Source organism: Anopheles marshallii, chromosome 2 (genome assembly GCF_943734725.1).
Source record: "Anopheles marshallii chromosome 2, idAnoMarsDA_429_01, whole genome shotgun sequence".
NCBI lineage: Eukaryota > Metazoa > Arthropoda > Insecta > Diptera > Culicidae > Anopheles > Anopheles marshallii.
In genome coordinates this window covers 90,922,933-91,064,982 of record NC_071326.1, presented here as the reverse complement: position 1 = coordinate 91,064,982, position 142,050 = coordinate 90,922,933, and the positions used below count along the sequence as shown (strand labels likewise).

At 42.2% G+C, this 142,050-nt stretch overlaps 14 protein-coding genes across 14 annotated transcripts; 7 read left to right on the top strand and 7 right to left on the bottom strand.

Annotated features, from left to right (window-relative positions):
* The first annotated feature begins 14,611 nt into the window (after positions 1-14,611).
* LOC128709663 (neuropeptide CCHamide-1 receptor-like) lies at positions 14,612-31,850 on the top strand. Its single transcript, XM_053804669.1, has 8 exons — positions 14,612-15,027; positions 18,290-18,516; positions 18,826-18,944; positions 19,384-19,599; positions 21,318-21,421; positions 23,922-24,059; positions 24,368-24,496; positions 31,757-31,850. Exons 1-8 carry the CDS (start codon positions 14,612-14,614, stop codon positions 31,848-31,850), a joined length of 1,443 nt encoding a protein of 480 aa, XP_053660644.1.
* Positions 31,851-41,829: 9,979 nt separating this feature from the next.
* On the top strand, positions 41,830-82,426 carry LOC128707044 (MOXD1 homolog 1). The gene is made up of 6 exons (XM_053801989.1): positions 41,830-42,210; positions 76,712-76,864; positions 79,061-79,353; positions 80,805-81,483; positions 81,640-82,170; positions 82,238-82,426. Exons 1-6 carry the CDS (start codon positions 41,830-41,832, stop codon positions 82,424-82,426), a joined length of 2,226 nt encoding a protein of 741 aa, XP_053657964.1.
* A 1,722-nt stretch (positions 82,427-84,148) lies between these two features.
* On the top strand, positions 84,149-87,511 carry LOC128707265 (integrator complex subunit 8). Its single transcript, XM_053802217.1, has 6 exons — positions 84,149-84,263; positions 84,339-84,771; positions 84,842-85,830; positions 85,890-86,769; positions 86,835-87,297; positions 87,392-87,511. The coding sequence occupies exons 1-6, from the start codon at positions 84,152-84,154 to the stop codon at positions 87,509-87,511; spliced, it is 2,997 nt and encodes a 998-aa protein (XP_053658192.1). The 5' UTR covers positions 84,149-84,151.
* Positions 87,512-87,870: 359 nt separating this feature from the next.
* Positions 87,871-89,092, bottom strand: LOC128707676 (flap endonuclease 1). The gene is made up of 2 exons (XM_053802633.1): positions 89,011-89,092; positions 87,871-88,940 (listed from the first exon to the last, which is right to left on the bottom strand). Exons 1-2 carry the CDS (start codon positions 89,090-89,092, stop codon positions 87,871-87,873), a joined length of 1,152 nt encoding a protein of 383 aa, XP_053658608.1.
* A 599-nt stretch (positions 89,093-89,691) lies between these two features.
* LOC128718822 (protein DEK) lies at positions 89,692-93,228 on the top strand. Its single transcript, XM_053812437.1, has 9 exons — positions 89,692-89,736; positions 90,654-90,819; positions 90,883-91,614; positions 91,956-92,062; positions 92,135-92,287; positions 92,364-92,613; positions 92,681-92,901; positions 92,991-93,143; positions 93,214-93,228. Exons 1-9 carry the CDS (start codon positions 89,692-89,694, stop codon positions 93,226-93,228), a joined length of 1,842 nt encoding a protein of 613 aa, XP_053668412.1.
* Positions 93,229-96,838: 3,610 nt separating this feature from the next.
* On the top strand, positions 96,839-102,536 carry LOC128710388 (far upstream element-binding protein 1). Its single transcript, XM_053805441.1, has 6 exons — positions 96,839-96,919; positions 98,842-99,924; positions 100,005-100,450; positions 100,528-100,607; positions 100,987-101,177; positions 102,222-102,536. Exons 1-6 carry the CDS (start codon positions 96,839-96,841, stop codon positions 102,534-102,536), a joined length of 2,196 nt encoding a protein of 731 aa, XP_053661416.1.
* Positions 102,537-107,896: 5,360 nt separating this feature from the next.
* On the bottom strand, positions 107,897-109,006 carry LOC128706971 (proteasome subunit beta type-4). Its single transcript, XM_053801916.1, has 4 exons — positions 108,902-109,006; positions 108,697-108,866; positions 108,415-108,621; positions 107,897-108,350 (listed from the first exon to the last, which is right to left on the bottom strand). Exons 2-4 carry the CDS (start codon positions 108,852-108,854, stop codon positions 107,897-107,899), a joined length of 819 nt encoding a protein of 272 aa, XP_053657891.1. The 5' UTR covers positions 108,855-108,866; positions 108,902-109,006.
* Positions 109,007-110,032: 1,026 nt separating this feature from the next.
* Positions 110,033-110,443, top strand: LOC128709312 (uncharacterized). Its single transcript, XM_053804299.1, has one exon. The coding sequence runs from the start codon at positions 110,033-110,035 to the stop codon at positions 110,441-110,443; it is 411 nt and encodes a 136-aa protein (XP_053660274.1).
* A 172-nt stretch (positions 110,444-110,615) lies between these two features.
* Positions 110,616-112,564, bottom strand: LOC128719922 (retinoid-inducible serine carboxypeptidase-like). Its single transcript, XM_053813565.1, has 4 exons — positions 112,501-112,564; positions 112,169-112,410; positions 111,538-112,102; positions 110,616-111,127 (listed from the first exon to the last, which is right to left on the bottom strand). The coding sequence occupies exons 1-4, from the start codon at positions 112,562-112,564 to the stop codon at positions 110,616-110,618; spliced, it is 1,383 nt and encodes a 460-aa protein (XP_053669540.1).
* A 389-nt stretch (positions 112,565-112,953) lies between these two features.
* Positions 112,954-115,186, bottom strand: LOC128719179 (retinoid-inducible serine carboxypeptidase-like). Its single transcript, XM_053812802.1, has 3 exons — positions 115,138-115,186; positions 113,500-114,294; positions 112,954-113,429 (listed from the first exon to the last, which is right to left on the bottom strand). Exons 1-3 carry the CDS (start codon positions 115,184-115,186, stop codon positions 112,954-112,956), a joined length of 1,320 nt encoding a protein of 439 aa, XP_053668777.1.
* Positions 115,187-115,915: 729 nt separating this feature from the next.
* LOC128718821 (dynein axonemal heavy chain 12) lies at positions 115,916-128,218 on the bottom strand. The gene is made up of 8 exons (XM_053812436.1): positions 128,066-128,218; positions 126,549-127,979; positions 126,059-126,468; positions 125,801-125,981; positions 122,518-125,736; positions 122,220-122,453; positions 116,178-122,159; positions 115,916-116,110 (listed from the first exon to the last, which is right to left on the bottom strand). The coding sequence occupies exons 1-8, from the start codon at positions 128,216-128,218 to the stop codon at positions 115,916-115,918; spliced, it is 11,805 nt and encodes a 3,934-aa protein (XP_053668411.1).
* Positions 128,219-128,923: 705 nt separating this feature from the next.
* On the bottom strand, positions 128,924-130,864 carry LOC128708766 (nucleolar protein 9). Its single transcript, XM_053803746.1, has one exon. The coding sequence runs from the start codon at positions 130,862-130,864 to the stop codon at positions 128,924-128,926; it is 1,941 nt and encodes a 646-aa protein (XP_053659721.1).
* Positions 130,865-131,460: 596 nt separating this feature from the next.
* On the top strand, positions 131,461-132,912 carry LOC128708533 (WD repeat-containing protein CG11141). The gene has a single exon (XM_053803511.1). The coding sequence runs from the start codon at positions 131,461-131,463 to the stop codon at positions 132,910-132,912; it is 1,452 nt and encodes a 483-aa protein (XP_053659486.1).
* A 3,369-nt stretch (positions 132,913-136,281) lies between these two features.
* LOC128707060 (casein kinase II subunit beta) lies at positions 136,282-139,760 on the bottom strand. The gene is made up of 7 exons (XM_053802006.1): positions 139,713-139,760; positions 138,850-138,925; positions 138,649-138,751; positions 137,725-137,916; positions 137,472-137,661; positions 137,299-137,380; positions 136,282-136,308 (listed from the first exon to the last, which is right to left on the bottom strand). Exons 2-7 carry the CDS (start codon positions 138,919-138,921, stop codon positions 136,282-136,284), a joined length of 666 nt encoding a protein of 221 aa, XP_053657981.1. The 5' UTR covers positions 138,922-138,925; positions 139,713-139,760.
* Positions 139,761-142,050: the final 2,290 nt, after the last annotated feature.

Sequence of the window (142,050 nt, the reverse complement as noted above, 5' to 3'; positions counted from 1 at the left end):
AAGAGAGTCAACAGTGATTTTTCGAGAAGCAATCCCAACGTTTGCACGTTTAGCTTTCAGGAGGAAAAGGTTAATGTTTACAAGCGTGTTTACCTCTCAGCCGCTCAAGTGACCACGTGTAAGCGTGTTCGATATGGTCGAAGCAAGCAGGGAACCGAAGGTTTACCTTCTTTAGCGATTTCATGCAAAAAGCACTCTAGAAACCTTGTACAGTCCAGGAGCACATCAGGAAACTTGTCCGAACTAGGAATGCTTTTGGGGTTTGGATATAATAGAACAAAAACTCTACTCGTCCACCCCTAACATTATGACATTTGACACCGGAAGTTAGGTCGTAAGTTGGCATTCGAGAGCATACATGACCATAGTTTCGGGCTGAAAAGAAAGTTTTGCGCTGTGAACGTCGACATGATATGTTTGCTTCAATCGAAAGTAAATTTGTTTGGGGATGTGATGAGGATTTTTACCACAGACAGCTAATGTGGCAATAAAGCATAAATAGTTTGTCTAGTGTTAGTTTATTTGTCCTACTAATAATAAAGATTAAGAGTGCTAATAGTACTGAAAACATAAAGTCGATATCTACCGTGCCAAAAAATCGAACTCTGGAAGCACAATAAAAAATCAGTAACTTGAGCTTGCGTAATGTGTCTATTAAAACATTTCTAAACTACAGACATAAAATGCAACTATTAATAATAACTCCACTATGAAGTATATTCATTTAACTGCTGAAATGACGTTTGTCGCTCTATGAAATTAACACCTTCAAGCGTGCTAAACTTCTACTGTTAGCACTGTTGCCAACCTTTTTTTCCACAATAGTAATATACAGCGCTCGTTAATTTTGTACCGACCATCACCATCAACTTACACGAGCATTCAAACAACAGACACGTGCGTTTGTGTTCACCAATCGGATGAATCATCGTGTCGATGGGATACGCAGACAAACCCGAGCTGGCAAATATGTACCAAACCTTTTAGCGCCTATAAGACTGGAAATGAAGGAGCGTTTCGTCTTTGCAGTGTGTATTTAACCTTTCCATCAGGTTTCGCTTAGATTTATGCCTTCACGCATATGCTGCGATAGAGGTAACAGGACGTAAATGTAAACAAAGCACCTGCCTACTATTGCACAACAACATTTGTAGCGCTCTGTTGCTGTGTCAAAATGACAAACAAGCAGGGAACGGCTTACTAATTTTTGTTTAATGACAGGTAACGGCGCAATGCATGAAAGACAATTTGGTCGAAACTTTGCACGTCAACATGCGGTACGTTACTGCCAGCACCATGTGTGTTTAAGCGCTGGTTCGCGAAACTCCCTCTGATGCATTGCTTTGCCTCCAACAAGCTCTGCCACAACGACCTAGTACCAAGAAAACGTGCCCGCCAACAATGGTAAATGATACATTACCGGTGCTACCGTCCGACCGGTACTGTTTACCGGAGCTCGGTTTGATTTTATTGTTGGAGCGTAAATTTTTCGTGTAAACAACTCGTGGCCACAACACCGACCGCCGATTATTCATCCCGTTCGTCTGGGTACACATCACGAGGTTGAAGGTGCGCACGGAAACGTTTGCTGCTCAGTAAGGCAACGGAAGTCGAAAGTGTTCGCTCGGGTGCTGTGAGAAAATCCATCAGCCGAGGTTTCGTAAAAGCGGTATGTTCCGGTAGAATAATTTGAATAATTGAACGTTTCCGCAGTCAAGACAAGGGCTACAATCATGCTTCATTAAATGATCTTATGAGATGGAGGCAGCGATAATGAGGTCCCGTGACTGTAAATGTAATTTTAGCCAAGAGTACGAAGCGACCAAAACCATAACTACCAAAACATATTATGAAACATCAAGAAATGTGAGAAATAACAAAAATGTAGAAATGTATTGTGCAATCTTGCTACAAAAGCGCATTAAATTCTAAATTCCATTATTTGGTTTCTCAATACCAGTACCAGTTTTCTTTGCCATCCACGGTATATCGCAGACTCTGTGTGTCATCCCACATATTATGGTAGTTCGTGTGTGAAGACTGTAACGTATCAATTTGTACAAACGTGACATTTTTCTTATTTGAAACAAAATGTAAAACGAGTAGTAGACTTCCCAGGAGAACTTCCATTCCACGATGCAATGCCCAGAAGCGAGATGAAGCCATAAACGCTGTTGAAACATTACAATAACATCGGATGTCATTGCAGCAAGAAATCGTAAGTTGTCCATTTCTCGGAATGAACTTTCTATTTCTCTTTGCTGTATTGCTTCCTCTACTGTACAACGAAGATGCATGTCACTCCGTGACCTGGAATCTAATTTTAATAGACTTTCAGTGTAAATATATTTATCATCATCGAACCCGTGCAGGAAATTGAAAGGATTATGTGCGACGTACAGGGAGAACTACAGCTACAGTGTGTGAAGGATGTTGCTGTCAAGCAGCACAATAACCAAATTCAATATACTTTTCGCGTTTGACAATGCGCCATAGTACGTTTGTAAGGTAACATCCCATTTGCAATCAGTGTCAACTTCAATTGCATTGGCAATCGTTCAAACTAAGCATTGATCGAGTAGAAGTCACACGTGGACTCATCACTGGGGGATGGGGGAGCAAACGAATTGATGAACTCTTGCATTGGATAGTGCATGGCGCATCTTGGCATTTGGTGTACCTCGCATTGTCAGCATTGTTGACTGAGGAGATAGTTTAACACGAATAATTCCAACTGAAACGCGGGTTGATAAGAAAGGTTTTTGAGCCTTTTATAAAATAGTTTTCCGCTAAGATTTATTAGTCAAAAAGGAATTTTAATAAGCTCTATGGAATCATCGTCTATGCTGGATCCATGAAGGGAAAACAGATAATATAAAATAGTATAAACATTCTGTTTACACTTCTTCACATTTCACAGCCCAGTGCTCATGTCACTCAGGAGCTTATGGAGATTACCAGCGAACGGTCGGCGCTTTGGGCTCGCTTTTTCGCTTCCATGCAGATACCGTAGACCTTGCATGTCTGAATAGTGGGTTTGATTTTCCTCGCACCACTATGGCTGACCTGGGTAGATATGAAAATAAAATATTGTACCCATCGTACGAACCTGATCGTTGGCTAATGCTGTCGTCCCACGATTCTGTCTTTTCCCGATGGTTTCAACTGTATGGGAAACTCGAGAGAAAAATCGACCCCAAGATAAGTGGACGTGGATAAATAAGTAGAAAAGGAACACATCCAGAGCAAACTTATCATCTGCTGCCACCATCACCCTGGCACCATAAAACGGCAGAGGATGGAATCACAGCAACATACAAAACCTTCTTAGCGCTAGCGAAGTCAATACCATTATACGATCCAATGGTGTTGTCGTTTTCCTGTTGCTTTAACGTTAAGCTTTAACGTTCCTTAGGCCCGTGTCGAGTCGAGGAATCCGGCACGCAGCTAAAGGAGTCAGTTTCTTGGCGTTGTTTTGGAGTTGAAAATAGATCATATTCCGTGTGCGAAGTGGCCTTGGGAGATGTATCGTAAGGTAGTCGGGAAAATAAACCCTCCGTCTATCACTCACGAACAGAAGGCCTTTGACCGTTCTTGTCCGGCAAATTTTGAACAACAGGAAAAAGAATGCCTTTAGCAGAAAAGACAGCTGTAGCCAGACAATGGTGACGAGCGAGCAGCAACGTATAATCATAATAAATATAAAATTTGATTTCACATCCTTCGGACGCGCGAACGAGACTGTAAAAATTGGAGAACGGACGAGCTTTTTGCTTTTCACGAACTTGGACTTTTTCTGGCCTGTTTTTTCTTGGTTATTTTCTACGATCGTAAACCATCCATCACGTGAGGCCAACAAACATCACTCCAAATGAGTGTATGTACAAACAAATGATTTACAGCTGATAAGGTTTTTATGCTGATAAGGTAAGCTTTTACGATACAACTTTTCGCTATTTTCTTTGTTTAAAGGTGGTTAAAGGCAAATTTTCAATTTGGTAAACGAACCAAATCATTATAAGTATTTAGTTTAATGGTGCAAAATATATAAACCAATTTATGTTCGTTGAAATGATTATCATTGAAATTAGGATATTTTTAGCTCCACTACCTTCAATTTGTGATATCCAAAATCATACGCCACTTTGAACGAAGTATTGATAGGGATTGCTTTTATGAGTGTTAACACATTTCCGGATTTCCAACCTCGTCAGCACGTCAGCATATTATTTTCGGCCATTAAAACCGTGGCAAACTTGCAGCTTAATCGAAATGGTTATCGCGTAACGCTAAGCCTGATTTTATTTTAATGCTTAAACCGCTGATGTGCTTCGCAAACTATTTTTTCCTAATCTGCTGTCGCTCGCCGTTAGTGTTCGGTTGGGGCTATACGCTGACGTTAATCTGACCGCGGTAAGGCAATTATAATAAATTCACGTTATCTCGATCACTGGAAAGGTCCTGCCTTTGCGGAAGTTACTAATGGACGAAACGGTCTTGATCGCAATGGGTGACAAATGGTATGACAAATTATATCATTTTCATGGGCATTATTTATCAAAGTTTTAAATCATACTACTTTACTGGTGGCTTTAAAACATTTGTAGGAATAAATGAGAAGTGAAAGCATATTCTTCATTCTTTTTCAGGTTTCAGTACAGCCAAACTTGGCATGAGTTGTGCTTTGTGGGTAAAAAGATATAAATCATTATAGAGCTGTATTGCAATCAATTGGTTTACATTGCGGTAGGTTCTACGGACTAATAGTATAACCCTCGTGATTTATTATCCTAAACCATACATATTTTCAATTGTTGTCTTCAACAGACGTTGTCCAACTCCATCTTGGAGTGAAATTTAAATTTATCATCATACAACTTGTATCGTTCGTACTGTTGAGCGACCACTAACCACTGAAAAGCCGCCAATATATGGCAGAGGTTACATGCTCTTGTAGTAAATAGAAACCAATGCATCGCATATGCGTGTAAGATTATAAATCAACATCATACCCCGGTTGGTAGATGATGTGTTTTCAAGCATTCTGCTTAGAAAAACCTCTCTTTCCCATGTTTAGGTTTACGAAATTGTTCCAAAAGCTGCTAGATTCAAAGCTCTCATAGCTGAACCTGTGTTATAGTAGGGCTTATAATCTCATTTGGAAATCATACATTTCAAATACCTTCTTTCCATCCGATTAGAATCGTTTATTGAATTGATAAATTGATCCTTTTACATGTCCTTTAAGACGATAGGTGAATCGATTGAATGCCGGTGATTGATTGATCAGAGAGATAAACAGTTCAGAAATGGTATATGGAGACGCAGTTTGGTCGTAAAACCTTTCGATATATCTTTGCCAGCTACTGCCTAACAACGAATGTAAATTCAACATTTCGGAACTGAAATCAAAAACGAAGGCGAAGCTTTGTTTATTTAATAGTCCGTTGGATGCTAAGCACAACGAACAGATTCTCATAAAATGATTTAAGCTTTGTTAATGTTCGAAACCAATTGAAATGATAGGAAACTGACCAAATATTGATTCTTGTTGGTTCGGCGTACCAGGCGTCTCCATCAACATTTAAGCACGTGTTGGTGTTGAAACTTAAATCAGTTTTAAAAAGTGTTAAAAAGCTTCAACCAAAATTACAGTTACTTTATACTAGTCTTACTCTTTTACGCTACGGTATGAACATATTTTCTGCGGGATTAATTGGATTTTTAATAGTTTACGAAGATTCAATTTGTGAGGCACTGCGGTACCATGCGCCTCCATCATTGTTTGAACACGTGCTCTTCTAACACCTATTGATCCTGAAGATGTTTCTTAACAAGACAAGATACATTTTTAATCATGTATTTTCCAGTGCGTTTCAAGCTGAACAAATAATGACAAAATTAATCATGCCATAAAAGCAAACGGAGCAGCTTTCAAATCGGATCAGTTTTTACTCCTACTCACCGAAGAAAACACCGCCCGACTTCCTTTTCCGCACTTCCTTTTCAGCAGTCATTCATCAAACGAAGCATCCATTGATAAAAAACAACATATCGTTTACACACAGCCGCCAACAAGCGATAAGAGATGAACGGTTTTAATCATTGGGTTTTGTTGTTTGCGTTGGTTTAATGGAAGTATGCAAGTATATGGAAGAAACTAACTCCACAAGGACATGAAGCTTGGCATTTTCATTCATTTGCACTGGCAGCGCTCAAGGCGCGTCAAACAGCGTATTGCTATTTTCGTTCGGAACGTGAAAGCAATCACTTTAATGTAAGGCGTTGTCTGCTGCTACTATTGACGGTTTTCAAATTAGAGTGTTTGCATTTAGATTCGTAATCTCACTCTTGTACGGCGACTTGTTTGTGGAAGGAGGATTATATTTTACCAGCAAACGTCGGTAAGAATAATTTAGAAACGGGGTTGATGCAAAGTTTAGCTGTACTATAAACACTTTTAAATTTTCTGTTTGCTGTTGCTTGTGGTTGGTTATGATTGAAATTTTCACAACCTTCAACTGAAAGAATCGTAAATAAAGACTCATTCTGCGAGCATTTATACCCTTTTTATTAGATAACTTTTCGATGTGTTACATTTGTGGGCTAGGGGTATGAATTGTCCTTACTGCTGCTATCGAATCAGTGCTCATGGTGCACATTAATCCACACACTGATACATGGTTAGCAGCTCACAAATTTCAACAATATTTTTGCAAGCTGTAGCAATCAAACATAATGTTTCGTACGTGTTTTCTATGAACACTCTTCCCGTGGAGAAAGAAGCACAAATGCTTCACAATCGAAACCAACAGGCAATAAAAGTATTCGCTTCGTTATGGCCATAAAACACCCACCACCACGACCATGTGTACAGGCATGACTGACAAACGGAGAATACTATGATTTATGATGCATACCGTCATTAACATGATGCGCTTTTCGCACCCCGCAGCCAGCAACTTAATTGCGCTGATTTTCGCTTTTATGGTCGTTCGTTGCGCAAGCGTTCCGTCGGAATTAGCTGTTGATTAGAAATTTGTGGTCAATTGGATGCGAAAGTGTGACGAATGATGTTGTATTTGATGGAGGCGTTTATCAATGGGGGTTATTGCATGCCTAGGCTCATGGCGATCAAACCATCGTGCAGCTTACAAGAATGAAATTAGTTTTCTTATCACTTTAACAACTTATATAGGGAACGATGGCCTGACGGAAATGATATTTTTGCCCTTCAGAAGAGGTACAGGACGATAACGTCAACGAGCAATTTAATTAATATTGATGAGCGTGTGAGACGGAAATTTTGCTGTGGCTTTTCCAATTTGTTCCAAATGTGTTGCCTATCAACACATACCTGCAATAGTTTTTCCGATAAGTAAATGATTACCATACAAATGCTAAAAAAATAACTTTTAATAAGAAATCTTACAACGTATTAATTCGTTTTTTTTTCTTTGGCTAGTGCCAGGATCGTTAATCGGATTTTAATTATTCCTCTTTCACTCATCGTGTTTCTCGTATTTCATGAACCCAATGCCTCTTGAGTGAAATTAAAACAATAAATATTTATCAAATGGTGACAGCGAGCAGTTGATGCATCAATATTTATAGCTAACGGTACTTAAAATGAAACCTGATCGCCTGTAGGTTGCGTTATGCGATCTCGATGGTGGGTTAATTTTACGGTACGACAACACTTAGTATGACTTTGATAGATTTTATTGATAGTTGACTTTAATACATTTTATTTTTCTTAAATAGTATCAGTGTTGAAATTTAACTATTTTTATCAAATTAGAAATTATGATAAAATGTCGTACAACATGTATTAAAATGTTGTGATGCAAATTTGTTTTTAATTAAGTGGTTAAAGTTTAGCTAAGGTATTTGGTTCTTTATAATTTTCTTCAGTCACATAAGAAACAAAACCGAACAGCTTCTTTACGGAAGCAATTTCCTTTCTGTTGTGCACGAAGGTCCCCCTGTTCCGAAATGGATGGTGCATTAAAGAATTCTTATTTGACTCTGTCAAGAGTTGGTCTGATAAAGGCAATAAAATAACTAATGAAATGCTATTGCCGCACAGAATTCAGAGATACTTTTACCTTGTTCAACACCTGGCATGATGGCGTACTTATGTTTAACAGCTTCATCAATGACCCTAATGCTATATCTGAGGAACATTTTATACCCTCTCGCCCGTTTTACTTAATATTCACTGGGAAGCTTACAATTCTCGGACCAGGCTCTCGGACCAGGAGCCGGAGTTTGTTATTAAATTCCCATGCTGTGCGTCAACGTCCACCGTCTTTACTGTACACCGTGGATAGTTCGAAATTAATGAACAAAGCGGATCCATTCCTTTTGTGCGTGAACGGTAAAATGTGCCAGATGATTCTTTCCCTTTTGTGAAAAGGGGAAAATGAAGTCTGCTTATTGAATATGAAAATTCATCATGTGGCTTTAAGGAAGGGAATTCAATGTTCACTGTCCTTTTGGAACAGCAGCAAAAAAAAAATTAATTTAATTTAAACCATTAGGAATGTGGTCATACTATTTGCCTCGTACCGCAAAATTACAAAGATATTCAATCACCGTAAATACACTCCTCTTCCAATAGGGAATAGCACTTACAGTTCTTCATACCGTGCACGTCGTAAAACTAACACTGAAAGCTTTTAATACAAAACCCTTTCAAAGCTTAAAGAGCTCTATTGAGACATTCGCCTCAGGCAAACACCATGAACATAAACTCAGTTCCAGCATTATTTTCCGAATGAGATCTTGTGCAAAAGACTCGATGTTCTGATCATAAAAAGCTCGTAAGTGTTTCCTGAAAAATCACGCAGCAGTAGTGGCCGAAACGTCAGATAGAATTTTACACAATTTACTTTATGCTTCACGACTTCACGACAAAAAAATAATACAATTTGATAATATATTACCTAAAGTTGCGTTGAACAGCTTTCCTTAAAAGCTTACTCAATGTTTAGAGTCGGATAAGTAAAACAGTTACACTAACAAACAGAGCGACCACTCCCTGAATTGTGTTTCTCGATTAAGGTTCGTGTTCTAGCCCACCTCTTCCCCCATACTGCCGGAAGTGACACTTTAAGTGAAAGCCGTAAAGTTAGCAACACGATTGTCGCAAGCATATAACCGGCCGCTATCGGCCGACTACAGAGCACCAAATCATGCGAAATAGCTGTCCAAGAAAAATGACCTTTAGCCCATTTAGCATTGGGACACGTTTGAGCGAACAATCCAACGTCTCGCTCGGTGCAAGAGAAGGGAAACAATCAACCCGGAAGTGGAATGATCAAACGAACAAAACATGCGGCACAACTTTCCTTTTGCGTAACGTTCTCTGTTTTGCTGTTACACCGACACACTCAACCTTCTCCCGACAGAGGCATGCTTCTTAACGTGCGTCTTTCGGATGAAAAGTGGTAATAAAAACGTGAAATGGTAATTAAAACCTGGTTCCACACCCCGGGAGCTGACACGTTGGCGACAGTTGATCGGTCTGCCATTGTTGAAGCGTTCAATCTGTCAACCAGGAAGAAAAGTTTCGCCTCGAACGCATATGCGGCCTCCGGGAACTCGAGGGGTTGAAGATAGATGACGTAAATGAAGAGAAATGCTGCTGCTTGGCAACGTTGAATTTTCCGGGCACATTGTCTTATCGTCGCGAGCACGGGCACGGAATTGTTTGTTGTTTTGTTAAACCCCTTTTGCTGGGTTTCATCGGCTGTTACGATGGGAGAAGCTCGTTGTGGGAGTCCGTAAAACGTTTACTGTTTGGATGAACCCTACGAACGATCGGCAAACAACAAACTTTGTAGCAAATTCCCAACCACGTGGAAACGGTCACCGGATTCTATTCTTTTCTGCTTGCTTCTTAGCCATGATTTTCCCACCCAACAGCTCCTGACATCTACAAAGCGATGCCTTAGAGAATCCATTGGAATGTCGATTTCGAGGAAGAAAAAAAAAGGTCGTTTCGGACATATTTTCACCGAAAGGATATTCATTTTCATTTTTCGGTTAGGGTAGAAAATTTCGCATCACTTTTCCTTGCTCGGGTGATAATTTTCCGGTGGTTTGAACACGTCCACCCCAGCACAAGTGTGTAGTGACACGACGAGGTGTGGTTCATACAATGGGCGGCTCGTGTGTCAACAGGAAGTGTTTGAACGATGGTTATTTATGGGTTGCGAATGATTGTTTCTCAGACTCAGAAAAGCAGGATGGTAAGAAATGCTATTTCGGTGTGATTGAAAGCATTTCAATTGTTCGAACAATGGATGGTCTGGGGGTGGGACTATTTTTAGCTGAATTTTTTGTTGTTTTTTGACACAGTTTATACCTTTTGTTCTTTACCTGCGTTTTCTGTGCTAGTGATTTATTTTAGCAGTTTGAGAGAATAATGAGGCTGAATTCTATAATGTATAGTTCGCTCATTTAATTCACAAATAAAACTAATGCCTTTTCCAGAACCAAAATAAAGTGTTCTGCAATTATTTATTCCAATGGTCTATTCCTTCATTAATATATCAGTAATTAAAAAAAAGTTGTTTGCCTTTTCTCACTGCAAGATCGATTTGTCCTATTCGAGCAGAGATAGAGATATAGTAGAGAGGTTCCGAAGCGGAAAATCAACCACTGAACGTCAGATTTTCACCATACGGTAGAACAGGGAGAAGATGGCGAAACAACAACTTCATTCTTTCCATCACTTCTTTGGCATCATGGCCGCATACGATAGCACAGCAAGGGTAAAACATTACGACGCAATGAGCTCCTTTGAAATCCTAACCAACCTTGCCGAACTTAAGTTCTTTTAAAATGACACCGGACGACCCACCCCGTAAAGTTATTTTAGGTCCATAATGTGCTGGTCTTGATGCGTCCGCTAGAAAGACCGGAATATTGAACCGTGAAACCGGCTAAGCACCTCAATTAATGAATGAATAATGAAATGGTTCTCGTTTGATTTGGTGGGAATAAGAGTTTGAATTATGTTGCCTACACTCAGGCGCCGATATTCATTACACAATACATTCATTATTCTTCGTCGGTTATGAAGCATTAAAAGTGCTTTCTTCAGTTATGATCGTTTACAACACACTTTCATTTCAGCTCTTTAGTTGCTAATAGGTTCCATAACTAATGCAACAATTCGCTTGAATGGTGATACAGTTAGCAACACTCTAGGGCAAGCAATGTTTGATACACCTCTAAACCACTGTGCTTCATACAGTTCTCATTCACCATGCGGCCGATAACCGTGGCGCAGCTCTTGATGCTAGTGCTATGTACAACGAGCACTACGGCACAGTGGTTTAAAAGTTTACAAAATTGCAATTACAACGATCGGGACTGCAGCTGGTTCTGTGATGAAAAGCTACCGAACGTCAACCGTTCCTCGAGTGGTGCCTTTCAAACGGAGTATTTTTCCTCGATACTATACCTACCGTTGAAACAGATCGAACACTCGATCTTTGCAATCACCGGTGTTGAACATCACTGTTTGGAGCTTTCGGTGCAATGTCCGGCAAAGCGATCCCAACGCTATCAAGCATCATCTTCCAAATCGCATGTCCTCTTGCTAAACATTCGCTGTGAACATTTTGTCGCATCGTACGAGGCAAATTTCAAATTAGTGCACAAATGCTACGAAGCTTACCTAGAGCACACGAAACATCAGGTGTGGACACCTAGAACCATTTGTAAGATACCATTCGCTCGCAATTATCGATTAGAAGGTGACGGGCATACCTATCTGCTGCTATCTCGGTGTAGAAAATCGGTGAAACTGCAAAAAACTGGCATGATTGCCTACTGGTTGTTTGTTAACAAGCGCAACACACCACAGCAAAACCAGAAAATCATACGGCGACTTTCCCTACCCAGGGCACAGAACCTCGAATTGTACCAGCAGTATTCCAACGCAAGTGTTAAACATTCTTGCACGTGCGACATCTTTGAGCGTTTCATACGTGCAATGAAACGGTGCGACATGCCCTTCAACTTGCCGATTCCGAACAAGGATATTGCAGGAAAAACCCACGCAACAGCAATGGAGAACACGAACCAATCCGAGCCGATAGAGCCAGCGGAGCTCTTGAGGATGCGGTTGTTGGCGATCTTGTGGCTAGTTGTTTCGGCAAACTTAGGTATACTGTTCTGTGTCATCTATTTACATTTCCGACGATATATGGAGGAGCCGCTTTAAGGATCCTTTCTTCTAGTTTTCTGAGGGTTTTCTTTAAAGTTAAAAATACAATTTAAAGTGAAGATTTGAATTCAAATAAATGTAAACTTAAAGTCTTTTAACGGTGCTACAAGCATTTAAATTGTACTGCAAAACAAGAAAGAAGTATATAAAAAAATATAACCCCCCCGTTAAGCCACAATCAGGCAGCTAATACTCAGAATAATAACTGAAAGAACAAAGAAGGAATAATAATGAAGGCCCATACTCACGAGGCTTCAATGAGCTGGACACGTGACCATGATTTGTTTGCGTTTCGGCATACCTTCCAACTTGAGTTGTAATTACGGGCGAACAATTCAATTCCAATCATCGCATTATTTATTCATTCATCACTACCACCGGGACTGATTAACGGTCTCGTAACATTCGGGCCATCGCTTTGGATGTGGTACAACTAGTTTCAAACAACACCCACGATCATGCGGTCGAAATGGCTGGTACATTTATTCATATTCCTGTTGGAGATCGCGCGTCTACAAGCACTAAACGAGGGCAACATAGGAAACTGCGTCAAAGTGCCATTGAATTGCACTTGGTTCTGTGATAAAGACTTACCCCTGGTTAATCGAACTACGAATGGAGCTTTCGAGACTGATTATCTTGCTTCGATAAGGTATAAACCATTGGAAGAGCAATACACTTCCAAACACACCGTATTCATCATCCCAGGCATTCAACACCACTGTTTGGAGCTTTCGGTACGGTGTGGAAGCCATGACTATCGGCACCACATCGGTAACAGTTCGGTGCACTTCAAGCGCCAACGAATGCTTCAGTTGAACTTTCGCTGTGAGCACACTGTCGTGAAGTATCTGATGTACTACCAAACACCGCAGCTCTGCTATCTGATTGCACTTGATCGTATGAACCACAAAAGGAGCGGACATGAACTCTGTGCCTGTAACGTTGGTCAACCACGACCCTTTCAACTGTTGGGCGACGGTCACCACTATCTACTGCTGCTGTACTGTTTCAAACACGTTTTCGGACAAGAACTTCAGCAGAACGCATACTGGTTGTTTGTGAACAAGCGCAACACACCGGAACAGAATCGGAAGATCATGCAGGAGCTTTCCATGCCCAATGCGATGTCTCAAACGGCGAGCCTCAGTCGTAAGGATAGGAGCCGGAAGTTTTTTTGCAGGTGTGACATTTTCGAACGTTACATACGTAAGATCAGACAATGTCATAGGCCATTTCAACCACCGCGCTCGGAGCACGAACTGTCGAAAGCGAAGAATAATGAAACAGAGTTTACTGCCAGGCTACCGTCTGTGGTCAGAACGGGTCAAACGACGAATTGGTTTGTGATGAAATGTGTGCTGGTTGTTGGTGCTTTTGGCACCGTATCCTGTACGTTATACAAACAGCTTGAACGGCCCATAGAAGAGCAACTTGCGGAGGGCAACGTTACTGCGAAAACGGATTCAATCAACATCAAATTTATCAAAGTACAGGAATGCTTCGAACCTGAATCATGAACTGTAACAACTTAATTGCGGTGCAGGTTGTGTTTACTATGCCTCTTGTCGTCTGAGCAAATAAATGAGTACAAAACGAAACTTCTTCTTCGCTTATTTCGCACCTGTAATGGATTATACTAACGATGTTCTGGACAAAAAAATAGAGCACAAAAGTCCAAAGTGTCGTGTCGTGTCCAAGTGTTTTAGTCCTAATGATTTCAAACAGCGATGTTGAATAAAATAATAGCTAACTTTCAGTTGTTCTTTAACGGATGACATAACACAACGGGCACATAACATGTTTTATTGTCACTAAAAAAGGGTCAGGGGTTAGTTTTGCCACTGCCTGCAGTATATACAGATAACTCTAATCAATCAATCACAATCGGTCGCAAGGCATTGCAGGATTTATTACCCCAGATGGACGTGACCCCGTCATGCATGCTTTCGGGAAGTTGATAATGGATGTAACCATTTTATGTTTCGTTTCGGTTCATTGATTGTAATGATGGCGACATATCGATCAACGGCATGATGACAACTAGTTACCGGAAGATATTGAACCACACTGTGCCACTGTGTGTGATGTTTTCGATGGAATTTCATTAGTTTTAATTTCAATCGAAGCTTCCGAAGAGCAGCTCGAGTAGATGCTGTGTTTATTGAATTTTGCGCAAACCGTTGCTTTTGTTTCAATAAGGACAGCCGTAATGAAATGTAGTGGCATATAACATATTTCGTTCTTGTTCCGTATTTCAGACTGATCCGATCGCATCCTAACAAGAGGAAGTGGCTCAATGTCGTCAACCGTGTGAAGCTTGTCACATAATCAAAGTACAGGTGATAGGTGACCTGCGAACGAGCAATGTTGGCAGCCGCAATGATGACGATGCTGGAACAAGGAACACTTCCCACCGCGAATGATACCGCACGCGACACGGATGACTCGGCGGACGTGGTGTATGGCAGTGTGGTGTACGAGGAAGATGTGTACACATCGATACCATCGGTACCGCCCCTGCCACATCACCCACAGATGCCGGTGAGCGAGTTCGAACTCCTAGAAGCACTGCTCAACACGTCAGCCGGTGGACCGATAGGCAGCTTCTGGAACATGTCGTCCGCCGCCACCGAAACACCCTACACACCGTACGAGCTACGACCGGAGACGTACATAGTGCCGATCCTGTTTGCCGCCATCTTTATCATCGGTGTGCTCGGAAATGGGACGCTGATTATCGTCTTCTTACGGCATCGAGCGATGCGCAACGTTCCCAACACGTGAGTATCGTTTAATTGTAATTACCAGGAAGACACAGTTGACTGATGTCTTGGAATTGTGATGTGAGCGATATAAATTATAAAATTCTGAGATTTTAGGTAATGTACTGTGACCTCAACGCTTGGGACATTTAAATTAGTGTTAGAAGACGGAAACTAACTGGGCTAACTGGGTATGCTCCATCTTCTATGGCACCATGTAACATTGAATCTCACACCTTTGATAACGTTCATAATTACAGTTCTGTTTAGAGAAGTTAAAATTTTGTCCTAAGCTATGTAGTTCAGCGCAATGGCTTCAACTACAATTACGACCGACGTAAACAATCATATTTTCACATTTCCAACAACACTGTAAAGTACACCCATAAACCTCAAAATCAGGGCATGTTTCTAACGTGTCATCAAAGCTCTTTTTTTTATCGTTCCACTACCCGAGCACCCCATTGCCAGTACTGCGTTGGCCCAACTCGACTGTCACATTTAATTAGAAGCCTCTGACGCTATGGCGCAATTGTTGGATAGTTTCCAAAAACTTCCTCCACGTTGCGTTCGCAGCCAAGACGTGTGCTAGGCAGGGCTGTGGCAAGCTTTCCCTTTAGGGTTCATTAGGTTGAAGCCGTTTGGGAACATTGTCAACCGGGCAGGACTCCTCGTACTAAGTGCTGTCGTTGGGAATGGTTTTAAAATAGAGAAGCTAAAAACGTTCATGCTTAATTATCAGACGGTTGATAAAGTTTTATTTCAAGTGCAATGTCAAATTACTTCTAGTGATTTCATAATGGAGGCAAATTAATGGAAAGAGCCTTAAAAGAAGTGGGAATAAGTGTAGGTAGGAAAAAGTTGATTATTTTAATAAAACAACTACAAACACTATAAATGTGTTGGATTTATGTTGGAAATGTATCATAAACTTAGATATGAGCTCAAAGGTATGCAATGCGCTGTATCAAATTGGATTTAGATTTTGTCGCTTGATCAGCAACATTAATACGATTTAGTCCTATTTTCTCCCTGACTGATCCTGAAAGGAAACAAAAAATATGCCGTTTGGCGGCAGGAAAGGTAGCTTTGTACATTCCGAAATCTTCATCCTGTGAAGAAACATTCCAGGAAACGCTTGACAGTACACCGGGCCTAGATGCTCTTTTTTCCTTTCACTGTCCATAGAAAAATGTCTTCAACGCTGCAATTATTACATTCCAAACCATGGTTCTCTGGACCGAAAAGCTATGTTAAACTTTCTGACAGGTCAATGAGGCCTATAAATATGAACTTTTCTTTCGCGCGCCATGCTTTCTTCCAAGAATCTTTTTTCTTCCCGGTTGGTTTGGTTGCTTTTCCTCGAAGAAAACAGATCAATTGCTGTGACTGTTGTGAAACGTCGTTTTGCGAAAACAGCGTCGTTTTCACCGAAGCACCCATAAATCAACAATTTCCAACGACATATTTTGAGAATTAGGGGATGCCAAGGGCAGCCTAGAGGCACATTAAAGCGAAGAGAATGTCACTTGACGTTGTTTAAGATCGATGGTCGTATGATGACCGGAACGAAAGACTACTTCCTCATGCTTGCTTTTCTTCATAATAAAGCGATAATAAAATACAAACATTAATTTAGCCACGTTGTGTTGGGACAAAATTTGAAGCACGAATAGGCTCAGAAGCTTTCATCAACCATAAAAGTGATTGGGAATTTATACTTGTAGCATGTTGCGCTAAAAAATACATCGTCCATCATTTTCTTTGAATTGTGCTTAGGGTGAGAAGGATTGCAAACAAAGGTTTTGCAAACAGAGTAACAAAACACCTTTCAATTCATCTAAATTGTCCTTGATTCCAACCGCTGTGGTTAAAGATTAACACCCATTGCTGTTCGGTAAGAAACCGTAACTAAGAAACCGTGCTGTGCGGTAGCCGCAATCAGAATTAATGTGTTATGTGGCTTTCCCGGCTAGGTGACTCTGGCTAGGGCTTCCATTTAATGATACCCTTTTCGAATAAACAAGCACGATAAATGCAATTTACGGTATCGCCTTCGTATTCTCGTACTCACCTTCTCACACGTAACATCGTACGCTTTTTTATAAATTGTTTTTTATGTTTTTAGTTGGGTTGCAATTCTCTGCGCATTCGTAGCTGTAGGATGGAAGGTATCTCTGTAGAAATCTCTAGCCACAGCATGTTTTTAGTGGCCAGTTGTATGCTGCAGTGGGTGATAAAATTACAGCACTAGAACAAAACAAGTAAAACCGCGACACAACGTTTATCCATTTAGGATCGTGAACACGCGGCACGATGAATGAACTAATGAGCGTGGCATGTGGAAACCAGTCGGTACGGTTGCAAACAGCCGCAGGAAAAAGTGAGTTTTCCCATTTACACTTACCACCGTTGTTTGTTGCGTGATCTGGCGGACGCTACATTGATGGTGGTGAAGTTATTTATGTCGGAGTCGAAGTGAAAAACAACTTGCCTTCCGTGTCGTTTTGGTTTGCATTTAAATCAATAGAAAATGAGAAATAAATCCATCATGTTCAAACAAAAGTTCACCAATTGTTGTATTTAAAAACTTTAGCATAAATACAAAAAAAAAGGAAAACTTGAAGAAGGGAACATAAATTGGAGCATTAAAAATAAATTAAAAGAAAAATAATCCTATCCTACAAATACGATTCAATTAAGCATACTTCTCAAAGTGTAGTATAACGTATAAAAGAAATGTATCAGAAAGTGTTTTTTCTAGGCAAATTAGTTTTCGCACACCGCACTGTACTGCTGCCGGAAGAGAAGCACTAATCTAATGGAAATACGCTGCAAGGAAGTGCAGCTTTCCGTCCTTTTGGCAAATAAAAAAGCAACCCTGCCTTGCCATCCCACCTGGACCTGGACATGACGCTGGCTCGTAATTTCATCAATTATCAGCCTTCACCGAAGAAAGCGTGTTCCGTGACCACGCGACTTACCACAAACCGGGGTTTCCTCCCGCTTATGCTCAGTTCCCGGCAATACCAACCGGGGTGCAATTCCATCATACGGATGTGTTGTAACTATAATAGTATCGGTGTCACGTAACACCGAAGCCTGAGTATTTGCTTGTTGGGCGCCGGTACACGCCGGATGCCACTTTTCCGCTTAGTGCAACCTACATTCCGAGCAACACGATTCCATGACGATGTTTGTATTAAATTAATTAACTACCATGCTCCTCGCCTTGACGCTTCACTTTCTTTGGTTCTCGTTTTTTTTCGTTTGTTTGCAGCTACATCCTGTCCCTGGCCCTAGCCGACCTGTTGCTGATCGTTACGACCGTACCGTTTACGTCCATCATCTACACGCTCGATTCCTGGCCATGGGGAAGTCTGCTCTGCACGTCGTCCGAGTTCATCAAGGACGTGTCGATCGGTGTGTCCGTGTTCACGCTCGTTGCACTGTCTGGCGATCGGTTTTTTGCCATCGTCGATCCGTTACGAAAGTTTCACGCACACGGTAAGGTTCGACCAAAGTTTGCTGGGTTCCCAATATTCCACGAAATGTTTTCGCTTTATGTTTACTCATATAAACTTGATCTTTCCTGCTTGTAGTTAGTGTCTTGTCTGTAGTTAAAGTCAACAAACGAATGTTTCCCGACACATATTTAATGTGGTTGAATGAATGTAGAGCAATAAAAATATGTTCTTGTAGTTTGATTTGTTCCATCTATTCACCAATTGCTGGAAGAAACCATTTCATTACCTTTTTCCACTCGTTACACACCTTCCTTGTCGTGTCCCTGTTCCACACACCCACTCATTGCAGTAGATCCTTTTCTAGGTGGTGGACGGCGAGCCACACGGATGACCATCACGACGGCGGTTCTGATCTGGCTGCTGGCCATCGCGTTTGCCGTTCCTGCCATCATTGGATCACACATCAAGGTACGACACGTGAACTAGCCGGAAAAGGCAATTAAGATCATACCGCCTTGTGCAAACTATTGCAAAACTAGAGTACAAGATACTCGAAAAAAGTGTGAATAGATTTAGAAGTTAAAGTAAGCTTAAATTATTATTTTCTCTTTTTCTATAAAAAAAGTTACTCAATACTACACACTTAACCCATATTTTGTAATGACATGGAATATGAGACAGCTACAAAAGTATTTTACACGCCTTATTACACCGCCATGACTTACTGAGAAAAATCTCAACAACAAAGCGTTATTTCCGTTACACTTTCTTCTACATTGACATCAAGCTTTGCTTCGTTCTCTGCACATATTGCCGGGGAAATGATTGCCAACGGCAATCACCAGTCCCTGTTGCATACTGTCACATTCACACCCTCTTTACTTGGCAACAAAACTCCACTTCACAGACTGTCATCATCAACAAGGACGTGTCGTTTTACTTCTGCTATCCGTTTCCGGACGAGTGGGGCCCACAGTACGCCCGGGGGATGGTGTTGGGTAAATTTCTCATCTACTACGCCGTACCGCTGTTCATAATTGGCATCTTCTACGCACTGATAGCGCGACATCTCATCCACAGTGCCAAGCACGTACCGGGCGAAATGCAAGGCACAGTGCGCCAGGTAAGCCATCCGACAGAAATGTGCTGTCACTGTTTTCTTTTTCGTTGTAAAAAGCGCTACTTATCCATGCCATAGCCAGTATTAAAGGGTGAAATGAAAAGAAAACCATTGGAAAGAAATGGCAAAAGGGGCGAATAAGAAAATGGAATTTCAATATTATTGAAAGTTTGATTAGCCGGGGTTGTGTCGCGAACCGCCAATCGTTTAATTATTTTTTGCAATAAGCTGGGAAGTAATAACACGCGCGCAAAAGAAAATTATCATTCCAAAACACTTTCTCCTACGGCCGTTCCTGATTTATTGAACCGTCCACTGATGGAAATAAGGGGGAAATTTTATTTTCCATCTTTATACCACCTTTACTTCCGTAGCACTTCCTGGCTAACGCACGGCTGGCTTTTCCTGAGAGAAAAGCTAACTTGATCAAGTTAGCCAAGTAACTAAGAGTAACGGCAGTGCTTGCAAAGTTAACGGAAAGTGCTATGATTATGCAAAGCTGCCTTTATGTTGTGCTACCGTCAGACGCCGGCACATGGAAAACCTCCCAGTGTGGTGGAAAATACGATTGTACACTTTGTCCGCGACTTTTTCGCTGTCTGCATATTAGCATTGTTGACGAAGTCTTCTTTGTGGTGCATTTAATCTTGGCGTGGTTTGCGCGCCCGGTCATAGCTGGTGGGGTCATGGTAGAGTCTGAGCTTTTATTTAATCTTGCCCGGTGCATCGTAATAAAAGGTAAACATCGTTTTGTTCCGACTTTGCTATTCTTTATTTCAATGCTCTTTGAACACAAATACAGTTCAGAGAAAATGGAAGGAAAATGGTTTTTAAAATGCGTGGAAGTCATTTATTACATTTCATATTTATTGTAGCATAGTTACATTAATTTCTATTAACTGCCGTTTCACAAGCGAGCGTAACATAATTTTCCGTTCAGTTTCAGTCATGTGGCTCTACGCATCCGGAGTATATTGACCCGTGAATTACATTTTTGCACCAAAGGAAACCATTAAAACCGATAACAGCTTTCATGGTTTTTTATGGATCTTGTTGCTATACTACTGCACTTGATCCAAGCAGCAAGAGTCGCTTTGGGGAAGTGTGTATGGAAAAAGGAGTGAATAAAAATGTGTTTCAAATACCGGCTAGCTGCGGTGGGCGATGAATAATTGAAGTATCGTTACGCCCAGTAACAGAAACATGCATTGTGCGTTATCTGGGAACATGGTACAAAACGATAAAAATCTACTGGAAAATGTGTGATTTAATCCGAAAGGCTGTTGACTTGAGTAAACCGTAAAAACGGGTATTTTTTTGTAAAGCAGATCGCATACCTTTGGCGTATTGGAAGGGGCCACTATTATATTTACAGTAACATTCGGAGCATGTCGCTTTGATTTAAACTTTTTTTGTAATACAACATAGCATGTCGTAGGAGTTGAAGAGTTTTTGCAAAGAATCATAAATCACAGAGCAATAAATCAAACGAAAGCGCTGAACAAAAACTGCCCACATAACCACAAAACATACTTACTTCTTTTTTTTATTTTCAATTTTTCCTCTATGTTCTCTACTATGCAATTTCATACTCTTGTCTTTGATCATCTACAACTTTTTCCTGTTGACGCAAAACTGTTGAACATGGAATTGAAACACCTAACTACGGAACTTCAAAACTCGGCCAAACTTCTACACCTCCGCCTCACATCGCACAACAGATCAAAGCTCGCCGGAAAGTTGCCGTCACCGTGTTGGCGTTTGTGGTCATATTCGGTATCTGCTTCCTGCCATCACATCTATTTATGCTGTGGTTCTATTACAAGTGAGTATTTGATGCAACTCGGTGTAGCGATTTATGAAGTATTCCATGCGAATAGCAATATGTGTAAATTCGGTTTATTATCTCTCAACGAAATGGGCAGAACATTCGTGTGAACAATATGCTTCTAATAGTTTCTTAGTCGTGCAACTTTCATTCAACAGTTTCCAGCATTTCTCTTGTTGCTACTTTCTTAGATTTCTGAGGATCATTAAGTGAATGGGTCAGAATCTCCCATCCAGAAGTAGAATTATTTGGAAGAAAATTCAACACAGGAAAACCCTTGCAGCATTCTCTGCCTCCAGAAACGTCGATCCAACTTTCAAATAGTTTGGAAGCCTTCGCTGGTGTGTAATTGCATAGCTCATTTACCGTGTGACGCATGCAAGATGCCTGGGAAGTAGGTTGGACACCGAGGTAGGAGGTAGGAAACAACCGCAAAATACATCGTAACCTGCCATGTCGTTCGTTACGAGTGGTTTGGAATTTGAAAAATGGATGCTCTTGTTTCTTGCCGTTCGGCCATGGGGCATGAATCACTTCGGTGCTTTTGTTTGTTTTAATGAAGTTTTCGCCCACCGAGGAAACTCAAAAGTATAGCCGGGAGAATGGTTTTTGCGAACCACCCGTGTGGGAAAACCGAGCAAACATTTTACGTTCTACCGTGCGTAACTTTTCCAAACATCGAGAGGCGCCGTGTTTCGAGCGTTTTTCTTTCCTGGCGATTAGTTTCATGGCCACGTAAGTAACAATGTGATCCATCGCATTAATGACGTCTGAAAGTTGTAATTATAAGCATCGAAAGCAGATTGTGCTTAACTGTTGCTGAGCAAAAGGAGTTTACCTGTGTTTTTATTAACTTGTATCAAATTTAATATTTGTACTATTGTTTTAGCTTTAGTTTTGTCTCGTTCATTGTTCGTATTTTACTTGCAAATGTTATTCGGAAATAATAACAAAATATGTTTTTAGTTCAAGTTAACAGTTGCTTTCAATTAATTATTCAATTATGAGCGGGTTCTTTATCCATAATTATTTAAAGTATTTCAAATCATTGATTTGTTTAGGAAATTGTCAAGAGATGTATTTAGCAACACTTTCGTAAATACATTTATTTGGAAACATCATCAAAGAAGTAAAGCACTACACTGCTGCTGTCTATTCATTGTATATCTCAGCTAAGCACGTGCTTGAAACCATCCAAAAGAAATGCCTATTCATTTCTTAAAATCCTGAGCCTGTGACCGTGATTTGCGGATTCATGCAAGATAGCGTATCCTTTCTCGTAGAAGAATACAGGTAGAGCCTGAAAACGTCATGTCTTTTTCAAGGATCAACCAAACAGCACAATCATTCTGTTTCGAACGACGCTTCAACCATTTGTGGGCAGCTTTCAACATTGAGCTTTTCTTAATCATTCTTTCCTCAATGATGGGTTACCATTTACGCAGTAGTGCAAATGATTTTTTGTTGTTGTGGCATTCTCGTTCAAAATATTTGATTAGACCGAAGGTTGAGAGGATGTTTAGCACCGCTAAAAAATGTCTTACAATTTGTTAAACATACGTAAATAATTTATTTTGTGCTGTATTTCGCATCGTAATTCATGATTGCAGAATGCTGTTTTAATTAAATATTATTTCATTTTTCCTGGCCTGGACTTTCGTTTCTTTATCTGCTGCTTTGCTGTAAAGAGGCAATCATTTTTAATGTCGGTAAGGTACAAGTGGAAAAGGAATGTAAAATTTGACTCGCGTTTATCATGTGGGGTGATTTATCATATTCTATTAGTAAATTTTATTGTTCTCGTTGATTGTAAATGTTGTCAAGAGGAAAATCGTTGCGATTAACAGTTTTTTTTATGATAATAACATTCTTTACTCAAACCATCCTATTGTACATAATGTAGCATGTAATGCTGAAAGAGATATGATTATAATGAAACAAAGTCTAATTTATTTTTATGCACGAAAGGATATCCGACCTCTTGGGAACGCACTCAAAAGATTATCAATATGGTGGCCTTTCTGGAAGGTTGCAAACATTAGGCAACAACGCTTTGCTACCCACAGTCGGAATGTCGTACCGCTGTAAAGGATCCTTTTCATCCCACTTTTAATTCGCCTCGAACAGAATGTTCTTTTTATCCTGAGAGCGCTTACCTAAGATGAATTTTTTTACACGTAACTACACGCAAGGAAAGGAATTTAATTTCCACTGAATTGCTTCTATTTATGTCCGAAATCTTCAGGCCTCTGTAATGACTTAACAGCTGTCGTACGGATCTCAATATGGTTTGTTTAACTCCGTTGATGGGTTAGATTAGAGAAAGTGCTTACACTTAGTTACACATTAGCACGGAATTTTAAATCTTATGGGTTTGTAAATCTTCACTAGTAGATTGATTGACACTAACGAAATGTCCACTTTGATTCCTCTTAACTACTAGCAAGCTAGATGCACATGCTTCGTCAACTCAATTGATATTTTGCTTTTTTTACAGTCCAAACTTCAATGAAGATTACAACGGATTCTGGCACGTACTGCGAATAGTAGGCTTTTGTCTTTCGTTCGCAAACAGCTGTGCCAATCCTGTCGCTCTCTACTGTGTTAGTGGTGCCTTCCGGAAACACTTCAATCGGTACGTATCATGTTCCATCTGAAGCAACAACATATATAAAAAAGCTGGAAAACTAAGATATCTACCAGATGCTGCTCAAAAGTGGTTTCGAAATATCTGATGGTTCATGTGGAGATGGTACGTCATATCCACTGTCCATACCCTTGTTGATTTAATGAGGGTATAGCAGTGCTTTTTTCTCACAGCATGTAGGCAATGTCCATCCGTGTCTGCAAAATCCATCACCCCGGACACTAGCGAAACCCTTTAGAATCGTAAGGCTTCGTGTTTGTTTTCACGGCTTTGTCTTCTTCTCGTCACTTTTCTAGGTATCTGCTATGCGATGGAACCTCCAGCAGTCGGCGAAGGCACGGAGACAATCTGGCACCGAGAGATACATCCCTTACCAGTACCATGTCCCGCCGCTATACCAGCAAACGAATGCAATCGCTACGAATGTAAGCAGGGTGATAAGGGCGCAAGGAAAAGGGAATTAGCTGTAAGGATTTTTTAACGGGTTGATGAGTTCAGAGAAAGGGTACAGTCAGTGTTGGACATGCTATCCCATCTGTATGCCGGTGAACTCAACATGGACCCAATGGGCAAAAGAAAGGATAGAATCAACGAAAGTAGAATTTTTAGCAAAGAATTTTCTGTGTGTCATTTATAAAATGCCTGCCAACTATTTCTGTCTTGCGATCTTCTCTTGATCCCGGGAAGAGAAAAGCTTTGATTTGATTTTGTTTTTTGTATCGTTTTTATCCATTCGCTGAAGCGTATGATCTCTTTTCTTTACGATTTCGGTTTATCAAAGCCCCATTTTCGAATGTTCCAACCCACAAGTCCACTGCATTGTAGGTGGTGCTGTGGCGAAATAAAAGACACATAATTTTTCATTTCTCTACGTGGGTTGCAAGCTAAACGCACTGTTGACTGTCCTGTTAACCACAGGCTGTACAAATATTGGAAATCAGCCACAAAATTCCAAGAATATTTATTTCATTTTAATAGCACGCTTTAGACCAATGAAATTAAATCGATTGAGTATTGCCCAACGAGCTGTCAAGATTGTTTTGGCATGTGGGCCTTATTTATTAATATTCTTAAGTATTCAAAGGTCACAGGTCATGTACATGAAGCGGAATAGAATATGTAAATGATCAATAATTTTTCATTTGCCATTGGGTGTGGCCAAACTTGTGGAAGATTTAACGAAGGTGGAGAAAGATAATGCTGCATTTTTACGCCACCTCTCCGTGAGTCAGGAATTGTTAGTAGGACTGTTGACGGTTTTTGCACTGTCAATGTCCAACCCGAAGCTTTTCGTCATCATTTCTATCCTCTGGTAAGCATCCACTACGTAAGAGAGCCATAAACCAATGACGTCTATATTATCAACGTATGCTATGAGCTGGACATATAGTAGATAGTCCCTGAAGTTTATGCCGCGGAGAGTAGGTCAGCCAGCCCATCTCCTTGGCACAGACCCTTGGTGGTATCAAAGGGATCTGAGAGTATTCCTTCCACCATCATCTGTCATGCAGAGTTGGTCATTGTCAATCGTACTAGACAGGGAAGCTTATTGAGTTGTAATGCAGATGGAAAGAGTGGAACTGTTGTTTCGCCATTTTCTCCAAGATCGGTCGCATGGTGAAGATCTGATCGTAGGATGATTTTTCGTTGCGGAATCCCCTTCGATAGTTTCCAACGATTTCCTCTACGAAAGAGACTAGTCGACCTTGTAGCATTTCGGGGAGTATTGTTAACGCGGTATGCAACACCGTAATACACCTGAAAATGATGCACTCTTTTAGTTACTCTTTAAGCCCTTCAGAATCATCTGGTGTTGCATATTGCAGCGTAATCAACAAAATAAGTTTGCCATTTCCCATTAACGATAAACACCGTGCGCCTCCATTTTTTAGCTGTTAGTGATAAGTGAAGTACTTTATCTCTTCATTTACTCCTCCACTGTTACAATTTAACAATAACACCACTGCCATGCTTTTTGAAACATTCATCATAGGCCATTTCAAGGAAACTATGATAAATTGGGTACGGCTCGTATCAAAATGAGCTTCCGACAGTGTTTGATGGATACTGCTCTAGGTCTTCTAACAACATTGCTGGTAATCCAAAACCGACAAGCCCATCGGGTCGGGATGGTGTTAAGTTTCATCTCGAAATGGTTGGAACGGTAGAACACTTTGCCAGGTATGGCCCAGCATTGTGCTCTGGTTTGTGGTGTGAGACAATTACATTAGAATGTAGCGCCGGTTGTGTGTGTGTTTTTTTGCTTTCTTTCTTTGCATAAGACGGTAATGAAGATATTGGATGGCAGGCAGAAAATCTTCGAAAAAAACCAACGCCACCATTAATTTACTTGTCGCTTTAGTCGCAAATCTACACGAAAAGCCACGGATGATAGCGAACGAGGAATGGAATATCTCGGGCAACACTAATCTCTAATGGTATCTGTCAATTTACGTACGTTGCTTTCGTGTTTGTATTACTGCGTGTTCATGCGTCCGCTGCAGGATGTTGATGAGAAAAGTTGCCCCACGGTGACGGTGGAGTGAATGAATGATACACTTTCTTCTGCCGCCTGAAACCGGATGGCTATAATTCATTACAATGACGCGCTACATGGACAAATCTCGGTGGGAAGCAGCGGATAGCTTGCACACACCACCGGCTAGACATAGCTCTTCCATTGTCATCTTGGGCCCCATTCGTGGTTGCTGGTTCGCCTCACACAAGCGTTCAACCAGCACTGAAGGTCATCATGCAGGTCGGTTGGAAACGTGACAATTTGTACAAATGAAGAAACTGATGAAGGAAAAGCCAACAATCGTTATTATAGTCATCAGCAGTGGTTCATATTGCCGGTTCTCTTGGTCATTTCTGACTATGAATATGATCAAACTTTACCGTATTAGTTACAATGTGGAATAAGCATCAACAGCCCAGCAACAGCACGGTGTACGTCGTGGTAAATTTGTGTTTTGATTTTCTTCCCATTCCAGCACAAAATTGCTTATTAAAGACCTTTTATCAATAAGCCGTGCAATGGCAAATTGTGCAAATTGCTGTACACCGATATGAAGGATGATTAATGTTGTTATTTCGCTGACGTAATCTTGACATTTGCCGTGACGTTAGGATATCGGGAGCAATGGTTAGGAAATGTGGGAGTACAATATCCGTATATTGTTATCGATTCCCTTCGAGGTATTTCACATCTAAGGTTTGGCATACAAAAAAAAAAAAAATACTCCTATCAGCTGTTTCGCCAACTCCCAACGCCTTGTCCACAAAACCCAATCTGTCGATGTCGATCTAGAGAGCATGTAGCGTTTCTTGTGTGGCTTATTGATGGGCCCAAAATAGGACGTTTCTTTTTTCTGCCTTTTTGCCACATTTTGCTTTGCCTGGGTGGCTCGAAGCCATTCTTATTTAAGCACGTTGGAGCGAAAACTTCAGATGTAAAACATGGCTCACTTCAATCGGATCACCTTCTGCGGTCCTTTGCCATTTGTTCTATTGAACCGTTTATTCGTATTTGTATTGAGGTTTCTGTCTAAACTGGTAACAAATATTTGTCGTCTATTGAAATTCCAAGTATATTTTTGTCACGTGTTTTTTTTCTGGTAGATGCAAAAACTGCGGCGCCCATTCGGTTTTATTTTCGATATTATCAACCGCCCCATTCCTGGCTGCTTTTTACCCGTTTCTCGTGTCCCTTTATTCAGCTTCTTTCTCTTTTGTTTCGGGTCTCTTTCCACCATCCTATATTGGGTGACGTTTATTGACAATCTTGCCATCGTCAGCGATCCGTTGTCAGCAAGGAGATGGCTGCAGGTTAGATGCGTTCGGAGAGAGAGGGTCTGTTTTCTGCTGACGTCGTAAGCTAATTTGTTTAATTTATAGCTCATTCTACTGCGAAAAAAGCGCAAACTGTTACCTGTCTTTGGTCGGAGAGGTTTTCAGTATGGCTGCTAATTGTTGCCCTTACAGTGTACCGGCACCACCTTCAATGGCTTCTGAATGGTTTCGGATGGACGTTCGCGCTGCTCGTACGCTTTCCAAATTTTCGTCACCATCCCCCAGATGGCGAGACAATTAAATGAGATTGTTACAAAATTGACACTGGCTGACGTTCATAAAATGGCTTTCCATCCTTCACTGCTTGCTCGTTTAAAGATTTCGGCGTGCTTGCAAGCGTGGTAACAGTTTTACGCCGGACAGTCGTGCCAATTTTGTGTGCCATGATAACAGTGTAAGCTAATATTAAAATTATTCTTTTGCACAAATTTATATTTGAACATTTATTTACATGTTTTCAGCTTTGAACTGCTGGTCATGGCACAGACAAAGTTTTCGTCATTAATCTTATGAATGTGGCAGGAGTTCGAAAATCGAATTTCTTTCTTTTAGTGATTCTCAAGATTTCTCGCCAGCATTCTATGTATTTATAGAACATGACTTCACACTTCATGGAAATATCTGCTTTGATGTTGCTTCGTTCAGTGAGGATTTCAATAAGGATTCAATCGCAACGAAAATACCCAAGTCCTCGGTCCTGAACGTCTCCATTGATGGACGTACGACTTTCTGGAAAAAGGGGATCTCATCTAATGCACGACCTGCTTGTTTTTCCTGTACCAACAGCGTTCGTGCTTTTGAGCGCATGTACCTGAATGTTCCTTAATTAAATGCCTACCAATTACGAAGCGTGCCACGTTCCAGGTATTCCAAGTGCTGAAAAAAGCACCGTGTGGTCTGAACAAACTGCACACTCTTTTGAATGCATGAACGCAAAAAATCACCCACCTTTCTCAAGTCTGCTCTTATGTTGTTTTTTTTTTCAATTTATCCGTAAACTACGTGGGTGGTGAAAGCTGTCAGCTGTCAGTTGAGGTTTTCGCTGTGCGTCAGATGCACAGTACAGCACATCATCATCTGCCTTCAGCATTGTCGCGTGACAGCTACCTAGCAGCAGTATATTCGTTCATTTTCTCTCTCTTAGTATACCTGCAGACTTCATTGATATTGTCTACATCTAGAAGTACTGTAGAATTTTCAAACTGTTGTATTTTTACACATAATACATTAATTAGTGAAAACAATACAAATACAAATAACTGAGGCCATAGAACCGCTCATCGCTCTTCCGCTTCTGTGTAATGCTGACCATATTGCTTACATGCAGATGATCGATGAATTACAGTATACGGCCATAGTATGGTAACAAACAATAACAAAAGGGTTGTATAAAATTATCATAAGATTTTGGGGGTCAAAAGGATACGCTTTTCTTGTGGAACAGTGACGGACATTAATAGACAACATGTAACGATCGAGCAGCTACGCATAGAATACCATGAAAGGAAGTTATTTTTACATCAATTATCAGAACTTCCGTTTTCCTTTAGCCGGCTTAAGATTACGGAAGATGTCTATGTATGTGTTAATTCAATAACTTCCCGTGGTAAGCGCCACACCACTATTGCAGCTAGTCTAGCGAGAATCGTACGACACCTGTGTTCACATTCACAATGCCTCGGTCCGGTGCGATAAAGGAGGAATCTTAGCGCAAGAATCCTGGAAACCCTTCAATTAAAGTTACGCCACTCAGCTATCTCGAACGTTAGCAATGAACACAACGGAACCGAAATAGTTTCCTGCGCACGTACTGTCGTCTGGGTTAGGATGCGGATTTTTACCCCAACTTGATAAGCTGTCAAGCTTCCCATCAAATGGAGAGCTAAACCCCATCTTATCGAGGATTACTCTTCGCCACAGGTGGATTACGAGGATAAACATCCTGCCACAAACAACCTACACCTCCCCGGTGCACGATGGTCGATGTTTGACCTTCTGCTGAACAATACGGAATCGGATTACGTTGGGTAAACTTTGCTAAGGTGTTTCCCGCCCAGTACAGTGGGACCAAATGAGAAATACGGGGCTGTAAAATGAAATTTGTGGGCAAGTGTCATTTTCTCGGTGTAGGAATAAAACGAAGCAACTTTTTAATACACTTTCAGCAGCCGGCGTGAAGGTGGCAAGCTTTATAATTGGCAAAGTACGTACGGCCTGTGGCAAGGAGCTGCTCACGTATTCGGAAAGGATATGTGGTTGAAGTTTTGATGCGCTTTTTAAATATATTTGCAAATTGTAATTTGTAAACGGGTCACACCAATTATGAACACTGAACTCTTTCGAAGTAATTTTTCTTTAGCTACAAGCGTGCATCTCTGTGCAGCTTAACAACAGCAATCGAGTGTTCCACTGTTTATTCTTCCTGCACCAAATATTGGTGACAAACCCATGAAGCATAAACATTATCTGCAACACTAATCCATCCTGCTCACCATCGAATGGTGAGGATATTAATATACCCACATTACCAAAACCTAAACGGTCACCATTCAAGCGCACGCACCCCATTTTGATGGGCCCTTAAGGCAGCTAATCTTTTTGCTTGATTAAATTCGGCAAATGGCGAACGTTAATCCTTGCTTAATTCGTTCATTTGCTGTCATTTTCCTGTTTCTCCACAACGAGCATTGGCTCCCAAAACAGGAGGCAATTCGCACTCTGCAGGAAAAAAAGGTCCCTCGTAGCGAGTCGCCGTTCGGAATGAAGCGAAATAAACCGGGCCAGAACAATCCCGACTTCCGTCTCGATTAAAGGAACGAATCCCCATTCTGCTGTCAGTTAAATGTGGCGCGCGATGCACGCAATGAGCAGAAAAATGGCATGGAAATTAAGCGGAAGGAGTAAACTGTGCCACTTTCCTGTTTGTTCCGTGCTTCCCAGGCGCTTCTTCTTCAGGGCCGGCTGCGGTTCGGAGCACCGATTGGTTAAATCGATATTTAACGACGCTGAAAACAATGACGGGTTACGAGTTGATCAATATAATCTACACCAATTGCCCCATAATTGTGTGACGTGAATTATCTCGCGACCAAACAATGAGGCAATGATCGGGCAATAAAGTGTACGATCAGTTGGGATTCGAAAACCCGCACAACATTGCTTTAATCGGCACTTATTAGACGAAGCTAGTGCACGGAGATAATTAGATAGAAGTTAGCTACAACAACGCTTTTATTAATGTTGTTAATCAGTCGTATTAAAGGTGCGGTTGTTTTCAATCGTGAATGACGCACTTTACAAGGCTGTGAACTATTCTTGATAATTGATAAATTATAGTTTCAAACCACACCATTACTACTTGATACTTGATTGTTCGGAGAAATTGGTTTCCTCCATGATTGACATAATTGACAATTATGATTAAATTACCTGGTTCGTGTCATTCTCTGTTTGCTTTCAATGAGATTATTAATTATCACACACCACACACCACCCAGACATTATTGCGCGTTGAACTCATTTAATGCAGTAAAAGACAAAAGCAGAAACTGTCAATCAATATGTGGTAAATCTCCATTGTTCTAATTCTATTGTTTCTATTGTTTCAAACTGTGGCTAGCTAATGTGGTTCGTTACAAGCAACTCATTAAAGTAAAGAACATCCTTAAACAAGAAGTGATTTTAATAATTAAAATAGATTCAATATACTACAATTACGCCAGACAATTACGACTACAAACTATTGAATAGACATAGAAATAGGTGCCAGCCACGTCAACTACTGATTGCTGTGCTTAACTTAACTCATCGACATCTTCTGTTCTTCCCAACAGAAACATTCAGGAAACAACGATCGTGATGATACCAAACGGGAACTCCAAGTCCGAGGGCGCAGCGATCGAAAAGGAAATGGTATGTTTGTCGTAACAGCGAAAGTACCCTCTAATGGGCGTCGGAAACCGAACCAAAGGTGTGGTCCAAAGGCTAGCGACGACCCACGAGATGACGTCTGCGGATGCTGGGTGCGACGATACTGATGGCGATGGTGGTGGTGGTTTTGACGATGACCAGGATGTGTGGCCCACGAAAGGAGCAACAACATGCGACCGGAAGCTGTCGACCGTCGGATTCCGTTTACCACCTGGTCGTTCTGTTGTTCGACCACGTCAAGCATGTGAAATGAGCAAGGTTTGATTTACGACAAAGGACGCGTGTGTTCGTGTAAGTAAGACTGTTCAGTTTCGGAAAGGACACATGATTGATGCATATTTTGGATGGTGCTTTTGCGGTGGGGTTATCTTAACCGACTGACTGACCATATTGGACATCGGTTAAACGTTTGCGGTGGAATTTGAATGAAGTTATGGCTAGTCAACTTCAACGTTTATAGAGGCTAGATGAAGTCTGATATCAGACTTGATGTTAATTGTGCATTTCATTTGCTGTAACTACTTCATACTATTATGCACGGTTATTCGTCCACGAAGACGCCAAATAGTTTGCAATCTTCAAAGTTTATTTACTTTTAGTTTAGTTACGAGCATAAGGTATCAATTATATTTGAAAAGAACTCTTTTTAATCGATACGACACATGAAACGATTCGAGAAACTCTGCCCCGACATTTCAACCCTGCATTTGTGTGAACAAGGCTTGGACCTGGTCAAACCATACCACATATCTCTAATTGACCAATGCCATACGACGCGACTGCCTGCCGGTCGAAGGCGACATAATTTCATTCCGTATTCACATAGCATCGCGGATCGATTCAATAAATTCACGGAAACGGTTGCGGTACTCAAGTCGCAACGGTCGTACTCTCTAGTAATTAGTGGTTTTGCGTCAGAAATTTATCTTCCTCGATGGAATCTGTACGGAATTTTGGATCTCAACAGGATTACGAATGCAAATTGAATTGTTGTTCGACGTCAATTTACGCATCGTTTGATTTACATGCACTTACTGTTTCATAACAAAAGCTTTGTTTGACAGCTTAGTCGAGCAATTGTTATGTTGTTTTATCCATAATATGTCTTGAAAGATCGCACACAATACATCTAAATATAGTATGCGGTCTTCAACATGAGACAGCATCTTTTACCTGCACCATAGCCATGCTACTCGGCAAATCCAACGTTACTAAACGGCAATTTAACGCTGAAAGCAATAATCTAGTATAAATCTTTTTTTTCTCATCTGGGATCAGCTGCATGGAAACCGTCCTATGTTTTTTACTCTCGCGCTTGGGCTTCAAAGTTGTTCACGCTTAAGTGAATGGGTGTAGGTAGATGATGACCTTCCGAGAAGGATTTCCTGCTTTTTCAACCCATACATATCTGGTGTCACCGCACGTCATGCGATGAGTCTCAAAGGAAAGTTCATGATTGAATCTGGTGTATGGAATGTTGAAGTAAATATGTTGAAGTTTTGATAACCATCAAGGGTTTGTACCTTTGAATAGCTAAATATAATCATCAAACGTATGTGTTAACGTTTTATTTACTTGTTTCTTTCCTGTTGAGGTTCTAATATGTTGAATAAAAGGTATTTGTATAATATTCCCTTCATAATGGCCTTAATGTAAACGAACTCATCAAGGTTAACCTTGTCCACTTTTAAACATTCTAATTATAAAACAGTTTAAGCGCACAATTATGCTTCCATTGTTCGAAGATTAGCGCATGTTGATGACAATGAAAAGAGCAGACACAATCCCATCCAAAGGAAAAGAAAAAGACTTACTCTTATCTCTAATTGTCCCGCAGAATAAAATGTGACGCAAAAAAAGGCAGACAAATGTCCTTACCATTGAAAAGCGGAAAGGTTAAGCAGACCTCGAAAATTACTGGAACCTGCAAGATTGGTCAGCATAAGGTTCGGTTGGTATCCAACGGACAAAAAGTAAAACTCACGGTCCAGATAACTTCGAACCCCGCAGTCGTGCTTTATCTGTTGACTAGCTTAAGATTTGTCAAACAATTAGGGCAACAATAGTTGGGCGATGCCCGGTAGGTGTGTTTTTGCGGTAAAAGCAAAGCTGTTCTTTCTGTCTTTCACGGATGCCAAGTGCAACCGCTGTTAATGGAGTACATTTACTTATCACGCTTTTCTTCATTCGGATGAAGATGGTCTCATTAGAATGGTGGATATTTCTTTGTGATATGTTTTCTCTTCAACAGAACTTCCAAGTTTACCATTTGAAAGATTAGAGACAAAAGTAGGACTGATGGTAAAATCTTTAAGGAATCCAGCGTTTAAAATTCTTGTCATTGAAGATACATTATCTTTTATGTAATTGATGTCAAAGAATCAGAAAACAGCCCTAAGGAAGATGGAATACAGATGTGTTGTTAATTTTAATCAGTAGCAGTTTGTTTGATTTTTAGTAACTGTACGTCTTTTCGCCAAAATGCTTCGAGCATATTAGTTCTAGATAACTAACTCCTTGAACTTCATTTGCATACCGCTTTCGGCCCGTAAACTTATTTACAGCTTCCGTATACGATTGTGCATGCAAATGAAAGTATCGTTCGTGAAGATACTACTAGTAACACATTTAGCAACAAAACAAGTTTCCGGTACGGCCAAGCTTCGTCAGAACGAAGAATACGTGTCAATGCTACTGCTGCTTACATTGCATACATTTTGGAGCGTTCGGTGGAACAACAGCCTGGTTAAAAAGTGATGCGTATGAATAACATGATTAAGCTCAATGTAATCCTTTCCAGTTGTTTTGCTCTGATACGGAATCATGGTGTGCTTTGCTCCATTTGGTTGCTCTACACTCTGGGATCTTGCAAAATGTTTCATTATTTTGTAGGCAAGACCCGTTCACGGATAGCTGGAGTTTGTTGGAGATCTGTAGGCAGTCGCATAAGTACAAAAAAAAACTCAATTAACATCCAATTAGCTATAGAATAATGAAGGTTATAATGAGGTTGATATTCATACATTCATACTAATACATTCCTGCATCCTTTAAGCTCTTAACCTTTTAACTTTAAACAATACGATCATATTTTTCGAATAAAAAAAGCCTTTCAGCATTATTGAAACAACGTGTTCTAGTTTACAGTCAAAAAGAACACCACAACATGGCATGTTTTAAGCATTATACTAACATAACTGCATCGAATGTGGTCTGCAAAAAGTAATTTTTGAACCGTTCGTTCACGTTTTGCTGCCAATAAAATGGAATTACATTCATGTCAGCAAACCTACATTACGCTGCAAAACATGTTTGTGAATTCGGTACGAACTGAAAAAGAAAGAACATGTTGCAAAAAAAACCTTCTGCTGTCTCACGCAATGGGAGGAACGATTCGGTCATGAATTTTTCATGTGTTTCCTCCCAGTGCCGAGAACGAAACGCATATGGCCCGAAAAAGGAAAGCTTCACACAGTTACGTCCGGCACGATTTTATCAAATTTGTTTTCAGCAAATCAAAATCTAATCACAGGATCATGTTCAATAATGTGAAAATCACCGAGTTTCAATTATTCATACGTATGTCACATTATGTTGGATGATGAGGAGCCCACCTATTTGCCAAAAGCAAGCTTGCTCGATCAGATCCGCGTGTGGAGCACACCATAAAAGCGACTGTGAAAACCGTACTACACATGAAAAAATAACAGAACTTTGTGTTCTAAAATGCCATTGCAAGAAACGTGCCAGAGGATGCTTAATGCTTCGTGCGGATTGCTTTTAGCTGCACATTAGTCTGTTGACAAATACATGCCTGGATTTAGGTCTAATAGGTCGTTTTTAAACGACATTGATGTCATGGCTTTACTGTCAACTGTAAGATTTTATATCTCTGCATTAGATTTTCAGGAATTGCTTGCACTTATTAATGAGCATAACATATGGCCCAATCCTTCTTCAGTCCGAAACTTTCCCGCTTCGCCTCTCTAAAGGCAATATGTATATAGAACTTGAAGACCAACTATTCTCTTACAATTTAATTCATATCTTACACGTTTTTCCTTAAATTTCTGCCTGAAAGTATGCAATAAATTCCTAAAGTGACAGTAACTCGTGACAGATGAGAGTTCTGTGGATTTGTTGTCATTAAAGAGCAAAACATCTGCCTTATTAAATTGGACACTGTTATTTGTCGATTGCATTACTCTAATATGCCTAAATTTCATGAGGAATTCTATTTGAAACCACCACAAACAAACGCCTAGCTCTGTGAAACACTGTACGAAACCACCGGGCAAAGCAACGAACAATTTATCCTAATTGAAACAATTTCTTAGAATGAAATCCCCTAAGTTTTTGTTTGCTGTCGGTGGCGAAGTCGTAAATCAAACATTGCTTACTTACCACGTGATCTTGCACCAACGTCAACTCTTGCTGGAGGACGGTATTGTGTAAATAAACGTCAGACGTAACAATGGTATAAAGCTGATTCGGTATCATCTGTAACATTTACGTAAATTGTACCAAAAATAGAATCAATTACTGGTGACGGCGTAAATCAATTTTATAAGAAACTTCCATCGTCTAAAAATAAATGGTCCTCGCGATTGAGCCCTGATACGATGACAGCGAAAATAAATCTGTTAATTTTGTTAAGCCTACGCAAACATTCATACATTGACGTATTGCTAAGATCGATCTTTTTGAACATGATAATTTACTTTCGGCTGGCACCCACACACACGTCTGCATTTGAGGGATCTAGGTAATCAGTGTCGCTGTACAAAGAAGCCATTTTAAGAAATTTTTTTTTCTTCTGCTTAATGGTAAGACCATGCTAGAAAGGAAAGCTGACACTAATCTTTGATTTACGCGTTATGCGATAGCATACCAAACCCACACATACCTAGATTTATAGAAACGATTAAATGTATTGAGATCCAAACAAATCGAAACTGTCAAAATGTGGTAACACGTAAGAATTACAAACAACGTAAAACAATGCATTTCATTACGAAGATGCAAAAAAATGCGTTTCTCATCAGTGCTGTTGATAATAAATAACAAAAAAGAAAGTAAAACAAATCTAATATGAATGTAAAAAAGAAGCCTGTTTGCAAATCGATAAGGGATGATGATAACGAAGACGGTTTACAGTTTATATACAGTGTTACGTGGCGAACTTTCCTTCTGGCCGTCTCGGAGTAAACCTGAATCATTAAGAATTGCATTAAACAGTAAGATGCCATGGTTAGGAAATGAATATTTGTGATGGGTAATATTTACACTGGAATAGAATTTCGTAGATTGTAAAAACATCCTTTCCTAAAAAATATCAGAAAAATGTAAATGGCGCAACCAACACCGAAAGATTACGTAATTGAAAGATTGAATAAAATCATGATTTGACGTAAAAGCGAATTTAATAAGAAATTCTTTATTTACTTTACCATTATCGATCTTAAATGTTATCACATTGTTCTTGCAGCGATATCATCGAGAATCGGATCACCTGCGAATTAGTGACGGAAAACGCCTAAAGGTAGGCATTTGTATGTTCAACATGTTTACGGCTGCATACTGACAGCTATGAGCTGACGCACGCAGCAATTATATAAAAATAAATGCACAAACACAGTTCAGTTTCTTTGGACTTCCAATTTCAACTGCATTAAGGTTTTTTGCGACAGAAAGTGAGAGTTTTTGAGAAAAGCTGTATTCAACGGTCAAGTAAATATAGCTGGACGAAGAGTATTATGCACTAGCCTTGATTGCTGGGAACTATTTGTTGCGATAGAGTTTTGTTCGCAGAATTCGACCGCTGTGGCATACCTTTTGCACTTCGTTTTGATATGCGCTATATAAACATTTATGAAGCGCTTTTTCTAAGTAATCAAAACAGGAAAATAAGGACTCTTGTGTGAAGGGAAAATTTATAGAGTGTTTTCGTAAGGGGACGTTCAGTGTGGCTCGTCAAATGGTCGTACCGTTTTTAATTTATTTTAAAGCTAGCTAGAAGCTGCGCTTGATTTTTTAGTTATACCTTGCGAATACAGGAATATATTCCGTTTGTTTTGTTTATTAAATTTACTACATGCAGTGAAGAGCATTGATGAAATTCTAAAATAAATACAGTGAAAAAATAGTCACAAAAGCACAATAATTTAAGCTGGTCCATCACCTATTACTTGAACCCTTTAGCGAATTCTTACTATCCTTCTCTGTTTGCCAAGTACACCTCGCTAAAGTTCCATCTCATTTTCTCTCATTAATGCGCATTGATCCAGAAGCATAATTTTCACGCACCGTAGAACTTCGTTGATGCGCTTTCATACGTATTCTGTATGGCTATGTGTGTGTGTGTGTGCATTCGTTCGCGAATCACCAAAACGCACCTGGCTTTACTTTGTCGCCCCTTGCCGTTATCGGATTCACCTTTCCTCCCTTTTTCTTCGTCCTTTCATGCTTCGTTACCGCCGTGGCTGCGGTTGTCCTTACCTTGCTCTGCGTTCTTACCACCATATTCACGCGGGTTAACGAATTTTAGGTCGATGTGGAAGGTAAAAGCTGCACATGTGCTCAGGCACACGTCTGAATACTCGCGTGGCAGAAGGGAAGCAAAAGATGCGGACCATGTTTTTCTTTCTTACGTTGACGTTGCACTATTCGAGAAACTTCTCTTAATGGAATGTAACCAGTTTTAGCTATATTAAGTTATCGATACCACTCAAAAATATCCATTAACCAAAGTCCAATGCGATGGAAAAGATTAATTGTGAATTATTCAAAACTAATGGCAGCGAATTTGTTCAGGAAAATACAGGGCGATCCGGACCGTAAACACTGCTGCCGAAGCATCTATTCTGCTTTGTGATCGTTGCAGCAACGAATAACTTCCGTGGCATGACAAATGGCTCTCATGCAGTTTTCATGAAACGTTAGAATTGAATAATTCTGCTTCTACAAATTCCCAACAACTGAGGAACGCGAGGATTGTACTTTCCGGAACAACTATCTCGCTAGAATTTCACATCATCCTCTGCAATAGTTGGACAAATGGTACTCTGGTGATCAGTATCCTTGAGGAAGAAACGACAAATGCGTTATATAAAAATACGATTTGTTTCTAAGTTTGCTTCCGGGCATTGAGAACAGCTTGGTATACATCATCGAGCGGTTAACACAGAAAAAAAACGGAACACTCTCCCGCTTCATGTCCCGAACGACAAGTCCGTCAGCATCGGTGTGTAGATAAAAATTTGGAACACACATTTCATAACCAATTACAAGACTCTTAAGCCAGCTTCTTCGTTCAGAGTACGTTCACTCCAGATATCACAAAAACGATGCTTTCTTTTCCTATCTTTCCCCTGTAGCTTTGGACGGAGTTCTCCTCTTGGTTGAATGCAACGCATCTGGATGTGATGCATCTTCCTCACTGGCCTATCTTCTTCATCCCTGGAACGTGTGCAAAAAGGGACTTCAACCACATGTCCTGTGCCGCCTGAAAGGAAATGGAATCCTTCTTCTTTGAGGGCTTTTTTCCGTTGTTCGTTCTGTATCTTTCTGGTCGCATGTATGTGTGTTGGTGCAGGGTGCGTTTTATAAGGCCGCCACTAATGGCAGCATACGGTAGAGGGTAAATATGATGTTCTCCCGCAGTTTTTTTTTTTGTCAGCTTCTCGTTAAATGCTGCCGTGTGCACGTTGAGACCTCAAGCGGGACAGCAAAAATTAACACCCGTGAACGAAATGTTAGTTGCAGATATTTAAGAAAATTATTTGATGCTATTCTTCATGGCAGTTGGGAAACTTATTTTTGACTAATAGAATTCATTCAGTGGGACTGTTGAAGAGGACTATGTTGCTTACAAGTATGAGCAGCTTCCATTACGCACATGGCTGTAACCACCAAACGCTCTTGTCCACGAGCCCACATATAAAAAAAGGGAGACGGCATAAGAAAAAAAAACCCAACTACCCCCCAAAAAGAACACACCGGAACGGGAACGAAACAACATAAAAGGTAACACACAAAGCGAAACGGAATAGGGAGCCATAGAGAAAGAGAGAGAAAGATGACGAAAAAGAGAAAAGAGAGTGGTAGAATGTTGTGCCGGTTATGCTTGTGTGCGTATGATGTGCGCTGATCGCAGATGTGTTTCTACCCCTTGGGTCAAAGCAAGCCTGGCGCACGCAGCCTAAAGCAAACCTACCGAAACCGGCAAACCCGAAGGAGTCTTTCCGTAGTTGCTGCTGCTGCTGCGTGTTAACGCGCCTGTCGCGTCGTTTTTCATACGAGTGAGAAGTTTTTAGGAGTTCGCGTATTTGGTTGGTGAATTTTATTACTCCACCGTTTTATATCGTTCGTTCTCCCACAAAAGGGAACCAAGCTGGTTCTTTTTAAACGCTTTCCGATTAGCTATTACTCACGGCAGAACTGTTCACTGTGTCGTTTTGCCAACTTTTTTGAGTCTCGCCGTTTTTTGTGCTGTGTTGTGATTTTGCACGATCGTTCATCTCCTCCGGTCGGGAGTGCATGTGAAACGCAGTTTTTTTGTGTGTGTTGTCATTTTGTAGTTCTGTTTATCCACCTCCGTTGCTCGCACATCTTCCCATCTGGAATAGTTGTAAAAGCATCGTTCGGCGACGAATGTGAAAATAAAGCCAGCGAAAAAAAAGGAGAAGATTTGCAGCGCTTTGTCGCCGTGAGTTTTGTGTCGTGCCGGGATAAGAAGCGGGATACAGAAAGAATAATCAAACAACCGAAAGCTAAAAGCGATCATGCAGAAGGTGGTGATCGCGTGTGTGGGGAAGTAAAATTCGCAACAAGTTTCAGTTCCCACGGTTTTGGCGTCCGAGAATGGACTCGCGATAAAACAGAACACCACAAGATGCCCTCAAGGAACGGAAGATCCCATTAGCATTTTGGCAATGTCCTCTATGAAGGAGGTAAATGTGTGTGGTACAGCGAAAAAAAAACCCTCGCAGCCATAACTGGGTGATTAAAAACTGTCCAAAACTATCCGAAAATTAAATCATCTCCCGCAATGACAGCAATTCATCAAATGTCAACGCACTAATGTGAACTTCACGATCGCAGTCACCGCTGATGGCATGATTTGCTTGCCATGGTTTGGCCGAAAGATACTATTCGCTGCCCAGAATAAACCTTCTCGATTAAAACACAAAGCATCAAAAAGCACAAATTAATAATTTGCATACCTTCCCTTGCTCTGGGAACCATGGCAAACGGTGGCCTGAATTGCTAATTCGATTTCCATCGTTGTTTTGGCGTTCCCTTAGTTTGAACCTTTCTGCCACAGACAGATCCCGATCGCGTAGCAGCAAAGGAAAGATAAGCCTAATTAAGGCCGCGATCGATAAGTGAATAATTCGATACCCCGGTGTGTTGGTGTGATTATTATTCGCTTCTCCTCATCTTCATCCTCTCTAAAACAGTGATTATTGGTGCGTTCTTGCGGATAAAGAATTAAAACAAATTCTCTACCTATCTTCATCTAGGAAGCTTTATGCTGGTGTGTGTTCATGTGTGCGAGTGTGTGTGGTTAGGTTTGAGAATTGAATCGAAATGGTGAGAGTGTAAATTATTGTTGATGGTATAATTAAAGAAAATAAGTGTTTGATTATTATCTCTTACCGCCTCGAATCGTTGTTCCGTTGTTGTGAACAAAAAGTGAAACAAAGCCGTGCATGTGATCGATCGGAAATAATAGAAGAGAGTGTAAAATCTACACTGTTACTTGCGGTGTGTTTTGGCAATTAGCTTATTACCATTCAAAATCAGCCCTTTTCCATTCAATACCCCCTTAAAGGGTTATGTTTCCTAGTGAGTTGGTGTATGAAAATTTAACCCATTCTGTAAAGAGTGAGAAGCATTTGGAATAGGAAAATATAAGTCTGCCAGCGTGCTGCCTGAAACCAAGAAGAAGCGAAACCTGTTTAGTCAAATCATAATGGCACTTTCTGTACCGAAAGCTCGCGAATTGGTTGATGGCTGCGGTCCATTAACTAATTATAAACAGCACCCAAGATGGCAACACCCAGTGTTCGTAACCGTACTTCTGTTGATGTTGCTCCCGAGATATTCCGAGGGACTCACCGTGTCGTCGAAAATCGAACCAGTCCATCATCGTTGGAGCCGGTCGGAAGCGATGGACCCCAACGGGCTGTACACGCTCGACTGGCACATCGACCAGAAGGACATTGTGTTTACCGCCACGGCCAACACGCGCGGTTTTATGGGACTCGGGTTTTCCCACCGGTCGGAGCACATGGCCGGGTCGGATCTGGTTCTGGTGTGGGTCGACGATCGTACCGGGAAACCAAACGTGCTGGTAAGTAATCGAAATGGGAAGAATTTTCAATTCTAGGTCATTTCCCTGCCATAGGTTCTAAGAGGGTTGAGAACCAAAGGTTCTTCTTTCAGATTATGTCCTGGAAAAGCCTATACTCCTGTTTTGGAGCAATTGGATTCCCAATAATCCAGCAAAGAGTGTCTGGTGTTGCTTTAAAAATTGAATAAACATCCAAAATGATTTGATTGTTTTTAATTTTCTTTGTAGAGTCCTTTACTTTTCTTGGTTCGATAATTAATAACGGAAATAAGTTATTTAACATCATTCAGTTTCAATAATCCATTTCAATTTGTAAAAGAATCTTGTAGTGTGGTTGATCGGTAGATTTCATATTACTTATTCAGTACAAGATTTATTGACGTATTGTTGATCGTTTAAAATGCTCAGAGTTCCTTCTTAAAACTCTAACAAATATGTCATTAGATAGTGGTCTGTTTATATGCGACAGATGAAACGATTTATTTGAAAAATGTACATTGTTGGACAAACGATCTTCTTATTTAGCTCTCAAGATCCCATAGTGGCCTTGAAATAATCATGACTAATGACTATAAATCTGTGACTTGAATTACTCATAGCTTTAAAGTCTATTCTTGCATGCTAGAAAACCATGGTCCCCGTTTTGGCGCCTACTAAACCAGACTGCTGTTATGTTAAACGATGCCTACTATACTATTTAACCAACCCAATTCAATCTTGTGCGAAATGATATCCGAATCTGCTTCAACAGGACGTCACCCAGCCAGGAAAAACGAATCAAACGTTTCGAGTGCAAGCATGCCAATCGGGATACGAAGGCATGCTATTGATATGGAACAGAAAATGAAGTCCTGTAGCCATCAAATGACCACTATCGTGACACACCATTGATTCGGCATGGAAAAAGGGTACATTGAAGAAAGGTAGTGATAAAATGGAAACCTTTCTTGTTTTTCTTTCCCATCTCGCATCTCGGAAGAAGGATCTAAACCTTCAATAAATGTGACGGTTCTTTCCGGGATTTGTAAATTAAATTTCCTCCATTTCTTTCCCTGTGTTCGGCTGTGGACAGGGATCGGTTCTCGGTGGGTTTGGCTTGTGTCATCTTGCCTCAGTGGGTCACTGATGTCTTCTCGACCTTCTCGCATAACCTAAACGGGTAGGAAATCAAACAATCACTTGCAGGGAATACAGAAAAAGCAATAATTCCCTGTTCAGGAGTTCGTTTAACTTTAGGCCGTTCGTTCTTCCTTTGAGGTTGAATATGGAGCGTACAATGTAGTATGATTATTTTGTTTTTTCTCAGAACAATTTCTATTTTCTGTTGAATGGGTTTTACGACTGTTTCATCAATGCAAATGAAGAAAAATCCCGACCGACATTAACTATTTTAGTAACTGCACGTGTTTTTCAAAACTTTTCAACATTGTTTACATCAAATTCTTAATGTTCATAAAATAATTAATGGCACAATGTTTGTGTTTGTTACCATAAAAGAAATACAAATCTCTTTTTTTTGTTTTATTGGGCTTTATCATCTTTCTGATTCTTTCTGAGCAATAATCTTCGCAAAATTGAATTGCATAATTAGATCGTTATCATTGTGTGAAACAACGAACTTACTCATTAAGATGCTTATGGATGTAATAAGCTTCCTATAAAAACAAAAGTAAAACAGAACGTAAGCTGACAGAAATGTATTCTCACCAGCCACACTGTTGGCTCTTCTCTTCAACTCTTCAAAGCTTGCTCAGCGTATTTGTGTTTTTGTTTTTCTGTTTTATTGTTTATTTTGTTTTGTTCTCTGCTGTACCACTCTATGAGCATCGGTAATATCTGCTTTAATTAGTTCGTTACATCTTTCTCCGCATCTCAGCAGCAAATGCAATCAATTTCGTCACAGTGCTCGCGAATGCGGAACGCAGCACGGGCCTTGGTCGTGATTCCGGTTCCGGTTGCGGTACTCAAGTGAAACCGCGCGTAAAGCGGACTGAATAAAATGCCGGCAACAGGGCACGATTTTAACGATCCCCGAAAGTTGTTACATTCTATACCAGCGAAGATCGTGGCGCGCGTCCGAGGTATTTCTTCGGTTCATAATTAAATACGGTTAATAAAATTTACCAATTTAACCAACGCAGGTTTTGCGTTCTGTTGAGGTGTTCTATTTTAAGTCACATTTTTTGCATTCATCTTGAATGGTGTGTCTCACCAAAAACTTTCTTCAAAAAATATTATCTGTTATTTCCTTTTTTATGTGTTATTACAGGTTTTGCAGTTCTTTATCTGAACAACCAGATATTACCAGAACTGTCGAAGCTTTTTCATGAACTCTACACCAACTTCAAACCAAATCCAAAGTTTCCTAAATACTCATGAAACTTGGTCGAATTGGACGGGTTTTATGTACAAACGTAATATTCGAAAACTTTTCCTCTTCACTCAAACTTACACACATACGTTCTCCTTTTCCTTCATTAAAAATCCTTAACAAAGAGCGAAACAGGAATTATGCAGCTGTTCGGAAGCGCCTTATGTTCTGTTCCGTTGTTCAAAGACATTTGCCTACCTTACAGACCACTCTACACATCTTTCCGCCCGTCACGCATATTTCTTTCACTATTTCCCTGTGTAGTTTTTGTTTATTTTGACCCTCTTTGCTCGAGGGCCGGGCCTCGTTTTGCGGTTGCTTACGCGCGGCAGCTGCAAAACGACCGAAGCTCGATCAAGACCTCTTTGATGAGTGTGCAGAGCATAAGCTGCGTAACAGTTAACGGATAGTGTTGCACCACGTGAATTTGAAACGCTGAAAGGTGAAGGAAAAAAATTGATGGTAGAAACTTTACGCGTAACTCCATCTGCGAAGTTGCTTCTGGAATGATGAACATTTTCTGTTGCGAAAGAATTGCAAACGTGTCCTTTCGTAGTGTGGTTTATAGACCTTTCTTTTGGCTGAAGGATGGTCGAAGTATTATTTGCCTAAGGAAGCCTTTCCGGTTACACAAGATGGTAAAGAAGGCACACTATGGAACAGTCAAATTGTGCGCATCTCAACTCCCCAAAACCTAAGAAATAAGGGATGACCGCCCTGACGTAAATAAAAAAAACTCCCCAACATCTGAAACAAGACTTTGAGAAAGAGGTTGCTGGTTAACAGCTTAAAGAAAAAGCGCAAAAGGAAGTAACATGTGTTGTTCATTGTGGCTTTTAGCACCCAGCTTATATGTTACTGATCAGTGAAAATTACCATATTGACTAGTAATATACTTCCGATATGAATACATTTTATCGCACATTCCCGGTCAATTGTCTCAAATATTAATCACCAATGAAGTCACTTAAAGTATTACTAGTAAATTCCCCTTTTGTTACTAAATAAAACAATACATTAAAATTCGCACGAAAAGGCCTGCGGAATACATTTCCAGGAAAAAACTGGTTTGATGATATCAGCCAAAAATCAACATCAACAAAAAAATAAACCTATCAATGTCTCCATACGGCAAAGTTAATCGATATTTCACAGCACGAGCTACGTTGCCGGGTTTTGTTGATCTCACGTTTTTATGTGCATATCGTTTGTTTGCCTTCATCATTTGGGTTGTCCATGCAGCTGACTTCCATGTTTCTACTGAATACAAAAAAAAATATTATTTTATCACCATTATCACCATTGTCAACCAATTGATCGGAACACCGACTCCTGCTGCTTCGGCCTTTGATTGCTTGCTACGTTTGGGTGGCTGATTGGATCGGATACCATCAACATGTTTCACGTACTGGTTACGGCAAAGCCTGTAGCTGTACGCTACAGGATTCCCAAAAAACTGGAACTGCAATAAGTATCTCAAGGTTAAACTGTTTTGTTACAATTTGAAAGACAATGATATTGTAATTGTAGCATTGACATGTTTTTTAAAGTCCCATCAACATCTTTCTTAACGACACTGTTTTCGATTACAGTGTGAAGTTTTAATCAATTATTGGACTAATCTTGTTTGCCATTAGTCTGTACACTATAGCCAATGACGTTAAAAAGCGACGTAAAGCTTAATCCGATGGAATGGCTTTCTTTTTCGGTAATGTTTCTCAACTTTTCTGCGCGATATAGTAACGTGATGCTATCCACGAATAGCTGAAACCAAATCACATTCCCTGGGCGAAAGTCCCGGTATGAAAAATAAAATTACCTGTTCAGGAATTCTTCCCCTAACCTTCCAGATTTACCAGTTTTGTTACGGCAAGGGAGATTCTTGGAAATTTTCAGCAAAATCGTCTTGTAACCACAGAGCGCAACACTCCACGACTGACGCGTCCGCTACAGAGCTGCAGGCTACTTAGCGCTTCGAGGCGGCAAAAGCAGCACCTTCTTAATCGGTAGCGCTCCTTGAATACTAAGCACGTCCACCCCGGAAAGAAGCTTCAAGCTTCAGGGGGAACCAGTGAAAACCCCCAAATCTTTGTGCCCTCTTGCGTGTGGCATTGAGGAGAAATAATGGGGGTATTGTTTTTTCAAGCACTTGGAGACTTTGCCAGCTCCGGGGGGAGATTCTTTGAAGCGCGGTTTTGGTGGAATTTTTATTCTGCGTAACAGAAAGCTCCGGGAGTAAGCTACCTGATTTAGGTAAACGAAAGAAAAGCAATGCTGATACATTACACACTCAGCAACCTCAACAACCGCAGATCGAGTGCGTGATTCGATGGTGAGAGGAATATTAATGCGCTAGCTAATAGGTCTAAGTGGCAATCAATTGGATAATTGAATTGGATATACGTTTGCTTTGAATCCACAACATTCGTCGTGTTGGAGCTAAAAATTGTGAAGCATCGACGGAAAACTACACTCAGTGGTAAAAGGAAATTCCATTCACTGTATGTAAATACCGCTTTTGGCGCTTTCGTTCAACCAAATATTATGTATTTCTGCCTGCATTACTTATGGAACGCACAAGGGTTCTTAGGTACACACAATCTATCTGGATATGTTTTGTCCTGTTGACGAAGCTCGCTCTTGTCTTACTGACATGACCTAGCCACAGGTCGTCCACAACATCGTTTACCAAGTTAATTGCACACTAACACACGTTGATCAGGCCCAAAGTCAGAAAATAATAGGGAGCTGTTGGCCTTTACCTTACCATTTCACCACCATCTACATAAATAGACCCAAGCTCGGTTTCCAAATTGCCAGGATAATACAGACACTAACATTGCCCTTACCCTCAGAAGTGTGTTGATGATCATTTGCAGCAAAAACAAGCAAAACAAGCACGAATGATTTTGGTTACCTACATCTCCAGTGCTTGGTTGCAGTCAACGACATTAATAATTGATTCCCGGATCTGTACTGACGTGCGTCTCCTTCCATCCATAGCAACGGACTTCTTCAACTCATGGCTCATGGAAATTGTTGAGTGAACTCTTGCGGGCAGCAAAAAATGCGACGTGGAAAAGCTGGATAAGGAATTCTTCTACTCACCCGGCAAAAGACATAGCAACGGCCCAAAACAGAAGCCTTCGTTCGGGGCTTTTTTTGCGCTTGTGTATCGTGTCGTCACTTGAAGCTTCTTCAAGACGCTCAGCTTGAAATTATGCCATTGAGCGGTTCGTGTGGTGCATACGTAAGGAGAATGGAAATATGCTACACCACAGTGCGTCCCATTCCCATGCGCTCGACCCAACCCAACAGTCATGTCCAAATGCCGAAGCTTGACGGCGCAAGAACCGGCAGCTGGAATGAATTACCACAAGACGGGTTGGCGCTTTTTCTCACGATAAAATGGTTCTTTTTTGTGAAAATTTAATATTCTAATTCGTTTCTTGCGCATTGGTAGAAAACGTGCAACAACATTAAATGAATTTATTGAATAATTCTATTAGTAAGTAGACACAGGATCCTACCACACACGAAAACAGTACCCATTCACATTAGCAAACTTTTAAGATAACGATGGGCATAAATTCGGAACAGCAAGGTAGGAATTTCCTGGTGTACAGGTGTTTTTCATTTGTCATTTGTACTTCGCATCTGTGTGGCGCTTCCGTACGAATGGAAAACGGAATGTGTAAACTGAAATGAGGCATTAACCAACGTCGGTTAAAATCGGGTTGATGTTAATTACGTGACAAATACCTGGCATGTGGTTATAATCGTTTCAATTTGATTAAAGCTGTGTGCGTTGTTCCTTTTGCATTCGGAAGCACCCTTTTGTCGTTTGTAGCCTAACTGTGAGCAATTCCGTTTGCAAATGATGCCATTATCTCAAACCGAACGCATTGTATCGTTTCGAGCACGAGTTATGCTAATGGTTAACCAAGATAAACAATCCCCATTATCTGATTCTAAAGCATCGCTTATCTTACGCGAGTCTGTTTGCAGTGTATAAATATAAAACCAATCAACAGATCCATCCAGAAAAACCATGGGAGCAACCGAACTCAAAAATTTATAGCCCACTCATTATTGCCCTTTTACCATCCACTCGGAAATCGAATCGAATCTCGAATCCTTTAGGACAGTTTATCGCAAAAGCTTCAAATTAAAACCAGTCAGTTTCAAAACGGGGGGCGCAGATCATTTTTTGTTGCCTGAGTTTTGGTTTGACATGGGTGTTCTGATTTACTTTTCGTGTCGTTTTGTTTGCTGTTCTGCTAATCTAAACCCTTCTTTGCGTTTATCATTCTGCAGGCATTTGGTGAGATAGCACTGGCTGCCTCACCACCCATCAACCCGAGTGTCCCATGTTGACCGGATGTTAATCGAAGAGGAAGAAGAGCAAGAGGGTTTATGGTTTTGAGAGTTAGTTCCGCTCGATAAGTTTGTGTTCCAATCGTTTTGTGAAGCGTAAGGGTCAAGAATTGGGACCTAACCAAGTGTATTCTTTTGATTTTGTGGCGCTTCACTGGGAAAACTAGACATTAATGTTGCATTTTCGCTTCGTGGGAAGTGCTTTTTGGTTGTGCTAGAAGCATTCCTCTGCAATTCGGCGTCCGGCGAATAGCGGATAAAAGATATGATTTATTCGTCCCGACGTTAAGTCCGTTTGTTTGTGAGGGTAGTGTTTATGATAATTACTATCTTCCTCCGTGCTGGATACGATTAATATGCAACGACGAGATTGCTTCATTTGGTAATTTATTGCACAGCATTTCATTTCGAGCATAAAATCTGCGTCGCTTTTAATTAGCTACATTCATATCAATGTTGGGTTCTTTTATCCAACCTTTCTATTCTTATTGTACTTGTATATCTTCAGACTTTTTACATTATTCGATTATCTGCGTCTCTCATCCGATCTTTAATCTATCATAAGAAAGCAGAAGCAAACAAATCTTCTTCACATCTCTACCATATTCTAGCCGGGTATGATTGGGTGACACTCTCGCACACCAAAGCGACTGAATCATGCTTCACATAGTTGAAACAGCCCTTGTGCGAAATGCGCAATATTTTGCTCGCTTCAATACCAGCGAAACTTTACAAAAGGCAAACGCAATGATCCCGATCCATCCAGGACCAACACCAGCCCCCGACATCATCATCTTCATAATGTATCGAAAGCGGCTGCACGAGCGTGAAAAATATCGTACACCATATCGTTTGGCTTCGGAGGCGTTCACCACCTCAGCCCCAAAATTCAGTAGCCGAGGATAAAGTCACGCTTCAAAGGGATCATAAACATCGTGCACGGTGGTAGGCATGGTGGACCGATAAGATGGGAGAAAGGCTGTGGAGCCTGATTATGTCTTCCTTTTAATGAAGCTCAATCACTCGAGAATGTAAATCCCGTCGCTGAGCCGATGTGGGATGTATGTGGGAGCGCTCTGCTATATGCGCATCAAGCTTTGACTTTTTTTTGGGGGTGGAAAACAAACAGCTGCATGAAAATGAATAATGGAAAGCATGTAGATGGGGAAAACAAGTCTCCAATATTTACTTTAAAAAACTTAACTTTTCTGCTATACCTTCGGCCCAAAAAAAATATATTTTAGGAATTAGCATCATTACTTTGTTCCGACAGTGAGCTGCAAGGATAATGAACATCATTTGAATTTGGTCGCTAAGAAAACAAAGTTTTAATCGCATGCTATATCCATAATTGTAATATTAAATTGCTCTCCTCATTCATACTTACGCTTCATTTCGATTCTTTTTTGTAACTTCTTCAAAAATTCATCCCCCGAAATATGAAGCATGTTTGTCGTGCTCCAAAAATAGTAATCGTATGCCTTCAGCTCAATGATTGATGTGGTAACGAATTCCGGTGCCGATGTGTTTATTTTCCGCCACCCCAAACCCGTCCCATAATGACTGTCCCATCGTCGGAAAATGCTCGACAAATCCGATTATGCAGAAAGTGCTTGTGCTCGTCGAAAGCTCACACAATCCTTCGGTAGCTAATCCCGAACAAAGGATGATGAATGTGGCGAAGTTTGCATGGCGGGTTTGTGAAAACTCCGCACACAAAGATGGTAAATATGGTGACAAATAGAGCGACTGGTTTCATAATTCTCTAGAACGGAATTCAGTGGGACAAAAATCAGTTCTTGAGTATTGCTGTTAATGAATAGGTTCTATATGTGCAACCTTTTGCGATTGTGAAACCATGGCTGTTGTAATAATAAGTTTTGATTTAAAGTTAGCAAGAACTTTAAAAATAATAAACTATTCATTGATTTGTAAAGATATTTTCTCTCCAAAGACGAATATATTATGCATAAACATGTAGCGATTTCCCCTGCACGAAGGCATACCCATCATATTTCGCTTTACCTTCCATGAAGGTAACGAAAATATGCCAAAAATCTCAATCACCGCAACCCGTCTGTACCACTTTGGCGTCTCATTCTCAACGCATTTGCATACACTTACTACTAGATTGATTCTTTTACCTTACTCCTGGTGGCGCCATGCTTGTTCAATTTCACCTGGGATCGATTTTCAGAATGAAGTAGTTTACTCCCGATTTGCATGCGCCATGTGCGCCGACAGGCACGCATTTTTACATCTGTTACCGAAGGTGCTACGGTGTTCCACAATGAAAAGGGGTTTTGCCAGATGAGCGATACTGCATTGCTTATGCTGGGACGCGAAGGAATTCGCTTGAAGAATAAGCGCTAATATAAATCAAAATTGTCACTTTCTACGCGATTTTCTACGAGCATTGAAGGTCTAAATTAATCAAGACGGTTTTGTAAGGACCTGTGAAATTCTGAGTTTAGTTACCATCAGCAAAATTAATGTCTTTATTATATAGAATGTTGATAACGAAATCGATTTCCTGCTCGGTATTCGGTGGAAAGTACGGTTTACGGTAAATTTAAAGCATAACTTGATTTCCATCGAAATGCGAAAATAATTCTTTCCTAATGTTAGTTTTTGCATTGCTTATCAATGTGATGTCAAGTTTACGACGATTTGGGCGACGAAAAACATTAGATCCCGTTGGTGATGATTATAACCGTCATCAGCAACTCACAAGGAAACAGTCGTCAAAAAGTGACTTTCAACGAACGTCGCCTCTTGTCTGAAAATGTCCTGTAGGGCAGCCTGTTGGTCACCATCTTTTCGTTCAATAAATCATCCTTGTTGCTTTCCGAACAATCATGTCAGCTAAAGTTTCTGCTTGATGTCAACGTACTTTTTTTTTATTTTCATTTGTCATTTGTCATCACATTCGAATGGTTTGGAAGATTTTTGTAAATTCAGGAAGCTTTAAATTCTTGTCACCAGAAGTTTACCAGATTGTAGCAATGATTTATGAAATATTTTTAAAAGTTTTATACCAGTCTTTTATACATCAATATTTTTTACTCTGGTCAGATGAAATCGCACCGTAATCTCTGTCATCATGGAATGAGGTTATAATATCGCCACTACTAGCACGATCCCTGCGCCGACATATGTTTCCACTCCGGGCATTGTCAACAACGATTGTTTTTCGAGGAATCTAAAATAGGAGAAAAAAATCAATCAAACATTACCAAATTCAAACAACAAGTTTACTACCTTGATCAGCTATTGATTTTACGAACGCACTACTCAATGTCAGCTTATCGTATGAACGGCGCTTTTTGATATTCTGAAAACGACCTACCTCGCATCTGAAACCCATCATGTACTGACGGAAGTTCTACACACTATTTACTGATCAGAGCATATCTACCAGCATATGCGAACTTAGGACACCTTGGAGAATTTCACCGGCGTGAAAAGTGTTCCGGACCCACCGTAGGACCGTGGATTGTAGATGGTATGTTTCCCGGTTTGTCTTGATGACCAAAGGATGACCTGTACAAGGGCACACTATCAGATAAGCCAATAAACACACTACACGGAGCGCTGAATTTCTGATTACAGAACGTTCAGCTTCCATTTTCTGCAGCAAAAACTCGCGTACGTATCACGTTCTTACTCGGGGGCTTTTACCAGAAGCATTGATAGCACTGCAGTGCTCAAAGGGTTCGCTGCTTCCAGAAACGCTTAATTATCCCGAACGAGCGCACCGTGCGGGACTCGACTAGCATCGTTCATTCGGACGAACGGATCCTCCAGCTAATATTTCGTCTATTGTTCGTGTGCATAATCTACCATTCTTGGTGAATTTGCACTAGTATCGCCATCAGATGTTATGTCTTTCGTTGCGTTATAGTCATCCAATAGCAGTGGAATACCTTACTCCGCTATTACACCACTGTCACTATATACGTAATTAACCTGACTTTCACAACTCGGAACAGTTTTTAACTCTGTTGGCGAAATAAATTGACATACAACTTTTGCAATATGTTTGTGTTTTTTCCCATGCCTCATGCCATTAGCTCCTTCCGTGACCTTTCCGTGACCTAGTCTGCATGGGATAGCGATTGTTGATTTATGTCCTCCAAAACTAACACAATATTGCGAACATCTTTCCTTCCTGGCACGCTGCGGCATGGCATGAAATATAACTAGCGTTGCTGTTGTCGGATACCGAAGATAAACAGTACGGGGAAAAGCTTTTACTTTCTTTCCTGCGAAAACAATAATCAGAAAAATTATGCTTTTGTCATCGTTTATCACGCAAGGAAAATCGATACACGAAGCGACTTTGTGATGAGGTGAACCACAGCTTTTGTAGTTCCCTTCGACAACATCTTTTATACTCAACGTCAAACACAGATAATGTTCACCTTCTATTAATACAATCAATCCTGCTGATACCAATTACCCCAAAACGAACGAACGAACACAAATCGACCATTTGCTTGTGTTTGTCCGCATCGGAAGTCCTGGGATGTCTCCTGTTAAAGTGATTTCGTAAAGGGCTCTTTAACGTATTTCATCCGTAACCGACGAACGGTTTTTTTTTTGGGTATGTTTCGCACGCCTAGGTGCGTAAAATCGGCTTCAATTATAGTCTTCAAGCTTTTCCGAGAATGTCTGTGCTGCTCACATGTCATACAACATCAGGATTTGGCGGGGCATTTCGGTTGCTAAATAGATTTTTTCGCGGAACTATCTACTGTGTCGTGGATGCGCTCAAACAACAAGTACAGCAAGTGTTCGGAAAGGACTTCTCCTCCCATAACGTGGTCCAGTAAAAGCCTCTTTTCGCTTCAGGGCTTTTTAATGCAGGTCCATACTGTACATGCCGTTCAATTTCTTGTCCCCGAAAAAAATGGATCTTCACTTTGAATTGCTCGTTTCAATAATCTCGTTTCGCTATCGATGTGTGTACTTCAAGGTATTGATTTTTTTTATCCGAACAGTAACAGATTTTTTGACCAACGAGTACTGGTGACATATTTTCCTATCCTCGTAACAACACTTCTCTCTGTTTCATGGCAAAACATCAAATGATGCTTACCCAAGAATTGCTTTTTGATAGAAGGAATAGAAGTACGTTTATCTAAATATTTTAATAGACGATGGCTGTCCAAACGTTCATTCGGCACTTTCCGCTAGTCAATGGCACTCAAGTGTGTCGAGAGTGTTTTTTATTTGCTTGTTGTCTGTCCAACTTTTGATTTTTCTTGTCCCAAACATTTTTGAACCGTCACAGTGATCAGCGAAAGTTTTCGTCAATTACTTTTGCAAGCAATTTGGCCCGACGGCTGTTTTTTTGAGTAGTGGTATGTTCAAGGACAAATGAACGCATCATCAAGTCCTCGAAAAGTGATAATGGAATAGGATAGACTATCGCGGATTTTTTGTTGCATAAAACGATGAACACATGAATCTATTTGCAATCGTCATTGAGCAGGAAGGATTTCCGTTATTTCGCATCCTGTCAATAGGACAGTACATACCCATTATTGCCATTACGGGTGTATTTTCATTTCTAGGTTTAAAAACCTTCTGCTAGATCGTCTCTAACAAATACATCATTTACACTATAGAAAGGAATCACATTTGAGGCCATTCAACCGAAATGTAATTGAAAAGTGTATCGTTCAATGGCTTTAGATCAAAAGCTCGTTTCCTGATCGTGTGATAATCGAATCATTCAGCTTTCAAGAGGGTCCCACTACTGTACAGGGTGCTTTTAATATCCTGTGCGGCAATCGTTGCGTCTTGGTGCAAATTATGCTTTTACGATTGTAAGCGCTTTTAGCAGTGTTCTTTATGTTTGATCATTCTCAAAATAAAAGGGAGAATCGCTGGTCCTCTGAAATATTCTTACAACAATAAGATGTCTGTTGGAAAATATGTGACAGTTTTAAGAAAATTGTGAGCTAGGAAACTCTTGCAAGAAGACGAAAATTAAGTCGCTTTACTTCCCTTTCATGATTGCCACTTCCTAATACACCCTTTGATAACTCCTCGTGCTGGCAAAATGAGTGATGTTTGAGCTGAAATTTAAAATGCTTTTCCATTCCTCTGGAGACTTTTGTTCCGGTAGCTAATTTTCTTTCAACCTGTACAGGAAGACGTCTGCTGTAGAGCCGACGGTTTGCCATTGTGTTCCTCCCATAATTGCCTTTTGCCATTAATTGCTACTTTGGAGCTAAAATTTCATCCACAGGTTCACTGTGGAGGGAGTCGCAGCTTCTAGAGTGCTGCTGGTGGGCTAAAATGGTGCCTTCATCACTTTTGCATCGAACGAAACACCGGAGGAGGGTTCTTATTAGGGAGAGAGAGAACTTTAGTCGTAAATAATCTGCTTTTGGAATTAATCCAATTAATACGGTTCGAACTTGTGCCGGTTGCGAACTATTCACGTGATTCTGATAAGAGGAGGAACAAAGAGATATACAACAGAACTCATTTCGGAGTTTATATTTGGAAGGCGAAATGGGAACCGTTCTTAAATTAGGTTCCAAACTTAAAGGGGAAAAATTACTGTTTTTATTAATTTTATTACGTACCAAATACGAGCTAGATTGTTTTATGTACACTCCGTAGTGGCCTAACCTTCACGTTCTAAAAGGTCTGAATATTTTTGTAAACGTTGGAAAACGCTACAGTCTCCCTGTCGAATGCATAATTTAACGCGTCCTGATGCGTACAGAAATCAGTTGCTTGAAACAAAGAGTGGTCAGGAATTGGGGAAGAACATTTTCACACCCGTACCATTCCATCAAAGTAAAAGGAATAAGCGAGTCCAAGGTTTCGATCATTTTACGTTCTGCCTACCGAAGTGGTGCTTCCATTTTACAGCTGGTCCTCGCCCGGTCTTAAAAGACGTTTCTCTCCTGTGTGTTCTTTTTATGCGGCTGCTTGAGGGAATAGTCTTTTTATTTTTCCTTTACTACAACCACACGCACGTGTCTTGCTCTAGGATGGCAAAAACTACCAGTTTTTGATGCTTTTTTTGTGTGACTGTGAGATACCTCGTGGGGAACTATTTCCGCAGGACAAGAATGTCTGCCAGAACAAGAACGAACCAACACGGTGTCAAGGAGATATATGTATACGCTGAGTTTGTTACCTTGTACCTTGTTTGAGCTCTGCTGCACATTTTAACGTATTTCCTTAGACAAAACTTCAGCCGGCGAACTTGCCACCGGGGATTGGCGTTTAATATCCGCTTGAATGTGGTGAGAATCTTACGAAACGTCCAGAACGGCGGAAGACAACTCCTGCGAGATGTATTAACAGCCCTGCCGTAAGGCAATTGCCTACGGGCGGAAATCAAAAGTAAAAATGTAATAAAAGAAATAGAAGTTCACTTCACTTTGTTCGCGAATTCATTCCGTATTTTGTGAGTGTCTCTTGGCGGGACCTCGAAAACCCGTTTGGGAAGGCTGCATAACGAAAAAGAAGCGAGAAGTTTGATTATCGCTTTAAGATCTTCCCCCTGGTGAACGATTCTTTGCGACCGATCGTGCGGTATAAGATCATCAGTTAGATATGTTTATTGCTTTATTCGTTTTCACTTTTTTTCTTCTTCTACAAATGCTAGTGTGCGAGAGCGATCGTCTTCAAGGCTGTCCAGCAAATGCATTCCTATACCCGTCAGAAGATGCCTCCATATCTTTTCCGTTGTATCATTGTTTCTCAGCACACTCTTCTTGTGTCTGGATTAACTTTTGAGAGGAAAGTTTTTTTTTTCAAATAACGAATCTCATGCTTGATTGAAAACAGTATCACATTACATGCAACGTTTCGCGCATGCGATAGCATTTGTTGATAAGGGAAATTTATTGAACAGTGGTGCATATCTTAGCATAGGAAATTCTGCAAATTAAAGACCAACAATGCATGTAGCAACTGTTACCCGCATTGTTTACTGATTAACCTCCTACTCCAGTCGTTGTGCTTTAACGTGGTCACAGATGTTTCCATGTGGAGCGCTACTCTTATTATGTTTTCAGTGACACTGGATACGAGAGAATTTCGTGCGGATGTGTTCCACATTTGCTGACGGTCGATGTTCAATAATTTCCTGTTGTCACAATTGTGCACACGAAAGGATATAGATATGTCTGGTGACATTTCCATGAGCATATGTACTGCCGACTCAAACTGAGTTAATGGATAGCACAAGCGACCTATGCCATTTCTTCTTCATACTTGGCTCTGGAACAATTGTTGGGCTGCCAGTCACTTTGAGTTAGCCAGCCCTGCGTTTGCGAGCAATGTGCGAGCAATAACCAGTTCCTATCTTTTTTAAAAAATAAACAACTAGGTTTTTTTGTATTGTAATCAAAAATTTTGCAATATACTTTACAAAGCAAAAAATAAATAATACTCCAATATGCACAGTAGTGCCCGCATGAATACTAAATTCCAGACCTAGTTCACTTGTAATTCTGTTTTCGTTTTCCTTCAATCGTTTGCTAGATTGCTAGTGATATATTTACCTTTTCTTACACTCTGCTTTGCTTTTTCTTCTCTTTTGTCTATTTTCTTTAGGTAAGTTCCAGTACAGATGATACCTGGTTGCACAAGTTGCTGGTACAGTGGAGCGTCAAAACCTTGTCCTCGGTTAAATTCTTTTCCAATACGCGCCCAAGACATTCTAACGCTGCTGAACGGACTTTTAATTTAAAATTCAAAATCCATGCCATGCTCGTAAATAGTCGATTATTGGATCGAGTTTGAGAAAACCTCGTACCGTCTCGTCACCAAGGATGGTAAAATAAGGCAGAAATGTAATCAACGCACAAATTGGCCCCCGGAGGAAACCCCGAGCATGAGCTATTGGGATGTTTTCATTCTTAGGGTAGAGTCAGGGAGGATGTTTTAGTGTTTGCCGTTCTGGAAAGAAAACTACTTCATTAGAAATGGTTTCTAGAGAAAGGAATAGAACTGGCCATAGCACGCAAAACGATTTGAATGCCATGATTGTCCAAAAAGTTTCATTCAGTTGAAATGATATTATCTTTTGCAAAAAACTTAACAGATGATGTTTTCAAGATCGATAACGAATAAGTTGTATAAGAGATAATTTTACAAAATCATCTTCTTAAATTTGTCTCAAAATTAGCTTAAAGATATGATTTTCACTTTGAAAAACGGTTTGATCCTTTTCTTTCAGTGTTCTATGAAAGCCAACTTTAAGCTCTTATCTTCCCAGGATAATTATCTATCTGGGTTCAGGTCCGACGTTTATGATTATCCCTGCAGGAAGAAATTCACCATGATTTCCTTAAAGTATGCTTACTTTAATCCCAAATCCTTAAGTGATTTGCTCAAACAACCACGTCAAGAAAGGGTTCAATGGTGAAAAACTTTCGACAAAAGCTCTTTCGACTAAAATAAACTTTCCCTCATTACGTCGGAAACATTCGATACGAACACTCTTCCATGTAAGAAGATGCAGGTTAATAACTTATTCTCAACAACCCAAAGCAAAGTTCCAAGGCATGTTTCAATCTCCATTGAAAGAACGATCATGATAAGAAAGCGGAGACGTTTATCTATCGTTCGCATTAATTGTTACTGCGCAACGATCCCGCACTTCTGGCAAGGACGTTCCTCTGCCCAGTTTTTTTCGGTCAGGATACGTTTTAATGATATCTCTCAGAAATACCTCTGGCTAGTGACCGGCATGAAAAGTCTAATCAATGGAAACAAAACTGGATGAAAAATATTAAAGCACTTCATCATTGTTGTACGCCGCAGTGCTCTTATCATGCGTCCCTGTGGACACTGACGTCAAAAGCGGAAAGTTTATCTTCCTCCAGCATGTTCCATGTGCGTACCATGATGTAACTGACCAGTTATCGCAAAGTTTTTTCCCCCCTAACAACACCAGCTACGTTTCAAAAGCCACTGCCCTTGGTCGTGTTTCTCGAGTCGTGATAATGTGACGTGTTAACACTATTATTGTGGAGGATCGTAAGGAAAGGAGCCTTACGAATAAATTTCCACTGAAGCTAACTCGGTTGTGTATGATTAAAGCGTTCAGCTACACATCCAGAAACATATATTGCATTTGTTCGTTGGGTTACAGCTTTCATGCTCTGTTCGGGAAACCATTAGCTGAGTTTTTGGACAATTTTCTATGAAAATTGAGTTGTTTAGGAAGGACCTCATTTACATATCAAACGAATATTCTCTTGAGTGCATATGAAAAGAGCGTTAGTTTCAACTTGTCGTTAGTGCACATGTCCCCCAGCGTGTTCAAGCCAACTTTTCATAATTAGAGGTCATTATTTGGAGACGCATTTTGATTCGCCTTTCGAGCTTGACTGCACGTTGAATGTAAAATGCAATAGAAGTTTTACAATGGACCTGTCTCATGCATGCTGAGCAGTTTAAAGCAGCAATATGGCAGACATTCTAAATTACTACCCACCGAGGGTGGAGATCATTAGCATGGACCGAAGGTGACAACTCCGTTACTCATAACATCCCCCATCGTTACCACTTCTCTTGCGTGCACTCCTGCACTCATTACAGCTTTCGGTGCAGTTGTACACCCTTACCTACATCCTGCAATAAGAACGCGTTGAGTGTTGCACCATTTGCTCTTCAGCTACGATTTCGGGAGCAATTGTTGACACTGGAACTAGTGCGAAAAAAGTGCATACCAGCAAAGGGAAACCTTCCAACTCGAAGGAAACATGTTTTCCACCCAATAACAAGTCAAATCTCGTTGCTCTGCAGCACAACGGATCCTTCCGTTGGACAAACAGTGTCCCCGTCCCGACACACGATTAAATGTCACGAATAAATTTCACTCACTTCCTGCTAGACCATCCCGTCTTCCAGCGGTGGGTTTGCCACGCAACCGATCGGTTGTTCTGCTGGTTCCACGGGAGTTTGTTTAAAATTCCACCATCCGTACAATGAAATCAGTAAGGAACTGCACTGAATAAGTTCTTCGGTCGGTAAACAAAAAGTGGTTTCGAATAGTTGTTGCTTTTTCCATTCTTCATTTCTTCTGCATGGATCGATGCACGCCCCGGCACTGGCGCCAACCACTGTGGAACTTTACTTACAGCGGAAGAGGTCACATTCCACCAATTCTACTGGCGCTTTTGTACGTGTCCAGATGCTGCTTCTTGAACGGAGCGAAGACACCGCACGCTTGCTGCAATGCAAGTCGAGCATCAAGTGCAGGCCTGGTGCTGCGCGACCATGAAAACCACCGTCTGCAAGGCGTTGTTGGTTGTTGTTCTTCTCTTGCATATTTCAAAATACTGCGATACTGTTGTTACACAATAACCCTGGTTCCTTCCGCACGGTGTGCGTATGCTCCGTTCTACGTAATGCTTTCCGTCGTCCATGTCCATTGCACCGCAAGTGATTGATGTAGGCGACGAGATATTTGTTCGAATATTTTCTCCTGATGCCCGGCGAGCCGGCTACCTGTTCACGAAGATTGACTTCACTCGCCTCCCGTTTGGGTACCGGTTCGTGCGCTTTGAACATGCGTTGCCCACCGGCAATGCTGGCCGGTGGCTCCATTCTCACATCATTGATATGCAGTGCACGCAACATCACACTAAACCCTCAGCCACCTCCGGCGAAGGCATTTAATCAACGAGAACAGTGGAACCGGCAGTATGGGAAAAGGTGCTGAAAGAAATTAAAATTAACGAGTCCCGGGCGGCCGGCACTGTGTGAGCTACTATGCCGGGGGTGGCATATCATGGCACCTGGTAATTGCCCAGAAGATCCGCTCACCTGTCACTGGCCGTGAAAAGGCGGGATAGCTTTCACACAACTTCGGAGGCACGAATCTCATCCGCCGTTCCCTATCCTCAGTCAGAAATCACAGTCCAACTTTGAAATGACGTAACAGAGGAGCCCCCCACATTAAAAAGCAGCACACTTAAAAAACGTCAAACGTGTGGAAACACACTTTGACACTTGTAAGGTGTAACTATGTCTCATTAGAGCACCGGGAGACATTTACACGAAAGTTCTAGTCGGTCCGTGTGAGTAGTTCATCGGTTCTTTGACAATGCGGGTTACACTCCGCGATAGAATGGATAAAAGATCCAGCGTTAAATGTTTGAAACAATCCAACCATGCAAACGTTTGCTAATGAGCAGGCAAAATGCTAGAAACCGACGTGATCTGCATGCACAACGAGCCATTCCTTCTCGTTTGTATGCGAAGTGGTGCGTGTTTGAAAGTCAACGGTAACCTTATCCTAGTAGATTCTATGTGAACAAACGACCCGTAAGCAAATCAAACGAAGGATTAAAAGCACTCAAACGTAAAGTGTTTGACAGGGACTTACAGATAAAAGTGAGGTGAGAAAATCATCGATTCACAGGTGCAATCATGTGCAGAGGAGCTAATTTCTCATGGTTCAGAACAGGTCATTCTTTTTCCTGGTGTTGACAACCCCCATGGACATATGCTATGCAACAGGCTCCAACATATTTTTAACAAGTGTGGTTAGGATCTGATATTACACGTTACTGTATGTCACCGGAATAAATCAATTTTAATGGAAATTTAAACAAGTGAAGAAAAGTGCTTAGCATCTTCACCAGATGGCGTTGTTATCGGAGTTATCGGAGTAAATCATATGAATCAGGTTCAAGGTTTCAAATTTCCTGCATAAACTCATTCTCTCTTTCCTTGAACGTTCCATGAAATCTTACCAAAGGCTAGCCTAACAACGCATTAATTCTTTGCCAAACAGTCGATATCCTTCCTGTCACGTAAACGGCGTCTACTCCGGAAACAATTTGCCGGGCTCCATGTTCGATGCGATTCCTGAGGCTTTCAATCTTGTTACCCTTACCCAAACACATGTACCACCCAGCACGAAACCGAGTGTGTGAAACATGATGATACACATCCGGTTGCAGGGCAAACACCTAGAGCGAAATTTACCGACCGTTAAACACACGGCTACAGCCTCGTTGGTGATGATGAGAAAAGTAGTTCAGTATTGGCACCATCACTGCACATCTTCAACGACACCCGAAGCACAGACGAAACGCTACAAATGTCGTGATTTTTGGACAACCCTACTAACCCCAAACCCTGTGATGCTGCGCTCACCTGTCTCGGTTGGGTCACGATGTAGCAAAAGTGACAGGATAATAAATCGTGCCCCTTCTCAAGGGCGCGGAACGGTGTGAAGATTTCGAAATAAATCACACGACAACTGGTGGATACCGACAACCGATGCTTCTAATGTTTAAAGTTTTACAAAGCACGATAGACTAATTGAGAGATTAATGTAACGTATTGCTATCACATCAATAACTTCAATAAGGATAACATGGGAGATGAAATTGGGTATATTTTCTTAGTATATAGAGGTGTAATTAAGTTTTATTCATATTACCATCTTTATTTATTACATATTTTTCAAAATCGAGTAAACTTCATCACATTTATTACGATTCACGTTTTCAAATGTTGAAAATAGATCATAAACAATAATTTAACAACGCACCTTTTACGCCAATTTTGCTTGAAGCTTTTCCTGCTAATGATCCACCATCATCGAACTGCGGTCCTTGCGGCGACTAACAGAAGCGAAACCCAATTTTATCGAAAATCGAAACAATGTCAACGCTAACGTAAACGACCTGTTTACTGGACTGTTTGTGTTATCAAATACCGATCCTGCTAACGAGTACGCCTTACTTTATCCTGTTGCGGTTGTGGCTGAATTCGGTGTTCCGTACCAAGTGGCAGTGCTGTTGGCCATTGTTTTTATTGTGATTGCGGTTTAATCGTAACGGACATCAGCGTAAACGTCAGTGCCCTTTGAGCTTTTCCCGTGCGTTTAAAGCTTTTGCGGAACATAAAGGTGGGTTGAGCGCTTTAATACATTCGTCGGCTATAAACGAAGCGGCAAATATGTGTCGTTAAACAAGAGGAATAGCTCCAAGTAATTCCATCCATCTGAATTCATTCTGAAAGCGGATGGTTTTATTGCGCCACTTTGATGAAAAGGACGGCGGACGCACAATAAAAAATGCTGTGTTCCAATAGAATTCCCGGTAAAAGATGTCCACCGCCGTATGCTGTTCACACTTCACATATCCAATTGACGGGAAAAGTGTTTCACAGTTTCAGGTTTTGGGATTGCGATTTTGCATAAATCTTACCACGGGCGCGAATACTTACCGCAGTGGGACCCATTGTAATAAGCCACCGTACGTGACGGTTCCATAATGATGGCACTGCACCCTCAGCCACTCAACTATCACATCCACCATCATCTGGTACTTTTTTGCAGTTTTCCCCAGAGAGAGAGAGAGAGGGAAGGAATGGGTAGAGTGATTTTGCAAACAAAAGCATCACTCAGCACTAACCGGAAGCACGCTTCAAGGCAGGCACTTTCATGCAATGACCTACCCCGAACCGGAGGCGCACCGTAACCGTCATGTGGAAGCAACACCAGCAGACACATGGGCGATGGGAAGCGACTCAAGAGATTTTTAAACTTCTCCCGGTGGGAACGGTGATCAGGAGACGTAGAAACACAGAATGTTCTTTCACATTTCGTTTGAAGGTTTTGCGGTTGCGTGCCATTGCGGTGTGGCAAACGCGGGGAGTTGCATTGCCACGGTACTGGGGCGGAAGCTTCAGGGAAGTTCATGGTCTGGCGAATTTTTCGGTCCACATTTGGGTAAACATGTGAGGAAGTTACATTGTGTACTTCTACGCGGTAACGTGTAGTAGCCAGTTAGTCATACACATAACCTCAAAAAAGGCTTCTTATTGTTCAGAGATATACCGCATGCAGTTTTAATTCATGCAAGAGATTGAAAGAGTTAATAGAGCTAAAGGGTGAATTGACGGGAACCATTTGTTTTTGTTGCTGAGCTGGTAAGCGAAGCAAGACCATATTGAGTCGTACACTTTGGTTTCTCACTCAATGGTGACAAATGCGTCCGCTTTACCAAATATGCAATGGGGTAGGTTTTTTTTATTGGAGTAACAAACCAGCCATCCTTGGAACACATAGCCTCACAATAATTCCCTGTAAAATGTATATAAAAGCACCTTTTTCTAAGCGTTGACTGGCATCAAGGACAAAACGAAAAAAAAACTATCCGTTCTCCTTACAAATTGTGATTGAATTCGTCTATTCGCTGTCATTTCGTACAGGAACATGGGATGAATTCATTCGTACGAAACAATTCCACTCGTAGTGTTTTGCGTCAACAGCTCCTGCCGGGGACCTGTGTGTGAACGTCACGTGGCGATAACGTCACGATGCGGATGTCTCCTATATGTTGTGTGATGCGGAGCTTCGGCAGATGCAAGAAAGTACTTTACTTCAAACAGTTGGTAGTACTTTGATTTGTATCCGATCTGGGAAAATCTGTCCGTCATATCTCTGTTGCGTAATATCTTGCGCGTCTGATACATTTTGGGAACTCCAAGAACCTTAAATGAAGTAATTTATAAATTCCTAGAATTGTTGAAAATTGAGTTGAATGAATATAGCGCATTAAAGAAATCCCTTTGTTTCAAACCAAAATCGAAATTCGTCTGTTGAGTTACAATGGAGCATTTTAATATACGTAAATTGCACTGCATAAAACAATTGACATATTCACCAAAATGCTATGTATTTAAGTACTTGACAGCTGTCAGAGTGATCAATCAAAACCAAATAAAGCATTCCACGCGCCAATAAACAACTACACGCGGTTCTAACATGCTCTCAATTCTAACCGCACCGTGTTGTAAATCTAATCTCGGGAAAGATCATTCGACAATACACGTGAGCCTGCACCAAAGAGTTGAGGTAGCAAATAACACCCACACACGTCAATCGAACGCTTTAAATGGCTTCTGTTTCCATGTCCGTGCCATAGGCAGAGCAATTTGATTACGGTAAAACCACCCTTTACCGATTGTATCGGGTTTTTTCCCTGTTTCTGGCTATTTGGAACCCATCTTCAAAGGCCGTCGTTTTCCTTTAAATTTCGCCGCGTTTCCATGTGGTTTGCTTTGGAAACTAGAACAAAGTAAACATCCTCGCAACTGTCGAATATAGATATGGCCTAATGGCGATTCGTTGTTTCGTCTTCGTTTTTCAAAATCGATCTAACGTCACGGAATGGCAAACATCTTTGGCTCTCTAACATTGTCACAAAGACAAAGGTTCGTTTGGACGATAGGTGAGTCTTTGTGGAATAGGCAGGTATCTGGAGGAAATTTGTTTGTAACTTCGCTGATAAGTCGCGGATTTTCTTCGTATTAATTTTCCAACGCACGTGTGACCACAGAACAACGTTTAATAAGCGATCCTTCCTACATGTCCTGCATTTCAGAAATCACTGATTTATGGGCATGAGGTTAGGTTACGATCGCTTTGCAGTTCGAAAGTGAAAAAGCTAACCTGCGGCACCACCTCAAGTTTGGGAAGAGGGTTTAGCGTCATATCATTAAGGCATGTACGTCCTGCTTGTTAACAATTTGCTCTGGGTGTGATTTGTGCTAATAAGATTGCTTCGGTATTATTGGGAATCTAAATGGTATCAGAAATTCAAAAACCGCTTCTACAGCTCTTTTTCAGATAAATTTCGGCATCGAAATTGTGTTTTAAGGTATTTTTTTTTATTTTGCCACTGCTACTGTGCACTAGTTGTATAAATTTCATATTTAATATCTTATAATACAAAACGAATTTAAATCAGTTGAGTATGAATAATATTTGAGTCGGACAATGGTAAAATGTAACCTTAGATTTAAGCAAATTTGAATAAAAACCTGGAAAACTAAACTGACAGCTATGAAACATATGAAACAACAACATTTCTATTGCATATTTTGAAGTTCTTCTAGTCTCTCTTATCAAAAAGACTACCAATACCAAGATTCGAATCACATTCCAACATTTTTCAGTATACTCCACATCTTTAAATCTGTAGCCTGTCCGTGTGCAAAAATGTTTCAACATAGAGTCAAACCCGTAGTTTTTATCAGATGTGATGTTCATGCTCACACTATCCCTGTATTCATATGAAAAAAGCCTGCTCCATTTTGCTTCATAGCTGACGAAAGAAGTCTTATCATACCATAATTACAACCTTCACCGTACAGCGATGTCAAGCACCGATCGTTACACTTGCGCCATAAGCACAGTGCTTTAGAACACCGGCAAAGGGTGCACCAGAATTTGGAGCTCTTTTTTTCGCTTCACCTGATTCGTGGGTCCATTTATGGCTTTTGGGTCAAACCTGGTAGCACCAACCGGTTGCAATCAAAATGTCCGAACCGAAGGACAACCCACGTCCGCGCGACAAGGAAGAGAAAACCCCCCGGTGTGCACATCGGTATGCTTTAATTAATATATTAAACCACCCGAATGACCGGCTCTCGAACAGCAAGTCTTTCCCTCCCCGGGGGATGGTCGAAATAACGGTTAATACAAATTTAACTGCAATGAGATGATGGGACTGCCTTTAGGGAAGTTTTTTTTTTTGTTGTATCTTCCCTTTAGTCGTAAGTACCGATGTAAAAAGCTACATTTTCCGAATGTTTTACATGGTTTCAATGGTGCATGGGTGAAATGAAAATGATAACATAAACAGAACGGAACCCGTTATTCAAACGAGATGTCCGTAGGAGTCCAAGCTGAAGGTAACCGCTAACTTTCACCCCGGGGTGGAGGTTTAATAATTTTTTCGTATCCCCTTTCGAAAGGAGACGGACGAAAGGACACCAAAAATGAGGCTTCAGTTGGGTTTTGCACGAATCAACCGTTATCAGAAAGTTTGATCGATGATACTGGGGTGGAAAATTGACAGGTTTAGGCTGCACTTGCGTTGTACGAGTGGAGCAGAGTTAGCTGGAGCATTGTTTTCTTTCATGACCTGATAGTGTAACCCTGTCAGGAGCTGGTCCTATGCAGACTGGCTTATCAAACAGCGTTACGATCGTACAACTGTTCACGAGAAACTACACGATAAAGATTAAGGAAGCCAATTTTTGCTTCTGAAGAAGACGATGATCAATGGACTATGTTTAGTACAGCGCATTGCATGCAGCCGGATGTCGGGAATGATGGATTACAACTTCGGGAAATATAATTAAAAAGTTTCTTCCCGACGTTCAATTTACATCAGTTTCTGACAAGATTCAAAAACAACGGAGTTGTTTTATTGAAATTCCTTGTGTAATTGGATATGCAATGTTATTGCCCTTTTCCTTTTGAAATGGCGTTTGTAGGGATAATTCCTATCCTTGAATCGATTGCTTAATATGCAATTATTTCACTAAAAATAAATACACGTTTCCAAGCCTTTGAACTCTCCGATAGAATTCGATATTCTTTAAATAGAATTCCACGTTATTATTATTATCCATCCATGTTACGTGCATGTACTGTTGGCACGCAAATTGTTGTGCAAATGGTGCAATATATTCACTGTTAAAATTAAATTCCTTTTATTAAAGGTCGTTGGAAGGCTGGAACAATTGCTATTAAATGGCAAAATCTTCGTTTATATCAGTTCCAAATGCCTATCACTTTTCCTGGAATAAAAACAGCCCAGCACATTTTTTACAAGAATCGTAACACATCAATACTCATTGTTACTATGGTTTTTAATCTATGTTGATACATGATTTAACTGCGCAATTTTATCACACACTGTAGCATTATCATACATGTTGCCGATCCCATACTTTGAGCACACATCCCACTGCACATGGCATTTATTTGTAATTGGTGCGTTTGATTGATCTTTAGCTGAAACAATCACCAAATTGCTGTACACTTTCAGCTGCTGCTGTTCTGCATCAATGCAGCATGGTTCATTTTTAAGTCCTCATTCCGTTTCCGTTTCCCGTCACCAGGAGTGGCAAACGCTGTAAGTGCTGCTCAAGCCGGGAAATGCGAAAAATAATAACCTGCCAGTTCCAGTAAAGCAGCGGGCCAGTAGCAGCCCATCGCTCCACCAGCAACAACTTCAGTTTGGTAGTTATATTTTACCCAGCTTTATTGCTCACTGGGGGAGCTTCCTGCATCAAAGCGAACCAGTCAACTACATCAAGGATCCAGGCATGGTGGCGGGAAACAAAAAATGGGTCCCAAATAAATGAGATACGAACGAAATGACGGGGCGTTTACTGGCGGGAAGCTTGCTGCTGATATTTTTTCGCCATCACTGTTTCAGCAGACCATCTTACAAATTCGCTTTACTCTTGCGCCAATTCATCAGTTAAAAACATTGTTCAAAAAAAAACAACAACGTAAACCTTTTCGCGTTTATGACCGATGGCAGGAGGAAACGGGCGAAAAATATAAACGAAACAAACATGCGTCATAAAGTGTGGAGTGGAGCTGGATAACGTTAACGAAAACGAAGTCAAAGCAGAGCTGCTGGGCGGATGCTGGATGGATTTTAAAATAATATTTTTAAAACGAGCCAAGTGTAGCGTCCCATCACTCAAAATACAGTGCAGATCCATTCGGGTGCAATTAACGGCAGCCAGGGGAGTCCTGTGCTTCTGTTTAGGAGCTTTTTATTACTTTTCGTGAACCATTTGCGCTTGGCAAGGGAGTTGGCAGGATGGCTACAGTAATGATTGCTTTTTCGCTGAGCGATCATTGCGATACGATTCGTGAAATAGATCATTCTGAATTGTAATGGATTATAAAGTATCTACTGCTACAGCACAGTACATCGTTGCCTACCATTGATTCCGCATTAAGTAAGCGAAAATCTTCGTTTTAATTGAACCGCATGACCATTTCGAACGAAAATAAAACATTACTTTTAACGGTCTTAGCACGATCTGTGTCTTTATTTTCACCCCGAATTGGGTCTGATGCTGAGCTGCAATCATTGGAAACACTTAATCGAAATGTGTTTCCAGTTAATGGTCCTATAAAGAAGCGTTTTAAAGTACGTAAAATGATAAACAGCAACAGCCATTAAGCAGTGGTTTATTGTGGAATGAATAAAATTATTGGTGGTTTTATGAGTAACTTATGCTAATTGTCAAGACATAAATCATAGTCGAATGTTTATGATGCAAATTTGATACGTTGTTGTTTAGGTTTAGGCGCTTAAATTTAATTACATTATTTTAAGCTAACAAGCTCATTTGTTAGATTTTAAAACCAAACAAAGAGACTTAGCTTTCAATAATAATTTTTTTGTCACATATTTTTTATACCTAACAACCAACCGAAATCGTGATCCCCAACCAAAGCCGATAAAATATCGATTTGGTGTAATTTCTATTAATACCCAACTCTATCTGCCCCATCGACTAAATCCAATGGCCTATCAACTGAGGAAGTAATAGTTTTACAGCATCATTTGGTGCTACATGTGCGTGCTATCATTCTCCACTACAAACTGCTGAGGGATTTCAATTTTGAACCAATTTTAGTTCGTTTTCAGTGTGTTCACGATCCAAACGATTCGGTTATTTCTTTCCCATGTAGTTGTTTCTATTTGGCAAGGCACATGTCGGTTCGCTTTTTTTGTGAAATCCTGCGGAAATCCCCACGGTGGCAACACGCTTTCGACAGAATCGAACGGCCGGCGAATCGAGCAGCGTCAGCGCTCAGGCAAGACAGCTGGTATCCTCCCAACCGAAATGGTGTTAAATTCATTTAGAAAATGGAAGGGATGGCTACAATATCGAAAAATCAATACTGATCGAAAAACAGGGATTCGTTCGCCGTATGTTAATCAAGGGTCTATGCTCCCGCAAAAAAAGGGTTTCATGTAAATGTTTGCAAAAAATTATGCATGAAAAATGAATCGATAATGATTTAAATTGCTGATTAAGGGTTTTTTGATGCCCGACATCAACCAATCAACTTTCAATCTAAATCTAATTAAGCACGATTGATTATCTGTATAAACACGACAGCAACATTCAAAAGGACTTTTGCTGTTTTTTGTTTCATGCACAAATCTCTGCGAATAAACGTCACAGTCTGTTCAGTTCTGGGTCACAAGAGAAGCAATTTTTTGGGAAGAAATATCACTGTAAAATGAAATAAAACTCTTCATCAGCAGCCACCATTCATCATCCGATGATTTCGACTCGTTTTTCAAATACCCAATATCCAACGGCTCTCGAAGAAAAGCTTCCCCAATCTGCAACGAGTTATGATAAGATATGTCCGGTCTAGCCATTGCCCTACAAGAAAGTATAAAGTTCCGGCGAGGAACCAGAAAGAAACCAAAACTAAAACGCAAGCAAAATCTCTTTCGACTGCAAAAGTATGATAATGATATTGTAAATATGGCTTTTTACTGCCATCCTCTCCACAATCTGGGCAAGTGTCCTGGAATGGTCCGGCTACTTTCCCAGCGCCTGATGCTTCCCTAGGGATGCTCCTTTTTTTCCAACGGGAAACCGGAAACGATTGAGACTGCGATATAATTTATGGGTTCGCCGTGAAAGCAACGAAACAAAACTGAAGCAACTGTAAGGAAATTGTGTTTTTGTTGCAAAACATTAAGAGGGCAAAAGGGGCGTAAAAACAATAAAATCACGGTGAAAAATAAGAAAACATTAATCATTGGACAGGAAGTGGATAGTAGATTGGATATGGTTTTGATTTTATCATGCTTTGGACTGATGTTCTTTTCTACTCCCGTGATAACGGGCTGGTGTTGACCAACTCTTGTTCACTGATGTAAACTGTAAACTTTGTTTTTTGGACCATTCCGCTATAGCCGAAAAGTAAGGTTTTGAAGTTTTATGCTTCATCACAATTCATTACATCTGATTGATCAATTGAGTTTTGAAGTTTTATTATACACCAAGTGATGGGCTTGATATGCACAATGACTAATTATTGGACAGGATGAATAATCTGGTCAAAAAATGAAGTAATAACTAAATGAGGTTTTATGAAAGCGAAGATGAAGAAGAAACGACTTAAGGAAGTTATATTGAATTATTCAAACATATCCCGGAATACTCGCTAAGTTCCACGTTATAGTTAGTTTAGCGATTTCATCTGAAGAAAGTCATTTGTATCTTTCTAGAATGCCAATTTTTCTTCCTATCGTACACCAAGCTCTTCTTCCATAAAAAATGCAAGAAAATTGCTGATTTCGTTCAAGATTTCGAAAAACTTATTACATCTTTGTTCGTGTGCCCGAACACGCTCTATTCCTGCACCTGAAGAAATTTCTGTACCACAGCAGGGAAAGGGGAAATCGCAGATGCATTTAGGTGCACGCAAGTTGCACATTTTCGGTCTGATTGCTGTCTTTTCGACTCACCTTCTCGCCTCGAAGTTACGTTGGGGCGCTACACGCTACCACAGGCCACCGGGAACAGCGAACGACAATCATGCAATCAGCTCCAATCAACTTTTGGGAAGGGTTTGGGTGCAAAATTACACTCGGCCACATGGACGTCCGTTTGCTGGGTGCCTCAGGGCAATGCTTTAGGAAGCATTTAAGCCATGCAATTTTTGGACTGCTTCTGTATTCGGTATGACATTCTGTTCGCCGTCTGCGGTCATCAATTACAGGGGCAGTTTTCCAAGAGCGCATCACGGGTGATGTATTTTAATTTATTTTTTGACATAGCACCCGGACCTTTGGATATCCGGGATGTGTAGTACAAAAGATAGTAAGAAGGTTATCTTGCTATAATTTCTATTAACATCTGATGTTGTTAGGAGCTTGATGTAAATTTCTATTTAACACCGACTAAAACCTACCACATTTTAATATTTCACCAACATGATTCAACCGACAGTGAGGAGAACTATAGCCTCGAGCATCAAATCGTCACGAAACCGCTCTAGTTCCTTTCCACTGAAACGCTGAATGAATACTCCCTGCCGAATGCATCAATGGTTCGTTGCAGGTGCAAAACTTGTTCGTACCACTGCGTAGTGTGCGTGCTGGGACCGGTCATTGTTTATCCTCGATCATTTTCCACCTCTTTTGCTGCTTCATCTTCATTCTCACGAAAACGGACCCATGTTGCATGCTGGAGGAAACATCAAATTGCTCACCAAAATTTGCCAAAAGGCAAGGAACCAATTAAACCCTAACCCATTCCCCATTGAGATTAACTTGAGAATGGTGTTCCAAACTAATCGAACGAAAAAGGTAACTTCGGTTCACGATCATGCTACTTGTTGACAGGATCAACGTTCACATCAGCTTTTCGTAACCGGTTTTATTCGTAAATTTCTGCTTAATGTTTTTAAAAGATGATCTAAGGATGAATGAGTATGAAAAAAACACTTTGAAGGGAAATTGTTGTTTATTATTCTCTATTAATATTAATTTTTAACTGCCAAAAACTTGTGCTCATAAATTGTAACTAATTTTGTATAGTTTTCCCCCAATGTTCTGTCGATATGGTATTTTACTTTCAGAAGACAACATTTGACCACAATTCAGGAAGAAAAATGGATTTTTAAGAGATGAAAGATAGAGTCTACCTTAAAGAACATCTCATTTCCTTGACATTAAGAGTTTCTTTATTGTGTAATCCACTCAACCAAGGTACGATGACCTAGAACCGACAATCAATTATGTAGCGTGATTATGATTCAATAAATTTCACTGCATTATGAACTCTTCAGCCATTAACAAGTTTGAACCCTAACTTGAAATTAACTCTTGTAAACTTTTTCCCAAACCTTTCTCCCCAATTCACAACTACTTTCCCACTAGCGAACGTACGAAGGGTTGTGGTTTTTGAGCTCATAAAAACTTTGCACTATTGAAAGTGGAGCACAGGGATGAACACTTTCCTTCTAACAGCTTAAGGTGTCCCAAAATCGATGTCCGAACAGTGTCCGGGAAAAAGAGGAACCAAAAAATGTGGAGCCGATTTTTTATCGCTGTTCAAGCCGGAAAATAACTCCATTAGAGAAACTTTTTCTCTCAGCCGGATAGTTTTCCTTTTAGCACTGAAATCACACACCCGCGGCGTATGTTTTCCACCAGCAGCGTAAGTTTGGTTATTTATGCTCAACCTTTGGTTTCATCCTTGAGCTCACGTCTTATTTTTACTCGCAATGAAAAAAAAAAAACAATTCGCTAACGAAAAAGTTCGATTGAGATGTAAAGAACGAACGGCGATTGATTGGAAGCGAAACAGCGTAGGAAACCGCATCCACAAAATGGATGATTCTTGGCCGATTGTGCCAGATTTCTTCCTTCGCCATATCCGGCTTAATTTGTTTTTCAAACTTCCGTCCCATTGCCAGCATCGCGCGTATTCTGGTGGTGTTTCGGGTAATGTTATCCCTTTTTATGGTGGCGTGATATAAGATGGACGCGAGGATTCGCGAAAAGGGTTTTGCTGAAAGCTGAATATAATATTTCACTGCACAAGACAAGGAAATGGGCGGGAAATGTGTGCTAAATTGAACATTAGGAGTTCGTTTTAAATTACTGCATTTATTTTTTTCCTATTCCTATCCTATTCTATTCATTTTATCGTGTTTGGATTTTAACTGTTTATTATATTCCAAAAATATTTCTTCGTGCAAAGTAACTCCTTCTCTTCAATAAAAAAAACTTACTTAATCATCACAAGAAACAATTAAATTTTCCAAACTCATTACACGCAGCAGTCCATCATTCCTCCAAATCACACACGAGTAACATCGGATCCGATCCAATTTGCTCGATTGCAGATTATTGCACTCGAAAGCGGATGGTGTTTTGCAATTATTGCCCTTAATCCATCCCAAGCCCCCAAACATTTCGTGTAAAACTTACAACGGCGGAAAAAAATGAACCATATCAAGGCACTGATGGCTAGGCTAGTGCAGAACGTAGCTGAAATTATAATTGAATTGCACCATTACGTATTGGGATCAGTGTGTTAATATGCCCCACGGGAAGCGTGTGTATTTTGCACTCAACTTTCGGGAACCGCAACGAATGTGTGCACTCAAAATAAATAAAAACTCCTGGCTTATGTTTGCGTTTTCTTTATCAAATTGTTTTACTCAGTAGTTTGTACAGGAAATATTTGATTTACAATTGTTTTCTTTTGCATTGCTGTTGATTCGATCATTGGGTGTACAAGCAAGTTTTGTGATATAAGTTAAGGTAAGGAACTACAATTTGAAAGCCAAATACTATCAGCACAGCCACAATCCTGCCGTACTGACTTATTTATGATTAGCGCAGTGTAGATAATGCATGTACTGCACATTTTTCGCTTGGTATGAAATTTGCCATTTCGATAGTTGGAAAATTTCCCCCTAAAGAAACATGCGCCAACTATGAAATGTTAATCATGACGTTCTCGTTTCTATGACCGTCCAAAAGTCTACTGTCCCGCTCACGATTCACTATCGAGAAAAGACAATCGACGAAAAAGGCTTGTCGACATTTCAATGAATATTTGACGATTCGCTATGGTTTTGTCTGACCCTGAACATGCCAGATGACAGAAAATGCAACCGATACTGATATTGCTCATGGAAGCGGAACTTTAAAACGACTTAAGCTACGACTTGCTTCAACATTTACTTCGTACGGAAAGCGGTACTAAAAATAGGAACACCGTCTAACGGACGACCGAACAGAAATCGTCTTCCACGTACACTATCTCCGTTGCGTTATAAAGCGTAATTCAGTGTTTTGGTAAACAAATTCAGAAAGCAAACCCATCCAATAAGCTTCGAAACCAGGAAAAGCGCTATCGTTTAGTGAATTTCTCGGCATGCGATGTCCTGCCCTCTACACCTACTCGCTGGGTTTGATATTTTATGGTAGAGAAATTTATTTCCCACTCCTGGCGAAAGTTTTCACCGTGCTGCGGGTGATAAAAGATCCTCACAGGAAGCGAACTTCCATGGCGAAAACCCCGATAGAAACTTCAATAGGCTTGGCATTCGTTTTTCACACACCCAAACAGACACACACGCACACACTTGTTGAAATGGATCCACCAAAAGCGTGGCCAAACATTCGAAGTTGCTTTCTGACGCGTGTTGCAACGTGTTGTTTTATGCGGTTTGTTGTGTGTTTCTGCACAAAATTACCAAAGTTTGCCACATCCCATAACTTCCTTTTTTTTCTCCTTTTCCTTTTCTAATGTTGTGTCTCATAAAATGACGTCAATAAGAGGGTGTAGAAAGTGGTGATGTCCATAGTTTTATGAATAGAGAGAAAACACGAAGTGTTAACTTCTAAACTTACATCTTTTTTGCTTCTTTTAAAAAAACATTCTAAACAAACTAAAATGTAAAGAAAAGGCATGGTTTTATTGATTTGTTTTCGTTTTACAATAACTTTTCCTTTACAACAACCAACGGAAAATGTAAAAGTCATCCAAATACCGTAGAAAAACTTGTTGAATTTGGCAAATCACTAAATTGCCGTAAGCAAAAATGGGCAAACGATGAAACCAGAAACAGAAAGCAAATCGTTTCCATCCCCTGTCGCTCACAACACATTGTCGATCCGCGTTTCCCGCAAACGGAGAGGAAGAGGAAAAGCTGAACGACCGTCGACTAGTACCGGAAAACTTTAAAGCTTTTTCGTGCCCACTCAAATTTATTCCTTGGCATTCCATTGCAGAGCATTGGCGCGAATGATGGGGCGATGCCGACAATTATTGGAAAAACTTTATGCAGTTGTTAGTATCGATCGAAAAATGGCGACATGTTTTTCTTTTTTAGCCTGAAGGTGACAATAGAAATTCTGCTCTCGGTCACGATCGTGCCATTGTGTTAGGCAAGTTTCTTGCGGATGAACAGGAGACGTAAGTTCCCTCTCCTTTCAACAATCCTTCAACGAGCTAGCATTGAACTTGAGCAACACCAAGCAAATGTTGGAAAGTGTTGTCCATTGCTTGTAAAAAAAAACCTTATCAAGGTTAAGCTATTTCAACGCCGTATAGCGACTTTTTGCACCACTTAAAGATGCTTTACTGAGGAAACATTTTAAACCAAACCATCTCCACGCATCTTCACACCATTTGTTTTCCTCCCGGCAGGAAGGATGCGAACGCTAAATATTAAACTAATTATAGCTACCGGAAACCCGGCAGAGGTTCCGGTTGACGGGGTGGTACCTCCATTTGGTTTGCTAATTAATTACGGTACCGAAAACCGAAGCTAACCCTGATGGTGTGGAACGGCCGCTGCAAGACCTACCGCCATTTGACCCCGATCCGGAAATCCCTCATATTTCCGGTGTTTTATGGTGTGACGTGAGCTTCCTCAACGCCCATTCGTCATTCATTTTGTGTTGAGAGTAACGAACAAACAAGCAGGTGCTTTAATGCAGATTGAGTACATTCTAGTGGTTTTGTTTGTTTCCGGTGAAGCTTTCCCCTTTCACAGAATCGTACTTGACAAAGCGTATAGAACGCTAGCATGCAGGGAAAGTCTATGTGTTTTCCCAAAAATTCTGTACCATTTTATAGCAAAAGAATACCCAGGCCGTGAAGTATTCATTCGCTCAGCGGTGATTCGAAAATTGTTTACAAACATCGTTCCTAAATAGACTGAACCATCAATATTAATCCCAGTCCATAGCTTTACATTTCGTGCAATGCCTACTGTGGCACAGTTTTGATTGAACATTGCACCGATGCAGCACCAACCTAATCAACGCCATGGAAATGGATGCGGCCCAACCTTGATTGGATTTCCCTAGAAAAGTTTATTTATGTATAGTTTTTTTTTGTTTGACATTCCATTTTCCATTGCAGGATTGCCACGGTTCGAAGGACAATCATCATATGCCGGTGCAGGACGACACGCAGAACTATCACATCGAGAGCGGCTTCCAGAATCTTACGCACACTAGCGTCACCTTCCGGCGGGCACTGGAGACGTGTGATCCTCATGATGTGATCATTGGAGTAAGTAACCGATGGAATCTGACTATACTTTGTATTGAAATTTGTGTATTGTAGCTGTTTAACTGGCATCTTTAGTGGAACAATACATGCTTTAAGTTGTAGTTGGAAATTTAGTATCAATATCAACTTCAGCGCTTCAGATGTTCTTAACTACTACTCGTACACCGATATCGCGAACACTGTGTAAACACGATTGCAAACAACAGTTTATTTGTCAACATACTTAATACCAGTCCATTCTCCCTCTTCCTCTTAAACGCAAATGGACGTTGTGATACTTCCTTTACTGCTTAGAGCAATGTGGTGCTACCAAACTAAACTCCCAGAGCCGTCCAATGGTGTTGGGACAGACACAAATTAAAGGACACGTTTAAAGTGGTTCAACCATGTGTACTTGCTTCACTGCATTGCATTGAAGCAATACCCGACACATCCCCAGTGTAATTCTTTAAAAATGCCAAAGTGTCCAGATCCGGCATGTAGTGTTTCGAATGCTTGGTCCTATTGTTTACGAAGATTTTTTAGGTTAGGAAAGGCAAGCAATAAAACGGTATTGTGAACACAGGATTCCCTTTTTAACTGTTCTTCGCTCCTTTCGGTATGTCTTTTCATGGATGCTCTTGGGATAGAATTGTAGTTTCCTAAAGCATAGTGATGTTGATGTCTAATGGCGGCTGGTTGATACAAAATTTAGCATTATAGCTCCCTTAGTCCGGGTTCAGTAAGCACTTTTAGTCATTTGTATTCCCAATGAAAGTATCCCAGAAATGAATGTTTGTATATTTTAACATTCAAACGAAAATAATGCACTGAAAAAGATAACTTTCCACAACACCATGAAACCTTTTATGGTAACAAGTGTTTTGTTTTATAAAAAAAATTTAAACACACCATTCAAATCGTTGTGTTTTTGATAGCATTCAGCAAGCATAACTCCCACGTGTTGCATAAGTACTTCAATATCCATTCGTCTAACACGATCCTAACCCCTATGGCATTTACATTTGTATAGCAAGAGACGTTATTTTTAGCATCCTTAACCTCACTCGTTGTCGCAGTAAAGTTTGTTTTAACCGTCCACCATTGACTTAACAGTATCAAAATAAAACTTTCCCCATTAGACAAAGAAAAAATGGTGGGAAAGCAAGCAACATGTAGCATGGAGAACAAAAGAACACTAAAACGGTCAGAAGAAGGTTGTGAAAAATTAAAAGTTTTTCATTCCATTCACCTCAATTATAAACTTGTCATTTGTTTTTTTATTCACACTTGTAAGTTGTTTTGTTGCGTATTTATGCTCATGGTCGCTTAAATAGGTATGCTCTCCAGCATGAGAGTTCTTACGAACAAAACTTCATTACTGGTCGCGAAGCAATCAGATCTGTGTGGCGAAGTTGCTTTCCAAAGTTCGTAAGCACTTAGCGAGGATAGGCAACAGGTCAACACAGCACGATGTTTATCGGTAAATCCATTCGATTTTATTACCGAAAACCGAAGACTTTTGCCAAAGAAACGATCAATGCATAATTAGTTTGAGTGGTTAGTATTAAATTAGTCTAATAGACTCAAAAATTGAACTCATGCTCGCCTCCCAGAAGTGAAAGGAATTTGCATAACTTCATTAGACAAATAATCTACGTGCGATTAATTTCAAATAATCCCTGACGAGAGCCCAACTTTTACGCTTATTATTATACGAATTGTTTTCCCGGTATGTAATTCACAAAGAATTTGCTTGCCGTTATGAAAAGAAACTGGCGAGAGCTCTTTTCTTTAACACTCCAAAGTTTGTTCTACACTTCAGATTTTCGTTTTACAAGGATAGAAACATTTCTTGTGAGGAAAAACTGCTCCAAAGGCGCAGTGGCAACGCAGCATGAAACGAAAGTTCTTAATGGAATATCGTTCAGCGTTCAAGGATCCGTTTCGCTTTTACGGCATAGCTGGCGTAGAATTTCCACTCCATATCATAAACTACAAATCACCATAGTAACACCTTCAAGGACTCCACGTATGGGTGATTCTCCGCCTGAAAGCTAGAGTTCCAAGAATGTCAAACGCATTCCGCCATGATTTTGACAACATATCAAACTCAACCACAATGTTGCAATCGTAACCTAGTCGTTTTCGTAAGTCGTTATGCACATAAATTAATCGTTTTGTGTACGTTTTATTCCCTTTCTCTTCTCTTCCCAGTCGGACACTATGAAAATCCTTTGGTCGTACGGTGACCGGGACCCGGTTGCTGGCAGCCTGAAGGGGCACAGCGCTAACCGAGGCGCTCGCTCGATTCACTTTCTGGGGCCAATGTTTCGCCGACCGGCGGACGCACTGCAGCGGGATGACCTACGCCAATGGGACGTTACGGTGAAGAATGTTTCCATCGACACCAGCATGGACACACTGTACTGGTGCAAGATTCTGAAGGCACCAACACTGCGCGAGAAGCATCACATTATCGGTTACGAGGCGCTGCTAACGAAAGAAAGGTAGGAAACGAGCTGCACACTAACGAATAGCCGCTCCGATGTTATGCATCTCTCGTGAAATATACTTAAAGATTATACACCATACGGCGTCTACAAATCCTGCACCAAACAAAATCCCGAAGCCAGGTTACATTTCGTAGAATTTGTCTGAAAATATCGCAATTCTCCGACGATCTCACCGTACACTTTTGCATATTAGCATAGCCGTTTCCACTGAATTAAGCTGTAAATCAAACAAACGCCCCCCGGCCGTTGTTGGTAAAGCAAGGAACAGGTACTACGCGCCTGTATTAATATGCGGCTGCGAATTAAAATTTAGTAGACCCTTAATAACCGAAGAAGGTCGTCGTGGTTTGTGGAGATGAATCGTTTTGTTTGACCGGTCTTTCTTTATTTCATCCTTTGTTTACCTTCGTTAGGTATAACATTCGGCCCGGCTCGACCGGTTAATACTTCCGCTGTCACCTGCAGAGACGCCGTCGCTGGTGAAGATGTTATCTGGGGCAGGTTATGCTGTATTCCGAACGGCCCGGCCCGGTTCAGTTGCGTCCAAATTTTGCGCAAGCATTTCGAGATGTGGATGACCGCTTTTGAAGTCGTCCGTATCGGGCTTCAGACTTTAGCAATCTGGTCGAACTTTTCGCCCGCAGAAATGTTGGAACCTGTTTGAACAATAAATCAAAGCACTTCTATCGCTCTTCGGCGGTTTTGAATCGGGAGAGATCATTAGCAATAAAACAAATTAACAAATCAATGATTGATCTACCGAGGGTTAGCGTTTGAATATTGAATAGATTTGATGTGCAATAATGATAATCTGTTCGAAGATAAACATATAGACCCGATGATGGATAGGATAGTTTATTATCAAACATCGAACACCAAATTTTCCGTCTAAACAATAGAACGTGTCACGTTTGCCTGTATAGCATATCCATTTTTCTCAGTCACTCGGTGTCATCGGATCTGTTTTCACATTAATGTACGATGTACCTCATTCGAAATTGCATTACCTACTCTAACTAGCATCAACTGTACCGTAGGGGAAGCTATGGGAGGAAATTTAAATTAATCAACCCATCATGTCGGTGTGCTTAATTAGCAATCCTGTACCAAAGGCTGTTGAATAGGAGCTGTGATTGAAATAGGATCACCGGTTTTGCACGGCTGTGTAAATGAAGGTCATATTTTAACATTCTGATTGATGTCTGACATAACACCCAGAGCATCGTAATTTCGTATGAAATGAACCTCGGAGCCAAGCGTAATTTTGGCCATGTGTAGTAAACTAATTTGAAATACAACAATTGCGTCACTGGTTGTAATTATTGTATATTTTTTTAAAACTTTCTCCAAGTTTTACATTATTACTTCCGGTAGTAGTTAAGTATGTGCTAGAAGTCATTACAAACAACACCTAATGCGATGGTCTTTTTTCCGTTTACTTCCAGCTCAACGAAACAACCGCTTGTGCACCACATGACACTGTTTGAGTGTTCCACCAACTCTTACCCCGGTTCGGATCCAAACTCCTGGGACGTATGGGTCAAGAGCAGTGGTGCCGTCTGCAACAGCAATCTGCTGACACCACGCGACTGGGACTCGTGCATCACACCGGTAGCGACCTGGGGTGTCGGTGCATCGGGCCAATTCCTTCCCGAACACATCGGGATCCCGATCGGTGGTGATAAGGGCGCCCCGAAGTACTATATGCTCGAGGTACATTACGACAATCCGCGTGCGAAGCGTGTGTTGGACCATTCCGGCTTTCGCATACACTACACACGGCACGTCCGCAAGCATGACGCCGGCATGATGATATCCGGGGTGTCCGTGTCCGACACGCAGATGATCCCACCTGGGCAGAAGCTGTATCGCAACGTCGGAATCTGTGGACCATCCTGTACCGGGGCCGTATTCCCGGCCGAAGGCATCAACATTGTTTCGGCGGCCCTGCACTCGCATGTAGCGGGCAGAAAGATGAAGCTGCGGCACGTTCGCGATGGGAAGGAGTTACCACGCATCGTGGAAGACGATAACTACAACCATAACTTCCAGCAGATCCGGCAGCTGGAAAATGAAACGAACGTTCTACCGGGAGATTATCTCATTACCGATTGCGCCTACGAGGTATGCAATGTGTAGAATTGTAGTCCGAAAAATGGTATCCCTATGTTGGAAGGTTTTGTTCAAATCATGTTGTTTTGAATTTATTCCATGAAATGTAGAATCTGTTGTAGCCCCTTATATAGACGGAAGCAATATAGATTTGTTTTTCTTTTTCAGACTGTTGGCCGACGACGTCCCACACTCGGTGGGTACTCTACCAAGCAGGAAATGTGTCTTTCATTCATAACCTACTACCCAAAAATCGACCTGGCCGGCTGCTACAGCATGACACCGGTAAAGGAGTTCTTCGAAACGTTCGGTGTGTTTCAGTTCTACGCAATGAACATGACCGACGTGGAAAACCTGTTCCTGTACAACGGCAACATTCTCGATCTGCTGCCTACGACCGTGTTTCCAAACTTTGCCCCGGGCGGTGATGTGGATGATGAGCAGAACCAGCTTGCCATCAAAGCACTTCAAAGTGCGAAAGAATACAGCATCATCGACGAGGAGGATATCTTGTACAAGGAGTCGATACTAAACAAGCTGATCATATCGGATCCGGTGGAATTTCATGATCGTACCTTTCTGTCACACTTGAATCAACTTCCCTGGTCGGAGCCACTGTTTACCAGGCGGGTTGAGCAGAGCATCCTCACCGGCAAACACATGACGTTCTGTCGAGTTTCGAGTGATTCCATTTCCGTGGTAAGTGTCTATGAAAATCCTTGCGTTACACATAATGTGCTAATGATATTCCTTTCCTCATCCACAGGCGTCCGAAATATTCAAGTATCCCGTCTTCGACACGTACGTAAAAGCACCGAGCCAATGCCCATATCATCTGTTCATGGAGTTTGCCGAACACGCCTCCACGGCAGTCAAACAGATGTCCAGCACGAAACTTCTTCTGCTAGTGCTATTAATACTGTATCGACGGTTTGGTACGGGTGCCTTCCATTAGCCATACTAGGGAATCACAACGCCACATCCATCATAAAGGAAGTTGAGTTCGCGAATAATTTTACCCTTCGCGACTTCTAGTGGCGAAGCACGAGGTTACTTGTGAATGAGTTGACCGACCTGACGCATACTATTTTTAATTTATTGCTCTACCTTTCCACGCGCCTATAGGACCTTCTTCTGATTCTTGCCTGCTTGCATGGGCGAGTATAAATCACACCCCATTTCCATTCCCTCGCTTTCGCACATTCTGCAAGAAGAATGTAGCTCAGTTAGCTCTAATACCATAATTTTCTCTAATTTATTTACTAGCCGCTACCGCTTCCTATTGTGTAATAGGCCTATTATTTTATCGTTAGTATTATTGATCCTTACCTTGTTCTCCTTCTGGTTCAAAAGCAACAAGATACATCGCGCGAAACGTTTCCGTTTAGAAAGAACATCACACCAAACGAGCGATTTGGCGACGATAGTCGTATTTCAATGCTCTAACTGCTGACCATCGTCTGGCATTGAAAGGTTGGTTGATTTAAGTCAACGAAAATCTATCTTTGACTTCCAACTTTTGTTAATGGCACTTAACCAGGACCTTTTATGGCTTGAATATTGTCTCCTTGCTTGGAATGATTCGTTTTCGAGACTCATTAGCTAGTGGGTCCTATAAATTTCCATGAAAAAACGTAACCCTAGCAATAGTTTGTACATTGTTTAACACACAGCTTAAAAATCGTTGAGTTAAGCTAATGCTTCAATTAGACGAGTTGAGTGCGCCAGGACGGGATTAGAAATGCCAAAGTAAAAATCGTCATTTAATCGCTCTCATGTAAGGTAGAATTCGATATGATTAGCAAAGGATTAAGTTAATGGTGTGTATTCTGATGTTTCGGTTTCAAAAGCGCTATGACACATTTTGCGCGATAAACTCACCGAGTGAGGATTTCTAGTGCATTAGTTATCCTTTTTATCCCTTACTTTTTATTAAGTATCTCACAGAATAGAAAATTGCAGAGTAATCGTACATACAAGCAAATGATAGTTGAAATTACATTACAACAGTCATTGATTCGTAATATGAAACTAGTTCCAAGCTTAATCCGTTACAGTTGTATCATAGTCTTGTTAAGATTTAATTTAAAGTTATTCGTGTAACTGATGTGTAAGTTGTAAATGTATGTGAAAAAATTATGTAAATTAAAGGCTAATCAAATAAATAATGTACCAGATTTGCACAATGGTGTTTTGTATATCGTTAGCAGGAACAGATTAGACAGACTGGTTTTGGCCAAACTTCGGTGTAAGTATTGCGTTCAAGTGCATCGCTCCACCATACGTTACGTGGTGTAAGCGCTTCCTACCCTTACACGTATGCATTCATAATATTTACAATCACTATTTTTCAATTACTCTATGGAGAATAACATTCTATTTGATATACGTTTGGAGAGTAAATTATGTTCATCAGTTCATTGTTTGTAATGAAATTATTCAAATCAAACCTTGTGCGCTAGTGTTTTCGTGTAAAGGGACCTTAATCTTCTGATAAAATGAAACGCACAGTGGTCGGTCATGTACACCTTCCCCTGAGTCGAACTGTACTGTCATCTTCGCAAACTGTCAGTTCATGTTTGGGATGAAAACAAGCTCGGCCGGTCTTTTGTGTTCATTCCTCTGTATTTTGTGTAATTTTCGATAAACCACACTGCCACAAGAGTGTACAGTTACGGAAATGGATTTACTAAAGCCTCGAACTGTTCCACTTTCAGAAGAAACTATTCTTTGGTTTGAGTTTCTTTTGAAACCATCGCTTTTAACCAAGCATCTTGGTAAAGCCAATCCTGGTATGTTGTTTACAATCTTCTTCCCTTGCAGACTATGTTTTCAATCCATTTCTTCCTTCAATTTCCCCGGTACAGATCCATCACCCACGGATCTCATCACACAATTCCTCGCCAAAGCACCAGAAGGTCAAAGCCAAACCACTGATGTAACATCGCCCGATCCAGAAGGGTCCCACAAATCGGAAGGGCTGAAATACAACAAAAAACAGCTCGCTCTAAAAGTGCTTGCTCTAAAGGTAGCCGCGTACATGCGCTGGGATTTGGACAAACTAGAACGCACACTGTCGGTGTCACTGCAGATCCAACTGTTGGCCGATTTGTGTAGCATAACGGCAGGCAAAATGGTAACACTTCCGTCCTCACTTCTCCAAGATCCGACTCTCATCGGTTCGGATGGTTCAAAGCATTCGTTCAACTTCGCCCTTACGCTCTATCATCGGTGGGTATTGCGCGCACAGGTACTCCGTGCGGCAGTCATTAAGAATATGAAATCGAACCCCAATCATGGGTATGTACATCATGGGTACACATCTTCACAATGATTTGAATGGAATGAACGAACCATATTATTTTTCTAGCTCCACTGTAACGGATTTGACCACATTTGTGCTTCGCGACGAATCTTCCATTTCGGCTCTAGAACCTATTACTCAGCTCAGCATCGATTTTTTAAATCAGGTGCTTTTGGAACCACAAGCGTTCCGTGTACTGACGTACGAATCATTCGTTCCACTAGATTCGAATTCTGACAACACTCAGCAACGGTTCGAATCGGCCATCGCCATCAAACCGTGTGAACTGAGGGCCCAAATACACTATGATCTGTGTCAGTATTATCTGTATGTTCAAAAATACGAACTAGCTAGACATAATGTGCTGCTATGCAAAGAAAACTATGCCCAATGGCAAAGGGAAGAAATTGGACGGACTGGTCTTCCGCCTGCTTATTGCACTGTTAACGCGGAAGTCCTTCAAGGATATTTGCTTGCCTGCGGAGTTACTGGAGAGCCGGATGGATTGCTTCAGCGACTGCACGAATCCATCCTCAACCACTACTCCGACATCGTGATGATACTGAAGGAGGACAACCTGCGAAAGGAGATCCCGATGACACAGCGCAAACTGCTCGAACTAAACATCGAGGGATACAACGCAATCGGCAGTACCGATGGCAATCCGATCGAGCAGAAGGAACTAGAGCTGGCTGTCGTTGCCCTGAACATCATTCGCTACGTGATGGACGGAGATAATATTCTCAGTTGCAACGCGGCGATGCAGAAGTACAAAAACCAACAGCCAAAGCTGATCGAGTCACTGTTCCAGTACGCGGATGAACAGTACGACCAGTTTTCCGTGGAGGAACGTGGCCTTTTGAAGCAGTATTTCTACAAAATCATAACGCTGTACAGTGGAGAGATGCGATCGGCTTTTGAGGCTTTCGTGCAAACGTACTCGAAGGTGGTGTCCTTGCAGGAGCTGAAAGACTTTCGGGCCCAGCGTACCCAGCCAGAAACGCAGCTGAGTGCTATTGCTTTGCAGAACGATTGGGTGATACCGGAGACGAAGAGTAAGTAGCAGTTTGTATTCCGGTATAGGTATCAGTTACAAATTCAATTTTAATTCTAGATCAGAGATTAGAAGTTGGCCAGCTTGAACGTCAGCTCATCTCGTGTACTTCGGCGAATGCTGTCCGCAAGCTGCTGGTGAAAATTGCCGGTACCAACCCATCGAAACCCCTGTTTACCATCAATCCAAGCTGGACGATTCCATACCCATTGGAACAAGTACTGATTCCACTGCAGCGTGGATTTCTTCAAGACTTTGCGTACATTCTCATCGGCAAGGCTAAAGAACTGACAGCCCGTAAAGATTACGCCACTGCCATCACACTGCTAACCGTGTTGAAGAATGAAACGCAACGACCAGAACTAGCTGGAAATCCACTCGTAGCGAAGCTGGGCAAAATGGTCGCTTGGGAGGGACTGCTGGTACAGATTCAACAAGTGCTGGATGAGTGGCCCAGAAAACCAGTCGATCAGGCTCAGCTGATACGTAACTGCAAGCAGTGTCTGAACGCTGCCATCGGAACCACTAGTAATGATCTGATGCCCCATGCTAAGGTGCTGGACCACTGTGCCGCATTGCTGTTAAACTTGAATGAATGGAATGCATTGCTTATCACGGCGGATAAACGATTTCCCGGAGTCGAACTATGTTCGGCCATCACGCAAGCGTTTCTGGACATCGAAAAGTTTAAAGGAACGAAGAAAACGAACCGCGAAGCATGGGAGATGATACTGCCAATGTTTCTCAATCCACCCGGTTCGCGTCAGCGCCAGCTACCGCCCGACAGTCCACTAGTGCTACTGATCGGGAAGCTACGTGAACCGCTCGTCATTTCGATTCTGCTATCGCTGCTCACAAAGCTACACAACATACTACGCGATGAAGTGAATGCCGAGATGAACGCGGAGTACATGTTCCTGTGGCCATCTAATGTGAACAAGTAAGCTGGAAGATCCCCATTCAGAAACAATGTATTTTTCATGTGCTTCTTTTCCCTTTTCACAGCACTTCTATCTACAATATCAAGCTGGTCACGGAAGCGCTCAATCTGCTGCTTAACCAAGCCCTCCGCTACTACCCGAACAACATTCCCTGGCTGAAGCTGAAAGGTGATGTAGAGTTTGTTGCTAACAACTTCGAGGCGGCTATGCGCTATTACGTGACGGCCTTGATCTCAGGCACGGAATACTGTACCGTCCATCTCCAGCGGCCACTCTTTGACGATTTTCTAATCCGGCGCATGGTGAAGTGTAGCACCAATCTGGGTTGCTTCGTGCAGGCGGCAGTATTGTGCCAGTTCTTCGATGAAACAGATTACGGGTTGGCGTTTAAAAGTATCAGCGAAAAATCAGCTAGCTCCTCTGATGCGATGGATTCGTACTATAGCTGCATCTGGGATTCGACACTGCTCGAGTATATTGTAAATTGGCATTACAAGAAGGGCGAACACAAGAGACGATTGCAGGCGGTAGGTTGTCCATTGCACGGGATTATTTTTTATGTTAGATTCTTAATCAAAAAAAAGCAATCAAAACTCATGCTTTAAATTTGCCAATTTTTAGGTCTCATTCATCGGCCAGCTAGAATTGAACGCCAACAACAACGAGGAAATTAAGCGAGAAGCAGCTGCCGTTCGGAAAAATCGGTTTCTTCGATCGCTTGCTAAACAGTACATGTGCTGATCACAAAACAACTTTGATCGAAGTAATTTCGTTTAGCGTTTAGTTTTTTTTTTTACTTTTTTATAATCGATGGAATAAATGTGGTCAGCAGGTCAAAATTGAATCTACTGACGCTCTCATTGATATCCCAACGGTTTGAATACCAGAAGAACATCCATGTCCAGGAGGAGGTAAAACCTTAATAGTCTGCTAATGATATACTTTCATATCTTGCATACAGTACTTAATTGTGCGAACACCTGTTTATTTTCAAATTGTTATTCGGTTATAGGTAATACAAGTAAAATAAAAGAGAAAAGAAAATATTTTAAATAGCTCATATATTCCAAAGATAATCAGTCAATGAAACCTTGCTGGAATTACTTTGGTTTCCTTCCTCTAGTAGCAGCGCCAGTTTTGGCTTTCTTCGCTGCTGAACCGACGAGTGGTTTTTTCTCATCCACTTTCCGTTTGGGGGTACCGACCGACGGTAATACTTTGAAGAACGAATCTAACCTGCCTTGTGTAGCGGTGTTTTTCGTTTTCAATATCTTTTTCGCTCCAGTGCGTATGCGATCCTCGTTAAACTGACGATCACCGCACAAGAATTTAACCAAACCTTCCTCGTCCGGTTCAGACCACTTCAGCTCAACTGTTTCCGCATCCTGAACTTCTGGTTCCTTAAACAGCCGACGGGCCTGTTGATAGTTCCAGTCTTCCGGCACGATGTACTTCTGAGTGTCGAGATGTTCGAGAATCGTTTCAATCGACCGGTGCTTGTTGATCAGCTCAATGGCCTTTTTCGGCCCGATACCCCGTATAGTGTCGCAGTAGTCGCAACCGAGCAGAATGCACAGATCGATAAATTCGTCCTGCGACAGCTCGAAACCTTTCAGTACCTTTTCGTAGTTGAACTCCTGGACGGGCATCTTGCGCGCTTCGCTGAACGTCAGATGCCGCAGCAGGATAGATGAACCGAACGTAAGCGCATCCATATCTTCGGTGGCTGTTGCATACACCTTCCCAGCGCGAACCAATGAGGCGCATTGCGCTTCCGCTTCACATGGTGCTTCCACGTACGGAACGCCCATCAGACGCAGCAGCTCTTTCGCTTCATTTGAGTGCTGTTTAGTAACCTTCACGAGTCGTCGGTTAAATTTTTCAATGTCTTCAACCGCGCCAGCTTCGGTTGCTTTATCCAAAGCTTTCTGCGCTTCTTCGCGTCGTTCGGCACGCTTGTTTAGCTCACCAGACTTTAGATCCGGAGGCTTTCCGTCGAACACATACACCGGCTTGATGCCGTTCTCCAGCAACCGAATGGTACGGTAGAACGTGCCCATAAGATGAGAAGTCGTTTCGCCGTCCACCGAAGTTAGTTGGGCACCTTCCGCACGCACAGCTATCAGAAATTGGTACAGACACATAGACGCATCGATAGCCACTTTTCGTCCTGGAAAACAACATAAACAGGCGTTCGGAAGCTTGACTCGGAACTACATAAACGCCGTGCGAAAACGTACCAAAAAATTGCTTGATTTCTCCCTCCTTCACTGCAAACGGGGCGATATCTGCGATCAGTTGTGAGAGTCCTTTAATTCCCATGATTCCTGTAGTAATTGTCCTTAGGCACAAAATAAAACAAAAACGACCAGCAATACAAGGACTTTCGTGTGATTTCGCGCGCTGGAAACACAAACAACCGTTGACAGCGGTCAGTTTGACAGCTAGTTTTTTCGAGCATTCAATCTGTTCAAAAATATAGTTGTTCATGATGGAAATGTTTTTCACTCAAAAATGAGTAAAATAAATGTAATAAATATCAATTGAGAAGCTTAAGTACCTTCTTTCCGGACGAATAAATTATTTAAAAGTCTTGGGAAAGTCGTGGGAAAGCTAAGAACATAGTTAGCAAGAGAAGAGGGAATAGTTTTTTTTATTTGGAGTACATTTTTCGGTGAATAACACAATGCAGAAAACTGTGTGCCTAAAGGAAGGTAATGTATTCCATGGGAACTCTTCTATAATTAATTAATTTAGGTTTTTTTAAATTTTGAACGATTGTGTATTTCGGCTTTTCGAATGTTACAACCTGCTTGTTTACAATTCCGCGACTGTCTAATTACCAAGCCAACATGGCCGATTCAAGTAAAAAAGCCAGCATGACCCAACCCGTCTTTTATTTACCTTGAGTTTGCTAAAACATGTCGGCAAACGCCGCCGATGAAGAGAAGAAATTATCGAAAATGGTACGTGTTATCTCGGTGATGAAGGCCCAAATCTTGTCACAAACGCTAGTGCACGGTACAATTTATCGTGTAAGGCCGATATCCGGTGCGTTTGTCGCGCTGGTGGAAAATTAAAGTGCATCCTAGTTTCGGTGGTTTTCCGGATCGTTCGTGTACAACTTTTCCGCCGCTCCCAACGCATCAAACTCTCTCTCGCGCTCGTTGCTTCTCGCTTTCTCCTAATGGCGTTGTGTTTGTTTTCTCGTAATGTCGTTGGTTGCTTTGCCGCGTTTGTGCCCATGAAGGACGAAGAAGGAAGGGCCGTTGTGTGTGTGTGGGAAGGGTAAAGCGAAGAAGAGAGCGCAACTATTTATTAGCGTGTGTTGTGCATCCACACCGACACCATACACAGAAGCTGTAAAATAGCGGAACCATCGTTTTTCCCATCTGGAGAAAACGTATTCAAAGGGCGACGAAGGGATCAAGATGAGGAACTGTGCCCGTGTCACTTGGTTTATTTTTTGTAGCTATGCTGTCAGTTTATGCAGCCGCGTCCTCCAAAAACCTGGATTGTGTGATGGGTTTTTAGAAAATGTATGTCAAATGCCACCGCGATAGCAAATTTTTCCAGGTGTAGTCATGGCACACACTGTGCTGCGGCTATATACGATTAAGTAACCGATTGGTAAACTATTGCCGCTCCATTTGTTGTGTTCCCATGGAGAAATATTTTCGTCGTGTTGTTTATTTCGGTGAAAGTTTCGGTTCCGATTTTCAGAAGAAATTTATATAAATATATATATTTTTGCAGTATTTTTTTTTTTTCATGTGGCGGCGGTTTCATGTAGTGCCTTGTTACTCATTTATTTTGTTTATTTTTTTTATATACTGCAAACAAAATGGTACTACCACTACTCTATTACTATGCTGGATGTTAGGCAGAAGAACGTGAGGACGACAAGGGCAACGTAAAGTCGACGAAAGCACCTGAAGACAGTAGTGTCAGCAAAGCCGATAGCACTGGAACCGGTGCTGATAAGAAGCCAGAATCCACGGTAGTGGGAGAAACTAAAAATCAATCCAAGAAATCCGAAGAAAAAAGTGGTAATTTAGTGCGCTGACTGTGAAGACATTTATATTATTAATTACCGTTTGTTCATTCAACAGGCGACGATGAATCCAAAGCTGATGGTAATGGTGGCGCGGATGGTGTGGATGGTAAAGCGGATGGTACGATCGGTCGGGATAACGGGAGTGCAGACAAACCAAAGGCAACGGTCGAACCGGAAGCCAAAGGAAAGAATCGAAATGGCGCCAAAAAACCGGCCGACGATGAAGAAGACGCGGACGATGCGGACGATGAGTATCAACCGTCTGGGAAACGTCTCGGTTCGATTGCGTTGATCGATGCTAACATTACGAAGGCAAAGGTGGAAGATCTGCAAACGCTTCACACAGTACTGTACGACGAAACGGCCAAGACGATGGTGCTGCGGCGCAACCTGCGCAAGTTTGGCGGGTTCGATTTCAAGCCAAGTTCGGCCACGTACCGGAGCCGCGTGTTGGCCACAGGGAAACTGGACGTGAAAAAGCTTGGCCAGGTTGCGGAAATACTTGCGCTGGAGAAGAAGGGTAGTAAGGAGGAGCTGGTCGAACGGATTTGTACCTTCCTGCAGAAGCCGGACGGTGACGAAGAGCTCCCCGATGAGATGGGTGAAGAAGAGGAGGAAGAGGAGGATGAAGAAGAGAAGGAGGACGAAGAGATGAGTGAGGAGGAGGAGGAGGCACCAAAGAAGAAAACGCCGTCAAAGCGTGGTGCGGCGCCAACCCGTGGCAGGGATTCGGCCAAATCTACCAGCGGCCGTCCTAAACGCTCTACTGCTGGCCGTGGTTACCAAGGTATTTATAGAACTGGTAACATGTAATGTGTGTAGTAAAATGAAGCGCATTTTGTAACAACTTAGGTGTAACAATTCGGTCATGTCTATCAGTTCTAGCTTACTAGATTAAATTTAACTTCGTAGTCTTTTAGTTAGTCCGGATGGGATTAGTTACCGGTCTTGCCGTGTGATAGACCCTATATGTAGCATGTAGTCTTTCTTCTTTTTATGCTATTCTAAAAAACATAGCCGGTAGCATGATGGTTATTATCTCTGTTTGAAAGCTCCTTTCTGCTCTGTTTAGCTCGAGTTATATGTTTATTTTTATTTTCTCGTTCTTTGGATTGATAATTACTCTAGACAATTCCTTATACGTAGATTACTCTACCTCGGAGGAGGAAGAGGAGGAGACCGTTAAGGTGGGCCGCGGACGACGTGCCCGTCGAGGATCGGACAGCGGATCCGATGTAAGTTATAATATCGCCAACCTGTAATGTAGCACACAAGACTAATAATGTTCACGTTCTCCTTCGTGGTAGTATAATCCATCAGCTGGGTCAGACTCCGACGCGGGGAAGCGAAGATCTGCGCGGGCACCAGCGCGTGGCAGTCGCACCTCGGCTCGAAACGTGCGAAAGCGTTACAGCGATGATGAGTCGGAAGAAAGTGCCAGCGATGACGATTTCAGCGAAGTATGGTGGCAAATTATGGCAGATTAGTCGTACCTTATCTGACAACGTTTTTGTCTTTTGATTTTCTTTTAAAAAGGATGATCGACGAAAAAAGAAGGCTACACCGGCCCGTGGACGTGGTCGACCGAGTGCTGCAACTGGTTCCCGGCAATCGCTCCGTGGCCGTGGACGTAAACGAAAAGCAGAAACGGAGAGTGAAGAAGAAGAATCGGAAGAGGAACTGGACAGTGAGGATAGCGATGAACCGAAACGGAAATCGGTTACCAAAAGTAGTGGCCGTGGGGCTGTAGCCAACAATAAGGCTAAAAATTCAAGCCCGGCTAAGGGTAGGTGGAGGTTTTTAATTGACATTTTTGCAACTTTATTAACTTCTTTCGCCTGGTTATGTTACAGGAAGGGGCCAACCGAAGCGAGCAGCAGCGGTGAATAGCGCTAAGAAGTCGCGAAGAGGACGTGGCCGTAGTTCCTCCGGCGAAGACGATGAAGAGGAAGAAGAGGAGGACGAAGAGGAAGAAGAAGAACCTGAATTGGATGACAATGAATCGGAGGATGAGAAACCGTTGGTCAAGAAAGCTAAGCAGGATAAAGAAAGCGATGCGGCAGCACCACCGAGCGTAAGGAATATTTGCTTACGTTTTGTGGAGATTGTTTGGAACGTTAATTATAAATTAATTAACGTTACCTTTTTTTAATATATCCGCAGGAGGATGATATCAAAGAATACCTGAAAGAGATCCTGGAGGAAGCGAACCTTGAAGAAATCACAATGAAAACCGTGTGCAAGAAGGTGTACGCCAAGTATCCGGAACACGATTTATCGCATAAAAAGGATTTCATCAAGGCAACAGTCAAATCTGTAAGTAGTGATGAATGAGCTGTCCCACTGCAGAGAAACTTTACCCTCCTGGTATTCATATCATTTGCAGCTTATATCGACGTAAAGTCTGCAGTGTAGCAGCAATGAAGGCGGACGCGTCGTATGTTTTTCTTCTTTAAATGGTTATCATAAAAGCGACCGATATGATGCAGATTGCATAAAGGAATGAGCATGATGGTATGTACAGGATAGGAGACGAGCCCGGACATATGTGGGATGCACATTCATAGGAACATACAGTTCGCGCAGCATATTGTCGTATAGATATATATACATAAATGCAACACAGAGTAACAAATACAACTATTATCTAGCGAAAAAAAGGTGGGACACAAATAAAAAAACTCTATTAGGGAAACGCGCACGGACACACAAATTAGGACGACGGGCAGGAATATCTGAGTAACAGAACTCGAAGAAGCGAAGCGGCACCGTTGTACGAGACGGAATTAGTCGAATCAAGAGGAACTTCCCGGCCGTGTAGACGAGTCCCTTCTATATTTTGCACACAGAGAAGAACATTCACCAGCGGAGCAAAGGTTCATAACAATGCAGTTTATATGACACACGCATTACTACGGTGTGCTAAGGCAAGAATGGAGAGAGGGTAGAGAGAGTATCAGAGACATCAATTAGGTAGCCTTTTCTATAGTCGGCAGTAGTTCTGCACTCTAAACAAAGTATGCACACAACAATGGATAAGACAGGAAGAGAAAACTGATATACATTTTAGGAAAGAAGGATGTCCTGTAAACGAGAGAATCAAACGTTTCGGCAAACACAAGAGTTTATAAAGGCTTTAATAATGGTTAGGCAAAGGAACAAAGCATTTGGAAAACGAACCAAACCGACACGTGAGATATAGCACTCATCAAACGGAAGGTTTTACTCATCCGGCAAAAACACACATACAGACATAGAAGGGACGAAGGTTTTTAGATAATGACAAAATTCTTACAAATTTCGATGAAAGGGCATGCTTTTGTTATACGGATGCGCATTTGATTTGACCCTCCTGCTGTGCTTCGTTTCTCTTCTCTCCTCAACACGACTTGCAGTTGGTGGGAAGGATGTATGTGGAAAGGAAGAAAGGACAGATGTGTGGAAAATTTAAATGATTAGTGTAATAAATGTAACAACCGTTGAGTAAACACACATGGAGGCATATTACTCGATAACCAGTCCCAATCGCATGCTGGGGCTGAGCGAGAATGTATTATTTCGCCATAAATACTTCTATGCTCAGTTCTCAAATTTTATATGCCACGTGTAATTCTTATTTGTTTGCGCAAAGTTGTTGTGCGTTTCTTTTTGGGTTACAAGCTCTTCGTTTTGAAGTAGCGGTGAGAATGGGATAAAACATTAGTAATGTTTTATTTTCTCTTGTTCAGTACAAGTGAGAAAGAATTCATAAAGCGAAAGAAGAACGGCCAGGACAGGAGAAATATTTTGTATTCGAATGGAATCAGAGCTCAAAACGGGAGAACAAGGCAGAAGAAGCGTTAGTCGATTAGCAAAGCAAAATTAGGTCGGGCATAATTTTGGGAGCTATTAACAATAAACTTTCTAGATGTTCTCGGTACGTAACGGATGGCGTTCAATGATTTATTAATGATTTGTATTTTTAGGTTATGAAGATACTTAAATAACTAATTCCAATAATTATCCTCAGGATTGAGCTGGAAACTTTAGTAATTCTACAAGGATTCGAACCCGCGCAAAAAGTTGATATCCAGGTTAATTTACTGAGGATAATGATCGTTAAATACGCCAAGATCGTCGGAGCACTATTTAGCGTCTATCAGGAAGATATGCCTTTGTAATGGGGTAGGATCCGAAAATTTGAAGATTTCTTATCCAGCCGGCGTCAAGTTGTGTAAACTAGTTCTAGTAGTTCTAGTTCCAATTTCTAGGACAGACTGGCGGGTTGGTTATTCGTCCAGGTTTTTGGATCTAAAACCTCGATCGTGAGCGGTTTAGAGGACTTCTGCAACAGGCCAAAACAAGCGAAAGGCAAACTGGTTGTGGTACTCAATAAGTAAGTAAAAATTGGGGCTTTTCTAACTGTTATCACATTTTTGTTCATCGCAGTACGCTTCAAATTAGATAACTGTAAACAAGCTGTGCATTTCCGAAGCACAAGGTTCATAAGTACCATGATTCCTGGGCTCGGAAATTTGTAACTTTTTACAAAAAGTAATGGATTATTTACTATCAATCAATCGATTGAACAGAAAACCATTAAACTCATTTAAAGAAATTAAACAAATAAATAGATAATAATTAAATTTGTTGATATGGTTACGAAACCTTCACCTCTGCAAAGCAGTTCATCTAGAAAAGGAACAGAGCAGATCAGAGTTTTGCTAACTGACGTAAGGGTGGCAATCCGATATAAAAAAAAAACAAAACAACTGTTTTGGTTGCTTGGTTACCTAATCATCATTATTTCAAGTGGTTTGTTAACATTTTAGGGTTGTTCACGAAAATTTATAATTAGTTTCATATCGGAAATCCAACTGCAAAGTGTGTAATTACAGAGCCATTGTATTGTGCATACAAAACCAAACGTCATTAGTCGCCTATCGGATGCGTCTGTCAGCATACGCTGATATTGTGCAACCCGGGTTTCATTCGATCTCCGTGGCTACACCCAGGGATTTGACGTTTGATCTCGTGCGAAAGAAGACGTGTGCCTGTGTGATGTGCGGAAAAAGCTTTCTATCCGTGCCTAGTAGCATCATAGTTCCTTTTTCTTTAGTTTTATAATTTTGTCCTATTTAAACACGCACAAGAAAGTACACGCAACCTTACATAAAGTGCATTTCACGCTGTGTGCCGGCCCGTTCTGGCGATTTTCCGTTTCCGCGTCGCCGCCGCCCTTTTTTCCCCCTGCGTTTGAAAGAATCGCGTGTTGAATGATGAGACTCGTGCCGTTTGCTTGTTGGAAAGCGTAGCCTAGTTTGTGGAAAAGATCAGCAACGAAATTGGAGAAAAGCGAACAAAAAGAAATTTTTGTACCCATTTTCACCCATCGGAGAAGATTCTAACCAGCAATAGCAACAAGAGCCAAAGAAGAGCGCGAGAGAAAGAGAGAGTGGAGATAGAACGAGCAAGCGAATCTAAAGAAGAGAAATAATCGGAAACAAGAAAACGGCTTGAAAAGTCCCACGAATACGCCTGTGGTCACATACCAACCCGCCGACACACAAACACACGATAGCTTCCCATGGTGGGCAGTGTGTAAAAACGACGCCAACACACGTATAGAACGGGAAGGATTGCTTCTAACCAAGAGGGTAGCTGGATTGTCGCAAAGGAAAGAGCAGCGTGTGGTGTTTGGCACAACGTCTCCTGGTTGGAAGTGGCCGGGTTAAGTGGAATAGGCAAGACGCGCGTAGAATATTAAAGGACCACTCGAAGGCAAGAAAAAGAACTAGTGCAGCCCCTCGGCTCCGAGGGTCGTGTCCAACTCTCCACACATTTTGTTCAGCGGCAATTGCGACAGGCATTAGGCAGCGACGCCCAGCAGCAACAGCAGCAGGCAGCAAAAGAAGACGGGCCGTGAAGCGCGAGTTTTAAAAGTCGTCCCCAGGTTGTGTATTCGGTGTTGACTTCCGGGTGGAGCAGTGTGGAACGAACATTTTTACTTTATCGGTTCATTTCTTTTAATAATGAGTGATTATTCCAACCAGAACTCGCAAAATTTTAGTCAATCGTCAGCATTTGCAGCCGCTTTACAGAGAGCTAAACAAGTGAGTAAAATTTGGGTTCTGGGATGAACAAAAAAGTAGAAGGCCGATTAGGTCGACGAGTTGGAAGGGCGTGTGCGGTGTGGTGTGGTGTGGTACACGATTCAAATGGGAAGCGACATGAACATTTTCAAACGAAAATGTAGTAAATAATCTTGCAACTTTTTGATTTGGAAGGTACGACTTATCTGTGCGCTTTTCTATGCAATATTTATTACACATGTCCTACACACAACACATAAAGAGAGAAATGGATTGCTTGATTATTTCCCATTCATATTTGGCGTCGGCGAAAAGCAGCAGGCATTCCCTTTTCACAGTTTCCCCGGTTTCACACGCACTTATGAAAATGGCGGCCGCTCAACCGTCACACACACACACTCACATACACATACCTAGTTTCAGTGCACCCTTTCGCGAACTGCATACTCTGTATGTCATTCGCACAAGGGTGTACAGTGTACACACGCTTTAGATGTGCGTCACATTTTCTGGGTGTGCGTGAACAGCATTGTGCCATACGCCTTCATTGTGTGTGCGTGCGCTCTGTTTATGGATAGTCTCTTGGCTAAAGTGTGCAGGGGTGAACGAGGGGAATCCGAATGGAAGAAGTGAAGCGGCATCGCCGGGAAATAAGGAAGGGAAAATCGATAAAGAACCGTTTCTAACAAGGTGGTATAGTTTGTGGCGTTGTATTCCTTCTTACGCACAGCGCCCTGCGTTGCTGCGATCGCTTTTCTCTCTCTTTGCTGATTGTGTATTTGTGCGTATCGCTGCGCGGTGGTAGTGTTTTTCATCATCCGAAAAAAAATGCTTAAAAAATCTCTCAAAACTTCCCACTCATCGTAGAATCGATGTTTTCCTTTTTCCGTCGCTTTCCTTAAACGCAGCCCGTATCAGTTTTGTGTCCAACGTGTCTGTTCCTTTTTTTCGCTAATAGGATCGTAAATAAAATGTTCACATGGACACGGTGTGAAGACGAGGATAGTTTTGAAAAAAAGAATTGTATCGCACTGATTACCTGAAACTTGTGGAAAATGGAAAATCCCTGTCTGATACAATCGCAAAAGAGGAAGAAGAAGTTCCTTTAAAATCGCGAAATGGTTGTGCGGCTTGAAGGACAGCAAGCAAAAACCAAAGCATACATTTGCATTATGTTAAGCGTGGTAACCGGGAAACATTTTTCTTTAGTTGGCTTTGGATATCATCGAACCTAGAAGTTAAATATCCTTTCCCATTCGCGCCCGGCGACACATTAAACCCGAGCAAAATAAGGCAAGGGAAACGATTGTTCAGTGTATGTCTATGTGTGTGTGTGCGTGTGCGTCAGGTGAATTTTATTCCTTTATGCATTGTTAAAACTTATGTGTACCTTTCCGGTGGGAATTAAGTCTCTATTCTTGAGATTATTATCCAATCGTCTTAACAATTTGAACAGCAAAAGAGAATCCTTTGCTTTGAGGGTATATACACGTCCTCTGATTTTTTCTAATCCTATACGGTTTGTTTCTGTATTGGTATCAGAAAATTCCGTCTAGAAATTTACGCGTCTCGCTGTGTCACTTAGTAACGAACATACCCCTGTGCGTATTGCATGTGTGTGTGCGTTCAGGAGCAAAACGCACCGGGATCGTGATTTCAATGCTTCATAAAATTAGCATATCATTTATAGGAGAGGTTTTCACATAGCGAGAAAGAGAGAGATTGAGATAGAATTATGAGTACAGTTAATGTCGCGCCATTGGTAAGGTGATAATTACTGTTTTACCGGTTCCCTTCAGATCCCGCTGACCACGAGACCCGCCACTAGGTTCGATAAAAAACCTCCAAATGAAGCATCATGAGATAGCTTTCACTTTGTGTCTTTTATGTGGTGACTTTGTGTTCGGAATTTACTAGTATGTTGCTTCAATTCCCCATTGCAGATTGCCGCTAAGATACACCCGGGAGGTCACCAGCAGCAGCAGCAGCCGCACCAACCAGTGAAGAGACCACACGACGATCACGATTCGGGGCCAGAATTGAAAAAGTTCGGTGGACAGTCTGATTACAATAATGCTAGCTCGCCTACTGGCATGAGTCAGGCTGCAATGCAAGCCGCCGCCCAAGCTGCAGCAGTAGCCGCCCGTCTGTCGCAGAACAACAGCAGCAATAACCAGAACAACTTCAACGCTCCTAACGCTCCCGGAGGCGGTGGATCGCAGGACCCGAACCAACGCGTGCGCGAACTAATCAGCAAGATGGTAAACCACGGCCCAATGGACAACGGCAATCATCCCGGTCAGGGTGGTGGAGGTGGTGGCGGCGGCGGTGGTGGCGGAGGCCGTGGAGGTGGTGGTGGTGGTGGCGGCTTCAGCACATATCAGGAGATGATGATTCCTGGTTCGAAAGTGGGTCTGATCATTGGCAAGGGTGGTGAAACAATTAAACAGCTGCAGGAAAAGACGGGCGCCAAGATGGTGATCATACAGGATGGACCGGGTCAGGAGATGGAGAAGCCACTGCGTATTTCCGGCGACCCGCAGAAGGTGGAACAGGCGAAGCAGTTGGTGTATGAGCTGATCCAGGAAAAGGATGCGTATTCGCAGCGACCGAACATGAATGGCGCTGAACAGGCGGAAGTGTTCGTACCGAAGGCGGCCGTCGGGGTGGTAATCGGCAAGGGTGGTGAGATGATCAAGAAGATTCAAGGCGAATCGGGCTGCAAGCTTCAGTTCATGCAGAGCCGTGGAGATGGTCCGGGTGATCGGCGCTGCATTGTACAAGGGTCGAAGGCACAGGTCGAGGAAGGAAAACGAATGATCGAGGATCTGATCGACAGTGTGCTGCGCCGTGAACAGCAGGGTGGTGGAGGTGGCCGCGGAGGAGGCGGAGGTGGTGATGGTGGTGGTCACGGACGCGGTGGCATGGGAGGTAACCCGAATCAGGATAATAACTACAATAACTACAATGGACCGCAGGTGACGAGGTTGGAGTACACCTTCACTGTACCGGTATCGAAATGTGGTGTAAGTGGAGTGACGGAGACTTCCGTCTCAAAGGAATGCGTTTCAAAGGGCGCGGTACTAACCGTAAGTTTATGTTGCAGATAATCATCGGACGCGGTGGGGATACGATCAAACAGATTAATCAGCAGTCCGGTGCACACACGGAGATGGACCGAAAGGCGTCACAGAATCAGACGACGGAAAAAACATTTACCTGCAAGGGTGAACAGCATCAGGTGGACGAGGCGAAGCGATTGATTCAGGATAAAATCAACATGGAGATTAACATGGTGTACGTCGGCTCCACGTCCGTGCCGGTCAATCAGTACCAGAACAATGGCGCTGGGGGTGGTGGTGGAGGCGGTGGTCCCAACGCATACCAGCAAGGTGGTTGGGGTGGCGGTTATCAATCGCAGGGTGGTTGGGAACATCAACAATCGGCCCAAGTAAATGCAGCATCAGCCGCGGCAGCGGCTGCAGCAGCGGCAGCGCAACAACAGCATCAACCGCAGGCAGATTACTCGCAACAATGGATCGAGTATTATAAGTAAGTGGCCGATGGATATGAGCGAATTCGTGACCGGCTACTTTGCAAGCTAATGAATCTATAACTTTTATTTAAAGGCAAATGGGAATGCTTAGGGAGGCGGAAGTAATTGAGCAACAGCTTAAAGCACGTCAGGCAGCCCAAGGAACGATGGCAGGTAATTTAAATTCCCAATCTTCCAAGTAGAATCAAAAATCCTTAACATGGGTTGCATGTTCAAAAAATAATCACACCCTGAATTCAGCGATAACTTTTGCTTTCTAAATGGCGTGTTAATCTGTTTTTCTCTACACACTTCTTCTCTCTCCAATGGCTGGCATTCATGTTAATTTTAATTTCTTCGCTGTGTTATATCGATCGGTATATTTTTAAAATTTTTGCTATTTGGTTATTTTTGAACTTTTGGTCATATATTTACGTTTTTTGATTGAATTTTCCTATTTTTCGCCAACGCAAAACTCCCTTGTTTCCTTTTACGCCATCCTTCTATTTTATTGTTGTATGTTATGTTGTAAACAAATGTGAAACACAAAAAGCTAATCAAAATGTGCAAGGTCAAACAGTGATGGGTGCCGCAGGAGCCGGAGCCCCACAACAACAGGCGCAACCGCAACAGCAACAAGTTGGCGGCCAGGCAGACTACAGTGCAGAATGGGCTGAATACTATCGAAAGATCGGCAAAATCGAGGAAGCGGAAGCAATCGAGAAACAGATCAATGCAAACAAGGTATGGTGTCACTGAATTCATTCGCATTCAAACCATTCGCCCACTTTCCCAGTATCTTCGGTCCTTTTACTGTCCTCTTCGTGGTTGAATGTCTATATTCCATGAAAACCGCGGGACCAATAGTCAAGGAAAATGTGTAGCATTCACTTTATCAAACATATTTTTTGAAAGAAAAAAAAAACATTAGCAAATCTCCTGATTAGTCTGGTTGTTTTAAGAATTTAACAATCCTAACTAATCTGCAATACAACGACCATATGTACCTTGGCGTATATCAAGGATATGCATTAAATCAAACATTATTTTGTGGATATCGTTGATTCACGCTTGATAAAGTGATTGGATAAATTGGAATAGATCAAATTAATGTTCCTACGCGCCTTTAAGCGTCCATGGCCCGTGACCTGATATGTACATACTTGCTTTTTCGTTAGTATGGTTTTTGCACAGACGATAGGTTTCCACATGCAGATGATTTATTACCTATATACGTGCCACAGGAATTTCGAGCAGCAATTCTTTTGCTGACCTCACTACAGAGCCAATATAAAACAACCAATCGGATTATTACATTAAGGTGATAAGATTAATGTAGACAAGATTTTGGGATCTATTAGTGGATTATGGCGATGTCGATTGAAGTATCTCAAAGAATAAATTGATAATTTGTTATAGTTTGGTTGTTGTTTATAAGAACACGGCGGGAACATATCGTCTGTATAACAGCCATTTGTTTTGATTTCGATTCGAATGTCTAGAACGTACGTTATAACCAACAATGTTTATTTACATTGTTTTGATTTTGTTATTTTGTTTTTGTTTTTTCCTATTCTGGCCACTTTTATCGTAATTTTTATTTGCCAAATTTGTTTTCGGCAACATTTATATACCTATATCATCCTGCATCTGCTCTTATCCCGTATTCCTTTCCGCATCTAATCCTTCATACCCTCTCCTTCCCAATCCTTTCCGGGTGGTTTATGCAACCGGCACACACGTCTCGTCCCTTGCTGTGGCGATCTTCAATTTCTGTAAACTAATCAGCCCTTGCAAGCACAGGCCGTTGCGGCAGCGGCAGCAGTAGCGGCGGCAACCGGTGGTAATCAACCCGGTGGACCGGGAGGTGCTGGCAACGGGCCATATGGAGGCGGCGGAGGCCCACAGCAGCAGGGACCTGGCGGCTATGGCGGACAACAGTACCAGCAGTACTACGGCGGTGGTGGTGGTGGAGGTGGTGGCGGTGGTGGTGGCGGTGGTCAACCGGGATACGCAGGCTATCCGTACGGTGGAGGATATCCAGGACCGGGCGGTGGAGGGCCCCAAAACCAATCGAATGCATCTAATCAGGACAAGAATTAAGATGAAGATACCACGCACGGTCTCTTCCAAACCCTTTCGACAAAACGACAGCCTTCCAGACTATGCACCAGCGTGTATCTCAACCCCCACATCAAGAACACAGAGCTCAAGGGAGTGTGAAAGTATGACCGACCAACGAAGTTTTGGTCGGCTGAATGATGCATCGTGTTCGGAAAAAATGGTAAGTTTTTACCTTGCCGTTTACACTAATCTACACATGCAAGAGAGCATAAGCTAAACCACAAAAATGCCAAACTAGCAGCGTGATATTCTGGTACGGCATTGTTTCCGATCCAAAATTTATCTGTTGTACTGTGTACCTCCTCGTCTTTCCTATTTCTTCTCTCGTCCTCCTACTCGCTTTGAGTGAACTTTTTGTTTATTTTTTTATTCTATTTATGTTCTCATTTTGTTTTCCTTAGGTCATTGATTAAATTGTATTTTGTATCGTTTATTTTAAACTTTGCCGATTCTGCCGGGTCTGGCTTTTCTAACGATTTTTTTAATTCACTTTTTGCGCTTCTCAACAACAAAGCTTTGTTGGTGCTATTGCTTTAATTTTCAAGTACAACAAGAATTTTTATATTATTTCACAATATTTAACGTATCTTTTTTGCAGCTTTGCTATGTATTTTGATTTATTGTGAAATTATATTTCATTACAAACTGCTCTTTACTGCCCGGTAGTTTGGTATTTTAGGCAGCATCTTCTCAAAAGTAGTGGCCCATTTATATTCGTTTTGTGTGCTGTTGTTTATTATACTAGAGCTAAAATTCATATTCAATGCCACCATCGCAAAGAGGTAACATGTAGGCAAGCTAAATGATATATATGAAAATGTTTTCGTTATACACGATTCACCATCAACTTGTCGCGTATCACATTTCGGTGTCAACATAATGTTGTCTTCAGTTGTGTATGTTTAACTCTATATTCTGTGATTCATTGCAGAAGCGAAGACTTCCCTCCTTCCCGACTGGGGTTTCCAGGTTCGATCTTTTTTTATTGCGACTCCCACGCAGTTGATTATTAGCGCGTAATGTTTCGCGATATGTTGCATGAACGGTAAATGATCTGTTTATTTAATTTGCAAGTAATAATATGCTAAATGAAATAATCCACTATACCAACAATATACACCTTACACGGTGTAACAAAAATTCATTTCCTTTTATTATATACAATTTTATGCGTATATACATATATTTGATTCTATAAGTGCATATAAAACTATATTTTGTCATTTTATGGATATATTATTCGATTGACACCCGTTAGGCAAATTATGTATGAAACTAACCTTTTTTACCGTCCAATAAATTGTGTATTATTTATTTATTTATATTATTATTATTATTAATGCCATCAAATGCTTTTCAAGGGGATTCTATTCAATTTATTGTGACTGCAAATACAAAATTTATTGCAAAATCTTTATGCTGTTTATTACGAATATATGCATTAAATGTACAACCATTTCATTATCTTGTCGTAAAATGAGCATTGAATAATTGATTTTTGAATGTTTGGGGATTTATTGTGCAGTTAATGGCGATATTATGATATACATTTATAAGCGCTACTTATAAAAAATATTGTAATCATATTTAAAATTCTGCAGCAATTAAACATGTAGAGAAGATTACCATTTTCTATATCAACAGTAAATTTCACTAAATTAAATTTAGGTTCTATATTACATACAGATGTGAAGATGCAAGAATTATTCCATATTAGGTGGTGGAAACTTTGCAGAATAGTGAAATCATTTACATATACATACTGCTCTGTTGTTTCTTTTTTTCATATATACATATCTGTTGATCGGCACAATACGTTCACAGATGATTGTGCCGATGATTCGATACATTTCCATCTCGTATGCATTTGTGTTGTAATAATGTTTATGATAGCACATTTATATTGATATTCAATTTAACTTCCATGAATGACTGTTATTATATTTATATGCAATTTATATATGTATACACTTAATTGTAGATGAATTTTTACTATAATGGTTAATTGCTCTTTTATATGCACTATTTACCCGAACCAATGCCTATGGATTGTGTACAATGATAATAATTTGTTCGAATATAAAATTTCGTCTAAACACTTACTTTTGCAAAATCAACATTCGTTTAATGATGGTTAACGTATTTATAATGATTTACCATTATATTATCTATATTTGACACAAACTTATTGACCCTTAGAAATATGTGAATGGAAATGTTCCTTGAAATGATTTATTATAGATATTGTTTTATCATATTACCTTTTCTCTGCATATTTCAATGTGTCCGCTTATGTGCAATTTTTGAACATGTTTTCATATATTTTTTCACTCCGCTTTCAGTTTTTGAGAAGACTTTTGTGGTATGGGTTCATACAACCGTGCGTAATATTACGGAAATAATGGGCTTTTTTGTTTGTTATGCGATTCGTAAGGTAAATAATTTATTTTATGTTGTTCTTCATGATTTTTATATTCAAACGTGTGGAGGAATGATCAAAACAAATTTTTGGACAATGCTTGAGATCGATTGGTTTGGAGTTTGGTTTAAATAATGCGCCCCCGCAGGGCAGGCAGGGCCCACTCTCTCTTTCTCTCACACTCTCTGTCTCTTTACTCTCTTCCCTGTCTGCATATGTCCTTCCGCCACATACATACATATTATGATATTGAGCCGCCGTTATTTGAAAATTTCCATTTTTCTTTCTCTCTTTTCGAAACATTTATTGCAGCTCTTATAACCTAACACTACTTCTCTACCAATAACTGCAACTGCATTACTGCATAATACAACAGTGCGAGGCGAATGGGAAAGGCCGATAGACGACAAATATATTATAATCCAGCATAGCAGCAAGTGAAATAAATTGAAGTTCGAAGTAATTATGATTAATCCACAATCCAATCTAAATAAACTAGTTTTTAGGGAATACCTCTGAAATGGTAACGTTTAATAGTAGCGTTAGTAGCAATATTATATGAATCCCAATTAACGGATAGCGAGAAGCTTGCAAAGAAAAGGGAGTAGCAGTTATTCAAATGAAGCAAAAGCAAGAAATAAGCGTTGCTCGGAACCGCGCAGAGACATCAACACAGTCAACCGAAACTCTACTGTCATGCGATACAGAGTGCATATAGTGCTCGCTATACACAGACGAGTCGTCGGTGCAGCGGTTCCGGATTTCTATGGAATGCACTGCGAGGAAAGGAGGAGGTGTACAGTTCCCCGCTTGCCAATCTCTGTGTGCAGTTATTTCGTAGCATTTTCCCTGAATCACGTGTAAAGAACTATTTAATTATAGCTAGCGCGCCTTGTGTCGAAAACAGTTTGAAATATATTATTTCTATCACATAGAGATAGAATCATTCTTCCAAAGGCAGGATAGCGTCCGATCAGTTTCTTAGTGCATGTACGAGACACGGAATGAGGACGAGCTTCATCGGTGTGGCTGGAGTTCCCGGAGCGGTTGTATGTATATTAGGTGTAGTACTTTCAAGGGAACTGCAATCCACATCTCGTCGCGCCTACTTTATAAACTGGTGTATAGAAACAGATCCCAAGTGTTTCAAGGATGTGCAGCACATCAGCTTCCCCAAAGCGGAACTTCTCGGTTGTCCGATAGCTGCAGTGCCATCGTCACTTGAATTTGGATATAAAGCATCGGTATGACGGTACGGCGCAGTAAAGGTATCACAGATACTTGTGCTCAATTGCCGGAGAAATGCGGATGCTTTGCAGGAGAAAACATCAACATTGTAAGTTTTTCAAATACTAATTATAATGTTAAACACACAACCAGAAATGGTCAAAGAAAAGAAAAGGAATCCAATGCAAGTTGCTCTCTCCACTATTACTTGCATAAAGTGTACGTTTATTTGTAGTACTGCAAATGTTCGAAATGATGTATCAATTTATTATCCTTTTGTTCATGGTCATGTTCCCCTTATACCCTTTTCTTGTGGTAATTTATATACATGGCCAAATTCGTCAAAGGAAGGGCAATCTTCTCCAACCCGGTCATAGCGAATCATGGCTGGATCAACAACCACCGGATTAAGCATCATTTATTGTTTGTTTTAAGTTAATTTTTTACTTGTACTTTCAATTAAATAATTCAACTCATGTTAATTTCTTGCTAAATGCATAATTTATTTCTTACTTTTCATTCAAATTTATTTAAGAAGCAAAAGCACAGTTAGGTTTTTCTTTGGCGAATTCATACTTTTGTGATGTTCTTAACCCTAATTTTCATTGAGTTACAGTTTTGTCCTTATCTGTGGTGTTGGTTATGTTGATTTGACGATCTATTATTATTCCCTGTTCTTTCAACTAACTTTGATTGGACGGGAAATTGTTGTCGAAAATAGTGTAACAGTTGCGTTGCGTTGGGTGTGATGAAACTAAACGCCGGATTGTGTATGTTCGAGAGTGTTGTTCGTGGTCGTTACGTCAAGAACGAGCTGTATTTTTAGGTGAGTTTTTCTTCCATTTCGTGCGGTTGCTTTCGTCGTGTTTCGATGCCAGAAGGTTTCTCTTCAGCTCCAACGTGAACAAGTGTTAAATCGTTGAAAGTGAAGTACCAGAAGAATGAAGATGGGAAATTAAAAGCTTCTATCAGTATTTGTACGCAGTGAACAAAACCATGCACCGAGTTCTAAAGTTCAAGGAAAAGGAAAATGAATAAAGATCTAAAACGAAGTTCCCTCTGGTGTCGGCTTTGATGTGAGATCGTTTGATGACCAACGTTTATATTTTTATGTAACTTATACGTTTGTATGTACTAAGTATAGGGAGAAGGAATGATATTGAAAGCAAAAATAAACACGTGCAAGTGACCGTAAAAACGTTTGACTAAATTTACATTATTTACCTGGCTATCAAAGCAAAAGAGTAAAAGGAACCCACAAGTCGATGCGTGATTTCTACTGCGGTTGAACCAGTATTCGGCCATATTGAATTAGAAATATTTCATGATGCGCGTTGCATAGGCACAGGCGTATTACGTAGTCGTTGAGAAATGATTCAAGCATTGACACGTAACGCTTGAAATTAATTTTGTTCACATGTTTACGGCGGCTATTAAATTAATTTCAAGCACAAAATCTAAGCAGAAAGGTGAAAAGCTGATGGAAAATACTTTCTTTTTTCATATAAAATGTTTGTTTTTAATTGGTTTTTATGCATTCTTTCGCCTGAGTGGCCTGAATTGCTGAATCAATTAAATGCAGAGAAAGGAGTCAACTAACATTACACTTTGTTTGAATATACCAGAGCTTCACCGATAGTGTTTATTAGAAGATTTGCTTGTAAATTACTTCGAGTCGTAAAAACCACCCAGCTCAGTACCCCTTGATCGTGTGGGCCAGATCCCAGTTCTGTGCGACGAAACAATCGACATCCAGTTGCACCCCGCTAGCAGTGCAGATGGCCTGCGAATATTTCGGATCGCTGCGGCAATCACGATACCATAACACCTCCATCACGCGCTTCATCAGTTCGTTCGCCTGGGGCTGACCGAGGTGTTGGTAGGCTGCCGGATTTTCCGAGTATTCGCGCAAAAGTGGCAGTGCCAAATGCGTGCCGTACCCTGTAGCAACAACATTGCTGGTGTACGAACGACCACGCAGATTCACGTGTCCCAAGAAAGGTTCTCCATCCTGCATACCGCCAATAACGAGATCGAGGTAGAGCGGTTGGAAATCGGACCGACGGTTGTACATCACCCGGGTGAGCCAGTTGTAGAACGAACGTGGCTTCATTTCGTTCTTATCATCCAGACACTGATCGTCGATACTGTGGAGAGCAAGGTTTACAATTACTAATTCGTTTCACCGGAAACGTTGCATTCGACACTTACACCTTCTGATCGATGTGTCGTTTGATGTACTGAAAGTCGGCGAAGTCTCCACCGATACCGAGTACGGTCTTATCGTTTATACGATACACACGGTCCACATCGTGGAAGCGAGCGAGCGATCCGTACGAAATAAGCTTATCGGCCGCAATGATCACACCATCCTTGAACATTAAACCGACCACGGATGTGCCGGTCGTTACTGGGTAACTAGAAAGAAAACAATGCGTGTTTGAGGTTAAAACAAACCGGACACATTTTCATCGGTCGTTGCTGGATACTTACTACGATCGCTGTGTGCCAAATTCACCGGGAGTGTCTGAACGTGGAGCTTGCATTGCGCTATTGTTGACCGAACTACCCGGGAAGTTATAGAAAGCACCCGGAGCGGGACCATTGCTCCAGAACGGACCGGCCATAGCGTTATCTCCCATAGGATACATTTCTTTACAGCTCTAGCTAAACGTGACGAATACTACAAATAGAATACGATGAGATAAATTGTAAAAGAAGCCACAATTTACCTTTTACAACAACGCACCAAATGATTGAAAACAGCAATCGAGGAATGAGTAGGAATTTTGTTTGTCACGGCGAATATGACAGCCACGAGCAAATGTCATTCGTGTACAAGGTTTATACAAAAGATAAGTCACGTGACATGCCAAGTTGTAGAGTGAATTTTGACATAAGAGCGCATTTCGGAAATGTGCAATAAATTTTCTGTCCTAATTGTGCTGTGGTATAGATTTGCTCTACACAAGAATAGTGAGAATGTGATACAGGTACGTAATAAGAATAATTTAGTTTATTTTGTTCATATGGTATCAACAATTCGCTCAGCGATGACCAAACAAAAAACCGCGCTATTGTGCGGCATGATCCAACCTTGTGTGTCAGCTGTTTGGAACGGAGCGTTTGTTTGGCTTAAATTGTGATAAGTAAAACGTTCGCTGTATCACTAATTTACGAAAGCAGTTCAACAAACGAACCTACGGTAAGTGAGAAATGATGCTTGGATTTAGTGAAGGTGCATGTTAGAATCTAACCGCAATGCGAAAACTCTTGTGTGTAACTGGAAATTTACTGTAGAATCCGGGAAGGAAGAAAAAACGGTCATATCACGGCGTTTAATGGTTAGCGGCAACCGGGAACGTGAAACCTACCGGGAGAGGGAATATTTTTATATCCTTCGGAAAAGTTGCCCGCAGCTCCAACACGACGTGTGTGAGGGCCGTCAGTAAAAAAATTGGAACGGTGTTCGCGTTTTCCCCTTTTGCCCTTTTATCTGGTATCCGGGACGACGGAATGAAGTGTTTACCGATGCGGCGATACCACCCCGGAACGGTGGGTTAACAATATACGACGCTGATCAAGGTATCAAATTTCGCATCAAACCATCCCAAGATAGACATTCCCGGGTTCACGATAGAGAGTTCAGGTGTGTGTGCATCATCCTGCCTGTGTATTGAAGCAATCGATTTGCACCGGTTGGGGTGGGTTTGTTTTTAGCAAACATCATTAGCCACACGCCCACAGAAGGACAGGGCGCGCATTAGGGAAAGAGCATTGGAAAAGAAAGCGAAAACCAGAACACAGTGCCTAAATACCCGCCAGCAGGATGACGGCCACCAGTACGAACGAACCGGCAGCTTTCGATCACATCGAAACGATTGTTATTGAGGGACAACCTACCGATATTGTGTATCACCGGTTTGCGAACAAGCTGTTCCTCATCATCACCCAACACCAGAAGGTGGCCAACGTGTACACGGTACGAAGCCACGCGCACAACGACCTAAGCGGCGACGACAGTACCACTTCCGGTGCGCCGATAAACGGTTCGAATCGAATCTACACCATCAAGCACACGTTCGGGGCCAGCTCGGATGAGGCGGAAGCGGCCATCCGTTACCTGATGAACTTTATGCAGCAGAGCGAAGAGATAGTCATTACCCTAGGGCTGCGACAGATCGATAAGAGAACGCTGGATCAAATCGGAGCCCAGCTGCGAAAGATTGTGTTAGAGTAGGATGGATAAAGGTATGGCAATACCCTTAGCGTTAACTTTTTCGTTCTTAGGAGTTTCTTAAATATATACGTATACGTTCATACGCTTGGCGCCACTTTGGAGATAATATTTAGGTAAATCGGTCTATTTGCCTGTTCCGGTTTGTTACATCCGAAGCACGCCGAAGACGCCGCTAGAATCGACCGATGTGCGCTCGCAATATATGTACCATTGCCGAAGGATTATCAGCCGGCACCATGTGACCGGCACGGAGAACCGTATAGTGTGTAAACCGTTCGGTATATGCAGTACGGTAGCCATCAATAATACCATTAATTGCAACGACCGTAAATGCCTCCTGGCGTGGTAGGTGGGTATGGTCGATTCGTTTTTGAAACAATCGATTCATCCACGCCAGTGTCCCTGGCAGACAGGTAATAAGATCCAACTGACCGCTAAACAGTACCAGTTCGATGGTGGTTTCGTTAAGCAAACTCTCGACCGTCCTGATGCTGGATTGGAGAAAATCATCGCTAAGTGCTTCGAATACCGCTGTCCTTTGGCTGCCCCAGGGGGGTTTGTTCGCGATACCAAGCATATGTGAGACTGGTCCACGCATCAATCGTTCCAGGGAGCTGTGTAATTCAACAACTTGCGGTGGACCGGTGCCGCCGTACCACCATAGCGTTTCTCCATATTCCAGCACTAGAGCAGAAAAGGAGGGAGAAGTGAACAACAACAACTCAAATCAGAACAACCCGGGGAAAATCGTAGCAGGAATATTTAATGTTTCATCAGGTATGTACATAGGTGATGAGAGAATTTTGGGGCGCTAATGAATTACCTTTCGGGGTGGAAATGAGGATGAAACTGGCTTGAATATCTGCTGCCGTTTGGGTGGATGTTGAATCAATGAATAATAATTTAATTCATAATAGGAACCAATGGGTTTGCGTGACCAGCAATTATCGAACCTATGGTTTCTATAGCAACTACAAAATTATCATTGGGAATGCTGGCGGAACTTATTTAAATTTTGTTTAACCTTACAATGATGCTAAGGGCAAAGAATTAACATGTTATTTGACATGCTAAGCATTGCTCGTTTTACTAACCTTCGTCACTTTCGGCCTCTGGTAGCTCCTTTGCGGTAGGTTTCAACACATTGTAGCAATTAATTCCACCCGTCTCCTGAATGATAGCCTGCTGCAATCCATGCCATCCATCCAAGGCCATACCGGGACGTTGTTGTTCGATTTTCTCACTCACGGCCGCCACTCGACGTGCGATACGTTTACGTCCGGCTTCATCTAGATATCCTAAACCGGACAAATAGTTTGGCCAAGCCGCTATACTATCCAGAGGCGATAGCCAAGCGCTCGCGAGTAAAAGACCCACCAGCTTACAATGCATCACACCGACCTGGATCTCTTTCGCTAGTGCATACGCAAACTCAACCGCAATGCGGCCTCCGTAGCTTTCGGACGCGATGTACAGCGGAACGTTACTCTCCCAGTCGATCGTCGTGGTTGCGCTGATTGTGTGGTAGAAATGCTTTAAAAATACTAGCAGATCGCTCACAACCATTGAGCTGTTGCGGGCCAGTAGGGAATGATCCTCGGTGTAGCTAAACCCACTGCCCACTGGACTGTCGACGAACAGTACGTTATAGTCGTTAACCTAAGATAGACAGAGCAGTTAGGTTGATGAACTGTTTACGAAGAAGTCCACACATTGTTCTTTTACCCAGGAATTTTCACGCGGCTTTAGCATTCTATCGAGTGGTCCAATTTCTTCGAAGTTGCCAAATCCACTAGACGAAGCACCTGGCCCTCCCTGGAGCCAGATAATAAGGGGCTTTTGTGTGTTGTGCTCTGGAGCATCCGGATGTGCATCCGTTCGATACAACCACCAGAAAATGAAAGCTCTTGGGCGCACCTCACTGTAGCCCCAGATTTGTTTGCCTGGACCAAATCCATTGGTAGCGACTGAAACATAAATCACCTTTAAACAAAATATTTCCTTTACAAATTTTGAACATAATTATGGATTTCGGAAATATCCCAAAGCTTACGAACCAACAGTTGAACAGCACATGCTAAACACCATCGTCCAAACATTCCAATAGACGACTCTGCTCATGTTACTCGCAAATACAAAAATACGCTACGCAACCCAAGAACACTGAACCAGACACACTGAACCGAACTGGCACCTGTGCACGTATTTTTATAACAACGAATCGACACGTGAATTTCTGCATCTCAGCTGATCGACGATACGACACAGATGATGTCAGAGAACAGATGATCTTTATGCACCATGTCTCAGGCAAACTGCAGGCATCTGCTTTAAATCAATTAATTATCTACACTTCCGACGCAAAGGTTATTGTGCACCGTTACCGGTTTCAAAGCGGCTGAATCCATCACCCAATGATTTGTAGTACAAATAGTAACCTTTATTGTTTCGTCGGGTTTCATTACCGTATGGTGATTTTCGGTATAGAGTCACAAGTGGTGGTGCGGAATTTACACCGGTACATGCTTCTGAAGAATGTAGTCCATCAGGATGGGGTTGTCAGCGGGAACCATATGGCCGGCTCTCAATGCCCAGTAGACAGCCAACTTTCCAAAACTCTTCTCATAGCCCTCCAACACACCGTGCTGACCGACGGCATTCCGCGGTGATTGCAGGTAGTTGTTACGGCCACTCCACTGGACCTTCTCGATCCATCGCACATTACCCGGGGTGGCTACGATCAGATCGAGCTGCCCGGTGATGATCACCACATCGAGGCTGGTGTTGTTGAGCAGCAGTTCTACCACATCGATGGCGGGTTTCATGAAGTCACCGGCAAGTGTGTTAAACACCCGACCGCTCTGAGCACCGTAGACCGATTCTGCCGGAAGACTCAGTGCGGGTGCTACCTCAAAACGCATCAGATCTTCCAACATCTGATCACGATCTTCCGTCGCTAAGCGGGTGGCACGAGATGCAATTGCACCTGTTGGTGGGAAGAGGATAAGTTAGTAGATGTCCCACATCGACCCATGAAGGTTTGATTAAATACTCACTTCTCATGTCGCGAGAGAACTGCTCCAGTTGTGATCTAGTACTAGCTGCATCCTGTTTGAACAGAACGTTGTAGAAATCAATTCCGTGTGTCTCACGAAGTATTACGTTTTCCGTCATTCCCCACAAGTTAGTCGCCTGTTCCCATTGACCCTGGTTGAGAACGTGCTCCGTTTCGATAGCCGCAGCCTGGATTGCATTGTAGCCTTTCGTGTCGACAAAGCCCATGTTGAGTAGGAACTCGGCCCACGATAGTACCGAATCGATGGGCGAAACCCACGGTGCCACAATGCCGACCGACTGCAGATTGCAATCAATCTCACCGTTCTTGATCGCTTTATCAAGCACGTACGCAAACTCGGGTGCCATCTTGCCTCCGTAGCTCTCGGCATAAATGTGCAATGGTGTATCGCGGAACTCGGGCTGCAGGGTGTAGAATTGTTTCATGAGTTCTACCAAATCGTCCGCAATTTCGCCATTCGTTTTGGTGAGCAGTGAAAAGTCCTCCACATAGCTGAAGCCTGTTCCGACGGGGTTGTCGATGAACAGGACGTTATAGTCCCGCACCCACGTGTGGTTCCGTTCGTCCAGCTCGAGTGTCTGTGGGCCAAGCTCTTCGAAGTTACCGTACATAGAGGACGCGCCAGGACCACCCTGGAGCCAAATCACGAGCGGTCGATCGGCATGGGAGGGTACGTCAGCGGTCGTGTAGTACAGCCACCAGAACATATGGGCACCCGGTCGAACTTCAGCAAACCCCCAGTCCTGCATGCCTGGACCGAAGCCTTCCCGAGGAACTGCAGATGCATAGAATTAAGAGTTAAACATTTATTACCATTCATTTGTCTTTAGCGTCAAGCCATGGAACATCTTATCAACGACAAACAGCATTTTAAATCATTACACATACAAACAGAATTGTTCTTCATCCGATGTTAGTTAATTAATTATGCAATAACAGGCATTGTGTTAAGAAAACATATCAATATTCTTTCCATTCCAGTTGGCTCCATTGTTTGGGGTATGACTATGTCTTTTAAAGGCCTTCGATAACACGCTGCACATTGAACACTCTACATCATTGACCTGTCGACTGATTTTAGACCTAATCCTTATCTGATACGATCCTGTTGAATGGTCAATTTCTTTATGATTATTGTTATTAGTACGTTATCACTTGTCACAGTAGTCGATTGCATTCAATTACTGCTGTGACTACACGCCACACATGATAATGTGGTTTTCCACAGTGTTAAAATGGAAAACATCCTCTTCACTTAAGTTGTTGATGCACTCAAAAACATACTCTGTTGAAAGATGAAGAATAGTAATGTCAAGAATTCATTCTACATTTCTTAGATAATAAAAAGTCCACGTGACTGTTCAAATCTCACTCGCAGGTTGGACGTTTGTTAAATTTCATCTAAATCTCAACAACAAAAACACCACCGCTTCGTTCCAACGCAATTCCTTTTCACATTGTTAAAACACTCCTTCTGCAAGCACACTTTCACTCATCTTCGGCTCATTTTCAAACATCACCTCTTTCGTTTGCTCTTTCGTCGTTCGTTAGCACATTTTATTTTGCTTTCATCGTGATGATAATTACCCAGACTAACTGGCCGGTCCCATTGACTCACCTGCACCCACCATGGCCAACGCCAACGCCAACACGATTGAGAGCTTCATTTCGCACACGCAGTGAATATAGATCCAGAAGTATACACCAAACTCCCGCTACGCTAGCCTGGCAGCAGGAAACTAACAGGTACGCACCCACGATGATGGCACTTTTATATGGTCGATTGTGGACGAATCTCTCTACGAACAGATCTCCCGTATCAGTGCCGAAGTACCCTCAGAATGTGCGCTACGTCGATATCTCGATCTACCGCCGATGATGGACTGCTAAAGTGAGCAGCCTTTAAGCTGCCTTAGTTAGATGAACGAGTTGTCGCCGAGTTGTTGCGACAAGTACTGCATACTGAGGTGTTTATCAGTGGCACAACGCATATTCAACAGGCGCAAAGTTGAGTACCCCAGCACATGGTGGCAGTACACAGAAGTTCACCAATGAATTCCACATAGAGAAACAAATACGGCTTATCGGTACCGATGGGTGGTTTCGTTTAGGGCTTCAATAGGCATGCTGCTGCTGCTGGTAATAAAATTAAACCAACCGTATAACCGTCATCATCGTCAATCATGGGGCAGGAAAACGATGCAATGGAGTGCTTCGGAGTGGGTCAAGTTTTGCATAAAAATGGTCTTAAGTTTATACATCCACTTTCACAAACGCTTTCGCTAATTGATAAAGCAAGCCACAAACAGTCCGCTTGCTGACTCACTTGTGAGCAGTTATGAAAAATCTAAAAATTTAATAAACTCTTCAAAATTTTATATCAAACTGGTGAGTGACTAATCAGAAGTTTGGCAGAGCAACGCCACACTACGCTTAACCCAGAGATTAGCGGGAAGTGTTGTACCCAGCAGCACCGGCAGAACGTAGTTGGTTGAGTGACCGGTGGTCGATAGTGTGCCCTTTCGTTCAGCCGTCTTGTACACCGGACATTTGTAGCGGGAACCTTCCTGCAATTCGACTATTTTCGTTGGCTGCGAAATGAAGAAGCCTGGTTTTACTGTTGAACCGATGAAACGATGTGCGGTTGCGAATACTTACAAACAGATGAATAACGGGCATTGTGTCGACCAGCATCTTGGGGAGCTGTTCCTCCAGACAACTCTTAGCAACATCCCACCGTGCACCTTCCAGGAACAACCCGTTTACGTACACTCCGTCATCAGGAGCCTTGTTCGCGCAAGGTTCTCTCGATACATAGAAATCGTATGTTAACATATCGATTGGAATTCGATGATGACGTGCGTAATTTTGCATTGCAGCGGTTAAGAATGCCTGCGTGAAATAAAACCCAGACAACCAAAATACGTTGGGTTTGCCCTCGTTGTACCAGCGATGTAGGAAATCAAGTCGCTCTCGGAAATCCACCACATACGCGCCGACCGGCTTCAGGCTGGGGTAAGATTTTTTCATCCAGGATGCTGGAATACGACGATGATGAATAGCGACAAACACAGCCTCAAGCTGTGGCGTTAGTGCTATCAAGCCAGCGATACCTTTCTTTAGATTGACGCAACTTGATCGGATCTCGCGCAGCAAAGCGTTGAAACGTTCCATCTCCTGTACGAGCACAGTGTTCATCGATTCGTTATAGTCCACCGGGTAGCGTCGTTTTACCGCTTCGACATTGAAGTCATCTGGCAGCAGGCTGTAGATCTCATCAACCGTGGCCAAAACTTGCTTTTCCACCTCCGTATCACTGCCACCAGATGTGCCACCTTGCGTGAGGATCATGGAATCGATCAAGATTCGAGACGCGGTCAGATCTCTCGTAATGCCCGCGTTGGGATGCAATCCGTACACGAGCGGGCTGGGAAAGTTTGGAATGTTGTTGGCGATGTGTGACAAATATTCTCGATGTTCATTTCGCAACGGAATTCCATAGCAGTCACCCAAGGCCGACAACCGATAGTTGGGATCGCTCACCACCTGGTCGTTGACGTAGTCCTCAAGGATAGTTACGATTGCTCGGCGATCCCATGCATCCGTTACGCGTCCACCGTAATTGCACTCACCGGTAAGGTATGTAATGGCCTCGAAAGGTATGTCCTCGTACTGGTTGATAAAGAGTTGCAGCTGCAAAACGGAAATCTGAAAGTCGGACTCGTTGAACCCGTAGGAAATGTTCCATCCCAGTGGACCAAACTTTCGCCTTTCCTGTACGACCGCGTGGAAGAAACACACGCCGAATAGCAGCTTCGAGAAGGCACGGTCCTTTCCCGGACAACCAGTGTAGAATGCGTCGTCATTCATCGGCTCAGAATGATAGGAACGGAGTAGATTTTGCTGTAACCCAGTTGGTGGTTCATTCGTCATCTTGATGCCATTCTGTAGAATGCTTGCGGGAAACTGCTCAGACGGATAGCTCGTCAGCCACAGCCGGAAAGACGTCGTTGTGTTGTAGTGATCCATGTTCTCCCACAGGTATTCCAGGGTGGGCATCCAAGAAGCAGCCAGATGACAATTCTGCAAACACACCCAGCTTCCTTCGTCTTGTGCACGCTCAATAATGCGTTGCGCTATCGGGCCCTGCCCTTGTCCGAGCGAAATCGACTGGAACGTCTCGTCAAAACCCATTTTCTCTGCGTACAACAATAGCGCGTTCATGGGATCCGCTCCCGGGGAGAGAATGAAAATCAATGGCGTTAGACAGTTGGAGTCTTCGAACGATCGGGAAATGTCGAACGGCGGTGGTGCGACATACGGTGGCCCCATTTCCGATGCAACAAACTCTGTGATAGCCAGGACGAACTTATCGGGCCGTATCGTTTTCAACACGATCAGCTTCTCAAAACGATTCGTTTTTTCGTCCCACGGAGCGGGCAGTTTGATTAACTGCGGTTCCTCTGCATCATAGTACTCTCGCCACTGGGACTGATTAGCCGCAAAACTCTTGACGAAGCCAGCGAAATCGGGTAATTGCTCGAGACGGCAAACGTCTTCCCATAATTTTACCGTGATCCACGTATCATCCGGATTAGGCATCCCAATGTCCGCCTTTTCACCTCCACTGAGCAGATATTTAAACTCCAGCTGATTGATCTGATTGCAGGAGATCATGATCTTTGTCGTGAGTATGAAGGAAAACAATAGCTTATCTTTCTCGAACAGTGACCTGCATACGTTATTGTACAGGTTCAACGTTACTGCGTCCATCAGGTACTTCAATCGACGGTATAGCTCCTTCGTCCGGTTCGCATTTTCTATGGAATAGATGTACAAATTTACGAACCATGCCAACGAGAATTGGTACATTGGATCCACGTTAGGAAGCTCTGTGATGCAGTAGTAGAGCGTTGACGAATGTACCGCTACCGGGCGATAACTCTGCCGGAAGGCCTCAATCTTCTGCTCAATTTCACGTGAATCTTCCTGCTTCTTCACGATGTCACTGGAAATACGTTTTGAATCGTCCAAAATCTTGATAGCGCTTTCGTCCTCAAGTATGTCACCCTTGCACTCCGACAGTGTCTTTAGGATCTTATCTTCCACATCCTTCAGCATGGCCACATTCTTGGCTCCCTGCAGAATTAAGCTTTGGCGTAGTTCTTGCAAATCAGGGCGCTCCTTTGCCACTACAATACCTAGCAGTTGATCCTCTAGACCCTGGATTGTGAGAGCGAAGTTAATCACCGTCACCTTATTGTACACCTCAGGCAGATAGTGCGGATTGCGCAGGCTCGATGTAAGGTACAGTCGAAATTTCGGAGATAAGGCAATAACATTCTCGCCAAGTGTTATGTAGTCTACACCTCCCTGAACGAAGGTATTCTTATTGAGCAGCGGATCCAGCGGTGCCTCCAGTTCTTCAAACACATTCTCCACCAGCACCGGATACCCCTGTTCGATGCACCCTTCAATCTTTTTCATGTAGTCGGACTGGGTAAACTTAACCACCACTAGATGATTATTTCGCTCCATGTTGCGGATCCACTTGTTTGCCTGCAGCTGTGGGTCAATAAATAAACTGTAGCGCGAAGAACTATCCATGATGATGGCATTCTCCGTGGAGAATGCATCCGTCGGCAGACCGGCAATGTTCCAGTTTTGGATCTTTATCTTCGAACCGAGAACTTCCATCAGACTGTATTCGGGCGAGCAGGGAATGCTGTTGGCAACGCACAAATCGTGCCATTCGACGATGCACTGATTCCTGTACGATGCCGTCAAGGGAGCCAAATAGGCAATGACTCCACTTGAGACCAGTATGTCACCCGCTAGACTGTCGTACAACCGTTGCAGATTCTCGGCCGATGCAATCCAGCGTGTCTTTTCGCCACCTAACCCACCGATCAATGTTTCCGCCCGCTGTAGCTTGTCCTTGCACAGCTGCACCTCGTCCTCTACCTCTTGCTTCTTCCGGTTCGCGATCTCCAGATTATCGTTCAGCTCGGCCACCCGGCGCTCTAGGTTTGCCGCGAGTAAACGTTTTTCGTTCAGGATTGCCATCGTTTCCGCGTACTCTTTTTCGGCTTGCTTCAGTTTTTCCTTCTTTGGTGCGACGATCTTGGCGACTGCATCGTACAGATCCATTGCGATGATCCACTTGCACAAACCTTCAGCCGCACTGGAAGCTTTAGCCACGATGTGTGGCTGGAAGTCTTTGTGCGGAATAAAGTCCTTGCGAATCTTGCGCATAGTGTCCGGATTGATGTTGTCCTTGTCGAAGTCCTTCAGAGTTTGCAGAAAAGCTAAATCTCCTAGCAGCCGCTTGCTGGGTCCCCAGTAATCGAGCATCTTTTTGCCCGTTGCCGGATCGGCCACTTTGTCCGGTGCAATGCCTTTCATCACGCACACGGCCGCCATTACGAGCTTAACCACCTCCGGTGGATTTTTCATCGATTTCACCAACGTAATATCGGTAGGTTTAAGTGTGTTTAGTGCCTGTATCGCTTCCTCCAGGATTGGTATAGCACCGGCTAGATCTTTTTCACAATCCGCTTTGAGTACCTGTGCTTCAGCTGCCTGCACATTCGCTACAACTTCATCCTTTTTAACCTGCTCCGTGGCGGCAGTTGCTTCGAGCGATTCTTTTTCGATTTCTTCCGTCATCTTGCGCGAGTTTTCCGCCATCACGATCAGTGTTGGTTGCAGTGCGTTCAGTTCAATTTGCATCTTCGAGACGGCATCGGAGGCGGCACTGAGCCGATCTAACCCACCGAGATAGCGCAGCTTGTTATTCATAATGTCCGTCTGATGTTTTTGGGTGAGATTGCGGAACGATTTGATCAACTCCAGGTACGACGCAGAGGTAATGTAAATTATTCGGCCTGTCTCCGTAGTGAATTTTGCCGACACGTCGCGCGCGATGACGTGGAAATGTTTACACAGCACAACGATCGATTTTTTCACCTCTGCCAATACGTTCAGTTCCTTCATGTACTTGTCGGCCACCTTCTCCAAAGCATCCTCCGGCCACGCGTCAAACCAATCGATGGTGCAACAATTTACTAGCGAAGGATACATACGAATTCGCGACCTCAGTGCTCCTCCGATGGGGCTGAAGCAGATCACGATGTGTAACTTCTGTTTACAGCGGTTCACGAAATATTGGAACACCTCCAGTGGGGATATGTCTAGGTTACGATTACCACCCTGTGCCGCCAAACGCACCATCTCGAGAATCTCCTGCTTCTCATCGATGGCGAATATGTTCGGAACCTCGCCCAGATTCAGCAGACAGTCAATATCCTGCAGGAATGCTTCCTCCTGCAGTTGTGCCTCGGTAAGCAGGAACACTGTATCATGTCCAAGCCCTCCCGCTTCTTTAAGCACCTTCTTCAAATCCTCGCGCCATTCGTTGATTCCGTAAAATTTTGTAATTTCAGGTTGGAAGAGAGACTGGCCGCATATCTGTGCCGCTAGTTTGGTCAACGATTGACGACCTGATCCGCCCATACCGATCAACAGCGAGCTACCACCGGGCATTGAGATTACGCGACACACCTTGTTTAGGTGCTGTAGAGCGTACTGGAATAGCACGATATCCATTTTCGATTTTTGCGAGCTGTTGTACTCGATCAGTGCCTTCCCGGCAAGATCTCGAAACTGCTCCACGTGCTGCGTTTCTTCATACTTGCGATCTTCCATTTCTGCATCGGCATCAAAGTAGCTACCGAACATGAGATTGTTTAAGCTGCTCATCTGCACCTGCCCGGTGCGCTCATCGAACAGTTCCGGCAGCAATGTTTCCGGTTTTTCCTTGAAGAATGTTTTCATGTTCTGCAGCAGCTTGTCGAACACAAAGATCCGATCGGTTTCGTTCACAAGCCGGTCGTAGAATATGCGCATGGACTCATGCAGCCACAGCTTGGGGAAGATTTTTTTGCTCTCCACGGATTCTCGCTTCAGCATTGCGCAACCGCTTATAACACGCAGCACATCTCGCAGATTGAAGATGTAGTGTGATTTCGCCGGAGTGGGTAACAGCTTCGCACAAGCGAACTGATACGTATCGAGCGTTGCATTGACGATCATGTTTACCATGTTGATTACATCCGCTGTGTGGCTTCCCCGCTTGTAGATATCCAGAAGGATAGCGGAAAAGATCTTGAACATCGTTTCGTCGTTAAAATTACTGATCGCAAAGATATTGAAGTGGCAGAGGAAACGCTCATACACATCCTGTCGACTACCACCGACTAAACCACATGCGGCCATTAGCAAAATATTCTTCAAGTACACCTTTGACGTATCCTTCAGATCGTACCAATGTGTTTGATCAAAATACTGTCTCATCAACTCGATTGGTGGTTGTGCTCCGTATACTTCCTTCACCGGCATGTTTATGTCATCGATAAACAGGACACAAGTCTTACCATTCGGTGGCCCATAAATGCCGCGCTTTTTCTTGATCAACTTTGAAATGATCAAGTCCTGCGTTTGGTTCGCAGTGATTTGGGTTGTGAAGGTAATGAACGTGGGCAGACACTTGTCCTGTTCCATTTTGCTCATCATGTAATTTTGAATGTAGTATGTCTTGCCAGTTCCAGTAGGGCCGACCAAAAGTAAGGGTTTCTTGTTCTGGAGAAGTTATAAATGAATGATCAGAGAACGATTGGAAACTTTGATGCGATCCCTTACCTTAACGTGTATGTCCAGAATGTGCATATAGCGAACGGAATCGAGCGTCGGTACGAGCAATGTAAACCCAACCTCATTCTTCATTTGCCGCACCATATCCGGATAGTAGCGCCAAGATCCTTTCTGCTTGAAATGATACACATAATCGATGATCAGACCCTCGCCCGGCATTGAAACATCGATCTTTCCGACCGCCTCTGGAACCGGATGTTGCTCGTCGGTACCTTTCCAAATCTGTGCAAATATAAATGACAATTTGACACATACCTCAACGCATCTGATGGTGCTAGTACTTTACCTCTCGATAGAACTCGTCGAACTTGACTTTGGACTCCATGTCCAGCACTCCACCTAATCCCCAGACAACGGCGTACATCATGGCGGCCTGAAACCACGTGAACAAGTACTTGCCGTACTCGTCGGGACTTTCGTGGCACGCTTCATCGATAATCATCTCGAAGATGTTCATGGTGGCCATTAGCAGGTTGATATCACCCGGATGCAAGTACTGGTGACCGTGGCAGCGAATAAATTCTAGACAATCAGGTATTAGCCAACGAAAAAGTTCCAGCAGCAAATCGTGCCAGTCGTGTGTCCAGCTGTTGTTGCACCGTTCAATCCAGGATTCCACGAACGATTCCCACCCAATTATGGAAGGTTCCATAAATATCATACCACACCGAGAAACAGTAGCCGGCGATGCCTGTTCCAGGTCCATCACCTCAAAAATCATGGACATATCGCTAGACATTGTAATGACTTCTCCAGACGTTAGACATAGCTTTTTGTTATCGTCCAGTACCGTGTTCATGTTTTCGATCCACACAGCATCGACCGGTCCGTCAAACACAAGCCATTTGCGATCGGGGCTTGTGTCCATTGCATGACCACGAAATATCGTGGACGCTATACCATCTGTCCACTCGTAAGAAATTGGATCAAACGCACCGTACAGTTGGCCCATTGTGATCGCCTTCGGATTGACTACTTCGAGCTGGACTCGTTGGAAGTAAGGATTGCCAGTCCTGGCAGACTTAAGCTTAGTCAGACAAGCGGCCAGCACACGTAGAGTCATTGATTTACCAGAAAAAGGTTTACCAACCATCATGAAACCGTGGCGAACGATCATCATTTCGTAGGTTTGGATCACTTTCGTGAGGAAGGTATCTCTCGGCTGGAGGTTCAGCTCACTGCACACCTCCCGGAAGGCTCGCTCGAGGGCAGCGTAGTCTGCTCGAGGCAGCTCGACACCTGGAAACAGATCGGAAATGATGCCCTCAAACAGCGGGATGTCCTTTGCAAGGAACTTGGGCAGATTGACGTCCAGCAAGGAGCGCAGCAAAATGATTTCTTCATCATCGTCCGGGAACGCCTTCTTGAGATTGCCACACGCTTGTAAGACGGTCTTTACCGCCCGCATACCGTAGTCGTAGTGGTTTTGCGAAGAGAGCTGCTCCGAGCACAGTCGATACGTAGTGACGATTTTGACTGCCAGTGTTCGTGCATTGGTGAACCCAAATGAGTAGAGCGAAATTTCACCGATCATCGCATAGTCCGGTACCATCATGGCAACGGTACGGAAGAGCACTTTCAGGTTGTCCGGTAGTTCGGATCGTCCAGCATACCCTGGATTCATCGTGATGCATACGTAACACGCTGGATTAAGCGTTAGCTCTGTGCCTTCAAAGTTGAACCGCTGCACTCCTCCTCGGACAGCTTGCACGATGCAAAGGATCTGTTGGGCCACCACTGACAGTACCTCCAGCTCGATTCGGTTGAACTCATCAAAGCAAGCCCAAGCGCCGGACGAAGCAAGACCCTTGAAAAACTTACCCATGGCCTTATAGTCGAGCCCATCGGAACAGTTGAACACTTTGCACTGCACGGCAAGCGCTTTGGCTAAATCTTTCGTTGTTTCCGTTTTACCGGTACCGGCCGGACCTTCGGGTGCGCCGTTGAGATGAAGCTGGTAGGCACCCATGAGCGTGCGATAGCAGCGATCAGTCAGCGGAGTGATAACAAGCCGGTCAGAATTGCCCAGGTACTCGCAGGCGAACCGTACCGCCGCGTTGATGATCTTCACCGTCACGCCCGCCTCCTCACCCTCCCAGTAGTATCGAAGCTGGGCCAACCATTGAAAATCATTCTCCGAACTGACGCGATTTCTGATCAGCTCCTGCACGACGTCCTTCGCGTGCACATCGATCACGATCAGTGCCTTGATGGTGACGCGTTCCAGATTGGAAAGATCTTTCGAGCGCATCAGTGCCACCACGTCCATCAGCTCCACCTGCAGGCGATCGAACAGGTCCAGTATCAGTGTGTTATTGCGCTTTCGAAAGCATTGGTGGATGTTGGCAGCCCAATAAATTTGGGACACACAGAGCACCACCATGCCGGGCCAATCGAGAGCCCACTTGCAGCGCGTTTTATCCGGATACGCTCGGTAGGATGCGTTGATTTCCGACCGAATGGCTTCCAGCATGGACGCTTCAACCCACGACAGCCATTTCTCGACGCTACCCCTCGCTTCCAGCGTCGAAACTGGCTCAACAAACTGCACCTGTTCCTTCTCGATGCTGTACATTGATCGAATGTCCAGTCTATCGTCAAACTCCAGCCGATTGATACCTTCGAAGCACTTGCTTAGATGGGGCTGAACTCGCAACGGATCCTTCGTTTCGGAAAGAATCTCCAACATCTCGTCATTAGAGAGAAAGAAGAAGCGAGGGAAAAACAGTCGCTTCTTCTCCAAATATTCGTTCACACCATTTGTGATTTCTTCCAACAAATCGTTCGATTGCTCCATCGCTTCCTGTACACCCTTGGCGGCGGCCACTCCAATCACGGAGCGGTTAGATTCCACCGTCTTCATGTACATGCGGTACGTTTTGTCCACCTGCTGAAACATCCGACCCTCGTTCGGCATTTGTGCCACAATATCTTTTGAGGAGAAGATAGGCAGCAGATACAACCAGCTGCCCTGCACTTTACCCCACTGTTCGATGGTACGATTAACTCTGGTGAGCGTTTGATACCATTCCTTAACTTCCTTTTCACAAGGCTTTACGAACGCAGAGCCTCGCATGGCGAGCGTTTTCATGATGTGATCATCCAGAACCGCCTGGATCTCGTCCAATCCGGTTAAGATATTAATACCCGTATCTTTGAACGGATTGAGTTTGAACATAATGTCTTCCCATTCGGCAATCATTGCCTGCAAACTTTGCTGCAACGCCAACTCCTTATTCGCTCCGATACTAATAATTTCGAACTTGTCTAGATCCTTGTCCAACTTGTAGTCGATGATTTTGCGTAATGTCGTTCCCGCGTCCGGAGTTAGATCGAATCCAGCTATCTCGGACATTTCGTCCCAGTGACGATCCTTTAGCGCAGAATTGCACATAATCTTTACCACGTATACTCCCAGGTGGAAGTCTTTAATGGATTGCGACATCCTGGCGCACAGCTTCAGCGGGCAAGGATGTTTCTCTGGATCTGGATCTTCCGTTTGTCCCTGAAATACAGTATCAGTAGTTCAATCACTCCACGAAATGCACTCGAAATGTTCGCAAACCCACCTTAAACTTGCACAGTGTATTCTCCAACATGTCGGCCTTGATGCGATTTCGATAGTACTTCTGTGTTTTTTGGAACTCCTTCAAAAACTCATCCGTTTTGGATTCGACAAAGTGTGGTTCCAGATATTCAAAAGGTCCATCCATCCATACGTTATAGTATCGCAACCATCGCATACAAAGCCTGTAAGATATTAAAAAAGTAAAACATCTCTTTTACAGTTCGCATGCTTTCACCAACTTTTTTGTGTCGCAACGTACCGGATTAGCTTATAAAAAGGAACGACAAACGATTTGATCGCTTCCAGCATCGCGTACTGAGACTTTGGAAACTTGAACAACACTTCCTCCTTGTTGATCCACTTGACGTAATCCTCGAACACAAATATCTGATCAATGTAACCGTGCAGGACGACAATGTAATCCCGGAACTTCTCCGTCTCCGTCATATCATTAATGATGGCGATGTGCGGTATCATTTCTTCCATTTTCTCATTCAGTTGCTTCGTAACCTCCTGCAGTTTCTCTTCAAACGAAAATTTATACTGTTCGAAATTGGTCGAGTTAATCTCAAACACAGACTGTATGCGAAAGTACCAGTTGACACTCTCCACTTGCAGCTCCATCTGGTCTGCTGGGAGTTCCAACAACTCCACCAGATATGCATTAATCTGGAATCGGACATAAAACATACAGTGAATCAATATATCACTCATTAGATATTCCTTATTCTCAATCCTGTTTTTCTTACTCGCATTGTAATCTGAATTTTATCTCGCAACTCATCGATAATTTCCGACTTGACACGCGTCATGTACTCCCCGTTCGTCATCAGCTGCTCGGTAGACGTTGGAATCTCGAGTGCCTTTTCCTTAATCTCCTCAAATTCCTTGCAAATTCGTTGAATCTCCCGGCGATGCTCGATTGCAATGTGGTTTGCAATACGATCGATATACCGCTCGACGATCTTCCGCAAGCTACCGATCGCGTCCGATTGATTCACGATCGCCATCGGGAAGTATTCCTTCTGTACCATTCCGCGGATCTTTTCTTTATATTGCTGAAATACTTCTATTTTCTCAATGTACTCATCGAAAGACCTTGGCTCCGACAAAAAGTCTTCCATCTCTTCCTTGGTAGATGGACAGAGAAGTCCGGCGAATTCGTTCTGAAACCCACTGAGATATTCAGCCAGTGGTTGGAACGCGATCACCAAAGCCTCCTGTATCTGCTCGTGTGCTTCCTCAACACATCGCTCAGCAATTCCCACGCGTAGATAGGGCGGATTTTTAGGTTCAAAGCCATTCGGATCGACGAGAATTTCGAGACAATCAAGCCGGTTTGCGACCGCCATCACATCATCAATCGCATTCTGATATACACTGTATATATCGTTAAGACTGGGAAACAGGTCGATTCCATCGTCACAGATTGCTAGAATCTTCATCTGTGGTATTTGACGCACATTGAGAAGCGTCGCACGCAGATGTTGAATCGTACGCAACTTTGCCTCATTCAATTTTCGGTTGATTAACCCACCGGCACAGTTCAGTACCTTCGGCCACATGGACTTTGGAAGCGTACGTCGCTCGTAGTGCTTCTTCAAGATCGCCACAATCTTCGGGTACCATTGGCCAGCAATCAAGCTTCCAACCGCCTGCAGATCCTTCTTGATCAGATCACGAAGTTCGTTCAGCGTTATCTCCTCTCCCGTGCGATAGCGAGCGTAATCATTCAAATACTCTGGCAAATCCGTGTATGCATAATGGACAATGCACCGTACAAAAGGATTCGGCAGCAGAAGATTCTTCTGTATGTACGCCTTGCTTCGCAGATAGTTGCGAAAGTTTTCCGTTCGACCAACGCGCTTGAATTCAAACTTTTCTCTCTCCGGCACGTAATCATTTGGGCCAGGTTTGAGAACCTTCTGGCAACTGTACGCCTTCATCACCTTGTCGAACTCCGCGTGCACGTCCGTCATGTAGGCCGCCAGCACTGTGGGATACTGTGCTTGCAGGCGCTTCGGTACGTACGATAGAATCTTGTCTTCCGTTCTGGTCAACATTTTTGGAACTGGCGCACGACGAGCATGCTCACGTAGCTTCTCCTCATAGTAGGACTGTGGCCGTGGTATCACATCCTCGAAGTCGACCGTTGTGCTTCGGCAGATCTTTATTTTTTCCTACACAAGAAACATGCGCCAAAGTGGCGAAAGCAACGGATTGCCGGTTGTCAGGGAGATTTGGAATACGAACTCAAACAACTTACCTGAGCCGCTTTTCGACGAATGAAGCTGTAATGGCGCCGCTCCTTCACCTCGGATAGAAACAACTTCAGCAGCGGATTCTGCATGTATGGCTCATTGTCATACTTGTCCAGCTTATCGCAAGGTTTGTGAAGTTTTGCTAATCGTTTACTCATCTTTATTCGTCTGGTGTTTTCACGATAATGATACTTCCGCACACTGGGTCTGCAGAGCACGTTCTTCTTGCTCAACTTCGTCACACCGTATGGCGACCAAGTCCGGAACGGAACCAGTTCGTTTTATAGCAACAAACGTTGCGTTGTTGATGAAAATTAAACAACGCCACGGATACCGGCTCACTAACTTATTTCGTTATTCCGTTGTCATGGACTGCTACAATTCAGTGCACATTGTCTAGACACGCGTCTTTGGTTACTATGGGAATTTCATGAAGAATTGGGCAAATAACCTTAACCTCTATTGCTAGAAAGAGTTTAATGCACTGTGCTAGTTCCATTAGCACTATCACTAACGTTCACCTGTTGATTTCAAACTGTTACATTTCTTTTTTTTTTTCAAGTTGCAGGAAACTTGAACAACAATTGCAATGAATGCAATTAAGCCAGATAAAGAGTTATACGAAGGATTATGCTTCGTCTTTCTCCGTGCATTCAAGTCTCCGTCAATTGTGGAAAGTTGTCTAGAAATGGGCTATTTTTTTAATTGAGGATATCAAGAGAACATCCACTGAGGGGAAATTTGTATTTCTCGTCTAATGCATCTACTACAAGTACAAGACAAATTCAAATGTGGAAAGGTTTTTTTTACGTTGTTTATTATTTATTAATAATATTTGTAATTATCATGCATATTTAATGATTTTAACTCTCCAGTTTCCTTTTCTTTCCGTCCATTAGTTTACTGAACATTTTCCCCACCTTGGCATCATTCTTAATTGCAACTCTCCACCGCGCCGGATCACGCTTATATGTATCCACCAGCAGTCGCTTGTTGATCATCGTACCCCAGGGTTTATTGTTCAGCTGGGCACACTGCTCGGCCAGCTCATGCACAATGTTTTCTCGTTGTGCCGCATTGCCAGCCTCGTACATGATCTCAACCACACGTGACCCGTGCGCGGTTAGGGCCAGGTGACAATATTGTCCCTCGAGATGACGGACTAGCTTTTCGCGCGACTTTTCTCCCACTGAACGACCCTGGACGAACGCGTTTGCAATGAAGGAACCGCGTGGATCGATGAATATCTCCGCCAACCGGTCGTTCGATATGCCTAGCAGGGCGGTGACAAATTTAATCGGTTTGTTAAAATCCAGTATTGCCTGCAGGATCAAAGATCCATGCAGGTGGATTTTTGGGGGGTTTAAAGGTGTTATATTGACGGGAATAAGATAGAGGAAGGCCATAATCATTTTCTCTGGAGCAACTTCATCGCAGTGCAGTGCATCGAGAAAAAGTTTTACAAACTTGCCCTGCTGGCAGGAAAGCCGAACGCACGCTTTGGCCACCGTCAGCAGAACACCAGTGTGTCCCACATGGAGCAATTTCTCGAAGCTGTCTTCGAGCTCGCCGAAGATCAAATCCATCATGTCTTTGTCCGATGTGTGATCGATCAGCTTCTGCACCGCAAAGTTGCACGTTCTCGATAATGCCAGTTGTTTCACGTGGCCTCGGAACAGTCGGGCAAATAGTTTATCTTTTAAAAATTGAGCCGGAGCAACAACAATGCACAACTCCAGCAAACGTTCAATGCTTTCATTTCTGAAAACGTTAGGTAAATCCGGTTCGTCCGGCTTTTCGTCCTGATTTGGTTCCTCTTTCTTGTCTTTTTTCTTCACTCGAAACACTTCCTTGTAGAGTTTTGAAACGAGTTGCTCCAGTTGAAATACATCGCCAGTCACGGCAACGGCTCTCAGCAGATCTTGTAGCATCACCGCTGTTAGATCCGAGTGCGCCAGGTCACCAAACTGTGGCCAAGACAGCAGGCGCGCGCTAAACTCATTCAGCAGCTTTTGCCATTGTTCCGGTACGGCCAAATGCTTTGATTCGCTTCCTTCGACAGCTTTTTTCTCTGTGATGCCACTTAAATTCAACATACACTGCCTTATCACGAAGTTGGCCTTCGTGTCCCAAACGAACTCCTCGAGATTGTTCACCAGAAACTTTGCCATCCGTTCGACAAACTGGCGACACTTTTGCCTATGGTCATCGCTGTACTGCTCTTTCATGCTGTACTCGACGCAAGGCCAGACACTGTTCACGTTCCAATCCGCGCTACCTGGCCTTTTTTTCTGGCTCTGCTGTTGGCTATCTTGCTCATCTTTTTCCGGCTGCAAAGGAGCAACTGCTCGCAACATCGCAATGTGCAACATTTTCTGCAACACGTGTGACGCGAATAAATCGCAGCAGAAGACACGAAAATTGTCTGCAAAGAAATCCGTTAGCGTTGCAAAAGTTTCCTCGCCGGTATAGACGAGCAGATTTTCCAGCACCCTGCTTCCAACCTGATTCAAAGCGGTTCGCATTTCTTTTCCCTTCAGCTGGCCCATCACGTTATTCGCTATCAGCTGCCGCTCCTCGGTGTCTTTCTGTTTGGTCATTGCTTCGAGTATCGAGACCAAATAGTTGTATTCTACCTGCTCCAGTTCGAAACCCCGGCCGAAGCTATTTCGTTTGCCAAACCGTTTCGCATTGGGCAGAAATTTGGAGCGTTTCAATTTCTTTGCACGGTTTCTGTAATGTTGTTTTCCTAATTCGGTCGTTTCCTTGGACTCTTCTACTGGAAAGTGCTTTGTCTCAGCCATTGTTCCGTCTTTGTCTGAAATGCATAGACGATTTTATTGTTAATTTGTTACCAAATTACGTTCACTAGCGAATATACGCACATTTGTCTTGTAAACAGATGTTGTTTAAACAGTACCAAAAAACCACATGCTATTCGTACACAAACACACAACTGTCAAGGCTCGTGTCATTAGTTGGCATAGTGTGTTTGCCTCCGGTCAATAGCAAGTCGCTAGCGAGAGCATATTTTTTAATTTTCTAGGCTTTCTCCCCATTTTTTAATAAACCGTGTGCAGTGAGAATACAAAAAAAAAAATGAATGATTCGATGGAAGCACTAAATGATCGAAGAATCCATCCCTATTATCGCCTTGTGTGGCCAGAGCTTGCAAATGTCAAACCGGAAGATAACGACAAACACGAAACGCCGAGGTTCGCGCAAGTCTTGTGTTTTTTCGACCAAACAGGAAATTCGATTAATAATTCTTCCTCCTTCTTTTGTACAGCTTGGGCAGGATTGAACGAAGCTCCAATATTAAAGGATCATCACAAGAAACATGAATCATAAGTGAGCCGGAGAAGTTTCTCCTGACCGGGGATATTCGTGAGGCTGTGTAATGAATACGCTCCGCGAATGGTCCCCACTGGTGGAGCTGGTTAACAAAATTCCATCCTCCGTGCAGCGCGGTCTGCTCTTCCACGATGTGTCCATCACTTGCATCGACCTGGTGGAGGAATTCATCGCTCTCGGCAGTAACGTTGGTCTGGTATTTTGGTACAATCGAAAAAGCGGTTCGATCGAAAGATTAGCAACGGACGGTGGGTCCCAGGAGCTCTCCTGTGTGCGGATTGCATCAACGGTCGAGTACATGGTGGCTGCCGGTTGCCGTGCCGGACAGGTTAACATTTTTCAGATCCCGAAAACTCCACCACCGGATGTGTGCGCAGAGCTGCTACTTAAGGCCAAACCCATCGAACGATACACGGTTCGAGGATTGCATCGGGCGGGTGTGTGTGAGCTAGTGTGGTCGAAGAACGGTATGCGATTGTTCTCCGGGGATACAGGAGGTGCTGTGGTGCTGACCGAGATCGGATATGCCTCAAAAACATGCCAATCGCGTGAAATTATCAACGAACGGTACGAAATAGTACAGATGGATTTATACCGAAGCAAGCTGTTGGTGTCGAGTTCCTTTCGAACGGTAATCTGTAGCCCGGAGGAGGAGGAAGGTGGACAACGGTGGCGGGTAGCACAGGTCGGCAAAAAGGATCGCAAAATGTTGGCCCCATTTGGAGCCGTTTTTGCATCGGTTCATGGCAAACAGCAAATCGTCTCGACGCGTTCCGGCTTTCGGTTGTGGCTGGCTGACGATGAAGGCAACGTTGCACAAACGCTCATATTTAAAGAACTGATGCGTGCATCCTGCCCGGAGATAGGATTGCTCAATCCCAGTCGCAATCCGATCCGGATACCTACAACCTTCGGCAAACTGTACCCATTCGAGGGTCATCGAATGGTGTCGGTCGCTAATGGAGCCCTGTTTCTGCTCGATATTGAACGGATGGCAGTTGTGGGGAGTCTGACACGCCTTCGCCACATCCTCGACGTGGCAGTCGATCGTAACGAAATACTAATCCTAGAGAGCGCCCGATCATTAGTACGGATTGCTACCCTACCGGATAGTAGCCAGTCTACGATTGTGCTGAAAAACTTGGAACTGTTCGTCAGTGCGGAGTCTCAGATTGTGCAAGCGGATGAGTGCCGTGAGGAAGCGCCGGTCGAACTGTTTGTACGGAACGGGGAATCTCCCGGCAGTTCGCTATCCTGTGATGATCGGGCCGACTCGGCGGATGGCGGTGGAGTCGATAACGATGCACGGCTTATCGACAGTCATATGAAAAAGTTGGAACTGTTCGACACCCTGAACGAGCTGAAGTACGACGAATCGATTCTGTTCAAGAGTGGTCGAAGCCGGCGGAAACATCGCTCGAAGGTGAATCCAATCGTTGAGATAGGGCAGATCCCGAAAGAGATTGAGCCGGAAGGTGGAGAACCGTCCGGTAGCTAGGAGGATATCTAGACAGATAAATCCGATATAATTACGCTTATTTGTAGGAATGCGCAAGGAAAACTCGGGGTGCTTTGAAAGGTGTGTTCTATCTTCTAGCTAAACCAATCGTTTCGCAAACGAATCACTCTCTTTAGTTGCATCATGACACGGAAGCAAACCGAAAGTCTGACACGTTGTAGGAGCGAGAAATAGACATTTCTTGGTAGAGAGCGCTCCGTTTTGTTTGTTTCAACAAATCATCAAGCGTTAAGAAACCATGGCACGGCTAACTGTTAGCAGCACGCGCGGCACAACATGTATTGTTTGTTACACCATTTACTATACTTTCCTGTTTCCTGTTATCGTCTTCTGTCGCGCTCGGTGTACATGCTTAGCGCAGATGCTCATTGTGATTGTATATTATAATTAAAAAGGAATAAACTATTTTGTTATGCTGTGTACGTCCAACGTAATACGATCGTCATATGTTGCGGTTTTACATCAAGGCGAATGAGAAATTCCAACAAAATCCGTTCCTTGTGTTTCTTGACGCCCATTGCTAGGATGATCATATCATAGCAATGACACCGAACAGTCAATGTACCGGGATACATACAGCCACAGTAAAGATTTCACACTGCATTATTTCGGTTTTGTTTCATTTTATTCCAATTGCCTCCAACGAAGCACACACCCTAACTTTGCCTTTGTCCTTTTGACATTCTCGACATTTTTTTAACTCCCGTCGCTGTACCATATTCTGTGTGTGTTCATTGCATACGCACATTTCTTCCTTTTTTGTGTTTTATGCCTTGCTGTTTAGTTCATTCCTAATGTTCACCTCTCTTTTGTTGTTCTGTTTTCTTCTATCTTGTTTTGTCCTTTGTTTTACTGTTGTTTTTGATCGATCTGTTAATTAATAATTATTATTAATCAATAGATTCATCTATATTGTATGATTTTATATATATAATAAGTTTTATATATATTCCGTTTATTAGTGTTTGCGTGTGTGTATTCTTTTGTTTATGAATTGTTTGTCCAACATTGAGCACTCATCTCAAGCAACATAGAGAGTATGCCGTAGGGGTGCCCACTGGCATATCCATTTTTGTTTGAAATTGTCTCCTTTTACATGAGAAAGAATTTTGGAGGTTTTATTTGTTGCTGTTGTTCGGTTGTTATTAATGAATCTTTTTTTTTTGTTGTTTCTGTATTTCTTATCCTTCAGCACATGCTGTGTGTGTGTCTGTTACATTTCCCTTTTCCTACTCATCGGTCTGTTTCCACTTTCGTTTACTAGCAATGAAGTTTCTTTTGTTATTATTATTATTATTATTATAGTTTTCCCCCAAAGGGAACGCGAAATAGTTCCTATAAGTTCCTTCCTTCTTCTTCTTCTTCTTGTTGCTGCTGTTGCTGCATGATGCATATAAATTGCAAATGCCATTTTCTTCTAATTAGATATTAATGTAAATCATAGATGAAGAGAAAACAGAAGTACTCTCCCACGGTATAAAAACAAAATGCCCAAAGTTTATGGAAACAGTAGCGAAAAGACAAGGACACCTCTTTATCATCTTCTAATTGCAACAAAAATGGGAGGGAAGATACACGCACGGGGAAAGAAAGGCGCATTGCAGTGAATTCTTGAGATAGACGGGTGGGTAAGTGAGGGAGGAAAAAGAGCAGATGGAACTATTTTTCACCCTGCCTCACACACAAAGTATAACAAAAACAGATAAATATGTGAAATAGATACTCTATCTTCAATCCGTCTGTCTGTCTGTCTGTTTCCGCTGTTGTTTTTCGTTTATCGTTTTGATGGGGAGAAGGATAACTAAAATGATTAAAAGTATTATTACCTAAGCCTACACACGGGCCCCCGGCGCTACCGGGAAAGCGACATCAACACACTGTGGCTGAGTGTTGGTTGGGATGATGATAAACGATGGTGGTGGTCGTGTTTTTCTTTTTAATGATTTTTATCTCTTAATGTGTGGAGATTTTCTTATGGCTCGTGGACCGGCTCCAATTTTATGCTACATGTTTGCCTATTTCTTTTTTTGTGTTTTTCTTTTCTCCCTTTTCAGTATGGTTATTGTTCTTTTATTTTATTTGTTTTACTTCCTCGCTCCCTTTGCTTTGCCAAATATTACTCTGAACTCTCCGACTGTGACGGGCATGCATTATGGATGTGGTAGCACTAGCAACATATTACAAATATATTCCAGAATAAGAAATAATGGAACAAAAACTATTAAAACATCTAGATCATTTTCAAATATTTAGATTCTTCCAATGCACCACAGGTCCGTGGACACAGGAAAGAATTCCTAGGAGAAAGAAAAAAACATACAAGGAAGTGACTAACATTGTACAGGCCCTACTTTGCTTACAGAAGCGCACGTGAATCACCAAAAATGGGCTAATTCAAAAGAAACAAATGAAAAATAAATTACTTTCTTCGAACAACCGCAAAAGATTTCTCTCGGCAAGAGAAAAATCAAACGAAACAATAGATTTACGCTTCACCACCATCGAGACCAGACTAAGACGCTTTACAAGCATCGTATCTTCCTATCCATCCACCTGTTTAGCTACAGATGGTTCCATCGTGTTAATAACACGACCGTCCATCGCAAATAACTCGAGCTGCTCTACGTGAACGAAAAGGCAAGAAGCGTTTCATGTATGCGCTCTGATCAAGATTTGCCCGGTACGAGGTTCGAAGAGTTTAGGTGTCAATGTAGACAATATTGTTAATTCATCACTTTCATCATCCTTATCCTTGCCCGTCTCCGCCGTCCTCCTATTTTTCTACATCGATTACCTTAATTGTTTTTTTTCTTTCCTGTCCTGTGTGTGTGTTTATGTGCTACATGTAAGTGTGCGCATATGTGCATTGTGGAGGTGTTTGCATTTGATCTTCCACGTGAGTTTTACAGGCGCACGCAATCGTATTGAGAACCCTAGCCAGAGCATTACACCTATAGAACGCTACTCTATAATAACAATCGAACGACGGATCCTTTACTCCACCGTGTGCGACTTTCCATCCATATTTCTTTCCCAAGCTCCTGAGAACTTTAATGCGGACTGATGGTATGTGGACGAGGGACGACCAAAGAATCAACGTTCTAAAACTGAAAACAAAAAGCCTAGCGAACGACGCTTCTACATGTGTTTTGCGTACTGCTCAGTTCTCCACACAGGTTCTTTTACTTCTGTAAGCATACTCCCTAACCACACGCACATACACCTACACCTACACACATACACACATGCACCCTCGCATGCCACGCCGCTTGATGTGGGGAGTAGTTGATCCTATATCGGGAGGGTGACTCAAACTATCTTCTCGATATAGTCTCGGCGGCTTGCGGTTCAGTTATCGATGCCCTTCGCCGAGCTCTTCACTGTGGTGGAATAAACAAAACGCGTAACAACATTCAGTTGGTTAGTAATCGTTCAATTTCATTCGAATAAGTGTGCCACAGTATTGGAATACATTACGTTTTTTTATCGTTGATGTAGCATTCGGTACAGGACAAATGGGCGGGGCGATGATTATTCACATAATGCAATGCATGATACACCAACGAGGTGGGTTTTAGATACAACAACAAAATAAAACAGGGAAGAAAACGGAAAATAAGTTTAGTATTGACGCAATGACTACTTATTCCAATTTAAGAATCCTGCGAGATGCACAATTAAGTTCTCATTAGGTTTTGTGTAGCGTTCAGACACAGGGAAGTAAATTTAAAAGAAAATTCTCACTAACAAGGATTATCAGAGACTATTAATGCATTTTGTTCGACCATAATAGTATCCTTAAGTGTATTGTTCTGTTTACGTTATGCTCCTAGAACCGACGGATAAACATGAACAACTAATACCCATATGATTCTGTTACACATATGCAAATACTTTACTGACCTCATGAAAATAATATTCAAAAACAGCAAGGAATATGTTGGAGAAATGCCTGTAATAATTGAACGTTTAATGAAAAAGACCTGCTTGACAGCTTTTTGCGATCAGTACAGTGTAGAAGAGTGATAATAGAACAAAACAAAATCAAGGCATCAGTACTATTGAAGAAGATCATTTCCTTCAATTTATCTTTATAAAGAAAATCGCAATGATTGTTTCATCAAAACTTTTACGCACAAGACATATATCTCGTTTATACAATATTTTTAGAAAATTGGGAAACCAACTTTCCGTAGTGACGAAACTGAAAAATGGTATTTCCGCCTGCCGATTTTACCCCAAAAAAACGAAAGACAAAGTAACACATTCCTGCTGGTAGACAACCTAAACAAACTACGCATTTGTCTCCCATTCTTAATGGTTATATGGTTAAACTTTCGGTAATACATCACGATTGCCATTTACCCCTCGAAGCGGTGCCTTAAAGTTCGCTGCTGCCTGCAGCTGGATTTGATACGCTAACGAGTGAATCTTAAAACCGTAGAGACTGTGCGTGAAAGTAAAAAAGAAAAACCGATGGATAAAAAAGGCAAGATTAGTGAAAGTAGGCGCGGAAGAATAATTTGTGCGATACATACCGTGGTATGAATTGATTTGCGGGACGTTTAGGACGGTACTCTGGGTGTACCATGAACAACATGTGCGGGAATCCAGTTCCGAAGTATGCGCCATCAGTATGATGATGTCTAGAGGACTTTGGTGTGTAAACGTCGATGCATTTGGGACAGTAGGATTTTACCATTGCCTCACCGGGTACATCCGACAGACCTGTAGAATGACGCGACATTAATCGGCAATTCATGGCAGCTAAATAGTAAATCAAACACCTACCTAGTGGAAGCATTGGTTGACTCTCACAATAAACGCGTGGGCAGTGACCAAAGTCGCCACTTTGATATTTTTCTATCATTTGAGCTATGCCACGGTTGGTAAGAATGTATCTAGCATGTATCAAACCGTAAAGCATCTCCGCTGCCTGTTCGATCAGGTCCGACTGGTTGGGATTATCGTCGATTTCATCCTCTGTAAGGGGAGAACCAGTTTATAGCGACGTAAATACATATTTAGTAAATACTCAGGAATACGTGCGACATATAATTCATCAAAATCAAACATGTTTTACTATATCGTACTAAATGGCGAACACCTACACAACTTTAACCTTGTCGTGTTATCAGAATAATTCATTTCTAAGCTAAACTAACATAGCATCTATACAAAACAACTTTGAAATGTTTAACGTGGCGATTAATGCGAATAATAATAAAACGTTATGCGACACGAAGAACAGCATCGCATCGTCCAAGCTCATCAGTGTACCGCTGGACAGCGCATTTGAATGGGTCTCTACTCTGTATGTGGTTACTCTACTCTACGATAATGAACTTGTCCATCAATTGCTTTAATTAGATTAGAAATTACGCTCGACAAACGGGTTGTTGTGCATCGATCCCGGCGGTCTTGCATAATCCCGTTGCAACAAACCAAAGCGTACGACAACATCCAGTACACAGAAAGGAAACATCAATTCACAACAAAATCTAGATGGCATAGTCGCAAAACCAAATCGCGCCACTAAAACAATCAACCATTTTGCTATACTGATCATGTCAGTGATAGGCAGGCCATGATTCATGCACGATCGTAACCACACTCTCTGTTTCTCTATCTGACCTGATCTGAACTTTTTTTTCATCCTAAAATCAAACAACACATTACAAGCACGGAGGAAACGTCTCCAAGGCCGCTACTTACCAGGCTCAAGGTCCAGAATCATATCCAACGCATGACGATAGTTCGGTACCTGTTCGTTCAGTCCGGTCAAGTTGAATTTGTCTTGTATGTAATCTTCGTCCACCTAAAATGAGATCGAAAATTCACCCAAAACGTACATATGCGCTCATCCTATCGTGCACTCCCCGGTTGCTGTGCCGTTTTGGGTCTGTGTATATTTACCTCACAGAAGAATTCATTACCGCGCAGTCCGCAAAACCAGGAAATCCATGATACCTCCTCAGAGCTACTCATTTTCCTGCAATGTACCAAAAGAAGAGCCAATGTTAACAGTGAAAACGTCACTAGGCAGCGAATATGTCCTCGAGGTAACACCGGGTGGTGGTGATCGGTTCAATAGTGACACGGTAAAGGTAACTCCCGATCACTCTCGACAGAAATCGCCATTTGCATTGAGCCCTTTTATCAATTTAACACCTTTTCGCTTCAAAACGCTACTGAAGGCTGAAGTTCGGTATCGGAATGTTGCTAGAGTAAGCAACAAAAAATAACAAAAAGAAAAGAAATGGAACTAAACCCACACCGCTCCTCTACCCAGGACAACTCGTTCCCTCTCCTGTGTGTGTGTGTACATTTCCAGACTTTAACTCGATACACACGTACGTATACACACACCCACACGCATACATACGCACAAACACACATTTACTTTTACACGCACCCTGTGTCTTAATTTCACTTCGATTTCACCGACTTCCGGGAGTTTCGGGTGGCCAAGGCAACGTTCTGCACGTCGTCCTTCTGCTTTTCCGCACCAAATTCCGATTCCGATTGCTGGTAAGTAAAACGCGTGTAAAACGCACACACAAAACACACAGCAAGCAAAGGAACGTAAAAGACAGGAAAAAATGACGGTGACGATGACGGAGGAAAGCCGCTTATGCTGCTCGGTTGCGACCGGTTTTCAGGCTCCGGGTGGGATATTTTACGGCCAATTTGTACACTGGCGCACGGGGAACATTACGGGCGATGAGTGGGTTGCCTAATTGCCCCAATTCAATTTGAAAAATCGAACGAAAATTTACCTTTTAATCCCTTGGCAAGCCACGCTTAATTTTTTCAGCCACTGTGGTTTCACTTCTCGGTCATGCTATTAGACGTCAGATGGGGTATGGGATTTTTATTTTACCAACGCCCACTGTGCACTTCTAGATGAATGACCGTGCATAACACCGATGCATGTTGAACAACAAGTTGAGAACGAATTGTGTCTTATTTAAATTTAATTTTAAATGATCCAATGGTTGTTTCATTTACGAAATTCTTCTGCACAATCCCTTATTTGCATACAAACAAGACCTTATCAAAACCAATTTCATAACAAATAGTTTGTTATCATTATTTGTCTACACATTACGTATCACTTGACATCATTGATAAGTCGTGTAAACATAGCTTATCAAAATGCGTTCTTCAAACATGATCAAATTATTCAAAATATTACCTGCAGCAAAACTATTTGCAAATATTCGTAGAAAACAGAGTCTGATTTATGAGGACAACTTGTAGCGCTAAAAATGAAGAGTAGCATGAAGATTTCTTCGTCGTCGTCGATACCTCCTACCTTGGTACGAACGAAACAATGGAACTTAGGTTTCATGGCGAATGAGCCACAAGCTAGTAGGGCCACGTGATGAGGAAGCTGGATTCTTGCCTTACCATGGTGTTTATCACAGCTAAACCTGTCGGAGATTAGTTGCAGTCGGGTGTGGAGAATACTCAGCCTTGGACCAAGATTCCTGGAAAGGGATCGGTGGACAGGCCATGTCATCATTAACTACTCTACTGTGATCAGGTCAAGACGAAGAATAAGATTAAGCAACGCCTGGTCAAGCCTCAAGAAACCGTACCATCAAATTCGCAATCATTCACTGCCACAATTTGACGCCATTTTGGTCGACGAATTGAGGCCGGAAAAGACGATTCTGATCATCGCGTTGAAAAAATCATCTCGGTTACAAAAAAGCAGTCGCCAGGAATGGCCGTCCGTAGGTGTGGTTCCATATTTTACAATGGAACATTGGGATCACGAATTATTGGCTTGGAAATATCGAAATTTTACAGAAAAACCTAAACTTTTTAGGGTGTCATCAAATCTGCACAATCATTACAGTCAAAACCAAACATAACATGTACGTACACCGAGTGGTTTAGTTGAAGGTTTTCTAGCTTTATTTATATGATATAATTTCTTCCTGCAATGAAAGTCGTCTTCATAATTGATAAATTACCTACAGGCGAAATGTTGCTTCCTGTCCTAACGTTCATTGCCTAAACACAACAACCATACAGGGAGCCTCCATCTCCGTTTCACATTTCTCGTACTATTTTTTGTTTGCTGTGTGTTCAACAACTTGCTCTCCTTTTCCATACCTCACCATGGTTCCCTTCGACTACACACATTGGCTGGGCTTCAATTGTTTTGGTTTCTATGATAGTCGAAACGATGTGTTTGATTTTAGTGCCTTTTTTTTGGTTTTCGGGTTCCAGGACACTCCACCACGATCGGTAGCGCGAGCTCGTATACTGTCTGCGTTCTAGCTCGGTTCCCGTATGGTTTTCTTTTCCCGCCTTACGATTAATCTTATCCTTGATTACATTGTCCTTGCACATGCTTATCCTTGATTGATGCGCGGACACTTCACAAATCCTTGGATAAATCGATCAGCACATTTGCTAGCGTTTTATACTATAAGTATCTTTATATTGGGTGTGTGTGAGTGTGTTTCTTTTCTTCGTGTTCAAACATTTAGATTTTAATGGCTGGTAAATTTTGGCTGCATTTCATAATGTGTTTTGTAATTTTATTTTGCATTAAATGATTATTTTCATAAAGATATGATTGTGGTGATGAATCCTGGGCTGTGGCTGTTGCTTTCCGGCGGATTCAAACGCCGACCAAATTCAAACCCGGCCCCGTTCGCTTTCGATATGTACTCGATTGGTTTTGATTCGCTTCGATCCGGATCGATCCACCCTTTATCAGCACCGGACTGACTTCGATTTTACTATGACAGCAGGAGATTCTTCCTGTTTTCCACTAACTGGAATTTTGATAAAATATGACGCATGCACCCCCACTTCGTTGACTCGCGAGCTATCAGATTCGATTAGTTTAGTGTATATAAGATTAATCGTTAAATGGGATTAAAGTCTCAATGTGTGTTTTTTTCCCTTTCATCTTTTCCTCATTCCTTTTTTTTTATTTGGCAAAAAATTAACTACTTTAAGTATTTATATATGTATAGTATGCACGTTTGTCCCTACACTGCAAGTAGGGCCCATTTATGACCTTACGGTACAAAAAAACATGTGACTGTGAGATGAATAAACATACTTTACAGAAACTGTACAAAGGGAGTG

Bases quoted from the DNA above. Each gene is read 5' to 3' on its own strand.
- LOC128719922 (XM_053813565.1), bottom strand. From the start codon at position 112,564: ATGAGCAGAGTCGTCTATTGGAATGTTTGGACGATGGTGTTTAGCATG. The intron at 112,411-112,500 runs GTTCGTAAGCTT...TTTATGTTTCAG, and splicing joins CATGTGCTGTTCAACTGTTG to TCGCTACCAATGGATTTGGT. The intron at 111,128-111,537 runs GTTAGTAAAACG...TTTCTGCTCTAG, and splicing joins AGAGGCCGAAAGTGACGAAG to TGCTGGAATATGGAGAAACG.
- LOC128718821 (XM_053812436.1), bottom strand. From the start codon at position 128,218: ATGAGTAAACGATTAGCAAAACTTCACAAACCTTGCGATAAGCTGGAC. The intron at 127,980-128,065 runs GTAAGTTGTTTG...TTTCTTGTGTAG, and splicing joins TTCGTCGAAAAGCGGCTCAG to GAAAAAATAAAGATCTGCCG. The intron at 125,982-126,058 runs GTACGTTGCGAC...AATATCTTACAG, and splicing joins CCTTTTTATAAGCTAATCCG to GCTTTGTATGCGATGGTTGC.
- LOC128707060 (XM_053802006.1), bottom strand. From the start codon at position 138,921: ATGAGTAGCTCTGAGGAGGTATCATGGATTTCCTGGTTTTGCGGACTG. The intron at 137,381-137,471 runs GTATGTATCGCA...TTTCACGCACAG, and splicing joins GCAAATCAATTCATACCACG to TCTCTACGGTTTTAAGATTC. The intron at 136,309-137,298 runs GTAAATGGCAAT...ACCACAGTGAAG, and splicing joins TTAAGGCACCGCTTCGAGGG to AGCTCGGCGAAGGGCATCGA.
- LOC128719179 (XM_053812802.1), bottom strand. From the start codon at position 115,186: ATGAAGCTCTCAATCGTGTTGGCGTTGGCGTTGGCCATGGTGGGTGCA. The intron at 114,295-115,137 runs GTGAGTCAATGG...ATGCATCTGCAG, and splicing joins GTTGGCCATGGTGGGTGCAG to TTCCTCGGGAAGGCTTCGGT. The intron at 113,430-113,499 runs GTGAGTATTTAA...TCCCACCAACAG, and splicing joins GTTCTCTCGCGACATGAGAA to GTGCAATTGCATCTCGTGCC.
- LOC128707676 (XM_053802633.1), bottom strand. From the start codon at position 89,092: ATGGGAATTAAAGGACTCTCACAACTGATCGCAGATATCGCCCCGTTT. The intron at 88,941-89,010 runs GTACGTTTTCGC...GTTGTTTTCCAG, and splicing joins AGAAATCAAGCAATTTTTTG to GACGAAAAGTGGCTATCGAT.
- LOC128709312 (XM_053804299.1), top strand. From the start codon at position 110,033: ATGACGGCCACCAGTACGAACGAACCGGCAGCTTTCGATCACATCGAA.
- LOC128708533 (XM_053803511.1), top strand. From the start codon at position 131,461: ATGAATACGCTCCGCGAATGGTCCCCACTGGTGGAGCTGGTTAACAAA.
- LOC128706971 (XM_053801916.1), bottom strand. From the start codon at position 108,854: ATGTATCCTATGGGAGATAACGCTATGGCCGGTCCGTTCTGGAGCAAT. The intron at 108,622-108,696 runs GTAAGTATCCAG...TTTTCTTTCTAG, and splicing joins TTTGGCACACAGCGATCGTA to TTACCCAGTAACGACCGGCA. The intron at 108,351-108,414 runs GTAAGTGTCGAA...TGCTCTCCACAG, and splicing joins CGACACATCGATCAGAAGGT to TATCGACGATCAGTGTCTGG.
- LOC128707265 (XM_053802217.1), top strand. From the start codon at position 84,152: ATGGATTTACTAAAGCCTCGAACTGTTCCACTTTCAGAAGAAACTATT. The intron at 84,264-84,338 runs GTATGTTGTTTA...TCCCCGGTACAG, and splicing joins TCTTGGTAAAGCCAATCCTG to ATCCATCACCCACGGATCTC. The intron at 84,772-84,841 runs GTATGTACATCA...TTATTTTTCTAG, and splicing joins AAATCGAACCCCAATCATGG to CTCCACTGTAACGGATTTGA.
- LOC128710388 (XM_053805441.1), top strand. From the start codon at position 96,839: ATGAGTGATTATTCCAACCAGAACTCGCAAAATTTTAGTCAATCGTCA. The intron at 99,925-100,004 runs GTAAGTGGAGTG...TTTATGTTGCAG, and splicing joins TACCGGTATCGAAATGTGGT to ATAATCATCGGACGCGGTGG. The intron at 100,608-100,986 runs GTAATTTAAATT...AAACACAAAAAG, and splicing joins AGCCCAAGGAACGATGGCAG to CTAATCAAAATGTGCAAGGT.
- LOC128718822 (XM_053812437.1), top strand. From the start codon at position 89,692: ATGTCGGCAAACGCCGCCGATGAAGAGAAGAAATTATCGAAAATG. The intron at 90,820-90,882 runs GTAATTTAGTGC...TTCATTCAACAG, and splicing joins GAAATCCGAAGAAAAAAGTG to GCGACGATGAATCCAAAGCT. The intron at 91,615-91,955 runs GTATTTATAGAA...TAATTACTCTAG, and splicing joins TGCTGGCCGTGGTTACCAAG to ACAATTCCTTATACGTAGAT.
- LOC128709663 (XM_053804669.1), top strand. From the start codon at position 14,612: ATGTTGGCAGCCGCAATGATGACGATGCTGGAACAAGGAACACTTCCC. The intron at 15,028-18,289 runs GTGAGTATCGTT...GTTTGTTTGCAG, and splicing joins ATGCGCAACGTTCCCAACAC to CTACATCCTGTCCCTGGCCC. The intron at 21,422-23,921 runs GTGAGTATTTGA...CTTTTTTTACAG, and splicing joins ATGCTGTGGTTCTATTACAA to TCCAAACTTCAATGAAGATT.
- LOC128708766 (XM_053803746.1), bottom strand. From the start codon at position 130,864: ATGGCTGAGACAAAGCACTTTCCAGTAGAAGAGTCCAAGGAAACGACC.
- LOC128707044 (XM_053801989.1), top strand. From the start codon at position 41,830: ATGGCACTTTCTGTACCGAAAGCTCGCGAATTGGTTGATGGCTGCGGT. The intron at 76,865-79,060 runs GTAAGTAACCGA...TTCTCTTCCCAG, and splicing joins CTCATGATGTGATCATTGGA to TCGGACACTATGAAAATCCT. The intron at 79,354-80,804 runs GTAGGAAACGAG...GTTTACTTCCAG, and splicing joins GCGCTGCTAACGAAAGAAAG to CTCAACGAAACAACCGCTTG.